Source organism: Heteronotia binoei, chromosome 3 (genome assembly GCF_032191835.1).
Source record: "Heteronotia binoei isolate CCM8104 ecotype False Entrance Well chromosome 3, APGP_CSIRO_Hbin_v1, whole genome shotgun sequence".
Classification (NCBI taxonomy): Eukaryota; Metazoa; Chordata; class Lepidosauria; order Squamata; family Gekkonidae; genus Heteronotia; species Heteronotia binoei.
Genome location: NC_083225.1, coordinates 100,459,089 through 100,582,678, shown reverse-complemented (window position 1 = coordinate 100,582,678; position 123,590 = coordinate 100,459,089). Strand labels below are relative to the sequence as shown.

At 43.5% G+C, this 123,590-nt stretch overlaps 1 protein-coding gene across 1 annotated transcript; it reads left to right on the top strand.

The window, feature by feature from the left end:
• Nucleotides 1-16,997: 16,997 nt before the first annotated feature.
• On the top strand, nt 16,998-63,975 carry CLIC6 (chloride intracellular channel 6). Its single transcript, XM_060235133.1, has 7 exons — nt 16,998-17,142; nt 50,607-50,716; nt 53,485-53,610; nt 53,876-53,982; nt 59,223-59,404; nt 61,206-61,397; nt 62,995-63,975. The coding sequence occupies exons 2-6, from the start codon at nt 50,661-50,663 to the stop codon at nt 61,365-61,367; spliced, it is 633 nt and encodes a 210-aa protein (XP_060091116.1). The 5' UTR covers nt 16,998-17,142; nt 50,607-50,660; the 3' UTR covers nt 61,368-61,397; nt 62,995-63,975.
• The last annotated feature ends 59,615 nt before the right edge of the window (nt 63,976-123,590 follow it).

The window sequence follows — 123,590 nt, the reverse complement described above, 5'->3', positions numbered from 1 at the left end:
CACTCACCTCCGGTGGTGCAAAGGCACATGGTCCTTTGGGGGCGTGGCTGGGCTCCCCTCCCTTCACAGGCCAGCTGACTGGGGGCGGGAAGCAGCCTGAGAAAACGGAAGAGCTCTGGCTGCTGCGATCGGGGCTGGGTGCGAAGGGCTGCCGTTCTCCTCCTCCCCTCCCCCCCCGCTTTCCCTTTTATGGCCAGCGGGGGGAGGAGGCTCCAAATCGGGAGTCTCCAGGCCTACCGGGGGATTTGGGACCCCTAATTGTTTTTGGTTTTTGAACTCTAAATGACTTTTAAAATTTGGATCGCTTTGAGAGCGTTTGGAAAGCAATAGGCAAAAGCTGCAATGTTGGTTTAAAATGACGCCTTTTTTTCTCTGGCCATTACAGAGAGCGTTCTGACTTAAGCATTGAATTCAGATTGTCTCGATCTGAAAACGCTGCTACTTTGTCAGGAACTGCCTCAGATGTGCTGAAGAGATTTTTGAAGTCTTTTACCCTTTTTCTGTGGATTATGTTGGAGACCTTGGAAGAGCCCTGCTACAGCCACATGCGCACCACGCCGCCTTTTCTCTCCAGTGAAAAAGGAAGAATCTTTAACCCTGCCCTGCCTGATTGCTGTAAAAAATGTCAAGCCCAGACAGAGGATCCACTGGATCTTCTGTTTCCACGTCTGCAGGAGCAGCCACTGTAAATCTTGGTTTTGGGACCGTAACAACCCCCCAATGATAGGATTTAGCACCCTCAAGTTAACTAAAAATAATTTCTCATTCTGGCTCTTGCTCCTAACACAAAGACCTGAAATTTATGGAGCTGAACTAACTCTGTCTGCAGAATGCCCTGATAATGAGCCAGAAAAATCTTTTAAACAGGTAGATGGATTTGCTAAAACTCTCATCTTGGAGTCTATTGCACCATATGAAATTCCTGAATTGCATACCCTTAAAACTACAAAACAAAAAATTGAATGCCTTAAAAGTAAATATAATCAAACTCCCTTCAGTACTATTCATGATTTAAAGGGCAAAATATTTGATTTTCAAGTGCAAGAAGGGAAGAATATGACTAAACGTCTGAAGGAACTTATGTGCATGCAATCCAAACCCTTATGTGCATGCAACCAGAAACCCTTGAAAGTTCATGGTGTGGGTGAGATAAAAATGAAATTGCTTACCACTGATGGAGATTTAATGCCAGTAAGACTGAAAAATGTGACTTATGCACCTGAATTAATTGAGAATTTACTTTCAAGCCAAGTGCTTATAAGAAATGATTATACAGTATATCTCGATAAAGGAGATGATGGTGAAATTATTAAGAATTCTGGAACTAGTTTTAAACTTGATGAAAGAAATGGAGCTGCTTATATTATGGATTTAAGTGAAAGGTCAGATGTTGTTGATGCTGTGGAAAAGACTGTTTGCCAGACTGAAGGCAGAAAGTGTGATCATAGGAGATGTGTTTATTCTTGGCATGTAAATTTAACACACAGAAGCATGCAGTGTTGAAAAGTTGCTGAAGGATTGTGGACTTGATGTTGTGCATTGTGATAAATCCAAGGAAAGATGTGATGTTTGTCTGAGAGCAAAGGAAACCGCACCTTGTTTCAGTGGAAAAGGCAGTGTGCATAATGAAAGGTTTTTGGAAACAATTTTCAGTGACATTGTTGGGCCCATAACAGCTTCGAATGAGAAAATTAAATATTTCTCAGTTTTCACAGAGTGTCCTAAGGGCACCTTGCTCTGGAGCAGCTGGCATGAGAACCGCTCATTGGACCATGAAGAGCACATATCTTCCAGAAGGGCAGAGTTCCCTGAACGTGGGGGTGTATGGCATGTGGTGGTCCATATTGCTTTTTGGGGTGTAGAGGGCAATCAATCAAAATAGTTCCTTATTCAACTCTCCTTTGAAATACAGGCTTCTAGGTAGCACCCCAATTGGAAGCTTGTGGTGCTGGAGCCATTGTTTGAACTGGGCACTACTGCATGTCTTCTTGCAGGGGGCAGTGTCCTGAGTGTGGGGATGTGTCACTTGGGGTGGTCCAAACATTGTTTTGGGGTACAGCCTGGCCCCAGTGTCTGCCTCTTTGACTGTCCTGGGGACACCTTGCTCTGGAGCAGCTGGCATGAGAACTGCTCATTTGACCATAAGGCAGCCATGTCTTCTCAAAGGGGAGAAGACACCCCCTGAACATGGGGGTGTATGGTATGTGGTGGTCCATATTGCTTTTTGGGGTGTAGAGGTTAATCAATCAAAATAGTTCCTTATTAAAATCTCCTTTGAAATACAGGCTTCTAGGTGGCACCCTAATTGGAAGCTTGTGGTGCCAGAACCAGTATTTGGACCAGGCACCACTGCATGTCTTCTTGAAGGGGATAGTATCCTGAGTGTGAGGATGTGTTACTTGGGGTGGTCCAAACATTGTTTTGAGGTACAGCCTGGCCCCAGTGTTTGCCTCTTTGAGTGTCCTGGGGGCACCTTGCTCCGGATCAGCTGGTATGGGAACCGCTCTTTGGACCTTGAGGCAGCATGTGTCTTCTCGAAGGGCAGAGTCCCCTGAATGTGGGGGTGTATGGCATGTGGAGGTCCCTACTATATTTTGGTGTGCAGAGCTGCAAGCAGTCAGAATAGTTCCTTATTCAAATATCCTTTGGAATACAGGCTTTTAGGTGGCACTCCAAATGGAAGCTTATGGCACCAGAACCATTGTTTGGACCAGGCAGCACTGCATGTCTCCTTGCAGGGGACAGTGTCCTGAGCGTGGGGATGTGTCATTTGGGGTGGTCCAAATATTGGTTTTGGGGTACAGCCTGGTGCCAGTGTCTGCCTGTTTGAGTGTCCTGGGGGCAGCTTGCTTTGGAGCAGCTGGCCCAAGAACCGCTCTTTGGACCATGAAGCAGCACAAGTCTTCTCAAAGGGTAGAGTCCCCTGAATGTGAGGGTGTATGATATATGGGGGTCCAGACCTTATTTTGGGGTTCAGAGCTTTCAAACTCTCTTCAGTGTTTTTGATTGAATTCACGAATAAGGAATGAATAAGGAACTGCAAATAAGGAACCAACTTCAGCCTCCTCTAGGCAGCTCTGTAGGTGGGGAGTGCCTGGAGTCAGCACTGGAAGTCTGTGTTTGTGCATAATGTGAAACCAGTTATAACTAATATGATTTATAAATCATATAATTACAAGATCTTAACTAACAGAAAGAGCCCCATGGTGCAGAGTGGTAAAGCTGCAGTACTGCAGTCGGAGCCCTCTGCTTATGACCTGAAATATGATTTATAAAACAACTTCAAGCTACAACAGTTTCAGATCCTGGTATGATAGACTAATTGATGACAAAGTGGCTTACATTTGGACTATCAGACAAACCAAGGTTAAAATAATTAGACCATAGTTTTGCATGATGTCTGAACTGAAGCAATGTGAGATAAGAATATGTTGTTTATAGAAGTGGGACTTAAAATGCTTAACTTTGGCTAGATTGTTTCCTGTCAATATATTATGAAACCAAAATGATCTCTCTGAAAAGTCAGAGTTACCACTTTATAAAGCTATTGTCTGTGAGAATGCCCTGCATTCTTCTCCTTTGGTGCAAAGCTAATTTTAAAACAGCTTTCAAATATCACTTTGCCTGTTTCTAACAAGTATTTACATAGCTAATCTATTGTTTCATGAAAACCTCCTGAACTTCCATAAGCAAACACTGTTAATCTATGAAAGAGTTTATGTTGCCCTTGAAATTTCCTCTTTCATTTAATACAACTTCTGTTAGTTAAAGGAAAAGGTAGTCCCCTGTGCAAGCACCAGTCGTTTTCGACTCTGGGTTGACACTGCTTACACGTTTTCATGGCAGACTTTTTACGGGGTGGTTTGCCATTGCCTTCTCCAGTCATCTACACTTTCCCTCCAGCAAGCTGGGTACTCATTTTACCGACCTCGGAAGCATGGAAAGCTGAGTCATCCTGGGGCCGGCTACCTGAACCAGTTTCCGCTGGGATCGAATTCATGAGCAGAGGGCTCCGACTGCAGTACTGCAGCTTTACCACTCTGCACCATGGGGCTCTTTCTGTTAGTTAAGATCTTGTAATTTTATATAGTTGCAGCCAGGGGGACAAAAATAGATGGGGATTTAAATTTATTTTATGCAGGATGTAAGGCATCTGGGGAGGGATGGTGATATGGTATACTATAGGTGAGTCTCATCAGCTCTCAAAAGATAAGTAGGGTTGGTACTTGCGATGGGAGATCACCAAGGAAGACTCTCCAGAGGAAGGCAATGGTAAATCACCTTTGCTTTTCACTAGCCTTGAAAGCTCCTTGCTGTGGTTGCTCTATGTTGGTTGCAGCTTGATGGCACATATGTACATATACATAAGAATCTGACCTTGGGGTAGTGAAGACTAATGTAACTCCATTGTCATGGACAGATACTTATTTAGTAGGGTTTAAACAACAAGCAACTCAAGGCCTTTGCAGAAGCTGAGAACTAATTAGGATGGTCCACTCCTGGAGAATAATGGATTGCAATGGTTTTTTAACTGCTCTAGGTGCTGTCAAGCATGTCAAGCATGGCTAATTCTGATCAATAACAGATCAATAAATGCTGTTAGTTTATTATTCTTTCCTGGCTCCTCTCTTGCTTTATGACTGTTAATTAGAGGGAACAAAGCAATCAGCACCTTCCCATGAATCCTTCTCCGGGAGGATGAGCCATCTGGGCATTGCAAGGCCGAATGCCTGATAACGCCCTGGGAATGTATGTAGTTTTGATATTCTATGTGTGAATGTTCCCCTGCTTCCCCTCCCCGTAGGAATCCCTTTGAAGTGTATCTTAAAAGTTGTGTATCAATGTATTGGTTTCATTCTTTTCAAGCAACAGCTTGAGCCAAAGTCTTTGTATCAACTTCAACTCATCATTGAACCCACATGCTTGACATTTTGAGAAGAATCCTTTTTTGAAGCTTAACCGCCCTGGCTACTTTATAACCGAATGGCTGAAAAGATTCCAGGAGGCGGTGAGTTTCACAAACCTGAAGACGGGGCGCCCGTACCGTGGCATGTACTGGATGCCTGGAGAGGACCAGGCTCGCCTCTCCAGATCCAACAGTTCCTGGTCACCGCCCCCCCGGGAGTGGCAGCCGCAGACCTCCACCACCACGATGGACGAGGCACCGGTACGGAGAAAGGCCATCCTAACCAGACACGTGCGCCGGGTGACGATGGCCAATGAAGGGGGTGATAAGCTGGAACCGGTGGAGCCGGAGAAGATCGATACCATCGTGGTTGCTCCCCTGCCAGATGGCGATCCTGATCCGGGGGAGAGGGATCCGGAGGCCCCGGCCCTGAAGGAGGAGGAAGATGAGGTGGCCCGCGAGTTCCGTGCGATGGTCCGCAAAGAGGTGGAGGACATGGCCAAGTGACTGCGGGACGAGATGCAGGCGATGACCACTCGGATGGCGAGGGAGATCACCAGGGAGATCACACGGTCCTTGGGACTGCCCGGACTCCGGAGGGTTCATCTACCCCCTCTGAGCAGGCAGCCTGCAGCCCCGGGGGCACCGGCCGCTCCACCACCTGCAGGACCGGCACCTAGACCGGCAGCACTTCCGGCGCCCAGGGAAGGGGACCATGGGCAGGAGCTGGATGCCACGTTTGACGGGGACCCGGAGGAGGTGGAATACTTTATGATCCAGGCCAACAGCTACATGCACTACTGGGGAAACACGTTCCCCGATGAATTTAGTCGAGTGGACTACCTGGGATCGAAACTGAAGGGGGCCGCCAAGAGATGGTACGTGAGCCTGTACGAAGCCATGAGCCCGGAACTGGACTATGTTGCTATGTTTCTCCAGGCTTTGATGGCCCAGTATGAAGACCCCCTCCAAGAGACCTGGGCGTTGGCGGCCTTGCGTGACATGCAGCAAGGATCAAAGTCGATTTGAGAGTACGCTGCGGAGTTCTGGGCCAACGCCGCGAAGGTGAGAGGGTGGAGTGAGATTATGAAGATCGAGCATTTCACCAGGGGGCTGAATGCTGGCATACTGGATTGAGCCCTTACCCAAGCCAGACCTAACACACTGGTGGGATGGATCCAACTGGTGGGCGAGGTTGAGACCAACATGAAACGGGTGGCCATGCAGCGCCAGCAGCAGAGCGGCAAGGGGAGCCGAGATCCAAAGACAGGGGCCAAACTGGAGGTGAAGAAAGTCCAAGGAGGAGGCGGCGGCAGCGGGAAGGCTGCGGGGTCCCGCAAGTGTTTTCGATGCAGGGACCCTACCCATCTGGCCAGCAATTGCCCTAACCCTCCTCGGGCACCTCTGAGTGCGCCCAAGCCGGGCACCACAGTGCCAAAGAAAACACCGAGATGCCCTAAGGAAGCGGCGAAAGGCAACACTGCAACCACCAGGGAGCCGGAGGACAACACCCTCATCGCTGACGCGCTGAGTGAGCTGGTGTGGATGGACAAGCTGTCGGGAAATGAGGACGACCTGCTCTAAGGGGTGCCAACCAGCAGGTCGCGGAGGAACCGGCACCACTCAGGGTGAGAGTAACAGGGTCGCTGTATTTTGTACCAGTGAAACTGTTGAACAGTAAACTCAAAAGATGTGTACAGGTGACAGCCCTGATTGATTCAGGATGCAATCGGGACTGAATAATAATAATAAGCTTTTATTTATATCCTGCCCTCCCCGCCGAGGCAGGCTCAGGACGGCTCACAAGACATGGAGTGTACCATGATTATAATAAATACAATTATACAATAAGATACAATTAAAACACATTAGATAAATAAATGAATTAAAACCACTACAAATTAAAAAGGTGCTACAGTACAGTATATATATATATATATATATATATATATATATATATATATATATATATATATATATATATATATATATATATATCCAGATGGTTAGATGTCACTTTCAGGATTCCGTCTTATAGGCCAGTTGAAAAAGGACAGTTTTACAAGCCTTGTGGAACTGATTAAAGTCCCGCAGGGACTTAATCACCCCCAAGTTGGTGGACACCTTGGGGTTGGCCACTACGGCCCTGCCCTTTTCCAAACAATTTGAACAAATGGACGGGTCAGTGATGCGGGGAGAGCCCTGTGAGCTAGAGACTCAGTTGGTGCCCGTGGGGATCGAAGGGCATTGGGACCAAGAAACGTTTGTAATTGCCCCCTCTTGGTCCATATGATGTAGTCCTGGGAGTGGGGTGGTTGGCTAAACACGAACCAAGCATCCGATGGGGGGATCAAACCATAAAGTTTGTTGACCCACTGTGTAAGTCCCACCTTTGGAGTCTGGACTGGGGCCCACAGCCCCCTCCTATGAAGGAGAAGGTCTGTTTGACAATGGAAGAGGTCCCAGCTGTTCCTAAGGGATACCGGGACTTGATGGGGGTGTTTAGTGAGCAGGGAGCGGACGAACTCCCCCCCCCCCCACAGGAGCACCGACTGCGCTATCGAACTGATACCAGGGCAGTCGCTGCCTAAAGCTAAACTATACTCCATGGGCTGGGCAGAGAAAGTGGAGTTACGGAAATTTCTAGACCGTAATTTGAAACAGGGTTTTATCAAACCGGCGATGGCTCCCCCTGCCGCCCCCGTTTTATTTAGGAAAAAGAAGGACGGCATGCTCAGGCTTTGTACGGACTTTCGTGGGATTAATGGGATTTCGACATCAAATGCCTATCCCATCCCCTCAACAAAGACTTGTTAAGCACGGTGTCTGAAGGAAAGATTTTCACCAAACTGGACTTAAGGGATGTGTACTTTAGAGTACGCATAAAGTAGGGGGATGAATGGAAGACGGCTTTTAATACCCCCATGGGACAATTTGAGTATTTAGTGATGCTGTTTGGACTACAGGGAGCGCCGGGGGTGTTCATGGATTTTATCAATGATGTATTGCGGAAATTTTTGTTCAAGGGGGTGGTGGTGTACCTGGATGACATCATTATTTATTCACAGGATGAAAAGTCTCATGTAAACATGGTGAGGGAAGTATTGAGCACCTTATTGGAGCATAAGTTATACGCCAACTGTCCAAGTGTGAGTTCCACAAGACCGAGTTAGATTACCTAGGGTTTCGGGTGTTCGCACAGGGGCTGGCTATGGATCCGGCAAAGGTACAAGCCGTATTGGATTGGGCTCCCCCGAGGACATGTAGACAGCTACAATCTTTCCTCGGGTTTGCAAATTTCTACAGAAACTTCATTGCGGGGTTCGTCCAAATTATGCTCCCCCTCACAGAGTTGTTAAAAACAAGGGGGAAGGGACCCAAGGCAAAGCGGCTGGGGGCCCGTCTAAATTGGACACCGAAATGCCAAGAGGTGTTCGACAAACTCAAGCGGCTATTTACTAGCAAACCGGTCTTGAGTCACCCTAACGAGTTGCGGCCCTTATTTGTGCAATGTGACGCCTCTGATGTGGCCATAGGAGCCATTCTCATGCAGAAAGACGATGAGGGAAGGCTGAGACCCTGCGCATATATTTCCAAGAAGTTCTCGGCAGAGCAGAGGAACTGGTCGGTGTGGGATAAAGAGGCATTTGCTGTAACTTATGCTGGCGGTTGTGGTTAGAGGGGGCCAAAATCCCTTTCGAGATCTGGACGGACCATAAGAACCTCGAGGCTCTCACTGGCCGGAGAAAACTGAGCAAAAAGCAGATCAGGTGGGCGAGGTTTTTCTCCAAGTTTGACTTTGTGCTGAAGCATATTCCCGGAACCAAGAATTTCTTGGCTGACGCCCTCTTGTTAAGCCAAATGCCCTCAAAACGAGGTTGGGGAATTAGTTAGGTGGACACCCGGCTTAATAGGAATCTTTTTACCAAATGTATACCAGGCTCAACCATCCAGATAGTAAATGCTCAATAAAAGGACTCTAATTTAATAAAATCAATTGTAATTTATTTGGAATAATAGTTCTTTCACACAAGACAAAACACAAAACAATCACACATTCACACAGGTCTAGGAAATATAGATAGATCGATAGGGGAACATATATGGATAAACAGACAGGGCGATATTTACCATCGTAGTCTTCCAGGAAGGTTTCCAATGGCGACATAAGAGGACAGGGGAAATGGACCCAAAACTGTGGCCAGAATTGGGGATGGATCTAGACAGCGGAACTGGGATACTGTTAGATGCACACATGAGTGGAGTTGGGTCAGAGGTTAAATAGGCTCTCTTAGACCCTCAGGGGCTGGGAGGTCTTGGGGAGGGGCAAGGGGGAGGCTCTGTGATGACCAAGGAGGCTGGACATTAGCAGAGCCAATGGTGAGTTCTTGCTGACACCTAATTGGATGCCAGTTTGGGCCAATGAACTTCACCTTAGTCCTGTGAACCTGGAAATTTCCAAGTTGCAACATGGCCTGAGGCGGCTCCAAGGAGTTAGACTGGGGTAAGAATGGGAATGGCTGGATACTTAAGTTTAAATGGGATTATCTGGGAAGGTGACAATAGGGAATCGAATACTGGCCTAGGTATCCCCGGTGTAGACAAAAGAGTTGACAATGACAGGAGATGTTCTTCTTCTTATCCCATCATCTTATGGGCAGGAAACATTGTTTAAGGTTCTGCTAAACAATCAGGACTAACAGTTGAGCTATTAATCCATTCATGGGGCAAATGGGTTGCTTGCAGGCTCAGGGTGTGTACGTGTGACTTTCCCACTAAGAAGGAATGAGTCCAGCCTGGCAGGGTATGCTTGGATCAGGAAAGCAAGATGGATTCTGGTGGTGTAAAGCCTTTGGTTCATGGAGACAGGCTGGAAACATGGTGGCCTGGCTTCTTCCACTGCAGCGGCCAAGACTGGGCACACAAGGAGCAGCTGGAGCATGTCTGTAGTTCTGGCTAACACCCTTCAGAGATGTAGAATGCTGCTGCAAAGCTGAGGCTTATAGTATCCACATAAGCCTTAGAAACTGTAAGCAAAGTCCACTTCTTAGAGCAGATGTGTGAGAGTCAAAACTCCAGGCACCCTGGCAACCATACTGGTGATCATGATGTCCATATGTACGAAAAGTAGGGGGCTTTTCCTCACACTCTCTCACCTACCACAGCACAACAGCCAAAAGGAGGAGGTAGTAGACTCTCTGGTTCCCCCCTCCCAAGTGGTTGCAGTAGTGATGACACGGTCTCAGACCAAGTGTAAACGGGAGGGATGGGGAAATGAACGGATGGCTTTGGAGACCGAAAAGGAGGGTGACGACCGGCCGGGGGAAATTCAGAAGAAAGAGGATGGGTTGTGGTATCGGGGGGAGAAGCTGTATGTCCCCAAAACCATGAGAGCAGAGGTCTTACGATTTTGCCACTCAAACAAACTGGCCGGTCATTTTGGGTACGTGAAGATACTCCATCTGATTAGTAGGCAGTTCTGGTGGCCCTCCCTAAAGAAAGATGTGTCTGAGTTTGTGGCCTCCTGCCCCATCTGCATAATGGTGAAAAGGAGGGGGGGGGAAGCCACCTGGACTACTAAAACCACTGGAGACAGCTACACGACCCTGGTCGGTAGTCTCAATGGACTTTATTGTTGAACTGCCCCCATCACATGGCAAGACCATAATTCTGGTGGTAGTAGACACTTTCTCCAAACAAGCCCACTTCGTTCCTTGTGCACAATTACCAACAGCAAAAAAGCTGGCCTATCTATTTTTTCATCACGTTGTTAAACTCCACTCATTCCCGGACAAGGTAATTAGCGACAGGGGCCCACAATTCGTTGCCAACTTCTGGCGGGAGTTTTGTAAATTATTGGGGATGGAGCAAGGCTTGAGTTCCGCCTACCACCCTCAAACCAACGGGCAGACGGAACGCGTAAACGCCTTGCTAGAACAATACCTATGATGCTATGTAAATCATTAGCAGTCAAATTGGGTGGACTTGCTCCCATTCGCTGAATATGGTTACAATAACAGTGTGCACAGTTCCACCAAAACCTCCCCATTTCAAATCATAAACAGGTACGAAGGAAGACCTGTCCCGACACTACCAGGGGGGGAGCAAGTAAAGGAGCCCAGCTCATTTGAGCAGTGGTGGGGAAAACTGAGTGAGGGTTGGAAAGGGATTCAATAGAACCTGGAGTCTGCCAAAGAGGTGTACAAAAAACAGTACAAGTCCCATGTGCCTGCTTGGGACTTCAAGGTGGGGGATTCAGTATTCGTGTCAACAAAAAACCCGCCATTGAATCAGCCCTCCAAAAAATTGGCTTACCGATATCTAGGCCCCTTTAAGATCAAAAGGGTGATTAACAAGGTGACTGTAGAATTGGAACTACCTAAAATGTTTAGTAAAGTACACCCTGTCTTTCATTGCAGTCTGCTCCGAAGAGACCCCGGTGCTTCTCTTTGGCACCCTCGACTGACAGCTCCGCATCCTATCCAGACTGGGAATCAGAGTCACCATGAGGTCCAGGAGATTCTGGACTCAAAAATGAAACAGGGGACATTATATTACTTGATCAAATGGAAACACTTTTCTCCTAGTGAAAATGAATGGGTAGCACAAAAGGATGTATTAGCCCCAGATTTGGTCAATAAGTTTCACAGAAAATTCCCTCAAAGACTGAGGGGTTAAATTTTTTTTGGGGGGGGGACAATATGTCAAGCATGGCTAATTCTGATCAATAACTGATGGTTTTAGGGCCTGGCTAAAAGCAGGCCTGGGTAAGATCCCAGAGAACCAAATGCTGTTAGTTTATTATTCTTTCCTGGCTCCTCTCTTGTTTTATGACTGTTAATTAGAGGGAACAAAGCAATCAGCACCTTCCCATGAATCCTTCTCTGAGAGGATGAGCCATCTGAGCATTGCAAGGCCGAATGCCTGATAATGCCCTGGGAATGTATGTAGTTTTGATATTCTATGTGTGAATGTTCCCCTGCTTCCCCTCCCCTTTGAAGTGTATCTTAAAATTTGTGTATCAATGTATTGGTTTCATTCTTCTCAAGCAACGGCTTGAGCCAAAGTATCGGTCTGTCAATAAACGTAGTCTTTGTATCAACTTCGACTCATTATTGAACCTGCATGCTTGACAGGTGCTTTTTCTGCTGACATGCTTAGCCCCACTTAGTGAAATCTACTGGGGACCCCAAGTGCACAGAAAGGTTTAGAGCAGTGGTGAAAGAAATCTTGGGCCATGTCTGACTGAACATAGTTTAGAGCACACCTGAAAGCCTACTCTGTCATGGTGGTGGAAATAGAGAAATACAACCATAGAAATTATGCTGTAAGAGGCTCTTTGCAAGCTGGCCTTCAAAAACAAATAGAGCCCTCTACAGCTCATTATAACCAGTTTGAAGATTAAATCCTTTGCATTCAATCTGACTTGGATTCCTCTTCACGAAAGCAACTGAATTCCTGAGGTTTGTTTTTCAGGTTTGTATAGATAATCTTCAATTAATTCATCTCGAATATGTGGATAAGATGTTTGGAAGGGTGAGGCTATCACATGCTCATTAGACCAATGTCTTTCATGAAGTGAGATCAGGCAGGGAGGGTCTGACCGACTAGATGGTGCAGTTAGCAGCCCTTCACTGCTAACAATACCTTAAAAAGGCACAATACCTTAAAAAGGCTGATAGGATTCTGACCCCTCTTGAAGAGGACTTCATTAGATAGCTCAAACTAAAAAAATTATAAACCAATATCCAAGCTCCCTTTTGTGGAAGGTTTTGGATAGAGTGGTGGCAAAGCCACTCCAGAAACTCCTTTTCAGTCTGTATTCAGACTCAGTAATAGCACAAAGACTGCTTTGGTTGTCCTGTGAGATGACCTACACTGATCAATTGATGGGAGGAGTCTTTCCCTGTTAGTCCTTCTGGACCTCTAAGTGACATTCAGACATGGTATCCTTCTGGTACATTTAACTAATGTGGGACTGGGAGGTTGAATATTGCACTGGTTCCATTCCTTCTTGAAAGGCAGGCACTGGAAAATGTTTGGGGGACATCTCAGCCCTACAGCTGGTAGTTTATAAGGTACTTCAGAGTTTACTCAGTCTCTGATGCTTCTCAGTATCAACATGAAACTGCAGGGAGGGATTATCTGGAAATATGAACCACATAGTCATTAGTATGCAGATGACATACTCCTCTAATCTCTCTTTTACACCAAAATCCAGGTTAATCTGGATTGGACAGGAGTATATACTGGATGGGGTTACACTCACCCTAGAAACTGAGTATGCAGTTTGGCGGTACTTCTAGATTTTACATTGAAGTCAAGTTTCAGAAGTTGCCAAAACATGTTCTAGCAACTGAGGCTAGTTTGCTAGGTGCAACTTTTTCTAGAAAAAAATGAACTGGTTACAATTACAAATGCCTTGAAACATCAACTTGACTACTGTAACACAGTGTAGGTAGGACTGCCCATGAAGATGGCTTAGAAACTTAAATTGGTTCAAAATGCAGAAGTGTCCTTATAGGCACTTGCAAGCATGACCATATTTAAACCATTCACTGGGTTCCAGTCGGTTGCTAGGCTCAATACAAGGTACAGTTTTTAAATATTTGAATCCCTACATGGCTTAGGCCCAGAATACCAGAAGGGGTGCTGCTTTGTGTATCAACTAACCTGGATTCTTCTGGCTATTCTTCTGGGAATGAAGCTCAGCAGATTTAAGGGTGGTGGGAATCTGAGGGAGGGCTTTTTCAACTGCCCTTGACTTGGAACCAGCCCTGTAGCCAGAAAATTTTGGGTGGAGGGGCCCTGGAGAAAAAAAAAATTGGTGTGGGGGCACCCCCATGGGGCTTGGCTGATTCTTTCCTCTCTCTCTGGCTGTAGCTCTCTTGCTTTTCCCTGTCACTGTCACTCTTCTGCTTTCTCTCTCGTTGCCACTCTCTCACTCTCCTCTCTCCCAGTCACTTTTCTCACTTGCGTGTGCGCTGGGCAGGGAGGGACAAGAAATATCCTGCTGCTTGGCACAGCCAGGGCTGTGGAAAAGGCACAGCCAGGGCTGCCCCAGGCAAACTGCCGCCCCTGCCCTCCAGTGGGGGAGGGCCCCCAGCGCTTGGCCAAATGGGGCTCTGTTTGCAGGGAGGGCTCCGAGGAGCCCTCCATGCAAATGCCCCCCCCCCGACTCAACCCTCCCATGGTGCAGGAAGGCCAAGCGGGGCCAGATGGCCCTGTTTGCATGGCCGTTTGTGCAACCCCCCCATCCCCGCTTGACCGTCTCACATCATGGGAAGGCCAAGCGGGGCCAGATGACCTTGTTTCCACAGAGGGCTCCTCTTGAGGGAGGGTTGCCTGGGGGGGGAGGGTTGCCCGTAGCCAATGGAGGGGCCCTACAGAGGGAAGGGGGGGTTTAATAGAGCAGCCAGGCCCCGGGTCCCCTGTAGCTACGGGCGTGCTTTGAACTCTGCCCTGCAAGAATGGCTGCTTGCATAAAGGCCTTCAGGATAGGTTTGAAGACTTATACTTTGAGTTAGATCAATAAGAATGGTGTCTCAGGGAGTAGTATTAGTAATCATACTCTATTGATTTTATGTTATTGTGTTGATTTTGGTATGCATTGATCTTACCAGATTGCAGTTCTGTTCCAAAGAACTGAGAAGTGGAGAAAGGTAGTCATCTGTGTGGTGTTTCCCAGAATAAATCTGTACCTACACAAGGAGGAAGCAGGCTTCATTCACAGAGATGAAGAATTAGTACATGTCAGTCACAAGGTACAGAGATAATGTATTTGCTTTTACTTTACTTTGCCTTGATTTAGTCTATGGTTCTGACTGCATTTCACTTTTTGAAGAAGAAACCCTTCTTTGTTTCAGAGCCTGGAGTTGCATCTTTTATTGCACCTCATTGTCTTGTAGCACGTGTATTCTTCTTAGTAATGCACCATCTGCATCTCTATCTCCCCAGGGAGATAGATTATACTGTTTGGCATTTATGATGGTAGAGATGAAAAAGGTTTGAAACAGGTACAGCTAAAAGATTTATCAAACATTCAGATGATCACAAAGTCCCTGTTAAACTGAGTGACTCAGTAATCAGTGTTTGAGATGCCAAAACGGCAATATGAATGCTGTTCCACTAATCTTACATTTGCCAGCAATCTATGCCTTCACACTAACACAGCCGGTACTGTAAACATACAAGTGATTCATACTATCAAGTTGGTGCTATATGCACCTGAAGTCACCTATACAGAAGAGCACCCCCCACTCTTTGTTACTAAATTACCGCTACCCTGTTCTGTCTGGCATTGCAAAGATCTTTCCTTTTGCAATTATGAGTCTAAAGCACATATTTTGATTGAATGTGGGTTGGGTGTGTTGACTGCAGTTATTACAATGCTACCCCAAGGAGGTTGCACAATGGGCACAGACTTGCGTTAACTGAGTTTGTGCAAGTAAGTATATTGAACCCACCATGACAGCATGCCACATGGATTCGTTGTAACCCAGTTTCTACCAGGAGAAAATGGCTGCCTCTGTCTTCAGCTTGGTGGAACTAGGCAAAACCGTTCAGCGAAGGTGGTGGCAGGGAAGGGGTGATACTAGCATTCACAAGGCATGAGAAACATTTGGTAAGAAAGAATAGCTTAGAAAGCTCTAGAAGAGTTGCTGCACTAACTCTGTGTCCTAGTTTTGCCCATCTGCTCCCTTTTGGTCTTAGCCTTTCGCCACCTGTTCTCTCCTCTCTTTCCTTGGCATTGCTGTAATATCCTCCTTCGAATCCTCTTCACTTTCCACCTCCAGTTTTCTACCATCAGGTTAATGTCGCCATCCTTTTATTCCCCCTCCCCCTTAGCTCCGCGAGTAAAATACTCTCTTAATCGAGAAAGAAAAGGTGAAGGCAGTGGCTTCATCTGTTGCTTGAGAGCATGCGCGCTCTAGCTCAGCGTGCGCCCTGACGGGGAGTCGAATGTGACCCTTGGCGCTGAGCAAGTCCCAGACTTAATCCGACGGTGAGCGACGAGGGGGCGGTGTCGCCGCCATCCCTAGAGCGCGAGCTGAGCTGACCCGACCCACAGCGGAGCCGCCAAACAGCAGCAGGGCCCGTGGTCCGGAGAGCGCGCCTGTCACCTGCAGTCAGTGAGCCCTTTCCTTGAAGAGGTCAGCATGGCAGAGGCAAGGGGGTCGCCGGCGCCGGACGCCGAAGAGATGCTGGGAAAAGGCGGGAATGAGAGCGGCGAGGCGGTGGAGGACGAGGGGAAAGAGGAAGAGGCGGCGGAGGAGCTAACCGCAGCAGCCTCCAGCCTCGCGCTTGAAGAAGAAATTCAAAAAGACGGCGAAGTTGGGAGCCCCGAAACGAGCGCCGGCAGCCACCAATGGGAAGTCGAAGAACAGCTTCTGAGCCCTGAGAGCGAGACGGAGAAGACTTCTGCCGCCTGCCCTGAGCAGGACGGAGGGCTGAGCATAGCGCCTGAACGGGAAGCGGGGAGCCCCGAGGCAACTGAAAGCGCAGGAGGCCAGACGACCCCCACAGCGGAGGGCGAAGAGGAGGGCCGGGGGAGTCCCGCGGCAGCGCGCCAAGAGCTAGACGAGCCCAGGACAGCGGCGGGGCACAGCCTGGAGGGCAGCTCGGAAGGAGAGGTCGACGAGGGCAGAGGAGCCCCAGAGGAGCCCGACGGAGAGAAGGAAGAGGTGGGTGACGGAGGGAGGCCTCCCGAAGCAGAGGAGTCCTCGGAGGCAGTGCGCACTGAGCAAGAGCTGGCGGAGGCTGCCGGCGGGAGAGAAGAGCCCAGCAAGTGGAGCGGGGCAACGATGGGGTGGGAACAGGAGGCCGCAGCCGAGGTTGCCGCAGCAGAAGAGCCGCCGAGGAGGGCAGAAAGCCCGTCGAGACCACCCAGACCGGGAGAAGGCGCTAGAGAGGAGACAAGCGCCGCCGCCGGGCGAGATGGACTGGGAGAAGGAGGGGAGGCGGCAGAAGAGGTCGGCGTCGAGGGAAGCGCAGCGGGGACACAGCTTGAGGGGGAGTCAGCCAGCAGCAGCAGCCCCGGGGTGGCGAAGCCTCTGACGGAGGGGGAGCGCAGGAAGCCCCTCGAGGAGGAGCCTGCAGAAGGGGAAGCTGAGCCGGCTGCGGGGGTCAACGGCGTGCGGGGAGGGGAAGAGGAGGAAGCGGCGCCAGGTGGAGGCCTCTCATTTGTGGCCTCGGGAGGAGAGAAGCAAGAGCACGACATCTCGCTCTTCGTCAAGGTAGGGTGCGTGCCTCCGCTTGGCAGGCATGCATTTTGCCTGGTCGAAGTTAGCTGGAGCCTCTTCACATTGCCCTAGGGAAGGAGAGGAAACATCCAGCAGGTTGTTACCTTCGCTAGGAGGGCAGCCGGGTAGTTTACAGTGGAATCCTCTTGATATGTTCACCAGAGAGAAGTCAGTGAAGGCTTCCATTGATTTTAAATCTGGTATGGAAAGTTTGCAAACTTTACAAAGCTCCTGAATCGGCCTTAAAAACTGCCACATTCTTTCTGATCTAGGGAAATTGGTTCCTTTCCATTCTTTCTCCATAGTCCATACAGGAAGATTACTTGCAGTTATAAGCTACCAAAATCCTTTTGTTATTATAAAGTACATTTGCTGAGCTAGCACTGATTAAATGTACCAGATGAAAATCCATTTTTAATAAGACAATTTCATTATTGAACAATGTAAATATGCTTTTGTCTTTTAATTCTTTTATTATTAAACACAAGCATATTATAGAATTGTGTCTCCTGCTAAAAAGCATCACCCTGTCTACAACTTGTAGCTTTCACAGGTAATGTTTGTAACAACAAATAGTCATGCGGACATATTTAAGTCACTTTGGAAATACATGTCTTCTGGAAACAAGATGCAGCAGAACCAATAAAGTATCTGTAAAGTTAGTCATTGTAATGAAAAGCTAGATTCAGGTGGGTAGCCATGTTTGTCTGAAGTAGCAGAACAAAATTTGAGTCTAGTGGCATCTTTAAGACCATTAAAGTTTTATTCAAGGTATAAGCTTTTGTGTGCACACACACTTCCTCAGATACGATGAAATGGAAATTAAGCAGTCCATACATAGATAGAGGGTGAGCAGTAAATTAGCATGCAACATAATTAAGATGCTTAACAGATTCAAGGAGCAAACAGGAATAACAAGCATAATTTATATGGTTACCATTTGTTTGGGTTTAATTCGGGGGAGAAACATAGTGAAGGAAATAAATATGTCAAAATTAGAGATTGATTGGCAAATGTATCCTTAATTGACATCAAGATGTATCCTTAATCACAAGATTGAGAAACTGAAGAGGGACCCCTGAATAATTATGAACACCTCTATAATAATAATAATTGAAAATATGGTTTTGCCTTTTAACAGCAAAGAGAATATCTGATGCAATATTTGAAGAGCTGTAATTGTTAGAAAAGCAGGCAGCTCAAATGGGTGTGTACTGATAAAGAGGCCCTCTAGAGAAGCTTCTTGCCGAAAGTTGATAAGAACCCAGGCAGGCCTTCAGTGAGTGTGAGTCACAGATGTATATTGGTGGCAGACACTCCTTTAAGGAAGCTCCTTGTTGAATAAAGATAAGCAGACATTGGAGAACTACCAGGGAGAAGGGAAGGGGGTAAGTGAATCAGAAAATGTGTAAGGGGGCAGGCTGCAGACTCCTTTTTGCTTAAAGCTGATGGTTTGAGAGGGGTCCGGGGTTCATTATTTTGGGGAGCCTATATGCTCAAATGAACCTGCTTTGATGTCAAAGTAAAATACCTCATTTCAAACCAAGCAATGTCTTGTTATTTTTCTGCTACAAAACCTGTAGGAGAACACTTCACCCTTCCAGGACATTCAATGGGTAATGTCAAAGTAGCTATTTTATTGCAAAGGAACTTCAGGAACAGACTAGAAAGGGAAACTGTTGAGTTGCAAGTTATTACAATGGTCAAAACAATGGAATCTCCAGGACTTAACAGGGATATTGGTTTCTTATCTAACTACATATGCTAACTTCATTTACCTGTTACATATGTATTCTCACCAATTTCCCAGAAGGGCCATATGTCCTCTTTATTTTATTTTATTTCTTATTTGAATAACAGATTTGAATACTAGATTGTAATATAATGAATAGTAGAATGTAATACAATTTGGAATGGTAGATTGGAATGCATTTCTCTGGTCTGGGGACAGTCACCCCACTTCAAAGTAGAAGATGCTGTTAAGGTCACCTCCATGCTTGAGAAAGGAGGTTAATCCTTATATTTTATTTATGAAATTTATACCGTGTCTTTCTGCCCTCATTAGGGCCAGCAAGGTGACTAACAGATTAAAAACATACCATATAAAAACTTATCTGAAAAACCATTAAAACCAAACAAAAACTCATAATTAAAACCAAGATGAAAATTTACATTTAAAAAAACATAGAAACAATTCAGAACAGGCCAGGAAGGATGGATCATTGAGGGAACACCAGACAAAATAAGGAAGTCTTTACCCATTGGTGGAAGACTGCAAAAGAAGGAAATGGACAAGTCTCCCTGAGGAGAGAGTTCCAGAGTTTTGGTGCCATGACTGGGAAGAATCTCTTCTAGGTTGCTGCCTGCCCAATCACAGAAGGCAGTGACATTCTGAGCAGGGACTCAGAAAATGACCATAGTGGTTAGAGGTAGTTCTTCAGGTAGGTTGGTCCCAGACTGTATAGAACTGCAAAGGTCAAAGCCAGCACATTGAATTGTGCTTAGGAACAAATTGGGGGCCAGTATAGATGGGCCAAGACTGGAGTGATATGGTCTTTAATGACCCACTCTTAGTTGCAACATTCTGCATCAACTGAAGTTTCTGAACACTTTTCAAGGGCAATCCCAACTAATATGCACCACAGTAATCTAATCTAGATGTAGATTACCTGAATGGCCAGATCTTTTCTACCTTGGAAAGGCCCCAGCTTGCTAACCAGTTGAAGCTGATGAGAAGGCACTCTTGGCCACAGCTCCTACCTACTTGTCCAATGAGTTCAAAACACTCCACAACTACAGACCATTCCAGAGCAGTGCAACCCAGTGGGTGACACTTTTAAGTACTTGGTGCGATGTTCTGCTCTTCAGCAGCACTTCTGTCTTGTTATATTTAAACATCAGTTTATTAGTTCTCATCCATTCAAAAACTGCTGCCAGGTAGCTGTTGTTCATGGTTTCTGCAGCCTGTTAGGATTAGCCAGAAATGCCGGGTAGAGTTGAGTGTCATCTACATCTTGGTATCAGTTCAGCCCAGATCTTTAGATGACTTTAGCCAGTAATTTCATGTAGATGTTAAAAAGAACAGAGAACAAGATGGAGCCTTGCAGGACCCCAAAGGTTCATAATAATTTATAAAATACATAACATGTAGTATGTACTGTTCATTAATTAAAAACAATATGTTGTTTGTAGTGTTACAGTATAAATTGTGTGATTTGTCTGGTTCTTCTGCATCCTACATGGAACATAGGTTGGAATTATACAGTATATACATATATAGAGAGATATTTGTGCTTTTGTAATACCTACTTATTATATGGACCCATAATTATACAATAATTACCTTTTTAATTAATCAGAAATTTAGATGTGCCTGTGGAGTAATCTAGGAATGCCAATGCTCCCATCCCTAAATGGCATTTCAAAGTTTAATTGGTCTAAGTGGTGAAATAGGGAGAATCATATGCTATTTTTATCTGATAAATCCAAACTCTCATACTCTGAGAACCATAGGCATGCATGAAATGGAGTCAGTATTGGGCAGAGATCCACAATCTGTGGCTGGGCTTGGTAGCCAGCTGATATTTTCTGCTATCTGACTGTGAACCTACCATTGCATTATCTGTAATAATATGATAATTTCTAACCTAATTGGACCTTGTACTTATTGTATTACTAAAAGGGGAAACTGTCTGGACTCATAGCATTATATGCATTCTCCTTTAGTTCAGTCAACATCACAGAAATGTAAAAATGTGAGGAGAAAATTGAAAAAGTGAGAATTTCCTCAGCCTCTTTAGAAGTTCAGGATAACATTATGGTAATCTTATACATTTCAGATTAGAAGCATCAAATTTTCTTCCAGTTATTATTCCTTTCTGAAGATTGAACAGAACAAAAAAATTAAGTAACAGAAGAAAGGACAGTTCCCTGTCACTGACACTGGTTCAGCAGAGAGTTTGGAAAAGCAATTCTAATATCAGTTTAAAGAAGGACTCTTGTTACATAGTGCAAAATCAGAGGCAAAATGTGGTGCTTTTTACTGTGCTGTTGGATGAGAAATGCTGTAATCTTTGCAAACTGTCTGGGTAGAGCTGCTAGACTCCTGGTGATAGTTGGAAATTTTCCAGAGCTACAACTGGTTTCCAAATGACAGAGATCAGTTCGCCTGGAGAAAATGGCTGCTTTGGAAGGTGGAGGGTATGGCACCTCCCTCAGGGGAGGGACGGTGGCTCAGTGGTAGAGCATCTGCTTGGGAAACAGAAGGTCCCAGGTTCAATCCCTGGCATCTCCAAAAAAGGGTCCAGGCAAATAGGTGTGAAAAACCTCAGCTTGAGACCCTGGAGAGCCGCTGCCAGTCTGAGAAGACAGTACTGACTTTGATGGACCAAGGGTCTGATTCAGTATAAGGCAGCTTCATATGTTCATATGTTCATATGTTCATCATTCTCTCCAGGCTCCGCCCCCCAAACCTCCAGGTATTTCCCAGCCTAGAGCTGGCAATGCTATGTTTAGGGCTCAAAGGAATATTAATTTATTTAGAATATTTCTATGCCCCCTCTTCAGAGTTCTGCTTGAGGTGCCTTAGTTAAAAACTACAGTATTAAAACACCAGTCATTAAAACACAAGCAGCATAAAACCTATCCTTAAAACAGAAGCAGACCATTAAAACCTTGATAAGATGAAACATCTATTTAAAAGCCTGAATAAAAAGATGTATTATAGCCTGCCGCCTAAAAGAAAGTAAAGGAAGAGCCTCAGTGGGAGGACATTCCTAAGGTGAGATGCCATCTCAAAATGCTCTGTCTGTAGTCACCATCTCCCTCACCTCTGAAGGTGAGGCACAGGGAGCAGGGGTAAAGAGACAGAGCCTCACTAGTGGGCTGAACAATATGGGAGGAGACAGTCTTTCAGGGACTTTGGTTCCAAGTTGTTAGGATAATAGAATACATTGATGTCGCTCCCTGGAACTGGTTAGAAGTACCGATTGGCTTCAACATTATGCATGCTAAATATGACAAATTTACCAAATTGAAGACTGTCTGCTACCTGCAAAACATATGTATATTGCCATCCTAAATAGGTTTTCTCAGAGTTAAATCCCATAGGTTCAGTGCAACTTTCTCTCAAGTAACTGTGATGTGGTAGCTAAAAAGGCATATGAGATTTTGGGCTGTATCAACAGAAGTATAGTGTCCAGGTCATGTGAAATGATGGTATTGCTTTACTCTGATCTGGCTAGATCTCACCTAGAGCATAGTCTTCAGTTTTGAGCACCACAATTTAAGAAGGCTATAGAAAAGTTGGAATGTGTCTGGAGGAGGGCAACAAAGATGTTGAGGAGTCTGGACACCAAGTCCTACAAGGAAAGGTTGAAGGAGCTGGGTATGTTCAGCCTGGAGAGGAGACAACTGAGAAGCGATATGATCTCCATCTTCAAGTCTTTGAAGGGCTGTCATATATAGGATGCTGTGGAGTTGTTTTCTGTTGCGCCAGAAGGTCAGACCAGAACCAGTGTGTTGAAATTAAATCAACAGTTGCACCAGTGCTTGGTTCTTGTGACCCCTTCTTATGCTCCCAGGGAAATGCTATTTGCCACTTTGGGGTCAGGCAGCATTTTTTCTCCAGACCAGATTTGCCAGGGTTTTTTTTTTCTTTTGCCATCTTCTGGGCATGGAGCAGGGGTCACTGGGTGTGTGTATAGGGAGGAGGTATTTGTGAATTTCCTGCATTGTGTATGGGGTTGGACTAGATGACCCTGGATGTCTTTTCCAACTCTACTATTCTATGATTCTAACTGTGCTCATAATTACAGCTTAGTTGAACTAAGTAGGGCTTATTTCTAAGTAAACATGTGGTAGGGATGGGCCCAGGGTGATAGCTGTTCCTTCTGTATGTGCTGCACAACCCAAGTCTAAACAATATAAAATGTTAGCATCTTTTTCGTGGTCTCTGTGCTTCACACTCATGGGATAGAGCGCCTTCGCCGATCCCCGAATCGGTACCGAAAAAGCCTGGGATTTTTTCGCGCTCGGTGCCAGTGGGCATGCGCAGGCATCCCAATGCGCATGCTCACCAGTGCCGGAGCGAGGATCCTGCCAGTTCCTTTCTGACCACTGCGCTGAGGGGCTCTCCTTTCGTGTCCCTGGTCAGTAAAGTAATTTTGGATTGCTTTTGCCTATTGTACATAGCCCGTTTGTTATTTTCTTAGTGTAGTTAGTTAGCTAGTAGTTAAGATAGTTAGTGTTGTTGTTTAAAAAAAAAGAGTTTGTTGGACTTGCCCTTCGGGGCTTAGTTTTCTCCCCTGTTTTTCCCCTCAGAGATTTTCCTAGTTGGGTTTTTTCCTGGGCGTCTATGGAAAGACGCTGGGGTTTTTTAAAGAGGTGCCGCTCCTGTGGGAAGAAGATTGCCCCCCCGACGGCCATTCCCTCTGTCTTCTCTGTTTGGGCGAGGGACATCGCGTTGATTCTTGCACCCATTGCCTGAGTTTCTCCAAGCAAACTCGGAAGAATCGAGCGGCGAGGCTTTCAGCGGCGCTAGTCAAGTCAGCACTTCGTCCTCAGAAAATGGCATCGGGCCCGTCGGTACCGATGGGAGAGGCCGAGGCTCCGGCGGTCACATCGGCTGAGGCTTCGCCGATCAGGACCGAGATGCCGGTCGAGCACGGGCGTTTTATTAAATGGCCCTCTGAAGGGTCTGTGGACACTCCAGCTAAGAAGCGTCGGGATGATTCGGGGACCCGATCATCCGCGCTGAAGAAGCTGAAATCGAAGGAGAGATCATCCCGCACCCCTTCGCGCGATGCTTCAACATCGACCGCTCCTCCAAGGAAGATCTTGGCTTCTCTGCGTCGTAGCCCTTCAGTGTCGAGAGGCAGTGCTTCGCAGCTGCGCCTATTGGCATCAGAGCAAGAGATCGACCTCACTCAACGCTCCCATTCTTCGGGATCCAGGCGTCGCAGCAAGAGCGACTCGGTCTCAGAGGTGGAGGTGCCAACGCCGATGGATTTTTTGGCACCAATGGATCAGGCGAGGGGTCAGAGAGAGTTGGAGCCGACTGCGGTAGCTCGTCGCTTCCCGCCACCTCCATCATGGGAAAAGCGTCAATGGCCTCCATATGCCTATCCCTATCCACCGTACCAATGGTATCCTCCACGGAAGTTTGTAGACTGGGACCAGCAGTCCGAGGCGTCCCATATGTCCCGGCTCTCTCAGCATTCCAGATGGCGTCCTTCGGCATCGATCTCCGTCCCACCCGACAGACGCGGAGTGGTGGTGGAAGAAGTCCAACCTTGGTCGTCGGTATCGATTCGGTCGCCTGTGAGAGAGTCAACGCTGGTGCTCTCGGAACACTCCCTGCGCAGAGAGTCTTCATCATCGGGCTCTGAGGGCGGTACTGACGAGCCGGATCGGGCCTTGGAGCCTTTGCCTGTGTTTCATACGGCTGAGGATCTTCCTATCACACCTTTGGAGGATCTGATATCGTATGGGGACCTGGTGAAGAGGATGGCACTCTCCCTTTCGCTTCTGGTGACCCAACCGCAACCTGTTGTAGACAACACCGTGTTTGACATTATGCAACGGGACACGTCTACAGTGGTTGCCCTACTGGTGACGAAGGTCATTCTTCAAGCCATGAAGGAGCCTTGGGCAAAGCCAGCGTTGACACCGGTGTCATCGAGGAGGCTGGACCATATGTACCTGGTCCAAGAGTTGGGAGCAGAGTTTCTCTTCACCCATCCAAAGCCTAATTCGGTGGTCGTTTCTTCCTCATCGAAGGCCTGAAAAACCCACTCTTCTCCACCAGATAAGGAGGGAAAGAAGCTGGACACCGTTGGGAGAAAATTCTATTCGGCTGGGGCCCTCAGAGTAAAGGTATCTAACTATGCTGCATGCATGACTTGATATCAATACTTGGTATGGGAACAACTTACCCCCCTTCTGTCTTCCCTGAGTGAAGAGAAGAGATCGGCTGCAAAGAAGTTGCAGGAGGAGGGCTTTGCTGTAGCCAAACAGCAATTGGCTGCAGCAAAGCATATGGTCGATGTCTCAGCAAAGACTATCACCTCTGCTGTTTGCCTCCGCTGCCACTCATGGCTTCGATCCACAGCCCTCCAGCAAGACACCGGGGCATTTGTGGAAGATCTGCCCTTTGAGGGCGAGGGCTTGTTCAGTTCCACCACTGACAGTACGCTTCAGGAAATGGACAAGTGCATAAAAACTTCCAGGAACCTGGGCGTGCAGGCATCTTCCAGAGCTGCGAAGCAGAAGCAGTGGCACAAGCCTTGGTCAAAGGAACAGTACCAGAAGTTTTCCCCGGAACAACAATGGAGACCTCACTCGACTTAACCTGAGGGTAGGTCCCCATACAGGGGGAACAACAGAAATTGTTACGCTTCGGCTCAAACCACCAGCAAATCCAAGGGCACTCGCCCTCAAAAGCAGGGCCTTTGACTTTCTCGTAGCACGCATCATTGTCCCCACTTCTTCTTCTTCTTCCATCCACCTCCGCCCCTTCCTGTCAGCCTGGAACTCCATCACTACCGACAGGTGGGCACTTTCCATTGTAGCAGAAGGCTACAAAATAGATTTTGCTCAGATTCCAAACCAATCCGTGGTAATTACCAAACCCCCTTTCCCACTTCTGCTGGCGGAGGTGAACAATCTCCTACAGAAACAAGCCATAGAGAGGGTTCCAATGGAGGCCAGGATGGGAGGGTTCTACTCTCGTTACTTCCTGGTTCCCAAATGGGACGGGGGTTTAAGACCAATCATAGATCTTTGGAGTCTGAACAAATTTATTCTGTACCAGAAGTTCAGAATGTTCACTCTGCAAACGATCCTCCCCCTCATCAACCAAGGGGACTGGATGGCAACTCTGGACCTCAAGGATGCCTACTTCCACGTCAGCATCCATCCGGCGTTCAGGCGTTTCCTTCGGTTTGCAGTAGGTTCTCAGCACTTCCAGTTCAAGGCTCTTCCGTTCGGTCTGTCCACTGCACCTCAGGTATTCACGAAGATGATGAGCGTTGTGGCTGCCCATCGCCGTCTTCAAGGGATAGTCGTCTTTCCATACATCGATGACTGGCTCCTTGTGGCGGAATCAAAGGAGAGTTTGTCAACCCACATTGCCATCACTTTACGTCTTCTCAACACCTTGGGTTTGCAGGTCAATTTGGAGAAATCACACCTTACTCCATCAAGGACAGTTCAGTTCATAGGGGCTTTGCTGGATACGAACCTGCATCGTGCGTTCCTGCCTCAGCAGAGAGCGATGGACATTATCAACCTTGTATAACTTCTGCAAAGTCGACAGTGGGGCATGGCGCAGCAGCTGCAGCGGATGCTGGGGCTGATGGCGGCGACGACAAGCGTGCTACTCTTCGCAAAGCTGAGGATGAGAGGCCTACAACTCTGGTTTCTTCATCAGTTTCGACCATTGAGAGACTCACCTCGAAAGAGGTTTACCATTTCACCGGTGACTCTTCAAACCCTACAATGGTGGAAGTCAAAGAGCAACATTTGTCAGGGAGCTCCCTTCCATCTCTCTGCACCTTCTGTGACTATCACAACAGATGCATCCTTCTGGGGTTGGGGGGCCCACATGGATGGTCTGTGTGTGGGGGGCCCTTGGCCTCTGAAATTAACTCACTGCCACATAAATTATTTAGAACTGCTGGCAGTCCATTTTGCTCTATGTTCTTTCCGCCCCTTGGTGGCAGGGAAGATTGTTGCTCTGCTAACGGACAATACCACTGCCCTGTGCTACATCAACAGGCAGGGAGGGACAGTCTCTCAACGGCTCTGTGCGTTGGCACTGAACCTGTGGTCAGAGTGCCTGGACTACGACATCGTGAAGGTTGCACATCTCCCAGGGGTCCTCAGCTTGCGAGCAGACTCCCTCAGCAGGGGTGCAGCTTCCCCGCACGAGTGGGAACTGCATTGGCGCTTTCTCCAACCTGTGTTTCAGCTCTGAGGGTATCCTCAGGTGGATGTCTTTGCTACAGCCGAAAACAGGAAGTGTCCTCTGTTTTGCTCCAGAGGGGGTGCGAATTCAGAGTCATTGGGAGACGGTCTGCTGTTTCCGTGGGAAGGTCGTTTTCTTTATCTGTTTCCATCTCTGTCAAAATCGCAAGAGAGAGACCATGCTGCATCCTGGTGACTCCCTGGTGGCCTCGTCAGAACTGGTTCCTGATTCTGCTCCAACTGGCGAGGGGGGGGTCTTCTACCAGTTCCCGGCGGAGCGGGACCTTCTGTCAGCTCAGGGCGGTCATGTACTCCATCACAACGTGCCCCACCTGAACCTGACAGCGTGGCTTATCAACCCTGTGGGTTTTCTAGCAGAGTCCAGCACGTCTTCCTGAATAGCAGGAAACTTTCCACCCGCGCTTCCTATGATAGGAAATGGCGGAAGTTCCTTCAGTTCTTAGTTGATCCTTCAGTTTTACCCCAAAGGGTGGGATTGTCGGAAATTTTTGAGTTTTTGTTATCTCTAGTGGATGCTGGCCTTGCTTTTTCCTCCATCAAGGTTTTTTTGGCACCAATATCTGCGTTCCATGAACCAGTGGAGGGATATTCTGTTTTTGCACACCCTCATTCTAAGAGGTTTTTGAAGGGTTTGCTTAGGCTTCATCCCCCATCGAGATCGCCCCCACAGTTGTGGGATTTGACTTTGGTGTTGGACAGGCTGACTCATCGCCCTTTTGAGCCGATGGCCATGTGTTCGTTACAGCTTTTTCATGGAAGACTGCATTTTTGGTAGCCATCACATCAGCACGTCGTGTGGGGGAGCTCACGGCATGCGTTGTGATTACCCGTATCTTGTTTTTCAGGAGGCTGGAGTTTTGTTAGCTCCTGACATTTCTTTTCTCCCCAAGGTGGTTTCTCAGTTCCACCTCAATCTAGAAGTTTGGCTGCCCACTTTTCATCCTACACCTTCCTTGGATGAGGAACGTAGGTTGCACGCTTTAGATGTAAAGCGTGCTTTATTGTTTTATTTGAGTCATTCCAAGAGTTTTCGCAAGGACAAGCAGCTTTTTGTTTCTTACGCTGCTCCTAAGTTAGGTTCCAGGATTTTGTCTCAGAGGCTCTCAAAATGGCTCACTGAGACTATTAAACTGTATTATTTGTTGGCTAAGAAGCCGTTACCTGGGCCTATTCACGGACACTCTACAAGGGCGATGGCGACGTCAGTGGCGTTCTTGAAAGGCGTGTCTCTGACGGACGTTTGCAAGGCTGCCACCTGGTCCTCTCCGCATGCCTTTATGAAGCACTACGTGCTGGACGTGCATGCTCAACAGAGGACTCATTTGGGAACTGCGGTGCTGCAAGCTGTTTCTTCTGGTTGACCATCTTCCCGCCTCCAGGTATGTCTTGCTTGCTAATCTCCCATGAGTGTGAAGCACAGAGACCACGAAGAAGATAGACAGGTTGCTTACCTGTAACTGTAGATCTTTGAGTGGTCATCTGTGCATTCACACTACCCGCCCTCCTTCCCCACTGCTGACATTCTCCCAGTAGGTCAGGAAGGAACTGGCGGGATCCTCGCTCTGGCACTGGTGAGCATGCGCATTTGGACTCCTGCGCATGCCCGCTGGCGCCGAGCGCGAAAAAATCCCAGGCTTTTTAGGTACCGATTCGGGGATTGGCGCAGGCGCATTATCCCATGAGTGTGAATGCACAGATGACCAGTCGAAGATCTACAGTTACAAGTAAGCAACCTGTCTTTTTGAGCTTCTCCTTCTGCCGCTTTCTCCAGAAACAAGGCACACACAAAAAGACTTTTTTGCTGCTGAAATGATGGGCCTTCCTATGAAGAAAGACGTGTTTCTAAATCTTTGAACACAATGGGTTTAAATGTGCACAGTAGCCCCATGCTAGAACATTATCTGGTGCCACTTTGTTTATTTGTAGCATTTTGGCAAACACTTTTGTGGTACATTGATTTGTAGTAAAATGATTGCATATTAGCATGGCACACTCTTCTGCACATAAGATGGAAGCTTGTATTTAATTCTTTTTTAGATAAAATCCATCACATATTCTATGGATTGCTATTCTAATAGCAGACATTCCTTTCTCATAAATATATTAAATTTTTTAAATGAAAAAAGACGTATTTGTTGGTAAAGCAGTGATTTATCTATGGTTTATTATAGAGCTTTGTTGTTGAGTAACTATGCTTTGTTTCTCTGTGACTGAAGAAACTGCAGAATTATAACTCCTGTAAGCATAAGGAAATATTTCATTTTGAGTCTTCACAAGTAGGGAAACTTTACAAGCATGGGCTGCCATATAAAACTGCAGTACTCTACATATTACTTCACTGAGGACAGCCTCCAGTTTTTCTTCAGACATTTAATAATTCTATACACCTAGAATCTGATATTTTGTAGAAAAAAATAATTGCAGTTCTCTACCATGCTTTTTCATAACAAGTATGGGTAAGGTCTTTGAAGCTAAAAATCTACTCCAATAAGGGTTTGTTTCACACATTATACATGCTAGATACTAGGGGAAATGTTGAAGTTAAACCAATGAATGGTTTAACAGAAAATTCCGAGTGAGTTTTGGAGATCATCTTTGGGGAATTTATTTATTGATTCACTGGATAAGAGAAACTACATATCAGGATGGTTTGTGTCTTCTAAGAAGGAGACATAATATCTAATGTATTCTGCTGAAGAAGATCTGCATAACACATTGGGAATTTTCTGTTGCAGTGCAATTTTGCTTTATCATCTTTGTCTTCAGTATTCTTTCTGATTTTTGGTGTAGTCCTCCCTTTTAAAGTTGCAGTGGTAAATGTTCAGAACCCTAGAATTTGGTTTTTCTTGACTAAGCCATTCAGTCCAGTAACTAGTCACTTTTCTTTTGTATCAGGTACAACATTCTTAGATGTTAAAATTGGATTTTCAAATCTGTTATGCTGCCACTAAAGTTTATTAGGTGTATATCAATAAGTACACCAGCCAACAACACTAAGTCTTCCTCAAGAAACATAGAAAATTATAATAGCATTAAAATAAATATAGTGCAGTTTGAATTAGGAAATGGGCACGAACTGGGAAAATGGAAAAACCTCCAACACAATCCTCCATTGGATGAACTGGTTCATGATTTGTCCCATCCTCAGTAAGCTCTGAAGGGGGGGTATAACAACGCGCCTCGCGGTCTCACTGGATCGCTTCTATATGCGGCTTATGGCTACCCCAGCCCCTCTTCAGCCTCAGTTCTTCCTTTAGAATTTTACCTCACGACTATGAAACTCAAGGGGTGGGTGTAATATGGATTTCTCACTACTAGTCTCTTCGGGGTTTTTGTTTTGCTTTCAGATGGATATACACTCAGTTTGTAGGGGACCACAGCAGCTTTGATAGTTTTCCCAATATACTGGCACCAGAGAACTTTAAAGTAAACCACAGAAATTTATTAACGTACACACACCGTCTTCAACTGGGGAATGGGAAATATATACATGGGCTATATTGTATCTCAAGCAGTTAACAGTTTCTTCGTAGTTCAGGCTTTATAATATCAAATTCACTTAGGTCTCTCAGGTTTCACAGATCATACAGATTTCACTCTCCAACACTATTCTAGGTTGGCCTCTTGGGTATAATGTGCCAAGTCCCTTAAGTTGACTGGTGTCTCTTCTCCCAGCCCTTCAGACTTCTAGACCCACATCTTTCCCTCAACCACCTCTTTAGCTCTTAAGAGAAGTGTCTCTGTGTCTGTGACCTCTCAGGTCTTTTGTTGTGACTCTTCTCTAGTCACACACAGCCCCTTGGCTGTCTTTATAGAGTGAACAGTGAGCTTTGCTTCTCTCGAAGACTCTCCTCAGCTCCTGTCTCAGCTCCTTCTCAGACCAACTGCTCTCTTCAGCGGTCTCTCTCAGACTCTGTCTGACACTAACTGCCCTTAGCCGTTAGCTGTCAATCACCTCTGAGAGTTCCGAGCACACTGGCCCCCACCCTCAGACCATCTGACGCAGGCTCTATGTGTCCTTAGTTTTCTTGTTAACCTGTTCATTACCGTCACAGGGGGCAATGGTAGTCTCTGATGGCATTTAAATGCCTTTTGAAGCTGACTTGTGGTCGAGATCTGAAGGTATTTAAGAGTCCGCACAAACTGTCCCTGAACCTCACAAAACTCCATGGAGGTTTGGGGAGGGTTTGTGGGAGGCACGTTCTCCTGAACCCCTGGTTTGGGAATCACAAACCAGTCCATTTTGTGCTTGAACCATGGTTGTGGTTCAGTTCATGCCCATCCCTAGCTTGAATCTGTACCTTGTGGCATATGTCCCTATAGAAACTGAAGCCTAAGCTTTGCTGAAATAGTCAGAGAATGTCTTTATTCTACTCTGTCTCCTGGTGCTAAAGTTTCCAGTGACTCAATGGCATGTTATTTACCAAATGATGTTATTTATGCCATGAAACATTTCCCACCTCTATTAAAAAGACAGGGCATTTTTCTCCAGACCAGCTGACAACATATTCTTTTAAAAATTCTGCAAGCATCAAGTGTGGTCGATGCTCTCTTTTTTGCATTATGAGGCATTTGTTTCTGTGCATCAAAGTGAGAAAATAGTTAAAGTAGTGGTGATCTGTACAACATTCTGAGTACCTGTGAAATGTGTAAGACCACAGTGCACAAGCAGAATCAAAAGAGTGTAGCACATGGGCCTTGGACATATTGGGTCTTGGAATGTCATATAGGGTTTTCATATTCTTTAATCTAGAACAGCTGGCTGCAAAGATTCCATAATACATCTGTAGGTTTGAAAGAAGTGAAAAGCAAGCAGCAAGTCATTTGAGAGTACAGCAAACTTTCCTACTGTGAGACTGTGAATATATTATGCAATTGAACTTTGGGCCCTATACAGATATTCGTTTGTTTTGATAGTAAGCTTTCAGCCTTTGGATTGGAATATTAATTAATATTAATACTTGTAAATAAATAACTGTTGTTGACTAGAAAGGAGGCTGAACTGTAAATAAAACCATTCAGGTGGCAAACTGTAATGGCAATCTGTTCTTTCATGTTTGGTTTTCATAATGATAAAATTTAGGTTGACCAAAGGCAGGATTCTGTAAAGAGACTGGAAAATTGGGAGGTTGAAGGTATGGTGGGGGGATGAGTGATAACAAAATTTTTCTTTTGTGTGTGTGTGGGGGGGGGGCATGCTCGCATGCCTGGAAGTAATGGTGACATCTGGTGACTGCTGTCGGGGCTAAGATGTTTCAGAGACATGACTTGATTGCCTGCCTCTGCATCCTGGCCCTGGTGTTCCTTGGAGGTATTGTAAGCCGAAATACCCTCAAAACCGAGGTTGGGGAATTGACAGGTGAGCACTTGACTTTAAAAGGAACAAGAGTCTCCACGTCCAGGCTCCACGTCCAGAAACTATTGCTCAAATATGCCAAGGACACTAATTTAAATAAAAACAATTAAAATTTATTCCAGAAAATTATAGATCACACACACAAGATCAAAATACTCATAAAATCATACATGCAGTCCTAAGAAAATTAGAGAGAGAGATAGAGAAACACATGGGTAGATGAACAGGTGATATTTACCGATCGTAGTCTTCAAGGAAGGCTCCAATGGCGATGAGCGAGGAAGTGGGAGAGGGGACCCGAAACTTGGCCTAGAATTGGGGATGGATCTAGACAGCGGAATTGGGATACCGCTAGAAGCACACCTGTGGGTAGCTAGTCCCCAGGTTATAAGGACTATCTTGAGCCCTTAGGGGATGGAAGGTACGAGGGAGGAGGAAGGTGGTCAGCTGATGCATGACCTCCCAAAAAGGGGAGGCTTTGCAGTGACCATAAGGGCTGGACTACTGCAATAGCAAATAGAAAGTTCATTGATGGCACCTAATTGGATGCCCATAACGGACCAATGAACAGGCTTGGGTCCTGGTTACCTGAGTGAACTTTCAGGTTGAAATGGACCAGGGTGGGGGTGCTCCAAGGTGACAGTACAGAGGAAAATGGGGGAAATCACTGGGGTGGAGGTACATGGGAGTGTTTTGAACTAGACAGAGGTGATGACAATAGATGGCCAAATTGTTATCTAAGGTAACACCCAGTCGGTAAAAAGACACTTGGCTCCAGATGAAGATGTTCTTCCTCTTCTTCAATCTTCTATTGTCACCAGTGTTTTGTCTAAGGTTTCGCTGGACAAAGACAGTGGCAGCTGGACAGTTGTCCACACCTGGAGTGGGTTGATTGCCTGCAGTCACAGGTGACATCTGGCGAGTACGTGAGCCGTTTGCTTAGCTGGAATGGTAGGAAGATAGCTGCGTGTGGTGTTAGCCCTCCACAGTGGATTCCATGGTCAGCGCTTCAAAACCGTTCGCCTGGATAGTTCCTGGCGGTGCAACCTCCTCTGCTCCATGGCCGAGTTGGACGTCATATAGAACGACGGGAAGCCATCTGTTCTCCTGGTGGGCACTCTTGTACCGGTCTCAAGTGCCTTCATAGCGTTATGGCGGCTAGTACTGCATAAGTCCCTTTTGCTCCTGGATAGGTTTTCTCACACTCTCTGGCCAGACGTGTGTGAGCTACTTCTCCAGGTGCTCTGGCAACCAAGTTGGTGACTACGATGTTCTATCAGGGGTTTTTCCTCACAGTATCTCTTCCAAGTACATGCCGGGGTTGGCCCTGCTTAGTTTCCAAGAATGGACTTGCCTGGGCTATCCAGGTCATGGCATAACAGGGTTTTGATTAATGAAAAATTGTGCTGTTTTATATGCCCCATGGTTTGACTGCCATGCATTCCTGCAATAAGGTGAACTTTTAAAACTGTTTAAGAAATATTTAATATGTACTTGTACAAATTAGGGCAACTTTTTTTTTGTTTAAAATTGCTCAGCTGGTAGGTTTTTAGGATATCAAATTATTAAATCAACCACCTATAGTCTGCTTGTTAACTACAGTTTATTTCTTGCAAATTTCATTCCGTGTGGAATTATGAAAGGATTTAGAAGATCATAAGTAAATTTATGTTATTGTAAACACAAATGTAACTTTTTAAAGGATACTGTACTAAAGATACAAGGTCATAGACAAATTTTCCTTTATAACTGCTCAAAATTTGCCTTGCATACACTTGTCTTTTTTGTTATGCCAAAATCCATTCTACTTAATTGCATTTGTAGCTCGGGGTACATACGATACTGCTTTTTCTTACACTTGCACTGATGCTTTCCACATCCTTTTTAGCATCCACAAAATATTACTTATGTGCAAGTCTGACATCAGGGATTACAAGGTTGAGTTCTTAGTTGTCCAATAACCACTGCATATTTTCAGGGCTACCAATGTTGATATGTTTGCCTGTTTCAGCTCCGTTTAGGAGTGAACCATTACAAGGCATTGATATAAGGCATCTCTGATGGTCTGTCAAGTGTTAATGCCTAGCAGAGTCTAAGAACCTTTGAGTGACAAATGGAATTCTGTGGAGAGAGTCAAGAAATGACAGTTGAAGAAGAGTCAGTTAAGCACTAATTGTAGAATGCGATGAAGGCAAAAAGAGTGAGAGGATCCCCATTCAAGCTGAAAAGAGAAATTGCTTCTATTTAGGAGATATAATTCCTGGTCTGTGTATAGAGAAGGATTTGGGGAAATTGGTTGTACCTTTGGACTTCTCGACTATGTGTTTTGGACAGCCCCTCAGTAAAATCTTTCTTGGCTCTTGACTTTTAAACTGATCTCTCAACTTGGCTTGCTATATTCAGACTCTTGCTACCCCCAAGAATGTGTATGGCTCCGCCCACCCCATGACCCTCTGCTAGGCATTAACCCTTGACAGTCTGTCACAGCATCCTATGTGGATAACATTGATTCTGATTTATTTGCTGTTGTGGATATTATACTGTGCACGTTTGATGAGGTCAGGAAGACCCCCATCGTCCTGGCTTTCTGCAAGTTATGCAAAGCTGAACTGAATAATTCAGAGGGGGTTTTGCACAGGTAATTGAGCTGCACTATAACAGTGTGGTTCAGAGAAAGGCCTAGAGGAGGGTTGGGGACTCTGGACTGTATAGTTTGTACTATCTGTTGCTATAAGTAGGCTCCTACTATGTGATTTACTTTTGTTTGATGCGTCTGATTAATGATTCTTCTGTGCTTCACTTCCGGTTGGTTTTCCAGATCTCCACAAGTCAAATCCCTATTGTATTGTCTTTTAGATATCTGACTCTGTTGATTGTACTGATTTATTCTTTATAATCTGCCTTGAGTGCCATTGAGAAAGGCAGACTATAAATAATGTAATGTAAATAAAATAAATCTGATTGACAAATGTCACATTATCATCATTATATAGTTGACATACATTTTTCAGCACCAGCCCTTCCACATGTGGTGATGGAATAAATACTTTCCATGCTTAAATCTTTATTGGTTATTGGAGCAAGAAAAATTGTTGTAGCCAATCAGAGCATGAAAACTTAAGTGCTGTCTCACAATCAAGTAGTAAGTGTTTGTGATCTCCCTACTTGGTGTTTCCTTTTCGTTCCTTATCTGATTTAGACCTCTCTGGATATTAGTGTGCACAGATGTGGAATAAAGAGGACCAGAAAATGAGTGTATCTATAGGGGTGTAAAGTAACATAAGGAATGTTGGTGGCATGTAACATTATGCAAATTTGGCCAATTAGTAAAAGCTATCTACACAAAACAAAATGCAAGAGTAAATTTCAATGGAACCAGAACGGAACTAATTAAAATAGAACAAGGTACCAGGCAAGGATGCCCCCTATCCCCTCTACTCTTTATCGTAACTTTAGAATTTTTAACAAAAAAATAAGAGACGACAATATGATCAAAGGCACTAAAATTAAGAATGAAGAATTCAAGATACAAGCCTTTGCGGACGATCTACTATGTATCTTGGAAGAACCAATATCATCGATTGAGCAATTAAAGGAAAGATTAAATCAATACAGTGAAGTATCGGGTTTTAAAGTCAACATGCAAAAAACGAAATTTCTTACAAAAAATATGAATAAAGAGCAAATTAGACAACCAGAAACAAAATCTGGCTTCAAATGCAAAAAGAAAATAAGATACCTAGGAATCCAATTTACAAATGACTTAAAAGATCTTTATCGTGATAATTATGAAAAAGTTTTAAAAGAAATTCGATCCGATTTAGGTAGATGGACAGACTTACAAATCACGCTTTTGGGCAGGGTGGCAACGATTAAAATGAATGTGTTACCCAGATTCTTGTTTCTTTTTCAGATGATCCCAATTATTCAGCCAAAGATATTTTTTTGTCAACTTAACAAAATGATTTTGGAATTTATTTGGCAGGGCAAGAAGCCCAGAATCAAGCTAAAAGTTTTACAAGATTGTAAATCTAGAGGAGGTTTCTCACTTCCAGACTGGAACTTATATCATAAAGCATGTTGCATTGCATGGCTTAAGGATTGGCTTACTTTAGAGAATAAGAGGTTGTTGGTCATTGAAGGGGCAGGATTAGAGAGGGGCTGGCACAACTATATTTGGTACCAAAACCCACTTAAAGGTAGTCTCTTTCTTAGGCATGAAATAAGAAAATCTTTATTAAGGGTGTGGCTTGAGATCAGGAGTAAGTATGTATATACTCCTTTATGGTTATCGCCTATAGAAGCCTCCACTCATCCGAACCTCTTTAGGTGGGAAAGTACTAATGCGTATGGAAATTTATTGGATAACCAAAATAACTTGAAATCGGAGGAAATTGGTAAACTGGATTGCTGGTTGCAATACCAAATTAAGACAAAATATCAAATAGATAAAGAAAAAGGTTTCCCGAAAAAATCAAATTTAAAAGAGTTGGACCAACTACTGCAAACGAACCAAAAACTTATCTCTAATGTATATAAATGGCTGCTAAAAGATAAAATGCAAGGTGAAGTAGTGAAAGAAGCTTGGATAAATTGGCTAAAAGACTTTGGCTATAATATAGAACTAGAAGAATGGGATAAAATATGGGGAAAAAATCTTAAACTGACAAGATCTGCAGCCTATAAAGAGAACTTATATAAGATGGTATATCGTTGGTACCTTACCCCGGTACGGCTAGCAAAGATTTATCCAGACTATACCAACCAATGCTGGAAGTGTAAAAAAAGCAAAGGTTCTATGTACCACATTTGGTGGCAATGCGATCATGCCAAAAAATACTGGGCTTTGGTTAGTATATGGATTCAAAAAATTCTTAAAATAAACTTATTGCATACTCCAGAACTGTACCTTTTGGGTATCTGTAGAAACAATCTGCCTAAGGCCACCAATAAAGTATTATTGTATATTGTCACCATAGCAAGAATCCTTTATGCTAAATATTGGAAGACACCCCAAATACCAAATAGGGAAGAATTTATTGCAAAACTATTGGAAGCCGCAGAGATGGATACGTTGACCACAAGATTACCAGAGGGTAATATACAACAATGTAATGAGACATGGAATCCAGTTTATCTTTGGGTGAAAGGTAAAGGTCTAGAGTTGGAGTAATAGACTTGTAAATTGACGGACCCCGAACGCTCCTCGTATGAGTGAGGAGTTTGTAGTGTGATTGTTATTAGGTGGGATGGTGGTGGGTGTTTTTGCTCGTTGTTCATGTTATTTATGTTATCTTGTGATTGTTATGTTTTATTTTGTCTTTTTTTGTATCACCATGTTGTTATTTGTAATAAACTTGTTTTGAAACTGGAAAAAAAACATGCACATGTCACACTTCTTAAGTGGATTCTGAGGAGAAATAACATCTGATTTGTTCGTTGTTACTTTTACCTCTGTGGCAGAACTTACTTGCTCTGGCCTGCAGGCTCTTATTCTGCCTCGCCCTCCTAGGTTTTTCTCAACACCTGGAGAGGCTTTTCTTCCACTCTTGGGTAGCTTGCCACCACCACCTGACCTTTGTATGGAATTGCCTGCTGGGAGGGTCAGGACTCCAAGTCTTCCTTCCAAGTTCTGAGGCCTTGATTCTGTGTCTTCCATTGCCCAACACCTGGTGACCATGAGGACAGTTCACTGCCTTGTGCAGGACTGGAGGAATAGGCACTTGCCAACTGCTTCCTTTTCCCTGCCACTCCTTTTAGAATAGCATGTGTGAGATGGTGGAGGTCTGTGGTACAGAAAACCACCACCAGCATTAAAAGTTATACAGTATTTATTAAAAAGAAAATATTCATAACCCTACTTTTAGCACAGCACTAGATTGAGCAGTCAATACAACAGAAATGGGAAAAGCAAAATCCTGTGTCTCTATCAGATGTTAAAATATAGGACACTCTTTAACTTTAAGAAGTTACAGATCTCTACAGAGTTGTCCTTACTTTGAAGCTGCCATCAGTTGTCCAGGCCAGCCAATGGCTGCCTCCTTGGTGGAGGTAAGCACTCATGGCTTCAGTACCCAAGGAAAAGAGACTAACTTCCTGCTGCAAGGAGGTTTTTTTTTTTTATAAATATTTTTATGTTTTATTGACTCTTGTAAAATTGACCATTACAACATATGAATGTTGGAATTACAAATAACCCTTCCCCCCCCCCCAACCCTCCCCATCTTCTCTTAGTCTTTCCCCCTCAGCCAAGGGCACAAAGACTTGATCTTCCACTGAATGTCCTTCCTTGTTTCTCCTGAGATCCATTCTAAATAAGGGTTCCATCTGGTCTCGATTTCCTTGACTTTATCTTCCCACGTGGAATCCTTGTTGATTGTTGCCACGATGTCAGACTGTATGTAATCAAACAAATAGTTGTGCCAGATTTCTATTGACCATTTACTTTTATCTTTCCACCCCAAAGCGATGACCGCCTTCCCCGCTAGTATCATTGCCTTGACAAGGTTTTGAGTGGGTCTACTTAGTGCCAGACTTCCTATTGTGCTTAACAACATCATATTAAAGCCAATGGTTAATGGTACATTGCAGACTTTTCTAATAAATTCAATAATTTCCCCCCAGAAGGGTTTAACCTCTTCACACTCCCACCACATATGTGCAAACCAACCCTTAAATTGTTTGCAGTGCCAGCACTTGGAACTCATTCCTGGGAATATATTGGCTATTTGTGCGGGTGTTTTGTACCATTTTGTGAAAAATTTATATTCCAGTTCTTTAAATTTGATTACTTTAATCCCTTCTAGTCCTTCCAAGATTTTCCCAGCCAACCTCTCTGTTAACTGACCTTCATGACTCCAAATCTTTTGTAAATGTACTATTATTTTATCTTTATTTGAAATCATTTTTCTGTATAGTAACCCCACTAGACCCTTCCTTTGTTTGGCCATTACTTTATATATCTCTTCCATTGGAGCGTCTAACCAAAGCTCTCCCTTTTCACTGATCTTCTTAACTATCTTATGTAAGCCTGCTATGTTTAACCAGTATTGATTACCTAAATCTTCTGTAATTTCCTGTAAAGGTTTTAGTTTACCACCCCTAAACATATCGCCCACTCTATAATAGCCTTTGTTTTTAAGCCTTTCCCACCATTTTATAGCATGCACCTCCTTAACAATAGCTTCTAGGGGGGTCCATCTTGAAACCTTTCCTAGCCACTGTGGGTACCATTTCATCCAGGTTTCTAATGATGCTCTTCTGGGCCCTATGGCTAATTTTAGGTCTTTTGTCGACACTGTGGAAAAAATACCAAATCTTCCAATACCACTGTTAACTGCATTCTCGAAATTAATCCACTTCTGTACCTTATCCTCACTCAGTTCTAGTAACGCTCTTAGTTGGAAGGCCTCATAATATTTACTTAAATCTGGGATTCCCCAACCTAATTCTCATTTAAGGTTGTATAGAATTCTCTTATGAAACCTACAGTTTTTATTATTAAAAATCCACACTTTAATTGCTTTATTCCATTGTTCAATTTGATTTTTCCTCAAACCTAAGGGCAACGTTTGGAATAAATACATTAACTTTGGCATCAAGAACATTTTAAGGGATCTTATTCTAGTTGATATCCCTAGTATTTTATGATTCCATTTATTCATATCTCTCTCTATTTTCTTCCATATTTTACCATAGTTCTCATTTATCATTTTGTCCATATTTTTTTGCAGGACTATCCCTAGGTATTTAAGTCTCTTGGCCCCCATTCCTATATTCGTAATCCTATTTATTTCCTGTTTTTCCTCTCTATTAACATTAACGTATAGAATTTGATTTTGCCATATTCACTCCTAGCCCTGAACACTTTTCAAAATCATCTAACATTATCTTAATCTCTTTAACTCCTTCTTTGGGGTTTGACATAATTACTATGATATCATCCGCAAATAAATTAATTTTCATTTCTTCATTACCTGACTTATACCCCTCTATTCTCCCCGCATTCCTAATTCACTCTGCTAATTGTTCTATAGCTATTATAAATATGAGCAGGGATAGTGGACAGCCTTGTCTTACCCCCCCTTGAATTGGAAACGCTTGTGAATGGTCGGTGTTGACTCTAACTTTTGCCTTACGACCTTTGTATATTTCCTGTATGGCCTGTAAGAACCGTTCCTCTAAACCTATCTTTAATATTTGCCACAAGAATTCATGTGAGAGAGTATCAAAGGCTTTGTAAACATCCAACTTTAACAGAGCTATTTTTTTCTTTTGGCCATGGTGCAGTACATTTAAGATATTTCTAATGGGATGAGCAATAGATCTACCCTCAATAAAACCGTATTGGTCCCCTTTTATAATTGACGGAATACCTCTCTTAAGTCTATTTGCTAAAACCTTAGCAAAATTTTATAATCTTGATTTAGTAAACTAATGGGCCTATACGAACCTACTTCTTCCGGGTCTTTCTGGGGCTTTAATATCAAAATTATTTCTGTTTCCTTCCATGAGTCCGGGGCTTTCTTTCCTTCCAAGACTTTGTTAAAAACTACCTGCAATTCGGGTGCTATAATTTCTACCATTTCTTTATAAAAGTCAGAAGTAAAGCCATCCAGCCCTGGTGATTTACCTTTTTTGAGCGCTTTTATTACTTCCTTTATCTCTTGGAGTGTAATCCAGCTCCCAGTGAGGCTTTCGCTTCCTCCTCTATGATTAGCTTAGGTGCGTCCCACACCTCCGTTATATTCTTTTTCATATATAACTTTTTATAGAAGTCCTCAAATGCCTTAGTGATTTCCTTAGAGTTTTGAGTTGTATTATTATTAATTTTTATACTTCTAATTGATTGTTTTGCCTTTTTAACTTTCAAATAATTGGCTAACCTTTTTGCTGTATTAATACTATTCCTCTGGAAGTCGTTCCTAACCATTATTTCCTTTTTCCACATTGTTGCCATATCTAGGGCCTCCAACTGTTTTTGAATCTCTTTAATTCTAATCTGTAAGCTAGGATTACACTTTCCCATTATTTCTTTTTGTAACTCCTCCAATTCATTAAGTTTTGTTTGCCTTTTTTTATACCATTCTCTTTTTATGTCTTTTTCTTTCCTAACCAAATGGCCCCTTATTACCGCTTTAGCAGCGTCCCATAATATATTAGTTGACACAGTGCCTCTATTTTCCCTAAAATATAATTTTAACTGTGTCATTAAGTATTCCCTATCCTCTTCTTTTGCCATTACCAGGTTGTTATACCTCCAAGGTCTGTTTGTCGAGGGAAGTTTTAGTTCTAATTCTATACTTATAGGGGTATGGTCAGAAATCAAAATTGGATGGGTCTTAATCTCTTTAACCGCCATATTATTATTGTTTTCCAAAATTATATAATCTAAGCGGGATGCTGTTTTATGTCTACTAGAAATGTGTGTCGGGCTGGGTCTCGTGTCGGTAAACTCATGAGCGTCCTTCAAGCCCCAATCTCTTAGCTTAATACTATTGTTCTTGGTTATGTCCGTATTTAAATCACCCACTACAATTAGTTCGCCCTCTGAAAACTGTTGTATCTTCTTAAAAACCAAGTTTAAGAATTTCCTTTGTCTTTTATTTGGTGCATAAACATTTACTATAGTGATTTTTATGGCTTCCAGCTTAAACTTAACTAACAGGTATCTACCTTCCTTATCTTGCACCTTAGTGCAATGTCCTGCACCTTAGTATCCTTACGAATCAATGTAGCTACCCCTCTGCCTTTGGAAGACCCTCTTGCTTCTGCTAAAACCTGCCACCTCAAGTCTTTTATCAATGGTTTTCTATCATTTATTTTTTTGTGAGTTTCCTGTAGGCACAACAGATCAATTCTTTGTTCTTTAGCCATTTTAATTACTCTGAATCTTTTAAGATTTGATGTTAGGCCATTCACATTCAGTGAAAGCACTCTTAAAGATCTATCCATTCTCTTTATTTGTAGCAAACTTGGGCCCTACTGGCTGAGGGTATTTTACTTTAATTCTTACTAAAAACCCACCCCCCATTCCCTTCCGCTGTGGCACAGACAACTTTCTGGATGAGGCAATCATCCTGTCTTCCACCTTCCAGGGAGTACGCACCCCGACCCTCCCCTTCTAGCCTCTACCTAAAGTTAGCTCAAATTGTTTTATACTTTCCTTTAGTAGTCCGTCCTTGGCCTTTTCTCTTGTCTACTTGAGCTTCCTTCTCCCGGGTCCACATTGAGATCCACTGTTTCTTCTTCTTCTTCCTCTCTCGGGTCTCTCACATCGTCTATGGCGATGCCCAGGTGAGTAAGGAGATCTCTTGCTTCCTTAGGGTTGCGGGCCACCAGCCTTTTTTCGTCTTTAAAAATAATTATTGAGGAAGGGTACCCCCAAGAGAATTTACTGTTATTGTCATATAATTTTTGCCCAAAGGGTCTCATTAGCCTCTTCTTTCTAATGGTTTCCTGGCAAAAGTCTTCCCTCACCCAAACTTTCCTTCCTCTAAAAGAAAGGTCTTTCTTTTTTTCAAAGTCTTGAAAACTGTCTGCTGAGTCTTTTCCCTTGAAAATTTAATTATGACTTCCCTTGGGGCACCACCATCTTGTCTCCTTTGCAGTCTATGAGCCCTCTCAATGTCCTGAGATTGCAGAGTAACTCCTTGCTCACCCATCCAGTCTATAAGAGTTCCTTCCAGCAGTTTATTATTTATTTCCTCTGAAATTCCACCCAGAATCAAATTCGCTCTTCTGTTACGGTCAGAGAGTTCTGTAAACTGCGTATTCAGCTGGGCTATCTTCTGCTTGTTAGATAAAGCAAGCTCGTTAGCCGAAACAGCAATGCTCCGTGTGTCTTTGAGTTCAGCTGCCAGTTCTGAAACTGCCTCTCTCACTGACTTAATTTCAGATCTTATCTGGTCCTGGAAAGCCTGGAAAGCAGCCATCTGTTCTGATAACTCCCTAATGGATTTAGCCATAGTTTCTTATTTTTCTGGAGCTACATGCAACCGCTGAGTAATTAGCCTGGGCATTGCCTCCTTAATTTGATAGTAAGAGTTGTTATCTTACCCTCTGGGACCCCAGAAAGGAATTCTTACGTTCTTCAGACCTTCGTAAGTAAGCTCCTTCTTCAATTAGTCTTGCCAAAAGGCTATTTACATTCTTTTGAGCTATTTAAAATTCCAATCCGAAGGGGAGGACGAGCAAACAGCCGGCTTCCTCAGTGCATGCGTACCATCCCCCCGCTGCAAGGAGTTTTTAATTACCTCTCTTTTCCCCATCCCCTGACCAGGTCATGCTAGGTCAAAAGAGGCTTTTCCTGGAGATTTCAAGGATATTTCCTTCTTGGGATCCCTCTAGCATTTCATTCCTCTAAAGCTCCATTCCCATCTTGGAGAAGGGGATGAGCTGGACCCATCCATTATCTCTCCTGCTAGAACTATTAGCATTTGTATGAAGGTGAGCTGAGGTACATCTGGGAAGCAATTGAATTCATTTTTCCCCTGCCTGTTCTCTGCCAGAGAGAAACAAACTTTAAAAATGTAATCTGGAGCTTAGCTAAAACCTCCCAGGGAAAGAATGCATTTTTTTACATCTTCCAATGGATCAATAAATGTTCCAGATATTACAATATAACTGTCAGTTGGTGCCATTACTATTAGTTTTGTGGCTCCAAAATTTGCCAGTTCTGCTCTGTTGTCTGATAATGCCTTAACATTCTTCCAGTTTGGGAGAACAAGATTATTTCTGTGGTCCATCGAACATTTTATGGAAACTGATTAAATGCAATATGAATTCTTATGTAATATGCTTGCAATTTAGACATGTTTAAATGAATGCTTGTGCATTGGTTTGCACATAGAGAAACTCTAATGGAAGCTACAAGGACCTGTCAAGCAATTAGATGTTCCTTCCTGTTTGTCAGGTCAGTTTTTTAGAGCAAGCAATAGACACCTTCCAAAACAGATTTTTGTCCCATTTTGCACCATTTGTCTTTTTCAAGTGGCATCAGTGCTAGCAGAAACTTATTTGACAGATCAGACCGATGCTGTCCCTCATAAATAGCAAATAGATACTGAGGAATGTCTCTTTCTGTCTTATGATTAAATATTCTCCCGATTGTATGTTTTACAGCCTGGTACAAAACACACACACACACACACATTTAGATTGTTTCTAGTAATTCTAACATTCAGGCAGGTTTTTCATTTCATAAAGTAGCCATTTTTTAAAAAAAAAGTATAGCACGATGCTTTGCCCAGCTTCTAAGTATGCAGTAGAGAATCCTAGATATATTTTAAGGAAAGGTTCTTATTGGCCATGTTTTGTAAATACAGTTCATAGAATGTGTGAAAGATGTTGAAGCATTAGTAAATGTACAATGAAATCTTCATCTTTATTTTTTTTTCTGTGAATGACTGACTGTCATGTAGAGCTTCATCATGTGAAACCTACATTGCACAATGCATAAGTTCTCAGCTGACTGTGGTCAGAAGTTACATGAAAACACCCAATGACTCAAAGCTGTGTGTTTCTTTTTGATGCCCACTGAAACTGCTGGCTCTGCTTGTTACATAGGAGAGGCAGTGGCTATACTGTACTTCATGCATTTTTTTTGTCTTGTTGTATGATATTCCATGCATGTAAATATTTCTTTCTGTTCTTCTGGCTTCTTCTCCCCCTTGCAGCTGTACGCCCTACGACCTGTAGGTTAGATCCGTGCCCGTCTTGGCTTATAAAGGCTAGCCAAACGTGGCTACGTGAACCACTACAGGACATCATCAATAGGTCCCTGATTGAAGGGATCTTTCCCACACCTCTTAAAGAGGCAGTGGTCCGTCCCCTCTTAAAAAAACCATCAGCAGACCCGGCCACATTGGCGAACTATCGGCCGGTGTCAAACCTTCCCTTCTTGGGTAAGGTCATAGAGCGGGCGGTGGCGACTCAGCTGCAGGGATTCCTGGAGGACACTTCCGCACTGGATCCATTCCAGTCCGGCTTTCGGCCAGGTCACGGGACGGAGACAGTTCTGGTCGCCCTCATGGATGATCTTATGCGACATCTGGATCAGGGCGGTTCTGCAGTGCTGCTGTTACTAGATCTGTCAGCCGCTTTTGACACGGTTGACCATCAGCTACTGACTGACCGCCTCACCGATGTGGGGATACAGGGATCTGCCTTGCAGTGGCTGACTTCCTTTCTCCAAGATCGGGGACAAAGGGTGGTGATAGGGGAGGAAGCATCCCAGAGGCACCCCCTTAGTTGCGGGGTGCCGCAGGGAGCGGTCCTATCCCCGATGTTATTTAATATCTATATGCGCCCCCTTGCCCAGATAGTCAGGAGGTATGGACTGGGTTGCCATCAATATGCGGATGACACCCAGCTCTACCTAATGATGGGTGGCCAGTCTGACTGTACCCCGGAAAATCTAGACCTGGCATTACAAGCTGTGGCCTCCTGGCTCAGACTGAGTCGGCTGAAACTGAATCCGACGAAGACGGAGGTTCTCTACCTGGGTCGGGGCGGTCCGGGGAGATCCAGCTGCCGGCCCTTGACGGGGTGCCACTAATACCGGTCCCCAAGGTCAAGAGCCTAGGCGTGCTCCTCGAGTCCTCCCTTACAATGGAGGCTCAGGTGGCAGCCACTGTTAGATCTGCCTTTTTCCATCTTCGGCAAGCACGGCAGCTGGCCCCTTACCTGGACCGCAGCGACCTAGCGACGGTAATCCATGCTACGGTCACCTCAAGAATAGATCACTGTAATGCTCTCTACATGGGGCTACCCCTGACGCTAACCCGGAGACTACAACTAGTGCAGAACGCTGCGGCACGGCTGTTAATGGGGCTACCACGACGGGAGCACATTCGGCCAGTGCTGAGAGAGCTGCACTGGTTGCCTGTTGTGTTCCGAGTTCGCTTCAAGGTGTTGGTATTAACCTTTAAAGCCCTTTATGGTCAGGGACCTGCCTATCTACGGGACCGCCTTTCCCCATATATCCCCCAGAGAGCACTGCGATCAGGGACAAAAAATCTGCTGTCTGCCCCTGGCCCAAAAGAAGCCAGGCTATCCGCAACAAGATCTAGGGCCTTCTCGGTGGCAGCACCAGAACTCTGGAACACCCTCCCAGAAGCTATAAGGGCCCTGCGGGATTTGTCGGCGTTCCGCAGGGCCTGTAAGACCGAACTGTTTAGGCAGGCTTTTCTGGTTGACTGAAAATGGGCTGCCACCGGACATCCTACAGAAGCTGGCGGTCATAGTCAGAACCCAATACCGCCAGACTAGATTGAGATAGCGTAATAGTTTTTAACCTGATAAATGTATTATGGTTTTATATGTTTTATGGAATTGATTGTTTTTATGATACTGTAAGCCGCCCTGAGTCCGCTTGCGGAGAGGGCGGGATATAAATGTAAAGTAATAAATAAATAAATAATAGCACTTAATAACATAGTACTGTCAGAAAGGTGAGTGACAAAGAAGGAGCCCCCCACAAGTGTCCTGTTCCACTTGGAGCTGTAATTGGGATGAATGGGGGGAGATGAGTCTTGACAGGCTGTGAATTGTTTTCACTGCTCTGGAGCTGTTCAAGCCTTCTCTGTCTCTAATGTCCAGCTCTCTGAAAGAATCACAGTTCTTGTTCTTACAGTTATTTTGAGTTAAGAATGGCATATGAAGGTTATCAGATTTTGGTGCTGATAACAAAATCCCATGATAGAACAAAGAATGATATGCAATTCTGTTTTCTATTTTTGGTCCTTTGCTGATGAAAGAGTGAAGGAATTATGTGCCAATAGATTGTGTGCCAATTATCTTTTTAGCTTCTAATAACATTTTCCCCTTGTTCTCCTCTTGAGAATGTGTATAATTCCAATATAAAGGCATAAGTAGTTCTCCTCCACTAGGCTCTTCTCCATTTGCAGTACAGATGCAGCAACAGATTGAGTTGGAATTTCCATCATCTCTCCCATAACTACCCAAGTGCAATCTAAGAATACAGTCATGGCTTAATTTTAGCCAAATCTACCTTGAGCTCTATTTTGCTTTTATAAGAGCTCAGTTCTGGTCTATTCTATGAGGTAATGAAGAAGACTATATCTTACATGTATGAATGGTGCCTCTTTCCTAGCACCGTTTAGGCAGTCCAGAAATAATTATTGACTCTTGCCTAAGGAAATCATGCCACAATAAATGCATTACTTTTAAATGTGCCACTGTACTCTTATCTTTGCTGTGAGGATTCACATGACTATGTTTCTAACTTTTTTGGATTGTGTGGCATGGCTTGCAGCACTCAGACCAATTTTGCACACAGCTTACCCCGCGGTCACATTCCTCTTCTCTGCGCAGCATCCGTCAGATTTCCCACTATCTGCACCTGAGTTACAGGAAGTGCCGCGGCTTTCACATAGCAAACGTAAACTGGGTTTTAGCGGTTTACATCTGCTATGCAAAAGCGGCGACTTCCTGTAACTCCGGCACAAATAGTGGGAAATTCGACGGATGCTGCGGAGAGAAGAGAAACGTGACCGTGGGGTAAGCTGTATGCGAAATTGGTATCAGCTTCCTTCTAAATATGCTTGAAATCTTCATATAAATTAGAACTGGCAGGCAAATGTCTGATAATAGCACTTCTTTAATTAATGAGAACCCTTTTGTCCTGCCGTTCTGCTAAACTCTGTTCATCTCACCTAATAGCTAATGTAAGACAAAAAGTACAATAAAATGTATATATCAGTAAACATCATGTTACATTTAAAATGCTTTAAATAAAACTTGGAAAGGTTAAGTAACCACCAATTGCATTTTAATACACCTGTCTACATACTTTTAAGTATCCAAAAGCCTTGCATAACCTATCTAGCCTGGTACCTTTATTTTGTGTTTTTTTAAAATATGGAACCTCTTAGTGGTTTTTAAAAATGTTAAGTATGGCATGGTAATTTGCCTCCTGTAGCACAAGGCATTGTTTGTTCCAGAGCATCCAATCAGACTTCCTGTGTGACCATAATTGCTGAACAAACTGCCCACCACTGGTCTGCATTTGGCTTCCTGTTGTTTTCTGTAACTTACAAGTCTAAATGAAAAGACCAAATAACTAGGATAATAAAGGATGGGTGAGAGATATACTTTCCACTGCCACAATGATTTTAAGGCCTTATTTTCAACCTGTTTTACCAATGTTACAAAAGTTTCTCATGGTACCTCCTTCTGTTGAAGGTTTTTTTAAATTAATAATGTATATCCAGAGCATATTCTATTTTAAAGAGGGAGAAGAAACTGCCACTGCACACAAAGGAAAAACAATCCTTTTCATGTTTTAATTTTACCATTTGGCCCCAAGGCAGGAATTAGGATTATCACTGTTCTTTCTTCCTTCTTACCGTTGCCAAGTTTCCCCCACTCCCTCCCCATCAGTCATTAAAGGCGTTTGTTCCAAATACATTATATTTTAAAATATTTTTGATGTAGCTTGCATCTAAAAAGAAAAATCTACAACATGAGAAGTATCATATGCTAAAATATAAAGCAAGATGTGTAATCAAAGTACTAGTTAATCTGCTTTTCCCAGCCCTATAATGTGTTCTGGAATATAATGCCCTTTTGTTGAAATAATTCCCCTTAAGAATTTAACAAGGCTATAAGGGTTTTTTCCCCCCTCTTATTGATGTACAATGTGCAGCTGGTCTACTGCCATGTTATTAAATACGGATTAGAAATAGCTTGGCATATTGAAGCCATAATTCTTGTAACAGGATAAACAGCAAATATAATTTGATGTGTTGCTTGTGTACTTCTGACCTTGTATGCAGTTTAAAACAAACATAGAAATAGCAATCTCTTGCCAGAATTCTCGATGAAGAATTTGTTTCTGAGCTATGTAGACAAAGAATATCACACCTTTTTAATCCAGTCTTCTGTAAAGGGGTATGGTATCCAAGTTCGCTGGCTATATTTAATGGTACAACCATCTTTGGTTAAATTGTGGCTTGCTTTAATTTTTGTTCATAATATAAAAGCAACAGAATGAAATATTGTAAAATTTGTAGCAGGAATCTCTCTCCCTTTTCTAATTATGGTATATATTTAGCTAGTCTTTAATGTCTATAGAGTCACAGAAGATGAGGAGGATATTTGCTTCATAAGCAAGGGACGAGCAAGCACAGGTTGTACTGGGGCATGTTGCTTACATAGCTCAAGGAAAAGAGGAAGAGTTTATTTCTTCTCTGGCTGGAGCAGGATGATGTCTGTGGCCAGGCTGTCTCTTTATTCCTATTCACATATACCCTTAAAGAGTCTTTAAACAGATGAAAAGATTGTTAAAATATTTATGAAGGCAGTCTAACAGCAGATGTTTAGTGTAGGTTATAGGGTTGCCAGGTCCAATTCAAGGAATAGCTGGAGACTTTTGGGATGGAAACAGGAGGCTTTGGGGGTGGAGCCAGGAGCCAGGGTTGTAAGAAGCATGATTTAACTCCAAAGGGAGTTCTGGCCGTCACATTTAAAGGGACTGTGCACCTTTTAAATGCCTTCCTTCCATTGGAAATAATGAAGGATGGAGCACCTTCTTTTGGGGTTCATAGAATTGTCCAAATTTTTTTGAAACTGGGGGGGGGGGAGTTGTTTTGAGGAGAGGTACCAGATGCTATGCTGAATTTTTGGTGCCTCTACCTCAAAAAACAGTTCCCCCTCCCGAGCCCCAGATACCCATGGATCAATACTCATTACACCCTATAGGAACCAGTCTCCATAGGGTATAATGGAGTGCCCAGCAGACATTTCCCTCCACCTCCCCACTTTTTGATAACCCTGAAGCAGGGCAGGGCCTCCAAACTAGGGGATCCCCTGCCCCCAACTGGGAATTGGCAACCCTAGTAGGTTATGGTCAAGATCTTATGAATGGAATTCAAGGCAGAAACTTGATTTTCTGGAGGGCATGTTTTATACTCTAGATCCTGTTCTCCATAATAACAATTGAACATTGCTATAATAATTGTAACAATACATCATACTTCCAAATATTAGAGCATCACTAGAAAATGTAGTAGTATAAATTCAAATAAACTGTTCAAATGTTCCATCTCAACAACAGTCTTTTCAATCAATAGTTTAATTTTATTTGTTGTAGGCTGGTAGCGATGGAGAAAGTATTGGAAACTGCCCATTTTCTCAGCGCCTCTTTATGATTCTATGGCTGAAGGGTGTTATATTTAATGTTACAACTGTGGACTTAAAACGGTAAGTTTATAATCTCCCACAAACACAAACTATGGGTCTTTGAGGAACTCTTGTGGGGCAAATAATATGGAAATTTCTTCCACAAAATCTCCTAAGCATTTCTGTATTTTGTACATTCTAAATCCCCCCACTCTTAGCTGACACTCAATTTCTCTTAACATATTATCTTTCCTGGAGTTTTTTAGTCCTAATTGGTCAGTTTTTAAGGCTTTTTAAAAAATAAGTTGATTGTGTAAAGATACCACAGTTTTTTTAAATTATGGGTGATTTGCAAAGTCAGATTTATAGTTTATATTTCATTTGTTGTTAGAAATTTCTGTATTGTCTGATGGTAGCCCAGTTTTGCTAATTTCATCATCCACATGACCAGCTTACGATTAGATGTAGCGATGTCACAGAAAAAATGTTGGTTTTATGTATTTCATTGTATGTGTTTAACTTAATTTAAATGTTTTGATGGTGGGGGGAGGTTAAACGGCTTTAAGATGTGTTTTTAATCTATATGTTTCTAATTTGTTAACCACCTTGGTGGTCCTGATAAGAGCAGAAATGTAGGGTGTAAATTCTGTAAATAAGTAATAAATAAACATCCAAATAAGCATACAGGTTTCAGCCACATAGTGACAATCCCTCAAATGCCAAAGCTTTTCCAGCAGCAATAGAGTGACCACACAATCAATTGAACATCCTTCTCACACCATCTTGCAGTTTCATCTCCCTATTCCTTTCCAGGCAATCTGTAAAAAAATGATCAGAATGTAATAAAAAGTACTAAAGACTTTAAAAATGAAAGCTGGGAATTCTGTAGTTGCCTGGACATTCAGGGATGCTATATAACTTTGAATGTGTATAGGTGTTATCACCTTGAATGGAATGCCTCTCTTTGTCTGAACCTGGGAGCTGCCCTCTGACCCCTCCTCTCTCATTTTGTCCTTTCACTCTCACCTCACATATTTTTCCATGTTTTTCCACACATGTCCCTAGATACTAGGGATGGGCATGAACTGGGAATATGGAGGTTCATGGTAGTTCATGGTTTGTGGGGAATCACGAATTCCCACAAATGTTTCAGTTTCCTAAACTGGTTCATGGTTTGTGAGTTGGGGGGAGCTTCCAGTTTGGTGTAGTGGTTATGTGCACAGACTCAAATCTGGCAGAACCAGGTTTGATTCCCCACTCTTCCACTTGCAGCTGCTGGAATAGCCTTGGGTTAGCCATAGCTCTTGTAGGAGTTGTCCTTGAAAGGGCAGCTTCTGGGAGAGCTCTCTCAGCCCCACCCACTTCACAGGATGTCTGTTGTGAGGAAAGGAAATAAAGGAGATTGTAAGCTGCTCTGAGACTCTGATTCAGAGAGGAGGGCGAAGTATAAATCTGCAGTCTTCTTGTTCTTCCACAGGGTGGCATTTTTAAATGCCTTCTCTTCACTTTGCTGAGGTGTGCTTCTTTGGCAGCAGGACTCAGCAAATGAAGGGAAGGCATTTAAAGAGACCTACATGTCTGCTCTTCACTTGCTGAGGCATGCCACTGCAGTGGGACTCAGTGGGTGAAGGGAAGGCATTTAAAGAGACCTACAAGTCACCAGAAAAACATGGCACTTCATGGGTGGTTTGTGAACAACATGATTGCCAGAATCACAGTACGCAAACCAACAAACCAGCCCAGTTCAGCACAAACTTTGGTTTGTAATTCGGTTCATACCCATTCCTAGTAGATACAATACCGTTATATTTCCACACACACGATGGCCATTTGTGATAGGGAAAGTACTCTTTAGTTTAGGCTTCCTTCTCTTCTTTTGACTGTAACCTGAATGTGAACTGGATTTATTGGAATAAATGTAAATTTTTATTTTTAGCAATGCATTTCTTGGGAGATTGATTTACTGCTCTCAGTATTACGCTTCTGTGACTGGGCAAAACCAAATATCCCAATACTAGTATATCTTGGCAATTGTTAGATCATGTCAGATTCAGATTACTCAAACCAGTTCAATACATTCAGTAACCATTGTGTGCAGATGTCTCCCTCTCTGCTAATTTATTCTAAAAAGAGAAGACAGTTGTTTATTGCTAGCTGTTTGCATAATAGTTTGTTTCCTAATGGGAATCGTTGCTGTTCAACCATGCATGTAATAACTGTATTTGCAGGCTGTTAAAATCTATTTACCATGTCTTATGTGGGAGTTTTTCTAGTTGAAAATTAAAGTTGTTATCAGCTGTAACTAGAGCATGAAACAAATGACTTAACCTACTCTTGTATTATTAAGAGCATTTGATATACAGCAACTTCTACACCTGAAACTTTTGAAACCATGGAAAATTAAGCTTTCAAAACCTGCTGTTGCCTTAAATCTATGGTACTGAAATTTTCAGTTAAAAGGTCCAGGGCTGTTTTTGTAGCAGGAGCTCCTTCGTGTATTAGGCCACGCACCTCTGATATAACCAATCCTCCAAGAGCTTACAGTAGACCCTATAGGAAGAGCCCTGTAAGCTCTTAGAGGAGTGGCTGCATCAGGGGTGTGTGGCCTAATGTGCAAAGGAGTTCCTGCTACAAAAAAAGCCCTGGGTATATCTGTTGAATTCAGCTGATTTTAAGATCACTTGACTTTCTCTGAACTGCTGTGAGTGACTATGTTAGCTCTACATCTAATTTTTGAAATAGTATGAATCAGTTAGATATAATATCAATGTCAAAACAGATAATTTACCTAAAATATAAGGATATATATAGAAAGGCAAGGTCCTGCTCACAATTTTGCCTCTTTTTAGGAAGCCTGCTGACCTTCAGAATTTGGCACCAGGAACAAACCCTCCTTTTATGACTTTTGATGGTGAAGTGAGAACAGATGTGAATAAAATTGAGGAATTCTTAGAAGATAAATTAGCACCACCAAGGTACTGCCTGCTGTGCTGGATATTTACAGATTTGGTGTCATACAGAATAGTCTTGGCTATTCTTATAGACAACTGGATGTTAAAGGCCATCCCACATAAAGAGTTATGGTTATAATATATGTTAAGATATATCATTGCCAGTTTAATTTTGTAAAAAGATAAGACCACTACAGGATTCTCCTAAGTTAAAACGTTTTGAAATATTCTGACATTGAAACATTCTCTAATGAGTTAGGATAACATTCTTATGTCTTAAATTTTTCAGATATCCCAAACTTGCACCAAACCATCCAGAATCATACTCTGCAGGAAATGATGTATTTGCTAAATTTTCTGCATTCATAAAAAACACAAGAAAAGATGCCAATGAAAGTAAGTACCTGTACACTTTGTGGCATTATTACTGACTTAGCAAATACCTGCTATAGCAGCTAACCTCTTGTGCCCATTTTCTTTCTTGACCCTCTGATTCTAGACCTGTTAAGAATAGCATCTGTTTCTTCCTTTAGTGAAAAGTATGTTGCTTGGTAGGCATGCCAATATAGGTTAAAATATACAATAGGAAATCCATGGGTTGGGTTGCCAGTTCCTGACAAAACTCACAATTGTGTGTTCACACAGGGACTCACCTATTCTCTCTGCAGCTGCAAACAGCTTTCCTCTCATGATATATTTACTACCAGAAACAGCACTGGAGAGGAATCTGCTTGCCCCTTCCTCTGGCACCACATATCTATTCCAGGACACATAAAGCTAGGGGAAGGAGCAAACAGTACCCCCCCAGTGCCATTTTCAGTGGTGAAAATGCCATGGGAAGGAAGCCTGTGCCCCATTTACAGCTAGTCAGAGGAAAGAGTTTTTAGAAGATTGAAGACACAATCATGAGTAGAGCCAAGAGCCCATATCCTGGCTTGTGGATTTCATATTGTATATTTTGGCCTTGTATCTGATGCTTGCTGATGAAAAATGTACTGAGAGCTCTTGAAAGTAGAAAGCAGTGTTGTTCATCTAAGGGGCATTTTTATTATCAGTTCACCACATACATTCTACCCCTTATTCCACTATTCTCCTTTAAGTAAAATAAAATGTTTATTTTGAGCTTGATATAGGTGCTGCTCTGTAAGAAAGAAGAAAAAAGGGAAAATCCTGGGTGTGAGGCAGGGAAGAGGGCGAGATCACCATAGTCCCTTTCTTGGGTAAAAGGTTACAGTTTCTCCAAATGCAGTATGTAACCCTTCCTTTGGCATTCCAGTGGTATTCCATCTGCACATACTGAGAAAGCAGTTCAGGAAAGAAGGCAGACAGGTGTAAAATAATTCTGCTTTTTAAGTTGTCACTGCCAGCTCACACTGTAGGGAGCACTAACATGGGCATTGCCAGGATTTCCCATCCACTGCAGAGCTTGCTGCTTTTCAGAAGTTTTCTGGGGTAGAGACAAAAGCTGGAGGCTCTGAAAGTGGCCAACTTGAGATAGCCAACCCTAAAACTTTGGAGTCAAGAAGGAACTGCGCTTTGCGTGCAAGCTGGGGGGTTTCGTTCCACCTCCTTCTCCCCCACCCTGGCACTCTGCAGCCAGCAGCTCCAACCACCCCCCCCTTCCTATTCCACATGGTTTCCTCTGCCTCCCACTCCTCTGCCTCCCCCCTCTCCACCTTTTGCTGCTGCAGTACACTATGCCCTGCTCAGCTCTTCCAGCTCCAGCTGCTACTGATGATGCTTTGCTGGCTCAGCCATGGCAAAGAAAGAAAGAAAAAGCAGGCTATGCCTTGGTGGCCCAGCAGGGAAAGTGCTAGGGAGATGATGCAAAGGACTTATGTAGGCAGGTAGGATTTTTACAGGGCAGGACAAATGTACACCATTCCTTCCAGACAACATATTAACACACTTGGATTCCATTCTTTCCCAAAAGATCAGAGTAAAGCAGGAGAAGCCATATTGAGGACAGGGAAAATACAGAAACAGGAGAATTATGGCATGATGTTGTATGGAAGCTCCAAACAAAAGTGTTGCAGTTTAGAGGCCAAGGCAGAGGAAAAAAACCTCCATTTGGAAGCAGTCAAAGGAAGGCCAAAAAGCTCAACAATCTAGGAAATATATTACTTCATAATAAAGTGTACAAATATAATATCCAATCAAATTAGTAAAATAACCCTTCGGAGTAAGGTGTAGGTCATGCCCATCCTGAGCCCACTTGCAGGGTAGGGCAGGATATAAGTGTGTGTGTATGTGAATAATAATGAATAAATAATTGGCAAAGCAAGATGAATAGTGAATATAAATTTCTAGTGGCAGGGCAGTCATTGTGAGCTAGCCACTCTCAGTGCCTATTGAGCCAAAGTTTTATCTGCAAATAGATTCCAGCTCAACTGTTTCATTCTTTCAGAGTTTCTCTTTGAACTTTTTCAGTGAAGTATGGCAGTTTTAAAGTTATTATATTCAGGGAGGTTAAATGCTCAGAAATCAGTGACAAAGTACATTCTGGTTTATGGAAGCTTATTCCACAATTAATGGTTTTAATTTACCACAAGATTCTTTACTCATTGTTTTGGCTGCAGCAGATTAGCATGACTACCTTCCTGGAATCTCTCATGCTACACAGCATGTACAGGCCCCTGTAGTAGTGTTTTTCGAGTTTAGGCAACCTGAAAGGAATGACAAATTTTGGAAGGTGATATTGCCAAAGAGCAGAACTGTAATCCTATCTGTTGTGTTGTTAGCCTAAATGCCCTTCAAACGAGGTTGGGGAATTAGTTAGATGGGCACCTGGCTCACTAGCAATCTTTTACCAATGTATACAAGAATACACGTCCAGAAAAGTGATGCTTAAATAATGGAACTCTAATTTAGTAAAACCAATTATAATTTATTGAGAAAAATATAGTCTTCCATACAAGATAAAAATACACATACAATCATACATTCACACAGTCCTAAGAAATATAGATAGATGGATAGGGAAACATATAAGGGTAGACACACAGGATAATATTTACCATCGTAGTCTTAGAGGAAGGCTCCAATGGCGACATAAGAGGACAGGGGAAATGGACCCAAAACTGTGGCCAGAATTGGGGATGGATCTAGACAGCGGAACTGGGATACTGTTAGATGCACACATGAGTGGAGTTGGGTCAGAGGTTATATGGACTCCCTTAGACCCTCGGGGGCTGGGAGGTAGGAGGGAGGAGAAAGGGGAGGCTCTGCAATGACCAGGAGGGCTGGACTATTACAGAGCCAATAGCAAGTTCCTTGGTGACACCTAATTGGGTCCCTGTCTTGACCAATGAGCTTGCCTGGATCCTGGGTACCTGAAAGAATCTTCCTGATTAGAACAGGCCATGGGTGGCTCCGAAATGACACTTGGGAAAATGAATAGAAGTGATTACTAGGTGGGGAACACTTAAGATTAGATGGACTTATCTGAAAAGGTGACATAGAGAATCAAATACTGGCCTAGGTATCACCCGGGTTAGACAAAAGACTTGACTCTGACAGGAGATGGTCTTCCTCTTTTTCCATCTTCTTCCTGGCACCAGTCTTTGTTCTGGGTTTCGTTAGACAAAGGCTTGAGTGGTCTGGCAGGGTATGCTTGGATAAGCTTGATTGCCTTATGCAAAAGCTGAAGCAGCTGTTGGATATGGAGTCAGGAAAGCAAGATGGATTCTGGTGGTGTTAGCCCTTGGTTCATGGAAAACAGGCTAGAAACTGTTTGCTTGTACAGTTCATGGTGGCATGGCTTCCTTTACTGCAGCGGCCAAGACTGGGCACACAAGGAGCAGAATGCTGCTGCAAAGCTGAGGCTTATAGTATCCACATAAGCCTTAGAAACTGTAAGCAAAGTCCACTTCTTAGAGCAGATGTGTGAGAGTTAAAACTCCAGGCACCCTGGCAACCATACTCGTGATCACGATGTCCATATGTATGAAAAGTAGGGGGCTTTCCTTACAGTGTTACTAAACCAGGAGTTATAATATATTAATAATAATGCAACATAATCGGACATTGTTGCAACTGAGGTGCTGGACAAGAAATATTTTCATTGTGGCAAGTTTGAATTTTAAAAAAGTTGCATGTGAATGATTCAAGAAGACATTACCAAGGTTGTAAATGAATCAAACTGTCTGTAATAATCCCTCATCTGTTTATGTTAAATTTGCTTTATTTATTTTAAATATGTTGTTTTTTCCTTAAGACTTGAAGATGCTTCTAGAAAAAACACACTAAAATATAACTGTAAAACAACTGCCATGATCTTCTCTCCCCAGTGGTCAACTCTTTTCAGCCTGCTTCTTTTGTCTAGGTGCTTGAGCTAAATTATAAAGGTGTCAGGATTCATGGGAAAAACCCAGTTTGGGCTCTGTCCATCCAAACAGATCAGCACTAGGGTAGCAGCCAACATCACCAGACAAACTACAGTTAATGGAATTTTCCCAATACTACTTGCTCCACCTCAGTTAGGTGTGCATGAATGTGAGAGGAAACTGGGTGAACTCTTCCTGGCACCTTGCTCCCCTCTCTTTCCCATCTAGAAATGGAGCTATCTTCCCAGAAGTGTGTGTTTCTTTTTGTGGCTGAGCAGTTTGTGTACTTATATGGTCAGGAGCTGTTTCTGCAAGGAATTCCCTTTTCTCCAAGATACAGGCATTTTAGGTTCTAACAAAGCTTTATTCTATTATACATATAATTAAGCAAGTAGCACAGATAGTTAGGAAGTATTTTACAGCAAAGAAAAATATAACAAAGATAAAGCCAAAAGATAAAAGAGTACTATATAGATTTATCTTTTACTCCAGTGAATATCTCCTGTATTCCTGCAGACTCAGTCTCTGGCCCTCCCCTGAATAAGACTACTGGCTCATTCCCCTAAGGTTCCAGGACCAGACAAAAGAATACCTTTATACACACTAAATAGCACACTTTCAATCCACTTTCAATGCACTTTGCAACCGGATTTTACTGTGTAGAATGGCAAAATCCAGTTACAAGTGGTCACTGGAGTGGATTAAAACTGCATTATTTAGCATGTGTGAAAGTACCTAAAGGCAGAGCCTACACTAGCAAAAGGTTGTTACATGCCTGCATCCCACAATATTTTGGATTGTGGCTTGAAGTCTTTTCCTTTTTCTGACACCAATGACAATTGGGGGGCTTACTCTCCAATCCTCACCACAAATTAGTTCATCAATAATGCTCCCAGTTATAGATCTATGACATTCTGGCCCACACCCCTCAATATGGTGTTTGGGCTATTTACTCTATGGCACCTCTGAAGGAAAGCCAAATCTTCCATCAAAAAACAGCAGACAGCTTAAGGATGATTTACTACCTGCTTGATTTTCTCAGGTCATGCATCACCTTAAAAATGTAATCTGCTCCTTTAGTGCAGCTTGGGATCTGCCTATCTATTTCAGCAAGCCAACTTGTATTATTTTAGCATCAGTGACCCCTATTCATGACAAGTGCTGCTATGGAAAAGTCAAAGATCTGACAGAAGCCAGTGGTACCTCCTGAAAAGCCAAGTTCGCTTGGTGAGTGGGTTTGTTCAGGGATGAAGAGTCCTTTAATAAATATATAACTTTGATGTATTTAAAAATCTTTCTAACAATTTTTAGATTTGGAAAAATCTTTGCTTAAGGCTTTGAAAAGACTGAATGACTACTTAAATGACCCCTTGCCTGAAGAAATTGATGCCAATAGCACAGAAGAACTCACTGTTTCCAGAAGGAAATTCCTGGATAATGATGAACTCACATTAGCAGATTGCAATCTCTTGCCAAAACTTCATATTATCAAGGTATGGATTCCCCTCACCCCTGGCTATTGTGCTTGCTTACCTTTGCACTGTAAAGCAGCAAAATGTGTGGAAGGGGAGAGATGGGAGGAATAACACCAAAATTTTCTGCAGGGTGGTAGCTGAATATTTCAAGTGAATTTATTTTATTTATTCGATTTATATCTTGCCTCCCCTGTGAGCAGATTCAGGACTGCTTATAAGGTCAAATAAAATATCATGACAATATAAAATTCAAACAATTAAAATTTTAAAAATTCAGATTTTATTGGATGCAAACCTTCTGAGAGGTGTTGTTGAATATCAAGCCAATAGCCACAAGGCCAGGGCTGTCATCAGAGGAAGCCAAGAATGGAATTTGGACACTGGCTGCCTCAACTGAAAGCCTAGCAGAAGAACTCTGTTTTGCAGGCCTTGCAGAATTGTAACAGATTCTTGAGGGCACTGATCTCAAATGAGACCTTGTTTCACCAGACCCTGGCCCTAGCTGAATGCCTTCAGGCCAGATGTCCTTCAGGCCAGAGGAAACCAGAAGATGATGATCAGCTGAGCACAAGACTCTGTGGGCACATACCAGGAGAGACAGTCCCTGACAAATCCCTGGCCATATAGAGCTTTGAAAGCCATCACTGGAACCTTGAACTGGATCTGATACTCTAATAGGCAACCAGTGCAGTTGGTGAAATACCAACTGAATGTTTGCTGGCATAGGTGTTGCTGTCAGCTTGCATTCCACTGCATTCTTTACCAGTTGCAATTTCTGGGTCAAGTTCAGGGGCAGCCCCATGTATAGTGATTTACAATAATCAACCCTGCATAAATCACTATAATTAGGTCCTGGGAAGTGAGACAGTGAACCAGTTGCTTGATCAGCTACAGATGATAGAAGGCCAATCAAACAACAGTGGCAACCTGGGCCTCCATAGAAAAGGAGGCATCCAAGATAATCCCCAGACTCTTCATCCTCAGCTCAGGCACCAAAGGTGCCCCGTTGACGGTTGGGAGCCAGATTCCCAATCCCAAATCCCCACAGCCCAGGTACAGAACCTCTGTCTTCATTGGATTGAATTTCAGTTGGCTCTGTTTAAGCCAATCTGCCACAGCCTTTAGTGTCCTGGCTAACACCTCTGAGTCTGGCTATCCATCCATCCAACAGACAGAGCTGAGTATCATCACTATACTGATGACAACCCAGTCCATACCCTTGGACCATCTGGGTGAGGGTGCACATATAGATGTTAAACATCACTGGGGAGAGGATTGCTCCCTGTGGCACACCACAGTCAAGTGGGGGCTTCTGGGACTACTCCTCCCCAAATGCCACCCTCTCTTCCTGACCATAAAGGAAAGAGGAGAGCCATTTCAAGGTGGTGTCTATGCCAAATTTGTCAGAAACACAGTGTTTAATCTCAGGCCATATTTATATCAGATTTTATTATGTGAGATATTTTTATTTATGTATTTTTAAAAGTATTTTGCCCCTCTCATCTTTAGGCTCAAGGGGAAAGCGTAAACAGGGAACTTCCCTTTCTGTTAAAACCTCTGTTTCTTTTAAACACTGAGCCGGAATTGTCCTGCAATGCTATCATGCATTTGTTAACTTATAGCGTTTAACTCATGGTCACAAAAGTTTATGAAATCCATGAAAACTTGTGACTGTAATTTTGTTAATTCCATATTATTTTCTATTCATATTGTTCTTTTTTTCTCCTATAGCATCCTGGAAATGGGGAAGAGGGAATTAAACTTTCTGTGGATTACTAATGCATGTGTCTAATGATTTCTTCCATTATCTTCTTTTAAGGTTGTTGCAAAGAAATATAGAAATTTTGAGTTTCCATCTGAAATGACTGGAATCTGGAAATATTTGAACAATGCTTATGATAGAGATGAATTTACAAATACTTGTCCAGCAGATCGGGAAATAGAGTTTGCTTATCTGGATGTTGCAAAAAGGATGAAATAACTAAAAAAAATTTTATTTCTATATTTTTAAGTAAGTTTAATGAAAAAAGAAAATAACAAAGTTAAGGAGCTCTGTTTGGTTTTAAATTATGAACCCGTCCAGTTATCCCAGTTTAATGGTTTTATTTATCTGCACACTCAAGAATAGAGTCTTTGTACATAAATCATCTCACAGATGTGCAAATGGCATACAAAAATGTTACATGGTATTTAGGTACAGGATCAAAACTGAAAAAGATTTTGAGCAATAATAAAATCTAGATTAAATAGTAGTTTCAATTTTTAGAGTGTTAAAAGTGAAAAGGTATTTGCAATATTTCAGAACATCACAAATGCCACAGAGGAATGAGCAGCTCCCATGAACAGGCTGCTGAACAGGAATTTTCAGCATGTGTTACACAGAACACTCATATGTGGTTGTCTGTTCAACCATTCAGCAACCATTGTGCCCCTGCTAAAGCCAGTCTCCTTGCAGAAAAACCCATTTTCATATGTAGATGGTTCCCTTTGCATAGAGGGAGTTTGATCAGTCCATCTTTTATTAAAAGACAGGACATCAAAATGTTTTAATATGTGGACTGCATTAACGTGTTTGTTTGTTTTTTTAAAAACCCTCAATGCTACTTCATACAGTAAAACACTTGATTGCCATGTTTCTACCTCATACATTCCCTTGAACTTCAGAGAAGTTGGCTTTTGGACATATGTTTTGTTAACAGTTTCCTCTTTAAATATGGCAGCTAAAATTCTGCAAGCACCTGCTTAAATATTGTGGGAAGTGGCTTGAAGCCCTAAGATTTTCTGTATCAGCTCATAGGATAGGGACTACCAAAAATGCTATCTGCTAATATTTGTAAACATAGAACTGTGGCAAGAGTTCTGTACAGTGTTTTATGAAGAGGGCAGTGTTCCCTCTAAACTGAGTTAGTGTGAGCTAGCTCACAGATTTTTAACCTCCAGCTCACACATTCTTGTCTTAGCTCATGAAAAATGTCTTCGGAGCGCAATAATTTATGCAGTAGCTCACAACTTTAATGCCAGTAGCTTACAACTTTAATACCAGTAGTTCACAAAGTGGAATTTTTGCTCACAAGACTCTGCAGCTTAGAGGGAACACTGGAAGAGGGTTGTTGGAATTTAAAACTACCAGCAAACCAGCCCCTCTGAACACTCATATTTCTAATTCCAGATGTTGCTGGGGTACAGTAATGGTTAATCATTGGTGAGAAAAGTCCAGCCCACTTACCATTATTGTATTGATTCTGGGGCTGAGCCCTAGTCACATTAAGCCTTCTTGCTGTTCTTATGCTACAGGAATCTGCAGGTTAAATGGGGTGTTAAATACCTGCTTCTCAAAGTTGTGTTGCTATTTTTGCTTTACCTCAGAGCTATTGCCATATTTGTTCATTGACTGAAGTGTTTTTAGGTGAAATAATATTTATCTTTCAAGATAAACATAACCACCAATAAAACAAAATTCCTTCCATACTATCCTGGTCTTTCTGTATGATCAGGTCAGCTGAATACAAATCACAGGGGTGTTTCCAAACAAATCTCATCCTTTGATAAGTTCTCCCTCTCTTTGCTACAAAAATATGGACAAGTTTTGTCTTCTGTGCCTCTACCAGGTTTGCCTCAGCAAGGATGGTCCAGCCAATAACTATTTGGTGATTCAAGGAATGAAGTTTTCAAGCTTACTTGGAATTAATTAAATGAGAAGCCTGAATGTTGATTAGTGTATGCACTCAACACTGCTTGGTTTGTGAGCGCCTGAAGTCTTGAATTCAATCATCATGAGTTTGGTTGGCTCATTAATTCATGATGCAGTCAGTAAGTGATGGCTAGACTTAGGTGGAAAATATTTATCCTGGCTACTGAAATCAGGTCTTTTTTCCTGCCTCCCCATTGCTTTATTTAAATCTACAAATCTAAATAAGGTGAGAACCACGGAGTGGCTTTTATCCTCCTTTTTTAAAGTATAAGAATCATTTGGAGACTAAGCAAACATGAATTGACTATCAGCAGAGACATGGCTTCTTGTTTTTAGGATACTGAAAATGTATGTTCATATGTAAAGGAAAGGAAAGCAGAATAAACACTGATGTAAACACCGCACATTAGTATCAAAACCATACCAAGATACACCTGCAGCTACTATGAATTCTGTCCATCTAACGCTGGCTAGATTCTCTGTATGTACATCTCTGTACTGACTGAGGTATATAATTTGTTATACTGAATTTATTTTAGAACATATCAAAAGAATGTCTTTTATTACAGGGTTATTTTCTACTTCTAAAGTATAGTAGTCTGCACTGTATAATCAGGAAATAATACTTCATATTCTTTATATTTAAACTGAATTTGGTGTTAAATGCTGACTTTTTTCATCTGCAAAGATAATGTGTTTAAAACCTAATCTGTTTTGTCATAACAAAATTAAATGCTGGATTTTATATTTTAGCATTCATTAAACAAATATTACTGTTACAATCTATGTTCAGAAGTATGCATGCATACATTTAGACTGCACGTAAAATGATTGTAGCCATTTAATATGCCTTAAAAATTTGCAGTGTGAAATGAAAATACACAAATTCTGACTTAAATATCTTGTGCCATGCTTTTTTTGTGTGTGTGATATTTGTCAGACACTGGAATACAACTACAGTAACTGCTTAGCATCACTGACTCCATTTTCTTAGCATTGATACTAACCATGAGAAAGCTTGCTGCATATCAAAGTAGAGGTCACAGAATGTTACTAATAGTTGGTGTGAACATTCCTTTCCCTGCAAACTAACAAAAGATACTTTCCTTTGAAGATAAGTGCCTCAGGGCTGGCAATTCGGCCATCCCTGTGAAGCAGCTAAACAAAGAGATAAGAGGAAGTACCCATGTGAAAGTTAGCACCCCGACCTAGCAATGTTTAGATGTGTGGGTTTTTGCATAGCAAGCTTTGATGTAGAATTCTTTAAGATATGTGCTCACGTGCAACAGTGTATCAGTTCCAATCTCTCTTCGTTCAGATGCTATGGGTTCTCTATACTTTGTATCAAATTGAAGTCTGGTTGATTTGAGGTTTCGTTGTCTGACATTTTGGAACTGATCCATGTTTTTAAGAGTTTATCCGTGCCGGCTACTTTTAAGCTAGATGGCTGCAAAATTTCCAGATAATGGAGAACCTACCGAACCAGCGGAGGAGCCGAAGACCCCCCCCACGTTACTGGGAAGAGGGGCACAGAGGGATCCCCGCTGCATTTCCAGACGATCTTCCTCACTCCAAAGCAGTGGAAGCCCCGCACCTCAACCACCTTAATGGACGAGAAGCTACTCGCGAGACCAGACCAGGGTGAGAACCTGGGAGGTGACGATAATCCGAAACGGGGGGCAACTGAGGGTCAAGGCCAGGGAGCCGACTCGGACGGAGAGGATGGAAACCCCACGAAAGGAGAGGAAATCCTCAAGCGGATGCAAGAGGAGATGAGGAGGTGGGCCAAAGACTTCCGGAACGAGATCCAGGCCAACACAGTGCACATCACTAGAGAAGTGCAACGGCAGCTTGACCAGCTACGCGTTTGCCCACCACCAGCCCCCGGGTTACCGGACGCACCGCCTGGGGAACCGGCAGCACCCCCCGCACCACCAGCTCCTCCCGCACCACCAGTGGGGCAGCCAGTGGGGCCAGCCACCCCGCCACCCATGGCGCCCAGACTCTGGGACGGGGGGAGAGGCAGAGGGCTGGATATCACTTTTGACAGAGACCCCAAAGAAGTCGAATTCTTTACGATCCAGGGCAATAGCTATATGCACTACTGGGGGAACACTTTCCCTGACGAACCCAGCCGGGTGGACTACCTTGCATTGAAGCTGAAAGGAGCATCCCGGAGATGGTACGTGAGCCTGTATGAGAGTCGGGCCCCCGAGCTGACCAGTGTAGGAGGGTTCCTGCAAGCGATGCTACACCAGTACGAAGATCCTCTCCAGGAAACCCGAGCACTGACAGCACTGCGCGAAATGCAACAGGGGTCGAAAACGGTGAGAGAGTACACCGCAGACTTCAGAGCCCACTGCGTGAGGGTCAGGGGCTGGAGCGAATTGATGAAGATTGAAGCCTACCAGAGAGGCCTCAACACGAGCCTGCTGGATCAAGCCTTCCACCAAGCCCGCCCGACCACGCTGGTGGGGTGGATGCAGCTAGCCGGGGAAGTGGAGACCAATATGAAGCACATAGCCCTTCAACGCCAACAGCAGCAAGGGGCGAAGGGGGGGGGGAGAAAGCCAGAAGTAAAGAAGGCCCAAACCCCGGGAGGGACCCCCAAACCACCAGGGGGCCGAAAATGTTACGGCTGTGGAGACCCGGGGCACCTGGCCGTAAATTGCCCAGAAAAGCCTCAAGCGCCCCTCCCTGAACCCGAAGCCGATGGCGGCCGGCCCAAAGAAGACACCGGGAAAGCCCAAAGAGCCCAGTCGAGGCAATGCCGCCATGTCGATGGCGATTAACGAAGATAGTATAATTACTGAGGACCTGAGCAATGAGGCATGGGAGCCTGAGCCGGCGGAAAACAAGAACGACCTGCACTAAAGGGTGCCGGGCGGCAGGTTGCGGAAATATCGGCATCATTACGGGTGAGAATAAACGGGTCCCTACTTTTCGTTCCCCTGACTCTTCTAAACCTGAGACTTAAGAAATTCATGCATGCCCGGGCCTTGGTCGATTCGGGGTGCACCCGAGAGATCATAACCCCGTGGCTGGCGGACGCCCTGGGACTGGCACGGAACACCCTCCCCCACCCGATCCAATTTGAACAGATGGATGGGTTGGCCATGAGGGGGGAGCCATGCACAGAGGAGACTCAGGGGCTACCAGTGGGGATTGAGGAACAATGGGAGGTGGAAGTGTTCATTATTGCCCCGTCCTCTTTCGACGTGGTGTTGGGGGTGGGCTGGCTTGTGAGGCACCAGCCGGACATACAGTGGGGAGCGCAAATTGTAGACTTTACGGATCGACGGTGTGCGCACCACCACTGGCTGGGGAAGTGGGGGCCCGCACCACCCCCTAAGAACGAGACTATGTGTGTGTCGGTAGAAGAAATCAGATCGATACCTAAAGACTACCGAGACCTGCAGAGGGTGTTTATGAGGAGGAAGCCAATGAGCTGCCACCCCACCGCAGTACCAACTGCGCAATTGAACTGATCCCGGGGCAGGAGCTCCCAAAGGCAAAACTGTACTCAATGGGGTGGGCAGAGAAGGCAGAACTGAGAAAGTTCATTGACAAAAACCTCAAAAGAGGATTCATCAGACCCGTCACGGCCCCTCACACTGCCCCCCGTCCTCTTCTGGAAGAAGAAGGACGGGAGTCTTAGACTTTGCACGGATTTTTGCGGGATAAATGGGATCTCAATGTCAAACGCCTACTTCATCCCATTAATTAAAGACTTACTAAGTACAGTATCGGAGGGGTCCATTTTCACTAAACTGGGCCTAAGGGATGCCTACTTCAGAGTAAGGATTAAGGAGGGGGAAGAGTGGAAGAAGGCATTCAATACCCCGATGGGGCAGGTCAAATACTTAGTGATGCCGTTTGGCCTTCAAGGGGCCCCCAGAGTGTTTATGAACTTTATTAACGAAGTGCTCAGGGAATACCTGTACAAGGGGGTGGTGGTGTACCTGGATGACATCATTATCTATTCCAAAGATCTGCCCTCCCATGTACAGCTGGTGAGAGAAGTGCTCTCCACATTGTATGAGCACAAACTGTATGCAAAATTGTCAAAATGTGAATTTCATCAAGCGGAACTGGGGTTCCGGGGAAGGGATTGGCTATGGACTCAGCCAAAATACAAGCCGTGCTGGACTGGGAACCCCCGAAGACACGTAAACAACTACAGTCCTTCCTCGGATTCGTGAATTTCTATAGGGGGTTCATCCAGGGGTTCACCCAGGTGATGCTGCCCCTAACCGACCTACTTAAGACTAAGGGGAGGGGGCCGGAGGCTAAGAAACCCGGGGCAAAACTCCGATGGTCGCCGGAGTGCCAGAGGGCGTTTGAGGAACTTAAGAGATTATTCACAAGTGAGCCTATCCTGGCCCACCCGAACGAACTCAAGCTGATCGTGGTCCAGTGCGACGCTTCCGATGTAGCCGTCGGAGCAATATTAATGCAGAAAGACGAGGAGGGGTGGTTAAGGCCATGCGCCTATATCTCCTGGAAATTCTCCCCAGAGCAACGGAACTGGTCGGTCTGGGATAAAGAGGCGTTCGCCGTAACGTTTGCCCTAAAGACTTGGTGGTCGTGGTTGGAGGGGGTGAGAGCCCCGTTTGAGATATGGACTGACAATAAAAAACCTAGAAGCCATGTCTGGCCGGCGGAAGTTAACCGCTAAGCAGATCCGCTGAGCCGGCTTCTTTGCCAAATTTGACTTTACCTTAAGACACATCCCGGAGGCAAAGAACTTTCTAGCTTGGCTTCCCCAGCATGAAAGTCAAAAGGAGGAGGTCATAGACTTTCTAATTCCTCCTTCGGCGGTAGCCAGGGCGGAGACTCTTCTCTCCGGGAAGAACCCGAAGTCTCTGGAGCCGTGGGGGGGCAGTAGACTAATCGAGGAGACAGAGAAAGAGGGCGAGCAAAGACCAGAGGGAATTGTAAAGGGAAAAGGGGGGGTTTGGTATCACGAGGAAAAACTGTATGTGCCCAAAGCCCTTCGCTCTGAGGTCCTGCGACACTGCAACAAAATAGCAGGGCATTTTGGGTATGTGAAGACGCTGCATTTGGTAAATCGGCAGTTCTGGTGGCCAAAAATGAAAAAGGACATCTCTGAGTTTGTGAACTCCTGCCCGATCTGTATCATGGCAAAAAAGAGAGGGGGTAAAACACCTGGCCTCCTCCAGCCAACCCCCACAGGAACAAGACCGTGGTTGGTGGTATCCATGGACTTTATAGTAGAGCTCCCAGCATCTCAGGGCAAAACTGTGATCTTGGTAGTGGTGGACACTTTTTCTAAACAGGCGCATTTCATTCCCTGCAAACAACTCCCCACTTCCAAAAAACTGGCCTACTTGTTTTTCCAACACATTGTTAGACTACACTCATTCCCGGACAAGGTCATTAGCGACCGCGGGCCACAGTTCGTTGCCAACTTCTGGCGGGAGTTTTGCAAGCTGGTGGGCATAGAACAAAGTTTGAGTTCCGCGTACCACCCGCAGACGGACGGACAGACGGAACGCGTGAACACCCTTCTGGAACAATACTTAAGGTGCTATGTGAACTATCAACAAACTAATTGGGTTGAGCTACTGCCGTTTTCCAAGTATGGATACAATAATAGCTTGCATAGCTCAACCAAAGCAACACCGTTCCAGATAGTTCCTGCCCAGCCAAAAAGAAACAGCACCACCTACCTCTTGTCAACAATGGTGGGGAGAAATAAAAAAGGGGTGGGCAGTCATCCAAGAAAATCTAGAGACAGCCAAAAGGGACTATAAAACCCATTTCGACAGGAAGCACTCCCCAGAATGGGACTTTAAAGTAGGGGAGACAGTGTTCCTATCTACTAAGAACCTGCCGTTGCCACAGACCTGTCGGAAGCTGGCCTACAAATATCTGGGGCCCTTTAAGATCAAACGGGTGATCAATAAAGTGACTGTTGAATTGGAACTCCCTAAAATGTTTAGTAAAGTTCACCCTGTGTTTCATTGCAGCCTTCTTCGTCGAGACCCTGGCGGCTCGTCTTGGCACTCCCACCCTCCAGAGCCTCCACCTATTCAAGTGAAGGGCCAGAGTCACCATGAGGTGCAAGATTTGTTAGACGCCAAAATAAAAAGGGCGGTATTGCACTACTTGGTGAGCTGGAAGTATTTTCCTCCCAGCTGCGATGAGTGGGTCAAGTCATCCGACCTCTGTGCTCCTATGCTTCTCAAGAAATTTTACCTACTGCACCCAGACAAACCCTGAGCAAGAGCTATGGGGGGGGCAGTATGTCAGACACTGGAATACAACTACAGTAACTGCTTAGCATCACTGACTCCATTTTCTTAGCATTGATATTAACCATGAGAAAGCTTGCTGCATATCAAAGTAGAGGTCACAGAATGTTACTAATAGTTGGTGTAAACATTCCTTTCCCTACAAACTAACAAAAGATACTTTCCTTTGAAGATAAGTGCCTCAGGGCTGGCAATTCGGCCATCCCTGTGAAGCAGCTAAACAAAGAGATAAGAGGAAGTACCCATGTGAAAGTTAGCACCCCGACCTAGCAATGTTTAGATGTGTGGGTTTTTGCATAGCAAGCTTTGATGTAGAATTCTTTAAGATATGTGCTCACGTGCAACAGTGTATCAGTTCCAATCTCTCTTCGTTCAGATGCTATGGGTTCTCTAATAAAACCTATACTTTGTATCAAATCGAAGTCTGGTTGATTTGAAGTTCCATGATAATATTTTTTTTTGCGGGGGGGGGGAAGTGGGGGGAATCTTGCCTTTCCAAAAGCTCAAGGCAACTAACAACTTAGAAAGTACTATAATCAGAAAGCAGGCACATAACAATTTCTAAAAACTCAGCAACTTTATATCCTGACACAATCACCAATAGTTGAAAGAACCACAAGACATAACATTCTTTTAATTACTATTTCATCAGCTAGCCCCTTATATAGACTGTTGACATAGTAATACTGCTCCACAATACCATAACCTCCAAATAGGACTACTGTAATATGCTCTGCATGGAGCTCCCTTTATAGAAGTCGTAGAATGGTACAAAATATGGCAGCATTGGTACAAAATGTGGGGGTTCAGCTGCTTACAGCACATCATTTCAGTGCTGCTGCAGTGGTTACTGATCTGATTCAGGGTTCAATTCAGTATTAATATCAAGGTTTAGCGCCCCTCGTGCTTATCAAACTGCATCTTCCAGTATACTCCTCTGTGCCAGCTACGTTCTTCATACAGCTCTCTTAATGGTGCCCTCCCCAAGGATAGTTTATTTATCCTATTAGTAATAATATAATAAATAATAAACTTTAATTTATATCCCGCCCTCCCCGCCAAGGCAGGCTCATTGTGAGCACATTGGGAAAAATAGTGGGCTTCAGTGGGGAGGAATAGACAGGGGAATACGTTCTGTGAGCAGAATGGAACTAAAGTTTGAATCTGACACTGAAGAAAATCAGGCACCTGCTTTTATTTGCTGAAACCTTGGTGGGAGGTTTCCCTTTCCTGCTCTGTGGAGTGAGTTCTGGGGAAAGCAGAAGGATATGTCAGTTCCTGCCTGGACTAACCTGGGTGTGGCATGTATGAGCTACTGAAAGTATGGTGAGTGAGACCAACAGACAGGCACCTGTTCCCATCTGCTGACATAATCTGCTACCTTGCATCATTACTTCTCCTTATCACTGTAGCAACAGGAACCAAACGAAACAATTGGCCTTCATCTACCATATGAATGATGGCTACCACTTAAAGCAATTCATGAATTTGCATGGACAAGTATGTGGGGGGGTCATTTGATGTCAAGACATCTGTGAACTGCAATAGAAGTTGCCAGTAATAGCTACATGGAGAAAGCAACACATTTTATCCTGCCCAGAAAGAATCAGTCACCTTTACCCAAGTCACTGCTCAGTTTCTTCTTCTTTGAGCAATATGTCCTGAGAAGGATACCATGGCAGATCACTCGCCCCTCTCCATTAAGGTAAAAATCCTGCACATGGCATATATGATCATTCTCTGCTGTCTTGCTTTTTTCTTTTCTTACTTCCAATTTGGAGTTGGAAGGGTAAGATGCCAGCATATCTGTATAGCTTCCAAATCTGTAACTCAGCTCCAATGCTAGTATTTTCTATTTGATTTACTTTATTTATACCCTTCCTTTCTTCCCAGTGAGGACCGAAAGCAGTTTTCATCGTTTTCTCTCCACTTTGTCTTCACAATAACCCCGTGAGATAAGACTGAGAATGTATGACTGGTCCAAGGTCACCCAGCAACCTTCCCTGACAGAATGGAGATTCAAACCTGTGTTTCCTGGATCCAAGTACACCACATTGTCTGCTTTCATTCCATTTCTATTTTCTCCCTTTCCCTTCAGCTTTCTTGTGCCTGAAAATACTCTCTGAAAGTGAAGAGGAAAAGACAGTGGTATTCCATGTATGTACAAATGTAACCAAGTACAAAACATGTACAAGAGACTGATCGCTGCTTCTTTCTCATTGGTAGACGTCGTAAGACAATTTCCCAGTGCCTTCTGTGGGAAAGTTCAGGTCTTTTGTACGAGGCACACTTGTGGAAGAAGCAGACTTGCTTGCCATTTGCCTTTTTCCCCTTGAATAAAGTCTGGCAGGTTTAACATTGCCCAGAAATATTCCCAACGGTTTATTACTTTATATATCATTGTTTGTATAAAACTTTTATTATATTATTTTTAAATAAAAAATAATTGGCATGCATCTTAAATACTGTCAGGAACCTTTTACAAACATATTTTGTAAATATATATTTACTCAGAGCAAATATGGTCAAATAGTTATGTGTATTCTGTGCTGAATCTTCTCTATAGAAAGTCTTCGGTATCTGAAGATTCCTTTGTCAGACTTAATCACTGGAATGGTTCGTTGGCTCAGTTTAAAAACACACTAAAAACCTACTTGCTTTGAACACAGTACTTCCAAAAACAGGCTGCAATATATAAAGAAAAATGTGTTAAAATAAGGTATACATAGACCTCTTGGTAAGCTTTAAAAAAGGTAAAAGTAGTCCCCTGCGCAAGCACCAGTCGTTTCTGACTCCGGGGTGACATTGCTTTCATGGCAGACTTTTTACTGGGTGGTTTGCTATTGCCTTCTCCATGGTAATCTAGATCCTATTCTGGGCATATTTCATATTCTATTCCAGCTCTTTGCTTCCTTTCCATTTTGGAAACATTTAGGTGGAGTTCAGGTATATGGGAGTCTGATTACAGTTTGATATGGTCATATTTCCACAGCCCCAAAAAATGCTCAGAACATAAAACTAGGAGAGTTGGTCATGGTTGCACTGGGACATGCCTCTAAGATCTTAGACAAGCTTCCAAGATGTCATTGCACTAGTATGTCCTTCATGCATGAAATGTACACAACTGATGCCAGATGGCAAGCACTCCCCTTCCTATTGCTGCAAAAGTGAAAGGCTGCAGTGTTATCAGAGGAGAAATGATGTCACATCTCTGTCCATGTTTAAATGAAAATGACAAGCCTCAATTTACCTCTGGGCCTTGCAGGAAAGGAAGAGGGCAATTTAATCTTCAACCTTCGCTCAGTTTTGGTGATCAAAACTGGGCCCCTTGACTTATTTAGAAAAGTTTTAGAGGTCACCCCACCTCCTAAAAACTGATAGAGCCCATTTCAATTATTGAACTGAACCTCTGCTCAGGTTTTTCTCCCCCCACATGGTCCTGATGCTAACTGAGGTTACAAATCAACCTCCCAATACTATCTAGGCTTCATAGTGAGTCTTCACATTTTGCCTTTCTATTGAACAAGTATAACTGGATTAACCAAGTGTGCAGTGTTTTAGGTAGGAAACAGCTCCAAGTTACAATGTGGGAAGGAAGATAATTATTTCTGGTGGAAGATGTACCTCTTTTCTTTGATTTCTTGGAAGACAGTGGTGTTGCTTTCCTGAAATTCTTTCCACTTAAAGGATATGTTTCCAGAAAATCCACAATGGCTTCTTCATGAGAGAGAGGAGGACCAGACTGACTGCCATCTAACTCTTCCTATCCAAAATGAAACAGAACAGAAAAGATGTTTAAATTACATAAATATAAACCAGAAATAATACAAACTAATTCTTGATGTGTTGATTTTGAAAAAATGTGTTGAAGCCACTACACTTGCAGAGCTATCCAAATTTCAGTGAAAGGAGGAGCTCTTTGCATATATCTTTGGGCATACCGAGGTCGGGCATCTCCACTAAAATAAAAGGAGAGCTTATATTCATAGGCATTCTGTGTATACAGGGGAGTTCACCAACGAATTGGTGGTAGGAAATAAAGTTGTGGTGGAGGATAGTGCTGTTGAGTCACAGCCAACATGGCAACCTCATAGGATTTTCAAGACGAGATGTTCAGAGGTGATCTGCCATTGCCTGCCTCTTTGTCACTACCCTGGTGTTCCTTGGTGGTCTCCCATCAAAATACTAACCAGGGCCAACTTTGCTTAGCTTTCAAGCTCCAATGAGATTGGGCTAGCCTGGGTCATCCAGGTCAGGGTGGAAATAAAGTAGTTCTCTGGTAAAATAGAAAATTAATCTGTTAATTGGGATATTGGTTGGGTTTTTTTAAGTTACTCATTTCTTACCATTTTGATTGTCTTCCCAAACATCTTGGCATAAACTGAAATAAAAATATGAAAGTTATAGGATAGATTTCTGTAACAATAGTGGGCCATGTTATTATCACTTTATAGTACATCCTGTGAAACCATATAGCAATTAGAAAGGCACTATTGCACAAGAAATGAGAAGTGTAAGAAATATATCTATCTGTTACATTTTTATCCCACCTTTCCTCCAAAGAAATTAGGGTGGCTTTCATGCTCACATCAGCCTTGTATTAGGCATACAGAAAGACTGGATCAAAGTCACCCAGTAAGTTGAATTTAATAGGTATTCCACAGTGTCGTCCCTCACTCTAAACAAACATACCACAGTATTTCTCATGAGTGGTCTGCCTTGGACTGTACACCCTTCCCCTTCTCTCTGATAGCTTGAACTGGAATGCCTTAATTAGCAGTCCTAACTATTTCCTTGATTCTAACCTGTATATTGATCAGTTAACACAGACTGATCGACCAGTTCATCCCACCCTGTTATGTGTTGTCAAAAACAGTAAGTGTATCTTCTTCAGTTGTATTTTTTACTAGTACTTATCCTGGTGTCACAACATTCTGCATGCACCACCTCTTCCAGCAGCTACCAATGACATGGAGCAAGGAATCATAGAATGTCATTCTTTCAAAGCACAGGCAAGTTCTAAGCATTACACAGTGTGAGGAGTAACTTGACATAGCTGTAATTTTCAGTAATAGTCACAGATTTAATGTAACATCTCACTTGGCCCTAAGAAGTACATCCAGTTCAAAGCAGATTCTTTGTAGTAGATTCAATCCACTGCAGATACAAGCAGGTAGACAAACAGGTGTTTTAATGGCTCAGTGGAACAAACTGTGGAACAAACTGGTAATAACTGTAAGGCCTCCTTTAGCTATCTGACATTTTTTTTTAATAAATATTTTTATGTTTTATTGACTCTTGTACAATTGACCATTACAACATATGACTGTTGGGATTACAAATAACCCTTCCCCCCCCCCAACCCTCCCCATCTTCTCTTAGTCTTTTCCCCTCAGCCAAGGGCACAAAGTCTTAATCTTCCACTGAATGTCCTTCCTTGTTTCTCCTGAGATCCATTCTAAATAAGGGTTCCATCTGGTCTCGATTTCCTTGACTTTATCTTCCCACGTGGAATCCTTGTTGATTGTTGCCACGATGTCAGACTGTATGTAATCAAACAAATAGCTGTGCCAGATTTCTATTGACCATTTACTTTTATCTAACTATCTGACATTAAACTGCATTTCCAGTTCCTTAAACTAGCTAGAGTCCATGGTACAGCTCCCTAACTTGGTCCACATAACTATTCTGGCACAGCTGCACAAGTATCATATAAATCAATTACTTGTGTACATGGAGAGCCAAAGCTGAGTATTAAAGACTATATGCAGGAAATATTGAAGCAACAAGATTAAAGTGAGAGTAGGATAGAGAACAGGTCTTTCGTCAACAAGCATGCTTTTACCTATGGTTACTATTAATGGATATTCTGAAAGTAGCCATTTTTATTCTGGGATGTGTTAATTCTGGGATTCATTCATTAAACACCACCCATTCCTTTGAGTTCATTTATTAATTCTGTGATGTGTTAATCAGTTAATAGTAACTATACTGTGCAACAGATTGTGATCTGACTTGTTTCCTTGTCATCTAAAGGCATTCATTTTGGTATTGTCATTCTGTTGTGCCCTTGTTCACTGTACATATTGGTGATAATTGGATTTTGAAAGAGGGATCAATTAATTTTTTGGGCTGTAACTAAGAAGAAGATTGCCCTTCTCTCTGAATCAGAGACTCAGAGCGGCTTACAATCTCGTATATCTTCTACCCGCACAACAGACACCCTGTAAGGTGGGTGGGGCTGAGAGGGCTTTCACAGCAACTGCCCTTTCAAGGACAACCTCTGCCAGAGCTATGGCTGACCCAAGGCCATTCCAGCAGGTGCAAATGGAGGACTAGGGCATCAAACCCAGTTCTCCAAGATAAGAGTCCACACATTTATCCACTACACCAAACCGGCTCTCTCCAACTAACTTGTTAGAATTGACACTAACAACCAATAAGGGATTACTTCATTAAATACCACACATTCCTTTGAGTACATACACAAAGTGAGTCCACATGGAGTTTGTACATGCCAACATGTTCTTCAAGAGAGCCATTCCAAATTTATGGTTTCTATTGTATTTTTTAAAAAAATAAGAGATAAAGTTTATTTAGAACCTGTCACATACATATCACTCCATAGAAGGGGAGGAGAGTCAGAAAAGTCAAAATCTGGGATGTGGAGTAAATTTTAACAGTAAAATTCATAAAAACAAAAACTTTTACAGTCAAGGGTAATAACAATGAAGAATCACGGTCGAGAGGGTCAACATTAAATCTCAAGTTTGATCAGAAAATTCCTCCTACAAAATGTTTTGGAGTCTACTCCATATCACAGGGAAAAGACCTCTACTACTCCCTCTTTTCCTGAAGTAACTGGGATCTGCCAACAAGAAAGAGAAAACAACTCCAGTTCTATTGTATCTTCATTTGTCAAACAGAAACACCCAATGCTTAGATGGAGCCTTCAACCAAGTCAACAAAGCAATTCTAAGTATTTGAAACTATAACCCCCCACTGCCCAACATTTTGAAGATTTTATAGAAACTTTGTTAGCTTTTTGTTGCCTGAAGAGGACTTTGAAAATTCATTTTGAATTTTACTTCAGGTGAAACCTAGGGATGTGTAAAGCTCCCAAGATATTTTGATAGTTTTATCTGTATTTTTTTTACTTCTCTTGACATTCCTTGGATATTTTCCCTGAGCTTACCCCACCACCACACACAATTTTGCTTTGAATTTTGCTTGAGGGACACACTGGAAGCAACTCTGATTCTGTTCCCTGGTGTCTTCAACAGACCAATAATACTTTGGTAAGCTAACTTTAGGGTCAAGGTAACAGGGGCTGAAAATGTCTCTTTTCTTGGGTCTGATGTTTAAGTGAAAGGTTTGGTTGCCTTGACTTTATACCCTTTCCAGATAAGTAGCATTTACTGCTGCTTCCCATGCCAGCCCTTTCATTTTGTGATTTAGAGCATTGATCAGTACACACAGTCACATTCTTCCTTTAAAGGCATCCAGTATCTCAGCAATAGGGTTATCTTAAACTTTTCAGATAAGTCTGCACTCAGGTTCTATAGTATACTTTCTGTTCACCAATTAAGTGAGCATTGGCTTCTTTGTTTTGTGTTGTTATGTTAGAAAGGGGCTCATTTATAGAAGATTTGTGTGTATATATTTAATTTTAATATGTTTGTAAATTGCTAATGTTTTAAAATTGTTGTTTGCCTGCCTGAGCCTGTCAGAGAAGGGTGGGATATAAATTTGATAAATAAATAATAAATATAAATATGTAATGGTACATAGCCTAGTATTTTAATGATGAAAATCCATTTTTATACTTGGAAATATAGAATTAGATTGTTGTAAAATATTAACATACAATAAAGCAATATCTTTACAGGGACACACATAAATTGTCAAATATGTCATTGCAATCTGTGATGCTAACAATGTTTGGCTCACTTTAAATACTATGTTCAGATGGTTAAAATCAATCAATAACCTTTATTGGCATGATATCCAACAGAACAAGGAACCAATCCATCCATCAAATGGCAAAGATGGTTAAAATGTAATTCATTCCAGTTCAGAACCCAAGTGTTATTAGATCAAATTGTTATGTCATCATGACACTAATAATTACAGGGCTTTTTTTGAGCAGGAATGCACAGGGACACAGTTCCAGCTGCCTGGTTTAAGGAGTGTGGCCTAATATGCAAATGAGTTCCTGCTGGGCTTTTTCAACAAAAAAAGCCATGAATAATTATGTAGCCCAAATATAGTCAGCGCATCATTTATTATTTTTACCATTATACATATTAGACAAGGCACTGGTACATGGTAAATTAATGCTGATCATTAGATTCATCATCTCACTATACAGGCATTATGCAGAAGCATATGCTCTGATTGATTAATTCATCATTCAAGATTATTTGAGACTCAAAACTGAACCTGCAAAATAAAGAGTCAATGTAAAATGTTCTTCAGAACCCTCAAATTCCAATTTTGTTAATTGGCATTATAATTTGATCAGGCTGATGGATTAGTGTGCCCTGTCTCTCATGCAATTACAAAATTATGTTACTTAGAGATATTGTATTGATATCTGAATTGTATGCAAATATTCTTCACAGGGTTATGGGAAGGATAAAATGAAGGAGAGAAGATCAATGTAATTTCCTTTGGGTTCCCATTAGGGAGGAATGTGGCATATAAATGAAATAAATAAATATCGTTAGAGCAGACAAAGAAGTATTTTTGGAGATTTAATATCTAGTAATACTTTTTTATTCAAAAACTTAGTTGAGTACCAGCTGCTATCAACAGGGGCTGTGAGAGAAACAGTTAACTGAAGTTGGTAAGTTTAGCTAATTAACAAATCATGCACTAATACTAGACCTGAAACCAGAGCAGTATGATATGCATTAGATAATGATTTAGCTATATTACAGACAAAGCTGCTTAATTAAATATCATCCACTTAGGTTTGATGTAAGCATTTAGTTCATAGTGAGAAAATTATTATATGAACCAAGTAGTGTTTGTTTAATTACCTTGAAGGTCTGTGGTCTTGGGAAGCAATTTAGTTTTGGTACTTTTCTGTACCTTATCAAATGTTGATAAAAATTCCACTATCTTCCTTTGTTGATTACCTGGGTGTTCTTTCACAGCTCTTTGTTTTTTATCTTTAAAAAAAGGAAAATATTGATATTGTCATATATTAAAGTGTTCTGAAGGGGGGGCAGAATGGCCCAGCTTTTCACGCATATATGAATAAAACACTGGAACCAAATATACATTTTGCTGCTTACTACACAAGCTTTTCCTCAGTTCACTACAAGTTGAACATGGAAAAATCAGTGCATATATTTTTCTGGTAGTTTGGTGGCAGAATTTTGAAGGACTTCATACTAAATGGAGCTAATTGTTCAAACAGTTGTTCAAAAATAGCTTCCTGCCTTTCAAATAATTTTAAAAAGAACCTCAGACAATGTGACGATAACACATAGGGAAATATAAACTCTAAGCTAGCAAGTTTGTTGGTACATTTGAGTCACACTTTCAATAGTAGAAGTTGTCACCTCAGTTGCTATAATACAACATATAGTTAAATAATTTAACATGTTTCTTTCTTTTCTTAAGGCATTTAATCTAGAACACAATTAAAATAATAGCATTATGCAAGACAAGAATTGAGCTGGAATGATAGAACTGTGATTATAACTTACCTTCCTGATATTGTAAATTTTCAGATGAAATTGTCTGAGCAGCTGAAAAAAAGACTACAAAGAGTAAGAGTAACAAAATGCTGCTTTTCATTGTAGCAAATGGGATCACTTGATTTCTCAGATCTGCTTTGGGGGTGTCTTTCCACAGCGTTTGACAAAACTCTTTTGTCCAAGTTTTCTGTCTGGTCAAGTACACAGCTCTGGCCATCTACTTTTAAACCCTCATTTCCTTTCGTTAGCCAAAAAATAAATTCCCCATCACATTTCACTTTACTTACCAGCATTTTGACATTTGACAACATGTCTTTTTGTCTTTTCTGAGGTTTACTCTGTGCCCTTCTAGTGATAGTCTCCAACGTCAGAGTTCTTTTCTCTTCTTAAGCAAACACATTAACTTTGTGTTATCATTGCTTGAACAGGAGAACCTCCAAAACGTGTACGCAAACTTCGGGATAAAGTAAGGGAAGGGGGAAAGGTCAGCTATCAGTGACATAGAAAATAATCTCATGTGTTCTATTGTCTCTATTCTGGTTCTTAATGAGGATGCTCATTAAAAAAACCTACGATTTCAAACACACTGCTGACGCCAGTGGTCGACCTTGCAAACATCCCAGAAACAAAACAAATAATCAAAATTCAAAAGTGAACTATACACAGATTGGCGTTCAAGGAAATGATTAGATAAAGTCAGCTCAGAAAGACTTGTCAGAAGTCTGTCCAACTCAATAAATGCCCTATTGTATACCAAACCTAAAGTCATTTCACCTTTTCCAGTAGCTGAGATATCTCCCTTTCCATGGTTTAGGTTTTCTGAGGTCAGATAAGGTTTCCTAAACTGAAATCTTTCTAGTCAGCTGTGGTTGTAAGACCAATTATTATACAAAGCTGCTTTAAACTCTGTTTTAGAAGACAGAACACCCTCAATCTTTGCTCCTGAACTTTAACAGGTTAACTGAAGAAAATAATCTAAACCTCAGAGACAGATCTCAAAATGGCTCAGATTTAATGGCAAATCATAGTTTGCTTCTGTATTAATAAGACTTTAAGGAATCTGGGAATCACTCACATCATACCTCCTTTCCTTTTTATCACAAAATGTGAGATAACTAGTTATTTCCGTGTTTACATCTGAACTAGCAAACTGTGATTTGCATTTAACCTGCACACACAATTAGGCTTTCCAACCCCCCCGCCCTGGCGGGGGACCCCTGAAATTGCATCCTCCTCCCCCACTCTCAAAAAATCAGGGGGCAGGGAGGGGAGAGAACATACCTTTAGGCATCATGTTGTAGAGCTTCTGATCCGTTTTAAAATGTGTCCCTTTAAGGCTGCACAGGAAACTGGAAACAGGAAGGGCTTCATGGGAAGGTAACAGTTTCCATGGAGAACGGCCCCTCCCTTTCTTTTCCTGTGGAGCTTTGCTTTCGTTTTCCCAGCAAGCACATTCTGCTGGAAGAAGACCAAGTATGGTAAGTGTTTCTGTGTGTCTGTTTGAGAGAGGGAGGGGGCAGGAAGGGGGGATTTCCTGGTATGGAGGCCCTCCCTCCCCTTTAGAAAGCGTGGGGGGGGGAGGGAAATGTCTACTAGGCACTCTATTATTCCCTATGGAGAACGATTCCCATAGGGAATAATAGGGAATTGATCCGTGGGTATTGGGGGCTCTGGGGGGGACTATTTTTTTAGGTAGAGGCACCAGATTTTTAGTATAGCATCTAGTGCCTCTCCCCAAAATACCCTCCAAGTTTCAAAACGATTGGACCAGAGGGTCCAATTCTATGAGCCCCAAAAGATGGTGCCCCTATCCTTAATTATTTCCTATGAAAGAAAGGCATTTAAAAAGGCGTGTTGTCCCTTTATATGTGATGGCCAGAACTCCCTTGGAGTTCAATTATGCTTGTCACATCCTTGTTCCTGGCTCCACTCCCAATGTCTCCTGGCTCCACCCCCAAAGTCTCCTGGCTCCGCCCCCAAAGTCCCCAGATTTTTCTTTAATTGGACTTGGCAACCCTACCCACAATTCTTCATAGTAATTTGAAATTTGCTGCATTGTGCCTTTAAGACTGTTATAGTATATCATGTGCAGATGATTTTTACTTTCATTTTTAGCAGAGGATTTTCTGTGCCTCAAAAACAGCTTCTCTTAATGCTGCAGCTGTCTTTACAGGTAGTTTTGCACTGCCCTTTCCCTTCCACAGCGGGAAAAAATAAGAGGAAAGAAAGAGATCAAGTTCACACACCACTATTCAAAACATCCATTTCTAGCAGATACAAACAGAATCTTTTTTAAAAATCAAATTTTCTACTGACTTTTTCCAATTTTTAAATAATTTATTATCATTTCTATTATTGTTTATTATCATTTCTGTTAAAAGCTTTTTCAAACATAGTGACCGCAGAATTTCAGTGGTTTCAGTCCAATCATATGCATATTTACTTGGTAGTAATCCCACAGGTTTTAAAGGGGTTTAAAGGGGCATGCTCCCATGTAACGATGCATAACTCTAGTCTTAAACATATGAATCTGCCTTTTATGGAGTCAAGCCATTAATCCATGTGGTGCTGTCTATTAAGAAAGCAAGAATTTAAGCTAAGCACTCTAATGATTCTTTAACGGCAAATGCATAGTATTTATAATACAGGGGTGGCCAGCAGTAGCTCTCCGGATGTTTTTTGCCTACAACTCCCATCAGCCCCAGCCAGCATGGCCAATGGCTGGGGCTGATGGGAGTTGTAGGCAAAAACATCTGGAGAGCTACCGTTGGCCACCCCTGTAAATAAGCTCAAACACCATGCTGCATGTCTATTGTGGTACAAGCAAAACTCCAGATGTAAAGAAGTCATAGACAAGGTCCATATCCTTATTTTGTGAGAAAATGTACAGGCTGTACAGAATTTGGGCATTTTGTAAGCATTTTGTGTATAAAATTATGAAAAGATAAAATGTTACATAACAAATCAGTTTGAAAGTCAAAATTATATAAGGCTTATATAAGACAGTGGGCTCTGAAGATTTCAGGTTTAATGCTTTTAGTTTACTTCAACAAAGAATGAGATCTAATTAATCAAGCCTATGCTGTGATGGGATTGGTCTACTTTAACAGAAAGTAGAAGTTAGCTACCAAACATAGAATGTAGACCGTTGATCTTAAATTAGGTCGTTGATAAAAATTTAAATGATGGTCTTTATGATAAAATAGCTTTCAAACTCAGTTCTGGATACCACTGAGATTCCTTGGAAACATGGTTGTCAGCCAGGAGCTTTTGGGTGTGTGGCTAGGCATCATGGGGAGTGAGGCTAGGCATCACATGATGCTACACTATCTCTGATTGTTTAACTGTAAGTGAAGTCATGCATTGCTGTGATGCTCTAGCAATCTCCCAGATCTCTATGGTTTTACTTGAGGAACTGCTAGAGCATTGTGGGGATGTGTGATATCACTTCCAGTTACACAGCTGAAAGTGACAGCATGGCATTGCTGTGATGGCACTTTTCCTGCCCATTTTTGTCCACTGCAGAGAAAAACCAGAGATCTGGTAAACCTGCCAGAGAAGTTCAGTTGATGGCGGATCAATTAATGGTTTGTCGCAACCAGTCTTTTCCAGCAACGTATTGTGGGAGTGGACTTGTGGGGCAGTCTTATTTCATACAGGGCAACAAACAGTTCCATGAAGTGTGGACCTTTGTGAATTGTGTGTGCATCCTAGAATATGTCCTGGAATCACCTTCATTGTACATGCAAATGTCCAGGATTAAAGGTTGCCAGCCTCCAGGTGAGGCCTGGAGATCTCCTGCTTTTACAACTGAGCCCCAGCTGGAAGAGATCAGTTCCCCTGGAGAAAATAGCTGCTTTGAAGAGTGGACTCTATGGCATTGTACCATGTTGAGTCCCCTCCCCTCTCCAAAACCCACTCTCTCATAAGAACACAAGAGAAGCCATGTTGGATCAGGCCAATGGCCCATCCAGTCCAACACTCTGTGTCACACAGTGGCCAAAAAAACCAGGCACCATCAGGAAGTCCATCAGTGGGGCCAGGACACTAGCTCTCCCACTGTGCCCCTCCAAGAATACAGAGGATCACTGCCCCAGACAGAGAGTTCCCATATCTGCTCCCAAAGTCTCCAGATATTTTCAAATTCACACCTGGCAACACTAATTTCTAAAAAAAAAACAGTTTATGTAAAAAAACATGAATTTTTTTGGAAACCCATTTGTATATAGTGTATTAGATCCCTATAAAGTAAGCATTGAATATCTATTCATTGATGAGGGGAAAAACTGCTTTGTGTACATGAGCTGAGAATGGAATTTAAGAAATGTAAATTTGGGTCTTGAGGCCTTTCACTTAATCCCAGGGCTTCATTGAGTTACAGAAGAGTCTGTCTGAAAGCACTACTCTGTCAAAATTTGTACATGTTGGAAGACTGAACATGGTAGACTTTTCTTTGATACATTTAGCTTTATTAGGAGACTAGCATTTTCTCCTTTTATACAGGCCCTAGATCTTCTTAATCCCAAGAGCACTTCCCTGGGAGTATGCTCTGTGTAACAAAATGGGACTCACTCCTTGATACACCTGTCTAGGCTTGCTTCCAAAATGACCTTGTCAACTTAAACTCAGCAATAGCAGCTCCATGAGAACCAGGAAAATATCTGCTGAGTTTACAAATGATTAGCAAACTTCTCTAGCTCTTCTCCAAATACTTCAGCCCCGGACATTTAGATTTAGTGCCTGAACATCCACAGTTATTTATGCCAGCTCTTCAATTTTGACATGGCTGTTTTTGTCAGCTATAAACTGTGACTGAAAGCCTAAGAACTTTATCACCAACTGCACCAACTATAGCTTCCGCATTTATCACTGTAAGAGTACTGGCCATTTCTCATCCCAAAGAATACAAAGGTTCAGGCATATATGAAGCAAGTATTTCTGAGATTCATAGATTAGAAAGGCTGGGACGACAGCATGTGTTAAGTCCCGGCCTTTGCTGGGGCACCACTTGTGTTGCCGTTGAGGGTTAAGAGCTTGAGTGTGCTTCTGGATTCCTACTTAACAATGGAGGCCTAGGTAGCAGCCACTACCAAATCAGCCTTTTATCATCTTTGGCTAATTAGGCAGTTGGTTCCCTTCCTCGAACACAGCGGCTTAGCAACAGTGATCCATGCTATGGTCACCTCGAGACTAGATTACTGTAATGCCCTCTACATGGGGCTGCCCTTGTCTCAAATGCGGAAGCTATAGTTGGTGCAGAATGCTGCAGCCAGGCTGTTACTGGGTCTCTCCTTTTGGGAACACATTCTGCCTGCACTGAAAGCACTGCACTGGTTACTTATTGCATATTGGATTTATTTCAAGGTGATAGGTTTTACCTTTAGAGCCCTATATGGCCAGGGACCTGCATACCTACAGGACTACCTTTTCCCATATGTTCCCCAGTGGATACTGCAGTCAGGGTCACAAAATCTTCTTGTGATCCCCAGCCTTAAGTAGGCCAGGCTAGCTATAATAGAGCAAGAACTTTTCCAGTCTCAGGTCCAGGCTGGTGGAATGAGCTCCCTGAGGAGGTTAGAGCCCTGTGGGATCTTTTTCCATTTCATGTCTGTAAGACAGTGCTCTTCCACCAAGCTTTTAACAGATGAAGATATTGGATTTAAATATCTAAAACAGCTAAATTTTTAAGTATTAAATTAAATATTCAAATATTTAAAATATTTAAAACAGCTAAATGAACTAATGACTGCTGCCTGGAATAAGAACATAAGAGAAGCCATGTTGGATCAAGCCAGTGGCCCATCCAGTCCAACACTCTGTGTCACACAGTGGCCCAAAAAAAGGAGGTTCACAAGTGGGGCTAGAAGCCCTTCCACTTTGCCCCCCCCCCAAAGAACCAAGAATACAGAGCATCACTGCCCCAGACAGTTCCAATAATATGCTAATAGCCACTGATGGACCTCTGCTCCATATTTTTATTCAAGCCCCTCTTGAAGCTGGCTATGCTTGTAGCCGCCGCCACCTCCTGTGGCAGTGAATTCCACATGTTAATCACCCTTTGGGTGAAGAAATACTTCCTTTTATCCATTCTAATCCTACTACTCAGCAATTTTATTGAATGCCCATGAGTTCTTGTATTGTGAGAAAGGGAGAAAAGTACTTCTTTCTCTACTTTCTCCATCCCATGCATAATCTTGTAAACCTCTATCATGTCACCCCGCAGTTGATGTTTCTTCAAACTAAAGAGCCAAGCGTTTTAACCTTTCTTCATAGGGAAAGTGTTCCAAATCTTTAACCATTCTAGTTGCCCTTTTCTGGTCTTTTTCCAATGCTATAATATCTTTTTTGAGATCGGTGACCAGAATTGCACACAGTATTCCAAATGAGACCGCACCATCGATTTATACAGGGTAGGGTTGCCAAGTCCAATTCAAGAAATATCTGGGGACTTTGGGAGTGAAGCCAGGAGACTTTGGGGGTGGAGCCAGGAGACATTGGGGGCGGAGCCAGGAACAAGGGTGTGACAAGCATCATTGAACTCCAAGGGAGTTCTGGCCATCACATTTAAAGGGACTGCACACCTTTTTAAATGTCTTCATTCCATAGGAAATAATGAAGGATAGGGGCACCTTCTTTTGGGGCTCATAGAATTGGACCCCCTGGTCCAATCGTTTTGAAACTTGGGAGGTACTTTGGGGAGAGGCACTAAATACTATACTGAAAATGTGGTGCCTCTACCTCAAAAAACAGCTCCCCCAGAGCCCCCAAAACCTCCAGATCAATTCCCCATTATACCCTATGAGAATCGATCTCCACCTAGGGAATAATGAAGTGCTCAGCAGACGTTTCCCTCCCCACCCACCCCGTTTCTGGCAACTCTGAAGGGGGATTGGCCTCTCTACTCATGAGTTGCAGCCAACTTCTTCCAAGTAACACAGACACCCCATCCCAAGAGGAGGCCTTTCAATTGGAGACTGGAGCCTCCGGAGGGGGAAGTCACATAGTCCTCGGGGGGTGGGGCTTCCCCCCACCAGCCAGCTGACTGGGGGTGGGAAGGAGCCTGGGAAAGTGGAAGAACTCCTGCTGGGACCTGGGGATTGGCAAGCCTAATACAGGGGGATTATGATACTGGCTGATTTATTTTTCTTCCTAATAATTCCCAGCATGGCGTTGGCCTTTTTTATTGCAATCGCACACTATCTTGACATTTTCAGTGAGTTATCTACAATGATCCCAAGATCTCTCTCTTGGTCAGTTTCTGCCAGTTCACACCCTATCTGCCAGTTCACTCTGCCAGTTCACACCCAATAGACTGATCTGACTACCTGAAGCACGGACCTGGACCTATTTTTTCCAACTAGAGTATCTTGAAGTGTGATCCGATTTCCATCTGGTGCAGCTGGATGCAATGTTTTGGAGTAAGATCTGCTGTATCCACCATTATTAATGTACAAATAGGTGAGGATAAGGAGGTAATAAATATAGAAGAAAACAAAGAACCCCTGGTCCAGTCAGAAGAGACATCACCAGCAGATTGAAAACAAAAATAGAATGGCTCCATGCTATTTTCTGTGCTTTTAAAAACCACTATGATGCTTTAAAAATTAAGGAGCACAACAGAAAACAGACACTCATTGACAATCTGAATAAATTAATCAGCAAGGCTAGCTTATATTTACCCAAAGACCATGAACAGGATTGCTGCTGTTTTTCTTGGGAAAGTTATATGGCAACCAGAAATTTAACAGGTGCCAGCTTCTTTTCCCTGCATTTCTACATCAGGAAAAATGTATCCACTGCAGCTGTTCAAGACAGTGTCAGATAAAACACAGCAACCCTAAAGCTTGCAGCAGCATCACCTCTCCATTTTCAGTGCTAAGAGTTTGGATATAGAAAAGGTGGCAGAATGTTGCTTTAGTAGCTACAGTTATGTGAACATCCTTTTGTTAAAACATCTTTGCTTTGCGTGCACAGAGTTTCAGGCTGGGATGTCACCAGTATGCTGACGAAATCCAGTTGTAACAGCTGATGAGCGGGCAGCCAGATACTCCTCAAGTACATTTGGTTAAGGGGTGAAAGACATCGTGAAATGGTTGAAACAGAGCCAGCTGAGACTGAATCATGCCAACATGCAGGTTCTGTGGCTAAGTGGGAGGGACTTGTAATTGGGGCACCAACTCCGTGCTTTTGATGGTGTGCCCCTGGTACCAGCATCAACTGTCAGGAGCTTAGGTATGGTCTTGGACACCTCTTTACCAATGGAGGCCCAGATCACAAATGTTACCAAACTGGCATTTTTCCAGCTATGCCAGTTTAGGCAACTAGTCCCTTTCCTGTCTTGCCCTGACCTAATCACAGTATTCCATGTAACAGTCACCTCTAGACTGGGCTACTGTAACTTGCTCTATGTGGGGTTACCCTTGAGATCAATCCTGAAATTACAGCTGATCCAGAATGTCTTAGTGTGGACCCTTATGGCAACATCATGGACAGCACATATTCTACCTGTGCTGTGCCAGCTGCACTGACTTCCAGTGGAATATTGGAACAGGTTCAAGGTTCTGGTATTGACCTTCAAGGCGTGCTCATCAATCAGGACCACTTCCTTTGGTATATCCTCCAAAGAGCACTATGCTCTGCAGAGGACTTACTGGTGATCCCCAGTCCAAAAGATATTTGGCTGCCCTCAACCAGAGCCAGGGCCTTTTCAACCCTGGCTCTGACCTGGTGGAACTCTCTGCTGAATAGCATCTGAATCATATAGAAAGATGGCGGCGGTGGTAGAAGCCTAGACGCTGGGGCTCCCGCCGTTTAATAGCTATAACCAGCCAAATAGCTAACAAATATAACATCAATAACAATCAAATTAATAATAATAACTACCCGAAACAACTGTGGAACAGCAGCGGTGAGGAACAATGATAGAGTGACGGACCGGGACCGGGAACAAGCGATAAGCTCGCCGACGACTGACGGGCCTGGCGCTGCGGTGGAGGTGAGGTGCGACCGCGGACTGCCGTGGAGAGGCTGCTCCAGCGAGGTGGTGAGGGCGTGGAGCGAAGTCAGCCGAAAGCGCCGCGGACGAGCCGCGGGCGTCGGCTAGAGGGCCGGGGAATGGCAGTGCTACGTGGAGTGGAGAATTCTCAGAGGAACAACAGACGAGACAGAGACTAGGTGGGTTTTCCAGGCCCCACCCTCTGCCCCTTTTTTCCACCAACCTGCTCCCGCCCACCTTCCCCTCCTTCCCCCCTCCTCCACCTACAAACGCCACACAACACAGCTGGCTAGTGGCTTGGGCAACCCCAATAGAGAAGCCCTGTACAGGGCTCAGGGGAGCTCAGATCGCATGCCAACGGAAAGATCAAAGTGATGTGGATGGGGACTGAATTTCTTGGCAGAATTAAGAGAGGTGAACAGCTGACTAATTTGAAAGATCGTAGAAAGGACCTTGCCTTTTCCATCCCCCCCAGACTGCCAGGCCATACACACCTCAAGTCATCGAACTGCACCCGAGGCTCACGAGATAGCGGTAACATCAGCACCTGCACTTTAGTAACAAGACTAATAAAACCATAGATATGGATAACTCCCATGGACAATGTGCAATACTTACCCGATAAAACAACTGGACTTACACTCCAACGATCGACCAACGGCGTGACCACTAATAGAATTTATTATAATTTATTGTTAATTAATTTATTGGATAATTTTAATCAATCAATTGGTAATTAGATTTTTATAATATATATATTTTATATATTAGAACGTATTTATATTTATGATCTCTTAGCTTATTAATAAGGATGGGGAGGGAGGGACTATATTATATTTTTTAATAATACTGGGAAGGAATAAATCTACAGACATTTATAGAAATTTATAGACATTTTGGAACCAATTGATTGAAGTAGATAGGGAAGGGTAACTAAATTAATTAATTTAAGACATAGGTAGTGGGTCTAGCGGTTGGAAATCGGAGGGGTTGGTGAGGGGGGGTAAGTTAGAACAGCAGATGTAGATAAATCGGGGAGCGATACTGAAGAACCTTATCTTAGGCAGGTGCAAATGCTCGGCCAAGGGATTCCAGTGCTCCTGGGGAGGGGAAGATATGATGGTGGGAGTAGTCAGAAATACAAAGGAAGGAGACAGAGACAAAATGGGGCTCGGCCACCTTCCAGTCTACTTCCCATCCCAACGGTGGCAGGTAGTGGGACCAAGAGGAATTGCTCGCCTCTGTCATTGGTGTTATGCAACGCCAGGTTCATAAACAACAAGATCGCGACCCTGAGGGAGTTTTTGCTTCAGCAGGATGCGGACCTGGCTTGTGTGACTGAGACCTGGGTGAGGGATGGGGAGACAGTAGCTCTCTCCCAAATGGCCCTCCCGGGATACTCGGTCTTTCACCAATCACGGATTAGCGGGCGGGGGGGAGGGGTGGCGCTACTCATACGGGAGGGTTACTCCTTTCGGGCCCTCCTGGACCCAAAGATTGATGGTATCAAATGCACCAGTCTGGCGTGGGATGTTGGAGAGGGGTTGGCAGTTTGGCTGGTGTACCGTCTACTTAACGCACCAGCCAACGCCTTACCATCACTATTGGAGGCAGTGGCGGGCTGGGCATTGAGGTTTCCGGGGCTTATGGTCCTGGGTGACTTCAACGTCCATGCTGACGACATGGCCTCCACTCAGGCGATGGACCTAGTGTCTTCCATGGCGACACTGGGGCTCTCTCAATTTGTCATGACTCCCATGCATCAGGCCGTGCACACACTAGACCTGATCTTTGTGTCCGGGATTTTGGTGAACGATATCGCTGTAGAAGCGGTACCATGGTCGGATCACCTAGCCCGTAAGGCCCTTGTGGGGACGCCACCCCAACCCTGTATGGGCGGAGAGCCTATTTTGGCTCGCCCCCGGGGCCTGATGGACCCGGAACGGTTCCAAATGGCCCTGCGGGATCCCTGGCCCACTAGCAATTCCCTCGATGGCCTTGTGGAGACCTGGCAAGACCAGTTATCCAGGGCCATCGACGAAATAGCACCTCGGCGCCTTCTGTGCCCTCGTGTGAGGCTGGCCCCATGGTACACCTTGGAATTGCGCCAGCTGAAACAAGGGCTCAGACGACTAGAGAGGCAGTGGAGACATACTCGGGACGAAGCAATGAGAACATCCTATAGAACGCTTATGAAGTCTTATGAGATGGCAGTCAAGGCTGCAAAGAAGAATTACTTTGCAACCAAGATTGCATCTGCAAATTCGCGCCCGGCACAATTGTTTAGAATAATTGGAGACCTCATAACATTGCCACAAGGCAAACCAAATATTAGAGAATTGGAGATTGGCTGCGAGGCATTTGCGAAATATTTTGCAGATAAAATCTCATTGCTCCGCCAAGACCTGCCTACCACTTTGGAAACAGTAAGTGAAATTGAGGCTCCGTGCCTGTCTTTGGGTTTGGTACTGGATCACTTCGAGCCACTCAACCTGGAGGAAGTCGATGGGATCCTCTCCGCTGCTCGCCCAACAACATGCGATTTAGACCCCTGCCCCTCCTGGCTGATTAAATCTTGCCAGAGGGAGCTTAGATGTCCTTTACGGGACATCATAAATAGATCCCTCACAGAGGGGCACTTCCCAACACCTCTGAAAGAGGCGTTGGTTCGCCCTCTCTTAAAAAAATGTACAGCAGACCCGGCCGAATTGGAGAATTATCGACCGGTGTCTAATTTACCGTTTTTAGGTAAAACTATTGAGAGGGCAGTGGCGTTGCAGCTACAGAGGTTCCTAGATGACGCTTCCGTCCTTGACCCATGCCAGTCTGGTTTCCGACCGGGTCATGGGACGGAGACGGTGCTGGTCGCCTTGGTGGATGACCTCCAGCGGCAACTGGATCGTGGCGGCGTTGCGGTATTGATGCTATTAGACCTGTCGGCGGCATTTGACACAGTCAACCATCAGTTGCTAAGGCGCCGCCTCGCCGACATTGGGGTTAAGGGGTCGGCCTTGCAATGGCTCTCCTCCTTCCTCTCAGGTCGGGGACAAAGGGTGGCTATTGGGGGGGAGCGATCCCAGAGACACACACTAGATTGTGGCGTGCCTCAGGGAGCAGTTCTCTCCCCAATGTTGTTCAACATTTATATGCGCCCCCTTGCCCAGATTGCCCGGAGGTTTGGGCTGGGCTGCCATCAATATGCAGATGACACCCAGCTCTATCTACTAATGGACGGCCGACCTGGCTCCACCCCAGGGAACCTGGATCGAGCTTTACAGGCTGTTGCGACATGGCTCAGATTGAGTGGGCTGAAGCTGAACCCAGCGAAGACAGAGGTCCTTTGTGTGGGTCGTGGCGCTCTAGGAGGGGAAATAGCTCTCCCAGCCTTCGACGGCGCACCATTGAAACCAGCGCGCCAGGTAAAGAGTGTGGGTGTTTTACTGGAGCCTTCATTATCAATGGAGGCCCAGATAGCAGCCACTGCCAAGTCAGCATTCTTCCATCTGAAGCGGGCAAGGCAGTTGGCCCCTTTCCTGGAGCGTCGCGACCTCGCAACAGTGATCCATGCAACTGTCACCTCAAGACTGGACTACTGTAATGCCCTCTACTTGGGGCTACCTTTGTGCCGGACCCGGAAGCTGCAGCTAGTGCAGAACGTGGCGGCCAGGCTATTGTTAGGGCTCCCGAAATGGGAGCACATACGACCAGGGCTGCGCGAACTGCACTGGCTGCCAATTATATACCGAGTCCAGTACAAAGTGTTGGTTATTACCTTTAAAGCCTTGTATGGCCGAGGACCAGCCTACCTGAGGGACCGTCTCTCCCCATATTAACCCCAGAGGGCACTGAGGTCAGTCGGAAAAAATAAAATGACTATCCCTGGGCCGAAAGAGGTCAAGCTCCAGAACACCAGAGCACGGGCCTTCTCAGCTGCGGCCCCTGCCTTGTGGAATCAACTTCCGGAGGAGGTGCGGGCCCTGCGGAACCTTGATCAGTTCCGCTGGGCCTGCAAAACTGTCCTCTTTAAACGAGCATACACCGGCTGCTGAATTATTATTGTGAATTAAGGACCCGCCAGCATGGTCCTGTTTCAAGGACCTACATTATCATGGGATTATTTAACTGGCAGACCAGCGTCAGAATGCCACCACTGCTGCCAGATTAACCTAAATTAATTTAAATCAATTTAAATTAACTTAAATTATGTATTTTTAATTATTAACTGGTTTTTATAATGTTTAAATGCTTTTATTGTTGAATTTAAAGTTTTTATCTATTATTGTACATGTATAAAAGGTTGTTAGCCGCCCTGAGCCGCCTAGGCGGGGAGGGCGGGATACAAATAAAACTTATTATTATTATATATTATTATAATCCTGCAGGATGTTATGTAGTTCCACTGAATGTGCAAGGCTTTTGGTTGAGCATCTGCTTGGAAAGCAGAAGGTCCCAGGTTCAATCCCTGGCATCTCCAAAAAAGGGTCCAGGCAAATAGGTGTGAAAAACCTCAGCTTGAGACCCTGGAGAGCCGCTGCTCGTCTGAGAAGACAATACTGACTTTGATGGACCAAGGGTCTGATTCAGTGTAAGGCAGCTTCATATGTTCATATATGACAGCAATGGGCTCCATCTCATCTGCCATTCTCCCCTTTGTTTTTCTGCTCTCCAGAGGCAGTGGGGCAACCTATAGTTTTAGTGCCATCTAGTAAAATTTTAATTGTATGTTATATTATTGTGAATTATTTTAATTGACATGAATGCATTTTATGTTGCTGTTCACTGCTCTGAATCTTGTGTGTACAGGGGAAAGCAATCTAGAAGTTTAATAAATAAATAAATAAAATGGCCGATTGCAAACATCATCCTGAAACATTTGAGAAAATGTTACCTTGTTAATATCAAGCACTCCAATTAATTTTACTACAAATGTTTTATACTTGTGTGTTCCGACACTGCTTCCCTGCAGTTGTCCTTATGTCACTCCCCTACCCACATTCTGAGCAATTAAACAACAAAACTTACAAGAGAGATATTTTCCTTGGTTGTCTCAATCCTTTGGGATGGGAGGAAGAACTACAGGGTTTACCTCTCTACAGTTTTACCCATTTTGCCAGCCTGGCTTCAAAATAGAGCTTTTCTATGTTAGTAAAAAAAACCACAACTGAATTGAGGTACATCACACATTCTCATACTGCCACCTGTAGTTCAGTTCCAGTTTGTACACATTAAAGCTATGTGTATATACAAAAATATGTGCTCCTGTTCAGGCATCATGGTAACCACATGCATGAGAGCATTCTGCTTTCAATGCATGTGGTCGCTAGCCTCTCAGTATGCCCAGAAGTAACATCTAAAATTGGCTGTTGCCAGCTGTGAATCATTTAGAACTGGACCCATGAGCTCTTGATAAGTCTCTAAATTGTGACTATTTTCTAACACATCTACCCAGTCAGCCAAACACCAGATGCTGACAATTTCCAGATATCAAACCACTCAAAATAGTGTTCTAACTGCAAAGAAATCTGATTGACATATGTGGTACAGATGATTCAAAAGAAAACAAAGTTTTATTCAAGGTATAGGTTTTGTTCTGCTACTTCAGACCAACATGTCATCTGAATCAAAAGAAAATAGTCACTGCAAGCCAAATGTATTTGATTTTCAAGCAGCCTATTGGTGACAATAAAATTAGCACTAGTTATAGCACCAACCATAATTTCTGCAATAATGGGCTTAGCCTATTATGGTGTTAAGAATCATTCAGAAAAATAGTCTGTTTATTTTATGGCTCTTCTGTTTCCATCAGATATTTCACATAGTCTGTGAGATCCATTCCCAGCCATATTTTAGGTCACCTCACTGCCATTTTTGTTTGGGGGACACACAGGCATTAGCTTTCAATTTGCAATGCTGGCAAAGACTGCCCTTCATGGTGCAATTGCAATCCACTGTGAACCAAAACTGAGGTGTCAAAAGCTCAGTTGTGAGAAAAGGAAATAACTAGACCAGGGAGAAGAAAGTGGAGAGGTGGGAGAAGGATGATATCAGCCCAAGCTCAGCGCATTCTCTTTCAGTGCTAGTAAAGTTAATAACTGTTTTAGTACAAACCAATAATAGCTGACAAAGCATCAGCTGCTGCTTGAGGAAAAATACGTAGGCCGTTTTGCTCCAAAAGGCATTCATTACAACTTCCCTGTTGCCAGGTTGGTATGAATTTAATTGTCATTGAAGCTTTGAGACTAAAGAGAATTGTGATCATACTTCAAGGCTTTTAAAACTGCATTCTCTCTCTCATCCTGTTGGTTTAGGGGAGGAACTGTAGCTCAGTGGAAGAGCCTCTGCTTTGCATGCAAAAGGTCCCCAGTTCAACCCAGTATCTCCAGTTAAAAAGACCAGGCAGTTGGCAATGTGAAAGACCTTTGCCTGAGATCCTGGAGAGTTGCTGCCAGTCTGAGTAGACAATACTGACCTTAAATGGATTGATAGTCTGATTCAGTAAAAGTATTCAGTTCATGTGTGTTTATATGTGTATTTCTGAAGCTGGTACTAGTGATGGCACCAGGAAAAATATTTGGAAGGGACAAAGTAGTTCTGAGGAGCCAAGCACTGTCCCTCCCATTTATTTATTTACGTTATTTATAGTCCACCTTTTTTCACTTGAACCTAGGCTTCCCAACCCCCCCGCTCTGGCAGGGGACTTCTGGGTTCGCAGCCTAATCTCCCGTCCCCCAGAAATCGGGAAGCGGGGGTGGGGGGGTGGAGGGGGGGAAGAACATACCTGCAGGCTTCATATTGTTGAGATCCTGAGCCGTTTGTAAAATGTGTGGCCCCTTTAAGGCTAGGCAGGAAGCAGGAAGAGCTTCGGAGAACAGCCCCTCCCTTTTTTTTCCTTTCGTTTTCTCAGCAAGTAGAGTTCTCCAATCTGGTAAGTATTTGTGTGTGTGAGAGGGAGGGGGTAGGGAATTCCCTGGTTTGGAGGCCCTCCCCCCCTTTAGAAAGCGTGGGTGGGGGAGGGAAATGTCTACTGGGCACTCTATTATTCCCTATGGAGAACGATTCCCATAGGGAATAATAGGGAATTGATCCGTGGGTATTGGGGGCTCTGGGGGGGGGCTATTTTTTGAGGTAGAGGCACCAAATTTTTAGTATAACATCTAGTGCCTCTCCCCAAAATACCCCCCAAGTTTCAAGAAGATTGGACCAGGGGGTCCAATTCTGTGAGCCCCAAAAGATGGTGCCCCTATCCTTCATTATTTCCTATGGAAGGAAAGCATCGAAAAGGTGTGCCGTCCCTTTAAATGTGATGGCCAGAACTCATTTGGAGTTCAATTATGCTTGTCACATCCTTGTTCCTGGCTCCACCCCCAAAGTCTCCTGGCTCCACCCCCAAAGTCCCCAGATTTTTCTTTAATTGGACTTGGCAACGCTACTTGAACCCAAAGCTGATTATACAGAGGGAGTCAATAAAATCAACAGGATGGATCCAAGTATAAATATCTCCATATTTAAGATTAATACCTACTATATGCATATTAATCCAGGACTAACACTGGTTGGAATAAGATTTACATTAACAGAAGCCTGTTTAGTATTTCAGAATTAATTTTAATATATGATTCTATTTAGTAGTATTTAACTTAAAGATGCTCCCAACATTCCTTCCCACCAGTCTCTTCCCAGTTGTGAGGTTCTGATGATGGAGTAGCAGCAGTCCTCGTGATGGACTTATGCTACAATAAAATTTGTTAGTCTTAAAGGTGCTACTGGACTCTTTACTGTTTTGGAGCAACAGACTAACATGGCTAGCTCCCGTGGACCTATAACTATGGGAGTTTGTAGTTTGTTCCTGCCCACAGTTGTCTGCTCCATTTGTTCATGCTTATTTTTTCCCCTTCTGAGCCTGGCAACCAATAGTAGGGCCAGGGGTGAGACAGGCCTATAGCTATGGGGGGGGGGGGGCTGTGGGGGCCCTGCCCCCAACTTCTGGGTGTGGGGGGCCCCCTGACTCTCAACTGGCCTTCGGGGCCCCATATGATTTAAACAGAGCAATTTAGATTTCTGCGATGGCGCCTTCCAGGATTTGCTGCGGTGAGTGGCATGGCAGGGCGGGGTGCATCCGTGGCCATGGGGGGGGGGCTTTCCTGGGACTCTTGCAGTAGTGGCAGCACCCAAGAGCCAGGGAGGGGGCAACCAAGGCCAGAGAGGACTGCTGAGGGAGGGAGGCTTGATGTGTGTGTGTCTGTGTGCGCACACGTGCACACCTCACCTCTTGCTTGGGCTGCAGCCACCACCACTTGGATGTCCTGTTCACAGCCCAGGAGACAGCTTCCCATCTGCATGGGTGGAGGCAGTTGGGGCGAGAGGAGCAAAGGCATCAGCCTGGTTGAGGGAGCTCTTGGCCTACCCTTCCCCACTCCTGGCCGTTGGCAGAATGGAAACCACATGGCCCCAATGGAAGCTGAGGAGGGGACAATGGGAGTGGCTCCAAGGGAAGAGGAGTGGGGCAGGGATGTGCCCTGGAAAGCTGGGGAACTGTTTCTCTGCGAGGCAGCCTGTGCTCACAAAGCCCAGTGAAGAAATCTAAATATCAGTGACTGCAAAGTTTATTTTTATTAATTAAATTAACTATTAATTTAATTAAACTTGAATTAAATAGTGCCTCTGAGAAATTTAAATGACCCCCACTTTTGAAATCCTGGCTACAGGCCTGAAGTGAGGACATGGGGAGTGTGGGTGGGTGTGATGCTGGCTGCATCTCTACATTACTTTTGGAGAAAACCTGGAAGTGATGTAGGGTAGCTCTAGGAATTATTGCAATTTCCAGGTATTCCTAGATCTATGCTATCTCACTCCAAGGTTTTCCCTGGTAGTAACATAGTGATGCAACTGATGTCACTTAAAAAAAAATTCTCCGGCCATGGGCAACTAGGGCTTACAGCAAGAGGGCTTCCCCCCATAGTGGGAGGCTTGCAACCCTTCCAGCACTTAGGGTAGGCTTCCCAATCCCCAGGTCCCACAGGGGGATCCCCCGGTTTTACAGGCTTCCCCCCTCCCCCAGCCAGCTGGCCGGCGGGGGAAGCCCCACCCTCAGAGCCATCATGCACCTCCACAAACGATTCCCATAGGGAATAATGGAAAATTGATCCGCGGGTATCAGGGGCTCTGGGGGGGGGGCTGTTTTTTGAGATAGAGGCACCAAATTTTCTGTATAGCATCTAGTGCCTCTCCCCAAAATACCTCCCAAGTTTCAAAAAGATTGGACCAGGGGGTCCAATTATATGAGCCCCAAAAGAAGGTGCCCCTATCCTTCATTATTTCCTATGGAAGGAAGGCATTTAAAAATTTGTGCAGTCCCTTTAAATGTGATGGCCAGAACTCTCTTGAAGTTCAATTATGCTTGTCACATCCTTGCTCTTGGCTCCGCCCCCAATGTCTCCTGGCTCCACCCCAAAGTCTCTTGGCTCCACCCCCAAAGTCCCCAGATATTTCTTAAATTGGACTTGGCAACCCTAACTTAGGGCAGGCCATGCTTTTGGAATTGGCTCTCTTCCATCTATGGAATCAAGGCAGTCATCTGGATGTGCATTAGTTCTTGTTCTCCTGTCATGTTACCTTTGCCTGGATACTTTATTTATTTATTATTATTTATTTATTACTTTACATTTATATCCCGCCCTCTCCGCAAGCGGACTCAGGGCGGCTTACAGTATCATAAAAACAATCAATTCCATAAAACATATAAAACCATAATACATTTATCAGGTTAAAAACTATTACGCTATCTCAATCTTTGCCATTGCCTTTTCTTAACACTCTGATTCTATGGGCTAAACTAGACAATACCATGTCCCAGAGTCTGTCACAGGGACATAACACCATTTAATGGTTTGGATCTTTACCTTTCAAATTGCTCTGGGGGTGCAATCCTGCTTGAGACTGTGGAACAGGGAGATGAGGAGCTTCTGCCCCCCGCCCCCGTACCATGTTCAAGAGCCCCAGCCATTTCAGCTCCTGAAAATGGTGCTGGAGGAAGGAAAGACAGGAGTCCCTCATCCCCCCGGCACATGGTTCTGTATGGCCTCTGAGACAGTGGCAGACTGGGTCTAAAAATATTGGTTGCCAGGAGACAAAGAGGGCCCACCCACAACTATAAGGCTATAATTTGTTTTTTATAAGAAATAAATAATGTTTTCAAAAATACATAAGTGGAGAAAAGGTACACTTAAAATTTTGCAAAATAAATGTATAGGGTTTTTTTTAGTAATTACAGTGTACAAATATTGTACATTTTACTGGCAGTATGCAGTAGATATTAAATGTAAATACAGATTGCGTTTTCTCCAGGGGAGCTGATCTCTGCCAGCTGGAGATCAGTTGTAAAAGCAGGTGATCCCCAGGCCCCACCTGGAGGCTGGCAATCCTAAACACAATGTAAATTTCAGTTGCATAACGGTAATAATATTGGAACTTCTATTATATTTTCAAGCTACTAAAAGGACATTAACATTTTTAACATATTGTCTAATGTTTAAGGTGTCCCACTTCATCAGGGGCCCATTTGCCATTGGGCAATGCAGACACCCTGGCCAGTCTGCCAAAGGTTGTGAGACTGGTACTTAGTTGCCCTAATTATGGTGAGAGAATGTTGTTTGGCTGCTCTCAGAGGAACTTCACCCCTTCTCATGCTTTTTAGCAGCCCTTACCCAAAGCTTTGGTTGTTTCTTCCCACCACTAGACGCCTGGTGCAAGATGGCCTGGGTCATCCAAGTGCTTGGGATAGCTTAATTAATGATTATTTGACAGGTAGCCAGCATTTAGAGTATAAGATGCTTAGTTTTAGTTATGCATGTGGTCTTGGATTCTGAAAAGCATTGCTGTGTACGTGTGCACTTGAGGCCCTGTTGATGGAAGCTTAGGGAAATATGTAAGTTTTGATGCTTTATTAAAAATCTCCTTGTAAACAAACTTGGATCTCACGTATCCTTCTCTTGGGATTTCTATAAACCTTGGAGCCCCTGGCCAGGGCCCCTTACAGGTCCCCAGCAAGATCAGGTCTCCACAGGTTTTGGAAAGGTTAAAAACTCAGGCTCTTAAGTGGCACTGCACTGCATCTCCATAGTGGACTTGGGGACATAGTATCCTCTAGTCTGGCCCTAAGTTTTCATCTTTTGAGTCTTATGTTTTCCAGGGTGCCCATGATTTTCCCATCTATAGGGTATTCTCTTGCTCAGAGGCAAAGCCTCTGTCCTAATTGGCTGACCTAATGTTCATTTTGCAGTTCTGCTTCTGTGAGGGAATGGAAAGTTATTAGTTTGACGAAATCAGTCTCAGTGCTAGGGGTTCTGCTCCCGCAGGCAGAACCCTGTGTTGCCGCCCCCCGCCCCTTGGGCTTCATCTGTGAATTGACGTCATTGCATGGCTTGCTTTTTTAAAGTGTTCTTTCTTGACTCCAATAGGTCAGAGCCTAGAAAGAATGCTCAGCACATCCCTGCCCAGCCCTCTCCAGGTTTGGAGGGAGCTGTTGTGGGGGGCATGTTGTTCTTTCCTGGCTCTGAGCGATCGGAGCTGAGAAAGAATGCTCAGTGCCCTCCCACCCAGCCCTCTCCGGGTTAGGAGGGAGCTGGGTGTGTGTGTGTGGGGGTGTCATTCTTTCTTTGCTTTGAGCAATTGGACCCAAGAAAGAATGCTTGGCACACACCCCATCCAGCCCTCTCTGGGTTCGGAGGGAGCTGGGCAGGGCATTGTTCTTTCTCGTCTCTGAGCGATTGGAGCCGAGAAAGAATGCTCAGCACACACACCCTGCCCAGCTCTCTCTGAACCCAGAGAGGACTGGGCAGGGAGGCGGGCTCTGATCACTCAGGGTTTAGAAGTAATGACATGTAAGATCAGGGACAGCATGAGTGGGGATAGGGCATGGGCGACTGCAAGGTGGTGCCCCTAGACAGCCACCTACCTCACCAACTCCCACACACCAACCCTGGATGAAATTTACGGTGGTCTACTGAAGACTGGGAATAGATCTTATGCAGTCTAAGGCACAGAAAGCAAGAAGGCTGAAAGAATACAAAATGCAAAGAATTGGTTTCTTCGATTTGGATCCCATGTAGATTTCCACAGGTGTGTATTTAGGGGGAGTGATTTTCACTGATTCTGTCCTCCTGTGAGACCTCCTGCAATTCCCTCCCTAAGCTCTTTCTGGGGGTCTTTGTTGTCCAGGAACAGCACTTTGGGAGGTATTTTGGTCTGTCAGCAGAGGAGATTTTGCAAAAATTACCTTCCTCTGGACATCTGTGGAAATTTATTCAGGTTCCAGTCCATTTGTTTTCATTTCATTGTCATCATTCTGATTTGTTTTTGCTTCCCATAAGTTTCAATAGGAAACATCTTTCTGGTTGAAATGTCTTTGTTAGCCTTCTGATTTTGATGGAACTTTTTTTAGGGCTTATTCCAAAGTTACTGAAAGTGCCAGATCTTGTAGAGATAGGAGAATGGCCCTCAGCCTTAAAGGAAATTAAATGCAAAACACTTTTCTGGCTGTAACATCGTTTCTCCATATAAATGATCTGAAATTCTCAAGAATTGCACCTCTAGCCCAAGGAATCATTTCCAGTTTTTGACAGATAGGAGAAAGAGTTCCAGTTTTTTTTCTTCTTGGAATTCTCCCTTCTCACTTACCATATTTAGACTTTGATTGCCCAGAGCTACTCATTTGAAAATAATGTTTGTAGAAAATTTCTATGGCTTACTTCCAAGGGAGTTTTAAAAAATTATTTGATTTATACAGTGATCATTTTGTAGAAAAATAAGTGGTGGAACTCATCCAGGGATTGTTATGCAGCCGCACATACTATTCAATGGACAAGGAGGTGGAACTCTCAGAAGGAGGAGGTGGAACTCTTAGAAAGGTTCAGGAGCTGTGGTCCTGTGAGCTCCCACTGAATCTGAGGCCTGGATTTATATCCTGCCCTCCTCACAAGAGTAAGAGCCCCATGGTGCAGAATGTTAAAGCTGCAGTACTGCAGTCCTAAACTCTGCTAACAACCTGAATTTGATCCATGGTGGAAGTTGGGTTTTCAGGTAGCCGCAGCTCAAGGTTGACTCAGCCTTCTATCCTTCCAAGCTTGCTGGGGGGAAAGTGTAGATGACTGGGGAAGGCAATGGCAAACCACCCCGTAAAAAGTCTGCCATGAAACGTGCAAGCAACGTCACCCCAGAGTCGGAAATGACTAGTGCTTGCACAGGTGACCTTTCCCTTTCCCTTCCCACAAGAAGGCTCAGGGCAGGTTACAGCAGTTAAAATATAACATACAGGTTAAAATTATACAAGTGAAAAGATTTAAAACCAACATCAGAACACTCAATTTCTGGTATCCACAAATGCCTCCCACAGGTACAGGGCATATGGTGACTAAAATGAGACCCGTTCAGTGGATGACAGCAGCTAGAATGTTTTTAAATATGGCAGTTCACCTGGGCAGTATAGGAAGGGTAGGCCAAGGTTTGGCAGAATCATACAGATCTTTAGGTGTTCACTACCTCAACTGAAGGTCTGGCAGAAAGCATTACAATTACAATGTCAGGGGGCCTTCACTGATTGAATTTCTGCACGTTAGACCTATGACAAGAACAAGATTCCTGAAATAGACAAAATATTCCAGAAATAGACAAAAATTCACAAAGTGCCCAGTGTAATGCATGCAGCCAGATTGCAATCCAATGTTTGTGACCTGTTCTATAAGCACTATATTTTTGCTGCTGTTTCCAGTCTTGTCTTCTCCCTTTATTTTTTCCTCTCTCAATCAATTCTACCTTCCTATTGGTCAAATAAAAAAGTTATTGCTGTTTTTATGCTTTGATTGTGTCTTCTAAAACTTGTTTTATGAATTATTTTTAGGTTTGTTGATGTATTCCTATTTGCACCTTTTTGTTAGAAATTTTGGGCATGTGCAGGTTGGGGTTTAAATATTGGAAATAAAACAAAATGTACTTCTCTGTATATATAGTTGGAGTATCCAGATGCAGCATGTGCTGTTAGTGTCGCATGTCTGGAAGCATTCCAAAAGAAAAACAGCTGGCCACCCTGCTCTCTCAATAGTAATATTACAATTGGCAAGAGAATAATCACATTTCTGGATTATGACCAAGCCAATAAAAGTCCATGCCAGCAATTAGTTCATACATGCCTATTGAAGTTGTGAACTCTCTGGAAAATATGAGTTTATCCATAGGCCAGTCATGAAAAATCTCATTTTAAAAAACAAAAACAAAAAACAAAAGCCCATTTTTATTTCTGTGGAGTCTTATGGATGACAGTAGAGTATGGTACATCCTCACGCTTGCCCAACCTTGCCAAAGTTGTACCAATATAATTCAAGGCTATTTTGCTCATTTAATGTACAGCATACGGTGCCTGCGTGTCTTCATAGATTAACCAATCTATGAAGACACACAGGCACCGTATGAACTGAGGGGAACGTGGAGCTAGCTGTTAAAGCGGCTAGCCCCGCCCCTCACATTGCGCGCCCAAATGGGCGACTTCTGACTCTTCCCTCCCAGGGAGGCAAACAGCGCAGAAGCAGCCTAGCAGCTACGCTGCAGGCTGCAAGCTTCTGATTATTGCTATGACTAGGGATAACTAGGCCTAGTGAAAATTGTTGTTCCATGTCACAGCAACAGGTCTGTCCCTGCCGGCTCTCTCCTCACCCCAGTCATGTAAGACACAACACAGGGCTTTTTTCAGCAGGAACTCACAGGAACACAATTCCAGTTGGCTTGGTGTCAGGGGCTGTGGCTTAATATGCAAATGAGTTCCTGCTGAGTATTTTCTACAAAAAAGTCCTGTGTGAAACAATGGTGATGTTAGGGGGTGTGGCCTAATATGCAAATGAGTTCCTGCTGGGCTTTTTCTACAAAAAAAGCCCTGGACATAAGTATTCCATGGGTATGTATATATGTAAAGAAGCCTCAACCAATTAATTATTTCTGGAGGGAGGAGAAATCGCATGATCAGAACTATCATTCCTATAGTCTTCTGTTTGACGTGCCTGTGTTGCCTACAGATTTATGAGAGGAAATGTTGACTGCCTGCTTTTCCTTCACATGGAAGCAGTAATTTCACATGGAAGCACTAACTCTCCAATCCAGAATTTATTTATTTCTGTTAATTTATACCCCAGTCTCTCCTGTAAACAGCTTGGGGCAACTTCCAACAATAATTGAAATGTTAGAATTCAGGGGTACAACTTATTTAAAAGGGACAGGCAAATGAGAAAGGGTGGAGGCTTAGCAGTATATGTGAAGGAGGTATATACTTGTGAGGAAATATGTGAATCTGAGCATGGCAGCTCAGTTGAGGGTCTGGGTAAAAATAAAAGGAGTAAGAAATAACAGTGATATTATTGTGGGGGTCTGCTATAGACCACCAAGTCAGGCAGAGGACTTGGATGAGATACTCCTACAACAGATTGCAAAGTTCTCCAAGAGAAGGGATACAGTCATGGATCATGGAAGATTTCAATTACCCGGACATCTGTTGGAAGTCTAACTCTGCTAAAAATGAAAAGTCAAATAGATTCCTGACTTGTCTTGCTGACAACTTTCTTTTTCAGAAAGTGAAGAAGGAAACAAGGGGATCTGCTATCTTGGATTTGATTCTCACCAACAAGGAAGAACTGACTGAAGAAATGGAAATAGTGGGCAACCTGGGCAGTAATGATCATGTGATTTTGAATTTTACAGTCTTAGGGAAGGGAAAAGCTATATGTGGTCAGACTTATAGGTTGGACTTCAGAAAGGCAAACTTCGATAAATTTAGAACTATGCTGAGTAAAATCCCATGGTCAGAAATACTTAGGAAGAAGGGGGTTCAAGAGGGGTGGGAGTTTCTTTAAGTATAAAACAATTTTATTATTCTGTAATATATTGTAAATATTCATAAACAAACTAATATGAAATTAATACATTACATTTTCCTCCTCCCCTCCCCCCTTTCCATGACCCCCGTCAGTGTTTTTAACTAAAATACTTAACTACAAGGTAGTTTTATCAATTATAGAATCTTCATATTAAAAAATCTTTTAACAAATAACAAAAAGATGAGAATAAGTATATAAAGAGAAAAAAGAAAAACCATATAACATAATTATAATCCATCTTCATTCTTATCTTTTATCCCTTTTCCAAAGAAAAGTAATATAATAGAAAACAAACAAGAAATGTTCCTTTAACATTTTAGTCCATTCTTCCACAAAACTTCAACTGTTATCAAAAATCACTAAATGTCCCTTTACCTTCCAGTATTTTTCAACATATCTTTGAAATTTCTCCCACTCCATTTTAAACTTCTCCAAGTCATAGTCTTTTAAGATTCTTGTAAGTTTGTCCATTTCACTCCATGACATAACTTTTAAAATCCAATCCCATTTTTCTGGTATTTTATCCTTCTTCCCAAACTGCGCATATAATGTCCTTGCAGCTGAAAGCAGATACCACACAATCGTTCTATCTTGTTTCGGAAAATTTTCCATTTGTAATCCCAACAAAAAAATGTCTGAAGACCTCTTAATATCATAACCTAAAATTCTTACCACTTCTTTCTGAATCATTTGCCAAAATTGTTTTGCCTTTTCACAAGTCTACCACATATAGTGGAAAGAACCTTCATGTTTTTTACATTTCCAACACCTATCTGACACCTGATTGTTCATTTTTGCCAGTTTCTTTGGTGTCATATACCACCTGTATAACATTTTAAAGCAATTTTCTTTAATGTTATAACATGTCGATATCTTCAGAGTTCTTCCATAAGTACTCCCATGACTCCATTTGTATTTCTTTATTTATATTAATCACCCATTTTATCATTTGAGATTTAACTACTTCATCCTCTGTAGACCATTTCAATAATAGTTTATACATTTTTGAAATCAACTTTTCATTATCACCAAACAGCATCCTTTCCAATTCTGTTTGTTCTTGTCTTATACCTTTGCTTTTAATGTCCTGTTCTACCAAACTGTTTATTTGTTGCAATTGAAACCAATTGTATTTATACTGTAATTCTTCAGCTGATTTAAGTTCCACCTTTGCTCTCTATATTTTTAATAATTGTTTATATATTATCCGCATCCCTTCTTCAGTATCTAAAGATAGCTTTATTACTTCTGTTGGCACTATCCATAGTGGTTTTCTCTCATTGCCATACTTTTTATATTTTGACCAAGTATTTAACAAATTTCTTCTTATATAATGGTGTGAAAACAAACCATCTATCTTATTTTTCTCATAATACATATAAGCATGCCAACCAAAAATATTTCCATGACCTTCTAGTACCAGTAGTTTTCTATTTAATAATGTCATCCATTCCTTGATCCACACCAAACATACTGCATCATGGTAAAGTTTTAAATCAGGTAATTGGAAACCACCCCTTTCTTTTGCATCAGTCAAAATTTTCATTTTAATTCTAGGTTTTTTCCTGGCCCATACAAATTCTGAAATCTTCCTTTGCCATTTACTGAATATTTTATTATCCTTCACATTGGAATTGTTTGAAATAGGAACATAATTCTTGGTAGAACATTCATTTTAATTGCAGAAATTCTGCCCAGCATAGACAAGTTCAATTTATTCCATTTCTTTTAAAACAATTTTATTTAGTAACATATGGTAACAATATCTATTTCCTGCATCATTAATAACTTCTTTATATCTATCCCATATATTACTTTCTAACCACACCTCCCCCCGTTACTTGACTCCCACTGGTGTTATTTACTTATAATACTAATATTTAAAGGTATGCTTAACTAATAAAAACAAAAATTTACATTCTTCTTCCTTCTAAGACTTAATCATTAACAAAAATTGTCCAATGTCCTTTTATTTTCCAGTCTTTTTCTACATATCTTCTAAACTTTTTCCACTCCATCTTAAAAACTTCTAAGTCATAGTCTCTTAAAATTCTTGTTAGTTTGTCCATTTCACTCCATGTCATAACTTTTGCAATCCAATCCCATTTCTCTGGTATTTTTTCTTGCTTCCACAACTGCGCATACAATGTCCTAGCAGCTGAAAGCAAGTACAAAATTATAGTTCTATCTTCTTTTGGAAATTTTTCTATTTGTAATCCCAGCAGAAAAGTCTCTGCAACTTTCTTAAATTCGTATCACAAGATCCTAGAGATTTCTTGTTGAATCATCTGCCAATACTTTTTTGCTCTTTCACAAGTCCACCACATATGGTAGAAACCTTCATATTTTTTGCATTTCCAACATTTATCTGGCATCTTATTGTTCATCTTCGCCAACTTTTTAGGAGTCATATACCATTATACATCATTTTAAAACAGTTCTCTTTAATACTATGACACGTCGAAAGCTTTGTAGAGTTCTTCCACAAATATTTCCAAGTTTCCATCTGTATTTCTTTATTTACATTAATTGCCCATTTAATCATTTGAGATTTCACTACTTCATCTTCCGTAGACCATTTTAAGAGTAGTTTATATAGTTTTGAAATTAATTTTTCATTGTCTCCAAGCAGAACTTTTTCCATTTCTGTTTGCTGTTTTCTTATTCCTTCAGTTTTAATAACATTATCCACCAAGCTCTTTATTTGTTGCATTTGGAACCAATCATATTTATTATTCAGCTCTTCACCAGTTTTCAGTTCTTTTTTGCCACTTTGTATTTTTAATAGTTGATTATATGACAACCACTTTTCTTCACCCGTCTCAGCTGTTATTTTTACTACTTCTGCTGGCACTATCCATAATGGTTTTCTCTCATCTCCATATTTCATAAGAACATAAGAGAAGCCATGTTAGATCAGGCCAATGGCCCATCCAGTCCAACATTCTGTGTCACACAGCGGCCAAATATATACACACACACACACACACTGTGGCTGCCACTGATGGACCTCTGCTCCATATTTTTATCTAACCTCCTCTTGAAGGTGGCTATGCTTGTGGCCGCCACCACCTCCTGTGGCAGTGAATTCCACATGTTAATCACCCTTTGGGTGAAGAAGTACTTCCTTTTATCCGTTTTAACCTTTCTGCTCAGCAATTTCATGGAATGCCCACGAGTTCTTGTATTGTGAGAAAGGGAGAAAAGTACTTCTTTCTCTACTTTCTCCATCCCATGCATTATCTTGTAAACCTCTATCATGTCACCCCGCAGTCGACGTTTCTCCAAGCTAAAGAGCCCTAAGTGTTTCAACCTTTCTTCATAGGGAAAGCGTTCCAGCCCTTTTCTGGACTTTTCTGGACTTTCTCCAATGCTATATCATCCTTTTTGAGGTGCGGCGACCAGAACTGTACACAGTACTCCAAATGAGACCGCACCATCGATTTATACAGGGGCATTATGATACTGGCTGATTTGTTTTCAATTCCTTTCCTAATAATTCCCAGCATGGCATTGGCCTTTTTTATTGCAAACGCACACTGTCTTGACATTTTCAGTGAATTATCTACCACGACCCCAAGATCTTTCTCATGGTCAGTCTCTGCCATTTCACACCCCATCAACTTGTATTTGTAGCTGGGATTCTTGGCCCCAATGTGCATTACTTTGCACTTGGCCACATTGAACCGCATCTGCCACATTGACGCCCACTCACCCAGCCTCAACAAATCCCTTTGGAGTTCCTCACAATCCTCTCTGGTTCTCACCACCCTGAACAATTTTGTGTCATCCGCAAACTTGGCCACTTCACTGCTCACTCTCAACTCTAAATCATTTATGAACAAGTTAAAGAGCATGGGACCCAGTACCGAGCCCTGCGGCACCCCACTGCTTACCGTCCTCCACTGCGAAGACTGCCCATTTATACTCACTCTCTGCTTCCTATTACTCAGCCAGTTTTTGATCCACAAGAGTATCTGTCCTTTTACTCCATGACTCTCAAGCTTTCTAAGGAGCCTTTGATGAGGAACTTTATCAAAAGCTTTCTGGAAGTCAAGGTAAACAACATCTATCAGGTCTCCTTCGTCCACATATTTGTTCACCCCCTCAAAGAAATGTAACATGTTAGTGAGGCATGATCTTCCCCTACAGAACCCATGCTGAGTCTTCCTCAATAACTAGTGTTCATCAATGTGCCTACTCATTCTGTCCTTGATAATGGTTTCTACCAACTTCCCTGGTATTGAAGTCAGACTGACTGGCCTGTAATTTCCTGGATCTCCTCTGGAACCCTTTTTAAAGATGGGGGTGACATTTGCTACCTTCCAGTCCTCAGGAACGGAGGCAGATTTCAATGAAAGATTACAGATTTTTGTTAGAAGATCCACAAGTTCAACTTTGAGTTCTTTCAGAACTCTCGGATGTATGCCATCCGGACCCAGTGACTTATTAGTTTTTAATTTGTCTATTAGTTGTAGGACCTCCTCTTTTGTCACCTCAATCTGACTCAGGTCTTTCAACATCCCTTCCAACATTAGTGGTTCAGGGGTGGGCAAAAAGTTCTCATCTTCCACAGTGAAGACGGAGGCAAAAAATGCATTCAGCTTCTCAGCCATTTCCCTATCCTCCCTCAGTAATCCTTTTACCCCATAGTCATTCAAGGGCCCCACTGCCTCCCTGGCTGGTTTCCTACTTCTAATATATTTGAAGAAATTTTTATTGTTGGTCTTTATGTTTTTTGCAATATGCTCCTCATAGTCCCTCTTTGCCTGCCTGATCACAGTCTTGCATTTGATTTGCCACAGCCTGTGTTCCCTTTCATTAATCTCACTTGGACTGGTTTTCCACCGTTTAAAGGAGTCTTTCTTACCTTTTACAGCTTCCATTACTTTGTTTGTTAACCATGCAGGCCTTTTCTTATACCTGTTTGTGCCTTTCCTAACTTGTGGTATGTATTTTATCTGAGCTTCTTGGATTATAGTTTTAAATAGTGTCCAAGCTTCCCCAAGGGTTTTGACCGTATTTATCTTTCCTTTCAGTTTCCTCCTCACATGCCTCCTCATCTCAAAGAATTTACCCCTTTTAAAGTTAAACGTGGTTGTGGCGGTCTTTTGGGGCAACTCCCTATTTATACAAACGGTGAAATCAATAACATTATGGTCACTGCTCCCAAGCAGCGCGATCACTTTTACATCTCTCACCAAGTCTTGGGCATTACTTAGGACCAATTCCAGGATCGCCCCACCCCTAGTAGGTTCTGAGACCATCTGCTCCATAGCACAGTCATTGAGTACATCAAGAAACTCAATCTCTTTCTCTCGACCAGAACACATATTGACCCAATCAATCTGCGGGTAGTTAAAATCACCTATTACGACACAGTTTTTACGTTTAGCCGCTATCTTTAAGCCTTCCATCATATTATAATCGTCCTCTCTCTTTTGATTTGGTGGGCAATAACAAACTCCCATAGTTAAATTTCCTTTTGGGCCCTCTATTTCAACCCAAAGTATTTCTAAAAGGGAATCTAATTCTCTGACCTCAGTCTTACTGGACCGTATATCCTCTCTGACGTACAGAGCCACCCCACCTCCAACCCTTCCCTCCCTATCCTTCCGATATAACATATCCAGGAATCACCGTGTTCCACTGATTCTCCTCATTCCACCAAGTTTCTTATATTTCTAATATTTTTTATATTCTTACTTTTCTTATATTTCATCCATGTATTTACCAAATTATTTCTTTTATAATGGTGAGAGAAAAAACCATCCATCTTTTTTCCCCCACAATACATATAAGCGTGCCAGCCAAATTTATTTCCATGACCTTCCAACGCTTTTTGTTTAACAGCATTATCCATTCTTTTATCCAAACTAAACAAACTGCTTCATGATATAATTTTAAGTCTGGTTATTGGAATCCGCCTCTCTCTTTGCATCTGTTAAAATTTTCATTTCAATCCATTTCAACCCAGCCCACACAAACTCTGAGATTTTTCTTTGCCATCTATTAAATTGTTTACTGTCTTTCACAATCAGAATAGTTTGAAACAAATACATTATTCTTGGCAGAATATTCATTTTAATTGCAGCTATTCTGCCCAGCAATGACAAATTAAGTTTGTTCCATTTTATCATATCTTCATCCATTTTACGCCATAGCTTCTCATAATTGTTTTTAAACAAATCAATATGCTTCATTGTTATCTCCACACTCAAATATTTTACCTTAGAGGTAACTTCACAACCCGTTGGCTTCTGCAGTTCCTTTTGTTTATTTACTTGCATATTTTTACATAAAAGTTTTGATTTTTCTTTATTAATACGAAGTCCTGCCAATTCTCCATATTCTTGTATTTTAGCTAACAACAAATGTGTTACTTGTAAGGGATTTTCATTTATAAACATTAAATCATCTGCAAATGCTCTATATTTGTAAGTAAATCCTTTTACTTTTAATCCTTCTATTTCTTTATCTTCTTGGATTTGCATCAATAAGATTTTAAGAGTCATTATAAACAACAGTGGAGAAAGCAGACAGCCTTGTCTTGTACCTTTGCTAATGATCATATCTTCTGTAAGATCTGCATTTATACATAGCCTTGCACGTTGTTCAGTATATATTGCTTTTATCATTCTTATAAAGTTTTCTCCCAACTCCATTTTCTCCATTACTGTAAACATAAAGTCCCAATTTAAATTATCAAATGCTTTCTTGCATCCACAAAGAATAACGTTACTTCCTTTTCTGGATGTCTTTCATAATATTCTACAATATTTACAACAGTTCTAATATTGTCTCGGGGAGGGGTAGGGGTGGGCTCCCTCTTGGGTATCCTGCCCCCCCCAGGGAAAGTGTATGCGCAATACATAGCCTCTCCTTCCCGGTGTAGTGAACGCCGCGTGGTCACTGTCCGGCTATGCCTGGCAGATGGTCACTGCAATGGCCTCTCCTGCATTACTGCATCCGTGGCAACACCTTCTCGCTGGTCCCCCCCGTTTCTCACAGAGTTTGCCACGTCATGGTGTGACCGAATGTCCGGCGGTATAACCGGATGGGCAGGCTGGGCTCACCAACCTCGTCAGCCAAGAGAAGGAAAACTCTAACATCAAACCCGGGCAGATATAGCTCGTTAATGTAACACCTACCACCTGGAGGACTCGCTGCCGGCGTCCCGGCTTACTGGGCCATGGCAGATGACCCCAAGGTGAAAGGGTGGAGCCAGTACTGCGCACACTGTGCCTCACCTAAAAATTCCTCTGCGCAGGCCTGAAGGGCATATCCACATCCACAACCCACAACACACCAAGTCCTGCAGCGATGGGCAAGGGACGAAACGGCAGGTGGAAGATGCCACTGGAAGCCGCAGTCCCGATCCTGCATGTAGGCGGTTCAAGGTATTGGTCGCCTGATGCTGACCTGGAGACGAAAGCATCTTTCGGCAGCACCCTGAATGACCAAGCAGCCTTATCTAGGGACAGCACTGCTTGCTCCACACGGAGAGGGGCCTAGAAAAGGTGGCCTAAACAAAGCTCGTCTCCCCCACCCCAGTTGGCTAGCCGCGGTCAACGGGCATCCTTACTTGCGGTCAAAAAATAACAACAAAGAAAAGGCATGCACCTGCCTCACAAAGTGTGCAAAGACTTAAGCTTGCGTGTTGGAACATCAGAACCATGCTTGACGCAGTAGACAGTGGTTGCCCTGAACGACGCTCTGCTCTAGTTGCCCACGAACTTCTCAGGTTGAATATTGACATAGCAGCTCTCAGTGAGGTCCGTTTCCCTGAGGAAGGTAGTCTTCAAGAACATGGTGCTGGCTATACCCTCTACTGGTCGGGTAAGTCAAAGGCTGAGAGCCGCCTTTCTGGCGTTGGCTTCATGGTCAGGAACTCCATTGCCTCCAAACTCAAAAACCTGCCAACAGGTCACTCAGATCGCATCATGTCCATGCGCCTCCCACTTCAAAACAAGCAGCATGCAACACTCCTCAGTGTGTATGCCCCAACTCTTCAAGCAGATCCTGCAGAAAAGAACAAGTTCTATGCTGATCTACGCAACCTCGTACGGAAGACCCCTACGGAGGACAAGGTGATCATCCTTGGCGACTTCAATGCCAGAGTAGGTAAAGACTCGGAAGCCTGGAAAGGAGTACTTGGCAAACACGGCATTGGCAACTGCAATGATAACGGGCGCCTCCTGCTAGAATTCTGCACGGAGCACCAGCTTACCATCACCAACACTATCTTTCAGCAGAAGAACAGCCTGAAGACAACCTGGATGCACCCACGGTCCAAGCACTGGCACCTTATCGACTACATTCTGGTGCGCCAGAGAGACCTTCGAGATGTCTTACACACCCGAGTAATGCCCAGTGCGGAATGTCATACGGATCATCGTCTTGTACGCTGCAATCTCCGTCTTCACTTTAAACCCACACCCAGGAGAGGAGGTATCCCTCGGAGGAAGCTTCAGGTTGGCAGCCTTCAGTCAGCCGAAGTTAAAGCTGCCTTCCAGGCAAAACTCCAGTCAAGAATTGAGGACCCCAGTTGCCCCACAGACCCTTCTCCAGAAGCACTCTGGGAACACCTAAAAACTACCATCCTGTTGACCTCTGAAGAAGTCCTCGGGTTCTCCACAAGGAAAAACAAGGACTGGTTTGACGAGAACAATCAAGAGATCCAAGAATTACTAGCGAAAAAGAGATCTGCCTACCAAGCACATCTTGCTCAGCCCTCCTGTCCCGGGAAAAAAGCAATCTTTTGCGCTGCATGTAGCAACCTCCAGCGCAAGCTTCGAGACATTCAGAACGAGTGGTGGACCAAGCTTGCAGAGAGAACCCAGCTGCGTGCAGACACTGGTGATTTAAGAGGGTTCTACGAAGCCCTGAAGGCAGTATATGGCCCATCATATCAGGCTCAGAGTCCCTTGCGTAGTGCAGACAGCCAAGTGCTCCTCACAGACAAGGCATCCATACTGAACCGGTGGTCGGAGTATTTTCAGGCTCTCTTCAGTGCCAACCACGTAGTTCAAGATTCAGCAATCCACCTCACCCCACTTCAACCAGTGAAAACAGAGTTGGATGAGATCCCCACCCTAGAAGAGACTGTTAAAGCCATCAAGCAACTGAAAAGTGGCAAGGCAACGGGAGTTGATGGAATCCCACCAGAGATCTGGAAGCATGGGGGCACAGTACTACATAGCACACTTCACAAAGTACTTGTCACCTGCTGGGAACAAGGCAAACTACCACAGGACTTTCGCGATGCAATCATCATCACTCTATACAAGAACAAAGGAGAAAAGTCAGATTGCTCCAACTACCGGGGGATAACCCTGCTCTCCATCGCAGGCAAAATCCTTGCCAGACTACTTCTGAACAGACTGGTGCCCACCATTGCAGAAGAACTCCTCCCAGAGAGTCAGTGCGGCTTCAGAGCTAACAGGAGCACCACCGACATGGTATTTGTTCTCAGGCAGCTCCAAGAGAAATGCAGGGAACAAAACAAGGGTCTATATGTGACTTTTGTCGACCTTACCAAAGCTTTCGATACCGTTAGCAGGAAAGGCCTGTGGCAAATCTTGGAACGTTTAGGATGTCCCCCGAGATTCCTCAGCATGATCATCCAGCTACATGAAGACCAGCGAGGCCAAGTCAGACACTGCAACGACCTCTCGGAGCCCTTCCCAATAGGCACAGGTGTAAAGCAAGGCTGCGTTCTCGCGCCAACTCTCTTTACGATCTTCTTTAGCATGATGCTTCAAAGAGCCGCAGTAGATCTAGATGATGACGATGGTGTCTACATCCGCTATCGCACTGATGGCAGCCTGTTCAACCTGAGGCGACTAAAGGCTCACTCCAAGACAATGGAAAAACTCATCTGAGAGCTACTGTTTGCTGATGATGCTGCACTCGTCTCCCACTCGGTATCAGCTCTGCAGCATATGACGTCCTGCTTTGCAGAGGCTGCCAAGCTATTCGGCCTAGAAGTTAGTCTGAAGAAGACAGAAGTTCTCCACCAGCCTGCACCCCAGGAAGATTATCACCCTCCCTGCATCACTGTGGGTGAATCAGTACTGAAGACAGTCCAGCAGTTCAGCTACCTGGGGTGCATCATCTCCTCAGATGCCAAGATTGACAAGGAGATCGACAACAGGCTGGCAAAGGCAAACCGTGCATTTGGCCGACTGCACAAAAGAGTATGGAGCAACAAGCATCTGAAAAAAGGCACAAAGATCAATGTTTACAAAGTGGTTGTGTTGACAACCCTCATCTACGGCTCCGAATTGTGGGTTTTATACCGTCATCACCTGCGACTCCTTGAGCGCTTTCATCAGCGCTGCCTTCGCACCATCCCCAACATCCACTGGAGTGACTTTGTGATCAACACTGAAGTCCTCAAGAGGGCGGAGGTTACAAGCATCGAAGCACTGCTGTTGAAGATGCAGCTGCGCTGGGCAGGGCATATTTCTAGGATGGAAAACCACCGCCTTCCCAAGATTGCTCTGTATGGCGAACTTTCCACCGGGCATCGAAATAGAGGGGCACCAAAGAAGAGGTACAAGGACTCCTTGAAGAAATCCCTTGGCACCTGTCGCATCAACCATCACCAGTGGTCTGACCTAGCCTCAGATCGCAAAGCATGGAGGCACACCATCCACCAGGCTGTCTCTTCCTTTGAGAACGCACGCATAGCTGGTCTTGAGGACAAAAGGAGATTGAGGAAGAATCGCACTGCTACAGCACCAACCCCAAATCAGACTTTTCCCTGCAGCCACTGTGGCCGGATCTGCTTGTCCCGCATTGGTCTTGTCAGCCACCAGCGAGCCTGCAGCAGACGTGGACTACTGCACCCTTCTTAAATCTTTGTTCGCGAAGTCAAGCCGAGAGAGAATATTGTCTCTTATCTGCCTTTTGGGGAGAAACCCCGCTTGATCCTCCTTTATAAAATTTGTCAGATGTTGTTTAAGCCGTTCTGCTAATATTCTTGTATATATTTTATAGTCATTATTTAATAGTGAGATTGGCCTGTAATTTTTTTACATTCGTGACATCTGTATCTTCTTTTGGAATCAACGAAATAACAGCTTCCTTTCATGTATTAGGTATTTTCCCTTTTATTCTTATCACATTCATCAATTTCTGAAGTTTCGGTATTAACTCCTCTTTGAAGGTTTTAAAATTTTTTGCTGTATATCCATTTGGCCCAGGTACCTTCCCAATTTTCATTGCACTAATCGCTGCTTCAATTTCTATTTTTTTCAATTGGATCATTCAAAACTTTTCTCATATTTTCTGTTAAGGGTGCTATTTTAATATTTTGTAGATACTACTCCATCTTTTCTTTCTTTATTTTAACACCCTTAAATAATTTGGCATAATACTTAAAAAATTCTCTTTTTATTCCTTCTTGATGTACCACCTCTCTTCCATCAACAACAATTTTATTAATAATTTTGCTTTCTCTTTTTTTTTTCAATTGCCAGGCCAAATATTTTCCAGGTTTATTTGCTCCCTCGAAAGATTTCTGCTGCAGTCTTTTCAGATTCCATTCCAATTCTTTATTTAACAAATGTCTCATTTGTGTTTGTAATATTGTAATCTCCCTTATAATTTTCTTTTTCCCTGGTCTTTTTCTCAGTTCCCCTTCTTTTTTCTTTATTTCATTTTGAATGTCCAGCATCTGCTTTTCTTTTGCCCTCTTGTCTTTATTATTCAAAGTAATCAATATTCCTCTCATTACTGCTTTACCATCTGAAATTCTATATCTTCTTTATTGTTTATTTGGAAGAAAGCTTGTTTCGTTTTCTAGAGATGTCACTATTTCTTTATTATTTAGTAAATCTTCATTTAATCTCCATCTTCTTGACTTTTTAGACAATTTTGTAATCCACATTATTGTGTTATGATCAGTCCCTATTTTAGGTAAAATCTCTATTTTTTTTGTTATAAGGCCTAAATCCTTAGTGCCCCACAACATGTCAATTCTGGAAAAAGTATTACGTCTTGCTGAAAAAAAGGTATAGTCCCGTTCAGCATTCAATTTTCTCCATATATCTTCTAAGTTTTCTTGTTTGACCAATTCAAAAAAAGACTTTGGCAATTTCCTTCCTTATTATCCCCCCCCCCCCAGACCTATCCAGTGTATTGTTAATTGTTCCATTAAAGTCCCAATTTATTCCATTTTATACAAATCTATATTTTTCATAGTAATTTCCACACCCAAATATTTTGCTTTTGAAACAACTTCACACTCAGTTACAGTTTGTAATTCTTCCTGTTGGCTCCTTGTCATATTTTTGCACAAAATTTTTGATTTTTCTTTATTTATATAGAAACCTGCCAGTTCTCCATATTCTTGTATCTTACAAAGCAACAGTGGTGTTACATATATGAGATTTTCATTAATAAACATTACATCATCAGCAAACGCTCTATATTTATAAGAAATACCTTTTAATTTCAGGCCCTCTATTTCCTTATCTTCTTGTATTTGCATAAGCAAAATTTCTAAAGTCATTATAAATATCAATGGAGACAGAGGGCAATCCTGTCTTGTTTCTTTACTAATTACCATTTTTCCGTCTGCATTTATACAAAGTCTTGCTTGTTGTTCCGTATATATCGCCTTAACCATTCTAATAAAAACTTCTCCCAATCCCATTTTCTCCATCACTGCAAACATAAAGTCTCAATTCAAATTATCAAAAGCCTTTTCTGCATCCGCAAAGAATAATGCCACTTCTTTTTCAGGGTGCTTTTCATAATATTCAACAATATCTATAACAGTTCTGATATTGTCTGTTATTCATATGCTGTTTGAGTCATTCTGCTAGTATCTTGCAATCGATGAGTGTAGCTGTAGGTCCGCTTTGTGATTTTAATGTCTATGTATATAACAAATGTTTAGATTTTTAACTATAACTTGTGAAATGTTGATTTTAATGCTTAATTTTAGATTTTATGTTAGTTTTATATGTTGTAAGCCACCCTGAGCCACCTAGTGGGAAGGGCGGGATATAAATCTTAGATAAATAAATAAATAAAATAAATCTTAGCATATATCTTATAGTCATTATTAAGTAACGAACCTGGTCTATAATTTTTTACATTACTCCTTTCGGGCCCTCCCGGACCCAAGGATCGATGGTATTGAATGTGCTGGTTTGGCGTGGGATGCCGGAGAGGGGTTGGCAGTCTGGTTGGTGTACCGTCCGCCTAACGCACCAACCGGCGCCTTACCATCACTATTGGAGGCAGTGGCGGGCTGGGCGTTGAGGTTCCCGAGGCTTATGGTCTTGGGTGACTTCAACGTCCATGCCGACGACACGGCCTCCACTCAGGTGATGGACCTAGTGTCTTCCATGGCGACACTGGGGCTCTCTCAATTTGTTACGACTCCCACGCACCAAGCCGGGCACACACTAGACCTGATCTTTGCGTCCGGGATTTCGGTGAGCGATATCGCGCTGGAAGCGGTACCATGGTCGGATCACCTAGCCCTTAAGGCTCGTGTGGGGACGCCACCCCAACCCTGTATGGGCGGAGAGCCTATTTTGGCTCGCCCTCGGAGCCTGATGGACCCGGAACGGTTCCAAACGGCCCTGAGGGAACCCTGGCCCACTAGCAATTCCCTCGATGGCCTTGTGGAAACCTGGCAAGACCGATTAACCAGGGCCATTGACGAAATAGCACCCCGGCGCCCTCTGCGCCCTCGTAGGAGGTTGGCCCCATGGTACACCTTGGAATTGCGCCAACTCAAACAAGGGCTCAGACGACTAGAGAGGCAGTGGAGACATACTCGGGACGAAGCAATGAGAACATCCTACAGAACGCTTATGAAGTCGTATGAGATGGCAGTCAAGGCCGCAAAGAAAAATTACTTTGCAGCCAAGATTGCATCCGCAGATTCGCGCCCAGCACAACTGTTTAGAATAATTGGGGACCTTATAACTTTGCCACAAGGCAAACCAAACATTAGAGAATTGGAGATTGGCTGTGAGGCATTTGCGAAATATTTTGCGGATAAAATCTCACTGCTCCGCCAAGACCTGCCTACCACCTTGGAAACAGTGAGTGAAATTGAGGCTCCGTGCCTGTCTTCGGGGTTGGTCCTGGATCGCTTCGACCCGCTCGACCTAGAGGAAGTCGATGGGATCCTCTCCGCTGCTCGCCCAACAACATGTGATTTGGATCCTTGCCCCTCTTGGCTGATTAAATCCTGCCAGAGGGAGCTCAGAAGTCCTTTACGGGACATCATAAATAGATCCCTCGTAGAGGGGCACTTCCCAACGCCTCTGAAAGAGGCGTTGGTTCGCCCTCTCTTAAAAAAATGTACAGCAGACCCGGCCGAATTGGCGAATTACCGTCCGGTGTCTAATCTACCATTCCTAGGCAAAATTATTGAGAGGGCAGTGGCGTTGCAGCTACAGAGGTTCCTAGATGACGCTTCCGTCCTTGACCCGTGCCAGTCTGGGTTCCGACCGGGCCATGGGACGGAGACAGTGCTGGTCGCCTTGGTGGATGACCTCCAGCGGCATCTGGATCGGGGCGGCTCTGCGGTACTGATGTTATTAGACCTGTCGGCGGCATTTGATACAGTCGACCATCAGTTACTAAAGCGCCGCCTTGCCGACATAGGGGTTAGGGGGCTGGCCTTACAGTGGCTTTCCTCCTTCCTCTCCGATCGGGGACAAAGGGTGGCCATTGGGGGCGAGCGATCCCAGAGGCACACACTTGATTGTGGGGTGCCTCAGGGAGCAGTTCTCTCCCCAATGCTGTTTAACATTTATATGCGCCCCCTTGCCCAGATTGTCCGGAGGTTTGGGCTGGGTTGCCATCAATATGCAGATGACACCCAGCTCTATCTACTAATGGACGGCCGGCCTGGCTCCGCCCCAGGGAACCTGGATCGGGCCTTGCAGGCTGTAGCGACGTGGCTTAGATTGAGTGGGTTGAAGTTGAACCCAGCGAAGACAGAGGTCCTTTGCGTGGGTCGCGGCGCCCAGGGAGGGGAAATAGCTCTCCCAACCTTCGACGGCGCACTATTGGAACCAGTGCGCCAGGTAAAGAGTTTGGGTGTTTTACTGGAGCCTTCATTATCAATGGAGGCCCAGATAGCAGCCACTGCCAAGTCAGCATTCTTTCATCTGAAGCGGGCAAGGCAGTTGGCCCCCTTCCTGGAACGCCGCGACCTTGCAACAGTGATCCATGCAACGGTCACCTCAAGATTGGACTACTGTAATGCCCTCTACTTGGGGCTACCTCTGTGCCGGACTCGGAAGCTGCAGCTAGTGCAGAATGCGGCGGCCAGGCTGTTACTGGGGCTCCCGAAATGGGAGCACATACAGCCGGGGCTGCGCGGACTGCACTGGCTGCCAGTTATCTACCGAGTCCAGTACAAAGTGTTGGTTATTACCTTTAAAGCCCTATATGGCCGAGGACCTGCCTACCTAAGGGACCGTCTCTCCCCGTATGAACCCCAGAGGGCACTGAGGTCAGCAAGTAAAAACAAAATGACCATCCCTGGGCCGAGAGAGGCCAGGCTCCAAAGCACCAGGGTGCGAGCCTTTTCAGTTGCGGCACCTGCACTGTGGAACCAGCTCCCGGAGGAGGTGCGGGCCCTGCGGAACCTCGACCAGTTCCGCAGGGCCTGCAAGACTGCCCTTTTTAGATACGCCTATAATGATACGGACTGCTGAGTTGCAATGAACGAAGAACCGCCATCTTTAACACCATTTAAACTGGCAGAATCAGCGCCAGAACAGCTATTACTGCCAGATATATATATAATGTAATTGTAAATTAAGTATTTTAACTGAATTAACGGGTTTTTATATGTGTAATTTTAATTGCTAATCTAATGTTTTACTATTTATGTTAATACATTACTTACTGTTAGCCGCCCTGAGCCGCTTTGCGGGGAGGGCGGGGTAGAAATAAAATTTATTATTATTATATTATTATTATTATTTGTGGTGTCACTATCTTCCTTCGGTATCAACGAAATTACTGCTTCCTTCCATGCATTTGGTATTTTCCCCTCAGTCCTTATAATATTCATCAATTTCTGGAGTTATGGTACTAACATCTCAGCGAGGACTTTATAACATTTTGCTGTAAAACCATCTGGCCCCGGTGCCTTTCCCAATTTCATTGAACTTATTGCTGCTTCAATTTCTATTTTTTCAATTGGTTCATTTAAAACCTTTTCCATATTTTCTGTTAAAGGGTTTACTTGCATTTTCTGTAAATATGTATCTATTTTACTTTTTCCCACCTTTTGGCCTTGAAATAACTTAGCATAATATTTGTAAAATTCCCTTTTAATTCCTGCTTGGTCCACAATTTCTTTACCTCCCAATGCAATTTTATTAATAAATTTATTTTTCCTTTTTTTTTTCATTTGCCAAGCCAGGTATTTTCCAGGCTTATTTGCTCCTTCAAATGATTTCTGTTGTAGTCTTTTAAGGTCCCATTCTACCTCTTTATTTAACAAATGTCTCAATTGGTTCTGTATGAGCTTAGGCTGGCCAAAAAAATCAACAAATCAACAAAAAGGGGTTCTTTTCTTATGTTCAGAGTAAGAAAAAGAGCAAAGACATGGTAGGCCCATTGCAAGGGCAGGAAAGTGAAATTGTAACAGGTAATGAAGAGAGGGCAGAACAGCTTAATTCTTACTTTTCCTCAGTCTTCTCTTCTGAGGGAAACAGTGCTCAACATGGCAAAAACAGAACATATAATGAAAGTATGAAGTTCCAACCTAGGATCAGCATAGGGGTAGTACATTAACAACTAGTTTCTTTAAATGAAACTAAGTCCTCAGGGCCAGATGAACTGCATCCAAGGATTCTAAAAGAGCTTGTGGATGTAATTTCTGAGCCTCTGGCTATTATTTTTGAGAATTCTTGGAGAACATGAGAGGTGCCAGAAGACTGGAGGCAGGCAAATGTTATTCCCATCTTCAAAAGGGGAAAAAAGAGAATCTGGATAACTACCGAGCCATCAGCTTGACATCTATACCTGGAAAAGTTTTAGAACAAATCATCAAATAGTTGGTCCTGGAACATTTAGATAGGATGGCTGTGATTACTAAGAGCCAGCATGGTTTTCTCAAGAACAAGTCATGTTAGACTAACATGATCTCTTTTACTGAGAAAGTGACTACCTTGCTGAATCAGGGGAATGCTGTAGACATTGTTTATCTTGATTTCAGTAAGGCTTTTGATAAGGTTCCACATCCTTGTTGACAAGTTGGTAAAATGTGATTTGGATCCTGTTACCATTAGATGGATCTGTAACTGGTTGACAGATCACACACCAAAGAGTGCTTGTGAATGGTTGCTCATCCTCTTGGAGAGGAATGGCGAGTGGAGTCCCTCAAGGATCTGTCCTGGGACCTGTTTTGTTCAGCATCTGTATCAATGATTTGGATGAAGGATTAGAGGGAATACTTATTAAATTTGCTGATGATACTAAATTGGGAGGGGTTGCAAATACAGTAGAAGACAGAAACAGGATACAGGATGACCTTGAAAGGCTGGAAAACTGGGCTAAAACCAATAAAATGAATTTTAACAGGGATAAATGTAAAGTTCTGCATTTAGGTAGGAAAAATCTAATGCATGCTTTAGGATGGGGGAGACTTGTCTTAGCAGTAGTATGTGCGAAAAGGATCTAGGGGTCTTAGTGAACATGAGTCAACAGTGTGATGCGGTGGCTAAAAAGGCAAATGCAATTTTGGGATGTATCAACAGAAGTATGGTATCCAGATCATGTGAAGTGATGGTTTACTCTGCTCTGGCAAGACCTCACCTGGAGTATTGTGTTCAGTTTTGTGCATCAAATTTTAAGAAGGATATAGACAAGCTGGAATGAGTCCAGAGGAGGGCGACAAAGATGGTGAGGGATCTGGGGACCAAGTCCTATGAGGAAAGGTTGAAGGAGCTGGGCATGTTTAACCTGGAGAGGAGGCGGCTGAGAGGTGATATGATCACCATCTTCAAGTACTTGAAGGGCTGTCATCTAGAGCAGGGGTCCCCAACCCTCAGGCCAGGGACAAGTAGTGGGCCATGACCTGTTTTCCATGGGCCACAAAGCTTCGCTACCCCCCCACAGCGCTTCCCCCCATTTCCTCCTCCCCTCCTCCGCCCCCCTCCCACCAATCAGCTGATCAACTGAGAAAGCCACTGCAGCAGCTTTGAGTGATGCTGCCCTTGCCTTTTCCTCAAGTGGGCTGCTGTCAGCAACCAGCCACCCTTCCTTTCCCTTCCTGTCCCTTTCCCTCCTGCTCCCCTCCTACCCCCTGTGCCTGGGTTCTGCATGCCTGCTTCCTCCTCTATCACCTCTTTCGCTTCCCTTCCTGTTGCCTTCCCCCCCCCCCCCCGGCCCTGCTGGCCACAATGTGTTTGCTTCCTCCTCCGAGCCCACCACCGCCACCTACCCCCTCCTTCCCTTTCCTTCCTGTCCCATCGCCCCCCCCCCCCGTCCTGGCGGTGGCAGCGCACTGTGATTGCGGGTGGGGGGGGGGAAGGTGATGGAATGGGACAGAAAGGGAAGGGAAGGAGGAGGTGAGCGCTGCGGGCCCAGTGGGGGGTTGAAGCACTTTGGGGGGGATGCCGGCGTGAGGCACAATGTGCTTTTGGCTGCCCCTGGCTGCGGCTGTTTTCCCTCTGCAGCTGTTTGGTGGGGGGGGCAGCCTGGGAGGACTTCACCACCCCTTCCCCAGCCTTAAAATGGAGAAAACGGGGGGGGGGGGAGAGCTGATGAGGCTGCATGGGGGGCATGAGGGAAGAAAACGGGGGGGAGGGAAGGAGGATAGATCCAGTTGGGCAACCGTGTTGGTCTGAAGCAGTAGAACAAAGTAGGAGTCAAATTGCACTTTTAAGAATTTGGCGAGGCTGCACGGGGGTGGGGGGAAGGAGAGAGGAGGAAAATGGGGGAGGAGGAAGCAGTGAGGCTGCGTGGCGGGGTGAGGGAGGAAGAAAATGGTGGAGGAAAACAGGAGGGAGGAGGCACCGCGGGGGCGGAGGCCAAAGGGTCCCCTCACCCTTCCTGCTCTGGACCACGGTCGGTGGTCTGGCCCTGGAGCCGGTCCCTGGAGCCAAAAAGGTTGGGGACCACTGATCTAGAGGATGGTGTGGAATTGTTTTCTGTGGCCCCAGAAGGTAGGACCAGAACCAATGGGTTGAAATTAAATCAAAAGAGTTACCGGCTCAATATTAAGAAGAACTTCTTGACAGAGTGGTTCCTCAGTGGAACAGGCTTCCTTGGTGGGCTCTCCTTCCTTGGAGGTTTTTAAACAGAGACTAGATGGCCATCTGACAGCAATGAAGATCCTGTGAATTTAGGGAGAGGGATTTGTGAGTTTCCTGCATTGTGCATGGGGTTGAACTAGATGACCCTGGCTATTTTATTGTTATGTGATAATATTAATACCGTTTTATTATATTTATGATAGCAATCCAACTCTATGATTCTATGATTCAATGATTCTATAGAAACAACAACATTAAAATGTCATCAAAATTATAATATCATAAATATAATAGCAACGGTGATCCATGCTATGGTCACCTCGAGATTGGATTACTGCAACGCCCTCTACATGGGGCTGC

Coding starts and splice junctions, on each gene's coding strand:
- CLIC6 (XM_060235133.1), top strand. CDS start 50,661: ATGATTCTATGGCTGAAGGGTGTTATATTTAATGTTACAACTGTGGAC. Junction 53,611..53,875: donor GATAAATTAGCACCACCAAG/GTACTGCCTGCT, acceptor TAAATTTTTCAG/ATATCCCAAACTTGCACCAA. Junction 53,983..59,222: donor AAGAAAAGATGCCAATGAAA/GTAAGTACCTGT, acceptor AACAATTTTTAG/ATTTGGAAAAATCTTTGCTT.